Below are 137,047 nucleotides of genomic sequence, written 5' to 3'. Positions count from 1 at the left end.
TTTGAACAGGCTTGAAAAGAGAAGAGACCACAAGAAAAAAAAATCAGGGAAATGCAGGAAATGACTTTTCACTGAACTTTGCATATAAACCTGAAACAGGCAGGCAGGGCCAAATCATCTAAATTCTTCTATACAAACCCATCTGTTCTGCAGTTTGCTTCCCTGTGTACTTCACTGCACAACCCATTGGTAGCAGCTACAGTTCATTCATCACCAACATTTCCCTAAAGCACGTGACTCTAAAACCACGGCGAAGCGACAAAGCAAGTGTTAAAAGTCAGTTCCAAACCTCTTGCAGGATTTTCAGAAGCTCCTCCCGTATCTTTAGTGCTGGCAGACTTCGGTCTGGAAGAGGAGAAAGCCACTCTTTGATGGCAGACATAACACCGCTATCGATGAAAGTTTCTTTGAGGTCCTGCCTAGGAAGTTTAAAGAGAAGCTGCAGAGTCACGTAATACAACAAAATCTTAAGATGTGATGTGTTCCTTAAGCACAATACTGCATTTGTTTCATGTTAAATGAACAAACAAAATTATGTCTAAGTTTAGGTTTTTGAAGTCACCTAGCTCCAACATTCACTTTGAAGAAAAAATTGCTTTACTGAATATTCCGTACAGCAGTGTCACTCTGTAAAATCTAACAAATTCTGAATATTCCCTAAGGCTATAATTAACTGAAGAATGACAACTCACTTTTTAAGATGCATAACTACAGTCGGTAGCAAAGTTAATTTCTTTAGTGCTGGTTTCTTTTGTGTATTCAGCTGTCGATCCTCCTGTAGGGGTGTTGAAGAATCATCACAAGTTAATCTAAGTAAGAAATCAGCAACTCTCATTCTTTACAACATTTACAGGAAAAAGATTACACATTATGTGATGACTTCTGTTAAAAAAGACTCCCCACTTTAGTGAACATTTTCCTTAAAAGCATCACATTAGGAGAGTCCATCTAAATTAATTTTTTCCACTTCATTACTTCAATTGACAGCACTAAATGGTGGTCTGCAGAGTACTCCATGCTATGCATAGAAAATGTCAACACTTTGTTAGCAAAACCTCACGTGAAAAATAGAAAGAGCTAACCAGAACAATGGGAGGCAGAACACATATATTCACTTCAACTGTGGGTTTCAACATTACTTTCATGCAAGGCATTAAGTGTCACTGTTTGTTCAGTACTTGGCTCCCACATCTGAAACACCCACTGTAATCAACAGATTGCTGTGGTAATTCCTTTCCACTCAATCCACTGAAGGCTCTTTTTGCACAATGTTTTTTTTATTGGAAGGGAGGAGATTCTTCTAATGCATCTCTTCCCCTCTTCAAGTCCCAGTATTTCAAAATTTACCACCTCATTTTAAACAACTGGCTGTCATCTTGTCCAAGAGAGACTTTCTTGCCAAGATCAAGGAAATCGCAGTTATCTCCCAGGTTGCTTTCTCACTCTGCGCATCCCCCTAAACTCATTATCCTTTTGATGTTGTTCTCAGGAATTTGTCTCTGTTGTTGCTATTTGTGAACTTCTTATATCCCCTCCAAACTGGTTTAGTGTGTTTCGCCGTGCTGTTTGTTCACTTGATTGCTACTCCAACAAAATAACAGCAGACACCTAACAGAAGGCAAGACCCCAGTAAACCTTGCACAGTAGCATATTAAACATTTCTCCTTGAAAAGGCAGGCTGCCAAGGCAGAACTTTCCATGATTTGGTTGCTCTGTTATTTACCACAGCACTGTCACTCAAACAGTTCAGACAAGCTATCTTCTCAGGAAAAAAATAACCAAAGTATGACCTATGCCAGTAATTGTATAATGAAATTAAAGCATTGTCCCCTTCTCAGTGTTTGATATACTTGTATATAGTTTAAAGAGCACATATAAATCCCTTTAGATGGAACAGTTCATTTCAGCTGAGCAAAGTTTAGCCATTTAACTAATTTTAATTTTTAAAATTAGTATTTTCTCAAAATTTCAGTAGAATAAAGGTTTTAACTCAGAGCAGTAAATTAACATTTAAACAGTTATACAGATACTGAAAGCTTCTTGTATCTTACTGATTACAAGATTTTCCCCTTAGAATGAACTGAATTTTAAGATGCCTTTGGAGCCTGGAAAACTCACCTCAGCAGCTTCATTCATCTTCACAATCATGGCACTGACCACGTCATCTGCATCACTGATGAATGTCCCACCATCACGGTTCCGCCGGCGCTTGCCACTCATACTCTTCTTCCGCTGCAGCATCATGTCAAAATCTGACATGAAGTCCATGCTGAAATACGAGAGTTGGATAATTTTGTGTTTCTATCGTGTACAAGCACTATGTCTCAAGGTTCCTGTGAGATAATTAGCCTCAGTATGCAAACCAGAAAACTAGCAAAGGGCTCCAATGGCTCCAAGGTGGCCCTTGGAACTTGCTGCAACAGCCAATGCATGCACACTTATAATATCCAGGGTTCAAAATGTCCGCAAGCTGTCAACTGCAACTGACAAACATTTAGCTTTCCTGTACCTGCCATACACTGCTCTGATGCTACTGGAGCAGCCAGAAAGGAAACTGAAAACATGCCGATGGCAAGTGTTACACCAGCACAGAAAATACACCTGTGACCCCAATTCTGAACTGCTGAAAGCAGTTCAGATGCTTGTTTGATTAGATGTTGATTTCACTGACATTTTGATCTAAGCCATGAAATTCTGCTCTATGAGGCAGCAGCAGGACAAGTAATCTGTTATGGACTGCCGGTGACTGAACTGCACAAGCTGGGACAAGACTTTCTGTCCTCGTTCATGAGAACACTCTGCAGAAACACAGTTCCAGGCCTTTCTAAACTAAGAATTCCAGCCAGTCTTTGGAGCAGCCCTTTCACCAAAATCTTGCATTAACAAAGGAGTATGTAACACACTGACTTACTGCTTCCCTCTTTTGATGTTATCATCAGAGTCTGATTCATCCGCTGTCTCCTTCATGTCTCCATCACCTTTCTCTTCCTCCAAATCCTCCTGGTTAAAACCCTGATGGTGAAGACAGTGCAGATCAGTGTATGGATTAAGATCGATCATCTACTGAGGTACCTGACACTTGAAAAGCTTCAGGCAAGTCTGCAAAGCATCTAGAAAGAGGAGCAAAGTCCAGTTCCACCTGTGGCTGTCAGACAACATCTCTCCCAACTGAAGAGCTGTAATTGTTATTTAACCCCAAGACTACTCCAGTGAGTCCAGCAGATACAAAGCTGATCTGGTACAGCATAAACATTCCCTTCAAGATCAGACCTAGCAAGTGAATAGAAGACATCCACAGTAACACTTACTGTGAATTCCTCCTCTTCCTCATCGCCAGATTCTCCAAATATATCTGCAATCAGGTTCCTGTGAAGGTAACAGCAAAATTTACCTATTTCAATGGCAACAGTGACATGTACCTTTTCTGCAAAATGACTGTGTCAAGACACCCTTTTTGTTTTGCCTCCTACTGCTAACCTTCCTCTTCACACCACCAAGGAAGGGAGACATTCATTCTCTGGTTGAGATTCATCCATTCTCCATTCATCATCACTCTCACTATCTGCCACCTCGAATAAATTCATATTCCCAGAAGCACTTACTCTTGTTCATTTCCAGATTCACTGTCACTGCCAAACAGATCTTTCTCTTCTTTCTTCTTCCCATCATTCTCTTTTCTTTCTTCTTCTTCTTCTTCTTCCTCCTCACTATCCAACAGAACATTTTTCTTCCTTTTGTCAGACTTCTCTGAAGCAGCATCACTATCTGATTCTTCGACATCAGAAAGGATTCGTACCTTTTTCGCAGCTGCCAGCAGAAAGAAGCATTATTACATGTCTCAGTAACAGATGGGACAACTGGTACTCTCAAAAAATATTTCCTGACTAGTCTTCCTACACAAAATCATTGCCATTCATAAAAGTATATCAATTCTAAATGGTTTAATTAAATCAGCAACTGGATCTATCTATCCATAAAAGATCTATCCACATCCATCCATTAAAAATTGTCATTTCAAATCTGACCCTCACTGCCACTACACAAAAAGAAGAAAAAACCCACAGTAAAAAAAAGACTAGAGTAAGAGCAACAAACTAGAGAAATAACAAACTATCATGACAACAGATGCCAGTATAAAGCAAGATCATTACAGTCTTCCGTTAGACCTACTTCTTACTTAAAAGCATTAGATATACATTCACAGAGCTAAGCAGTTAGAACAGCCTCTACAAATGCAGATGTGCTCTAAAACCAAACCTGACTTATGGTTTCTCACTTAAATGCTTTATTCACATAAAAGCAATGATTTAACTTTCACGCCACTGCCTGTCACAGCACAGTGTAGTTCCTTACGTGTTGTCTCACTGTCATCCTCACTGTCAGAAAGTATGGCTGTTTTCCTCTTCACTGTCTTCTCCTCTTTCTCATCTCCATTGCTGTCTGATATTTTACGTCTCTTAGGAGCTTCATCTTCACTGTCAGAGCCCTGAAATCCTCCTCTTGCCTGTTCATTATCTGAATGATGAGACACATTCTGCACCTCCTCCTTCCTGTCCTCCCCATCGCTATCCTCAGACTCTATATGTTTGTGTCTGGCGACATCCTCGCTCTCCGAGTCACTGGCCGGCCGCTTGTGATGCTCCTCACTCTCTGAGTCGCTGCCCAGCTGCTTCTGGAGCTCCTCACTCTCCGAGTCACTGGCTGGCTGCTTGTGCAATTCCTCATTTTCAAAGTCACTACTGGGATCCCTGGGAGGTTCTCCATTGTCAGAGTCACTTGCTCGATGATTTAAGGCCTCTTCATTTTCAGAGTCACTTAAATGCCGGTCTGGACGGTCTTCAGTATCAGAATCACTGTCTTTCCCTCCGTGAGAGGGATTGTCTGAATCACTTACACCATGATTTGGAGGCTCCTCATTATCTGAGTCACTCTCCTTTTGCCTTGGGATATCTTCATTTTCAGAGTCTGTCATATGAGGCTCTCCCACTTGCCCATCATCTTCTCCATCGCTCTGTTCATTCTGAAATGGAAAAATAATCTCAGGCGACTAAGCAAAAACACCTTAAAAAGTAAAGAAAAAGATGTTCTGAATTGTTGCTTGTCCTTCCTCCAATTTGATTATCCAAGGTACTGCAAATTGAAATACTTTTCTACACAGAAATAGACATTTTGCATCAGAGGACTATCAAATACCTCAGATCAAGAAAAACATCACTGGAAGTCTGTCCACCCTGAAGCTCAATGGTATTTTGGAAATGGTAGTAGAATTTAAAAACCCACTTAAATAAACATGTCTAAGAAGGGTCCTGTATCTCAAGGGTAAAGGCTTAGTACTTTTATTTTAAAAGGTCAGGCCTTCAAAATGGTTGAGTTCAAATCCCCAGTAACAAAGCAAAAAACAGTACCTTGCATTTGTCATTTCATTTTACTTAAGATCTTAAAGAGATACTTCCTGTATGAAATACATTTTACTGAAACGGCACGTGCATTAGGCTGTAAGTGAAGCTCAAGAGAGCTCATGCCTGTTCCTATTTTGCCCAGAAAACCTATTTAAGAACAAGTCATAATCAAAATGCTACTAAAAAACAGGAATAAAGTTTTAGTCAGACCTTTCAGAGTATTACTGTCAGCAGTTTTTGTGATTCAATGAGTTACATTGTAAGAACAAATTCAACACCCCTCCCTCAAGCTGACAGCTCCCATGCTTATCCTCTCACTGAGCCACATGCTCCATTTTTGGAAGAACCTTTCACAAGCCATGGTGTCAAGTCTAACTACTGACAACAGTGCTTTTTAGCCTTCCTACAACACCTAATTTCTACCTGGAAAAAAAAAGTCTTAATTCCATTTACCTGAGAACACAAATTAGAGTCCTGAACACTCCATTAACTCAGCACACCTCTCACAGCCACTGCCACCATAATCCTGTTTTCAACTGAAAACAACAATACTGTACAAGGAATTTCTCTTCTGCATACCCAACTCAACTCCTCTGGGCTGATTTTGTCTCAGCTATAAACCTCTTCCACTTGCAAACTGAGTTTTTATTGTCCTGTTTAAGACCTGTATGTCCTGAAATTTTTTGCAAATCTTTTTTGTCTGCAATTTCATTTCCTTGGAAACAGACTTTCTATCTGTTTTTGTTATCTGTAGTCATTCTACTCCCACATTCGAAGCCATACACAATAATGCAGGTGTAGCTATCCTACAACTACAACAAATAATACTATCAATCTTTATAAAGGATGACTGAGGAGGAATTTTAAATAAAATTAGTTTTAATTGCTGTTAGAACTGCTCGCTCCAGAACATATTCTAAGTGGGAAACAGCACTGCTTTTTAAAACTTTGGACCTTATGCATTTATTCCCTTGGCTAGCACTTGATAAAGATCTCTGGAATTACTGCAGAATGACTAAGAGAAAGTTACTGCACAGTGAGAAAACCCCAGGAATAAGCAATTTTAAAACATGTACTTCAAATACAACTTCACTATTTCCATGTTACTTAATGCTAACTACAAACAGCAGCTGTGACTATGAGTTGTTTCTCTTGCTTGTTCTTGTCTCTACAGCGACGCAGCTTTCGAATTCTCCTGGTATTATCCAGTAGTTCTCCTTTCTCCTCGTAGAAAGAAAATATAGTTTTGTTAAAAGCTGAATTTGGAATTTTAAATAATAGAAGATTAAGAAGTTACAGAATTGAGGATGAACAGTTGAGGAGGACCATACACACTCTACTCTCAACTTGCTACAGGATTTTATTTACTACTTTTATTCCCTTACCAAAAAATCACTGATTGCCCTCTCCTGCCCAGCATCTCTCACATAAACCAATCACAGATGTATGTGAAGGATTTCCCCTAACTATTACTTGAGATTAAAGAAAACTACAGCTGCAAACAAAACAGGAAACTCAGATTTCACAGCACAGAAAAGATCACTAAGAAGTGCTGAAATGCAGAGATCGACACTGAAATTGGTGTCTATGATAATAGAAATCCTTTATCATCCTTGTTTTTCTGCTACTTAATTTTGGTGTGTTTGTCAGTCTTTTCTCAACATCAGATGGTGAATGCTGAATAGTACTGATAATTATGTCAGCAGTAATAAGATTTTGCTAAACAAACCCAAGGAAATTAATACAAGTACTCCTGTTGAAGCTCTTAGGCTCATCACCATCCCAAGTGCCAGTTCAGAAATTCTTTGGTGACCAGCTGAACAAAACCAAAAGCTACTAGAATCAGTAGATTCTTGACATTTCTAAGGTCAGAAATGTGGCTGCAGGTTATATAAGCACCTGTTCAGAATAAATTACTAAATCACAAAGAACTTACTGGGTAAAAGACTTGGTAAGAAGACATTATAATTATAGAGCATTATTACTGAAGCACTTACTTGACAAGACAGTGAACCTCTAATCTGTTCCTGCTAACTGACAATCACTCCTGAGAAGGAAAACGTTTGGGGAGGGAGAGTAGACACACAGTTGACAAGCTCATACTGTGATTACACAGAATCCCAGCGGTTCCAGCAGCTCAATGTGCTGCAATATCATCACCCAGAGAAGCAGCATCTGAGGTAACATGGGTGTCCCTACACTCACTAGGCACACATGCACCACCTTGCTCTAGTCCTGCTCATGGGAAGCTCAGGCAGGGCTACCCCAACCAGGACACCCTCTGACCAGTGAGCTCAGCAAGCCCTGCAGAGATAACACTGCCTCAGACCCAGCACAAACACAACCAAGCACCTTCTGGAGCAGAGGGGAACCCCCTACACAAGACAGTCAGGCCCTGCCCCACAGCCATCAATGCAAAGGGCTTCTGCACACAATTCATGACTCTGAATGTTTTGGAATATAATTGATATGAAAAGTGCATGCAACTTCACAGTAAGATGACTAAATGCTATTTGATATGCTTGATAGGCTTCCCCTCTCCTTTTTCACTTTACTACTTCGTCTCTAAAAAAGTGTTTCCAAAGAAATCAAGTATGTAATTTTGGAGTTTTCTAGTTTTCCTTTTCCAAATAATTAAAACAGAAGATCAGACATCCTCAAAACCAAGTAGGTCTCAGGTAATTGCTACTGCATTTTTCTCTAATTCCTTTACTTTCTTTTCTTCCTCCTCTTTATCTATAAACATTTCAATTGAGATGTCCTTAGTTTCAGGTTTTTTTGACTGAACAAATTCTGTAACATGAGGTTTTAGTACAGTATAAAATAAGGAATACATCAAAATCAAATTTACAGTGTTATCCTTCTACATAAAAATTTCAGCTAGCAAGTAGTTTCTTGGATCAACATGCAGCCACTTTTAAGAGGTACTACTTTGAAAATTTAGTAAGCTCAGGAAAATTGACCCATTCACTACAATCTCATGAATGACAAGTGTTAAACTAAGACCTACATAACCATCATAGGCAGATCAGCAAGTTCCTTCTTTTACAGAAGTGTCGGATATTTCTGTGTGTTTGTTAATAGTCAAAGTCAAACCAGAACTCAATCCCTGAAACAGCAACAACTTGGTGGAAGTGTAAGAACTAAGTCATTACAGACTTCTGTATAAGCCTGACTGGTACAAACACTGTAAACATGATTTCAGATTCATTACTGTACTAAAACTATGTGATATCTAATTCTAATTCTAATTGTCTAGAGCAGAATCAGTAAGGACATCAAGGAGAACATTTATAGATAAAGTAGGATTGGGGGAAGGAAAGCCAGAAAAGAATTGTGGAAAAGAAAAACCCACATACCTGAGACCTACATAAGTAATTCCTCAGGATTCCCCTTTTCTTTAAAGTTAAGAACCTGAAAGAAAAGTTTGAAATTTTAAAACTTCAGTTCTTCACATCTTAGTCCTAAATTAGAGACGAAATAGTAATTAAATAGACTTAACTGATTAAGCTGCCTCAAGGGTTTTATTACCTTTGAGTGTCATTCCTCCCACATACTCCTAAAGATGAAGGGAATAAGAGGATGAGAGAATATTTAGGGTAAATAATATGATAAATGACTGAAAGCTACTCCTTTCAGAGGGAGCAGCTCCACATTATTGCCTTTTGAAGTGCAGTGTAAACTCCTGGAGGGAAAGCTAAGAATTAAGACTTCATAACAAAACAAAATGTTCAAATGGTTGATTTGAACTGAATCAAATAAAGCATTAAGGCTTGAAGATTCACATTTCTATTGGTCAGAAAGCTGGTTTAGCTTAGCTCTTTTTTTTCTCTTTTTCATGGACTTTCTGAAATATTTCTGAGGAATATTCAACAGCCATCACAGAACAGAGTCCTTAAAATAATGCAGCACATGAAGAGGATAAGTTAACAATAATAACAAGTACTTTCTAGTTACTTAAATTTGAAAAAGACAGGCTGCAGATTTAAACAATAGTCAACACTTTCTTCTTTAGAACAGACATCAGGTTACTTTTCCATAGTAAGTAAAATTTAATTCACAGAGGAGCACAGAACAGAACCAATATACACATCAGAAAAAGTTTGATAATACAGCAGCAGAGATGTGTCTCTTCATGCACTCATAATTTTTCCTTAAAACAGAAGTCCTAAAGCCCTCTGATAGACAGTTACTTCTCCCATGCTCCCACAATGGGAGACACTGTCTCACACCAACTCTTCAACTGTATATCTCAGTATCTTTAAAAAACCCCTAAATTCCAAAGGTGGTTTACACTCAAGTTCAAGTACATGGAAAGAACTTTCACTTTATACTCATACAAAGTCTTCATCTACTTTTTAACTCTGAGAGAAGTATGCACTCAATAAAGGCCGGGAGGAAAAGGATTGGAAGCTGCAGCACTGTGGACTCAAGCCTTCTGACACATCAGCCTATGTCACATTTTAAGCAACATTTAAAATGTGTAACACTGAAAACCCAGTCAGAGTAAATCCTGATCTTTACATAAAATGCAACAAAATAGCAGAACATAATTAACTTTGGCTACAGGTTTTATGAGTCTGGGAAAGTTCTCCGTAAGTGCTGGCAGAAGACATGAGTTCACGGGCCAAAATTGTTCCCTCCTACTAAGACCTGATGTAACTCCATTTTGAGCCACAAAAAATTCTTCAAAATTTTAACTACCAGTCTTAAAGAGAACCTTCACTTTTACCAGAATCTCTTCTCAACCAAAACAGTCAATGCACAAATGAAATGACTCTCTCCCAGACACAGCCCTGGAGCAAACACACTGCGCAGCCAACGCTTCTCCAAGGGACAGTCTCTTCAGAGGAAGAACGGGTCCCATTCAGGAACCTTAACCTGCTCCACGTGCAGCTTTAACTTGCTGTTTTGTGAATGGCAAGGGCAAAACCAGCACCTGAGAGTCAGCGCCCCCATCCAAGACAGAAACTGGGAGAACATTTAATCTCCAGCAAGGAAATCTACACCTCCAAAACGTGTGGCTTTACAATACTGTGTGGAACGTGCAACTTCCAGTTCCTCATAATCCATTGCTTAGAATTTCAAGCCCCAAAATTTTGTCTTCGTGCAATTGAGTATAACAATATTAAACTTATTTAAGTTCAAAACAGTGCATGCTATTAAAACAATTAAGAAGAAAAATTTAAAAAATACCCTAGCCCATATATTGGTTAAGAAATTACAAAACTTACTTCTGGAGATAAAGTTTTGCCAGATGGGACCCTTAAGAACTGAATAAAACACGGATGTCTTGGTTGAGAATGACTTTAACAACAACAAAAGAGAACTGAGAGAAGAGTAAACTTTATCTAGATAAAGCTCCCGTAGTACCTCTGAATGGTGCCCTACACTTCCATTCTCCGATCCAGAATGCTGCTCATTTCCTTCATCTTCCACATCAGATGCTGAGTCTCGCTCGTCTTGCACTGGAGTAGCTCCTCCATCATCTATCCCGAGGTTAAAAAAAAAAAAGTATAACTCAATGACACCTCGTAGCGTTTAAATGAGCCAGGCTGGCTCCAGCTCTAATGGGGCAAGTAAACCACGTCGGGTCCGAACCAACCACCTCAGACACACTCGGAGAGCGCACAAAACCATCTATACCATGCGGGCAGCGTCGGACACCCCGTCCAGACACTGAGCTGTTAAAGCACTTAACGTCGCGCTGCCTCAGGCCACGGCCCCGTCGCTGTGCCCTCGGCCCATGGGTGCCGCCACATCCTTCCCGCCCGGGCCCCGCGGCCCTTCCTGGCTGCTCCCCGCCGTAGTAGTGGGTGTCCAACCAGGCCCCGCGCCCCTACCTGACTGCTCCCCGCTGTAGTAGTGGGTGTCCATGTCGGGCCCCGCGGCCTCCGCCGGGCACTGCCCCTGGCGCTGCGCCGGCCCCGCCGCCCCACACAGGAACAAGATGGCGTCTCCCCGCCCAGCACCACCCCCGCGCCGCGCGCGCCGCGGGCCCGGTCTCGCGAGAGCTCGGGGGGCAGGGCCGGGCCAGGTGTAACCGCAGAAAACCAAAAACGTTATTTCCTCTCCCTAAACTCTTTTTTTAAAAAATTATTTATTCCTTTCTAGAATATCGTTTGATTTCAGCATGATAACTGAAGCCCTGGGGAGATGGAAGGAGCCTTTGCGGAGGCGAGGCCGTTGGCAGCCCCCGCGGCACCGCCCGGGCCTCACGGGGGGCTCTCCTTGGGGCAGGCCCTGGGGGAGTTCAGGAGCAAAGCAGGTCCTGGCAGTGCCCGCCGCCGCCGGAGCCCTGAGCGCTGAGCTACAGGAGAGTTCCCGAATCGCCCTTCCTGCCGCCAAATGCACATCAGCAGAGTGACAAAGGGTGGGAGACACGCCGCAGCACCCGCAGTAGACAAGATTCTGCCGTATAAATAATAGGCAAATGTATCTGCTCGCTACAAACCAAGGCGGCGCAAGGTTCCCGTGCCTCTCCGCAGCGGCAGCAGCAGCAGCGGCAGCAGCAGCGGCTCTGCCCGGCGGCTGCAGGACCGCACGGCCCTGCACAGCAGTAGCTGTCCTACGAACTTAGGTCTGACTGTCCTGCCTGAAGGTGCCAGTTCCGTCTAGTTCATGTGTGGGTGGTTCCTACAGATTTAGCCTTCAGGGTCGACTGAAAGCTCGCCCTGAGCTCCCGGATGATGGCGACTTCGGCAGTAAACGCAAGGGCGGAACAATCCACATCTTTTCCAGGGATTGTTGTGTTCTGTTTCAGTAACCCCCATCCGCTGAGCGGTGTTGCTACTCAGGGTTTTTGCACGCCCACGATGTGTCAGTAGAGGATTACAAGGGATGACTGCTGTCATTGATGCATAATTTCAAAATAGAATGTCTAATATAAATGCATACATTGCTAGTCTCCTGCGCCTCAGTCTTCATTTTCTAGGAGGGTACAGACCAATGTGAGACATAGAAAACTGTTGGGCATGTCATTTGGGATGTTTTTAAATGGCACTGATTTTTATAACCCTACATGCTACACTCTTCTTCAAGGACATAATTTAGTAAATTGATAATTTGGGGCAAAATGAGTCTATTTCTTCTCTGCTAGAGACACCTTAGAATGGATGGCAGGGAGGTTAAGCCATTATTAACCAACACACTCCAGCAGCAAGCACAGTTATAATGCAGGGTGTTCAGTGTACCAGGTTAATCACAGCTGAAATCTCGGGATTGAGTCATTATTCCACATCTTCTACAGCATCTCACTTAGAAGGAGAAATCAACGGTGAAGTCAGATGTTTCTTGGATTCAATCCTATATTAGCAAAAATGCAGAAAACCTTTTTTTTCCCCCTGAAAGGATACCTAAAATAAAATGTCTCTTTGCTTACAGCTCTATAGGTCTTTTCCAGATAGCCCCAATTCCCTCAGTGATCCTTGAGACTATACTCTTAGTGGTATTATGTCTTTCCTTCCTACTTCTGTATGACTTTTACTGGTTTTAGGTCTTTGCATGGTATGGTTTCACTTAGATCTTTTCTGGAAGGAGCAGGCACATGTCCCAGTATGCAATGGGAGGCTTCTGTCATTGAACTTCTCTGACTTCCATAAAAAAAGGGAATGGCCTTATACAACTGACTAAATAGAAAGCAGGATGACAGCTTTGCAACACAAGTAAAGTTCCTGCAGAAAAAGCACTAAGGGAATAACTTGGAAGTACTGTTACAGAAAATAATGGACAAGGGGAAATACAAATAGAAACTAACAAAAAAAAAAGGTTGAATAAATTGTACAAAGGTACCCAGAAATTGTACCAATTCTAAACACAGAAGTCTATCCCACACTTAGGTTCCATAGAGCATCAGAGTATGATGGTAAGCTGCCTTGGACATTAGTAATTTATAAGTATGTGTCATGTTCCACAGTGATGGCAAGCCGCTGTCCTAAATTCCAGCTGCACTGAGGCTGCATTGATGAGCAAATAGAGGTTTTTTGCATTTACTGAAAGTGAAAGGAGGCACAGAGGTTCCTTTCTAACAGTTATGAATTGCCATCTTTCTGAAAAGAAACCTCCTAACCCCAAGCCACGTGCACCACACAGCAGAGGGGACACCTGTGTCTGAAATAACCTCACCTCAGCAATGCTGAATAACTGGACATCAATCCTGACCCCCATTCTGCAGGTAAGGTGTGTGTGCAGTCTGGCGTGCACATGCCTTTGTCGCTCATGAGCCAGAGCTTAGCAGACATCAGCCTGTAATATACTCTTGTAATGCCATCCTGGCTGCTTCCCAAGAGGAAGGATGAAGTGACAGTCAGACCATAATGGGATTGCACAGGGGGGGAGAATGACCTGTCTTCTACCGAGGAGCGTAAGCAGCGCACACTTGGCGTGTGTGAAGGTGTGTAATGACACAGATCCCAGAGCCCTGCCAGTCTGTCACCCTGTGCAACACTCAACTGGCTGGAATGAAATAAGCCTTTCCCTGAGGGACAGAATGCTCAAGAAAACCATGGGATGCACTTGGAAATCTTTTACTGGTATGTACTTCTTTAGTTCACTTTGTTCCCTCCACTGCGTCTTTCAGAGTTTCAGAGACATCAGTGACTTAGAGCTACAAATCTGCTTAGAGAAAGAGGTTAGTGTAGGCAGGAGGGCTGCTGAATGAACAGCTTAAATTGCAAATTGTTACATACACTCCATCTCCCTTCAGAAACAGCAGAGAAATAACTAGCTTAACATAAAGTGATGTCTGGCTTCTAAGACTTGGTGATGCAGAAATGACAAGGCCACTTTGATTTAGCTGGAGAGAAAATGCGAAAGGTAGTGCCATATGCAAATTAAACCCTTTGATCCTGACATCAATCTCTTAATTAGGAGCTGTCAGGAAGAGGTACTTTTGTTAACACATGTCTATCCGAACAGACCTATTGCTTTGAACAACAGCAGGATTAAATTCACCAGGGATTATCCAGTTTTAATTTGTGGCATTTCTCAGTGCATTATTCATCATAAAATCCTAGAATTCCAGAATGGTTTGGGTGGGAAAAGATCTTAAAGTTCATCCTATCCATGGGCAGGAACACGTTTCACTATCCTATGTTGCTCCTAGCCCCATCCAACCTGGCCTTAGACACTTCCAGGGATGGGGCAGCCACAGCTCTGGGCAACCTGTGCCAGAGCCTCACTGATGTGCTATTTAGTAAATTTTTTACCTTTATTACTTAAGCTATGACTTCATAGCCTTCACCTTCAGCAAATTGCATAAAAGAAAGGCTTCAACAATTAATCAGCATAGATCATGCTACAAATTACCCCTAATTACCACTACAAGTGTTTCAGTGCCCTGCACAGTCACTCCCCACCCTCTTTTTTAAGCAGTACATTGAGCTGCTCACTCCTGGCAAGCTCATCTCCTGTCTTTCCCTGTTCACACAGCTCAGTGACTGCCCAAACCAAGCTGCCCCGCTGCACTCACAGGCCCCTTCTCTGAAGGCCCCTATAGCAGCCACCTGCTCATCTCTCACTAGGTAGTATGTGCTGCCCAGAGCTACTTTCCCTTGGTATATCAAGTCTCTACTCCTTCAGTTTTTGTTTTCTGGCTCTTGAATATGTCTAGACTGATGTGTGCAAATCAATCTCCCTTCCGATACGTATTCCAGCTGTACAATGACTCATACTTTTCTTTGGTATTTACCTCAATTTCCTTATGTTTCCATCTCATATGGTTTCTATACTGTATTAGGACATAACTCCTGTACTTCTTTCTGAAATAGCATAGCCACAGCACCTTGGGCACAAGTGTTAACCATGTAGATTATTTTGAGAATGAGATTTTCTGTCCCCAAACAGGCTCCATTTGAAATTTCAGCAGGTATGTTTCCTTTGCTGAAGGAATACGCATGGCACTTTTCTCCACCTGCAGTCTAATTACACAAAAAGCTTTGGGTTTAGAATCTGCCTTGGTAGTATAAAGGTATGTACTTTTATTTATTTGCCAATATTTGATCTTCATCTAATAAAGTGAACACTTGAAATTTTGTTAATCCCTACATCATACAGACTTTAAAAATTGTATCAGAAATAAGTTTGATAAACAACTACTTTGAGGCAAAATCTTTGGGTGAGAATGATTTGCACAGTTAGAACCTTGAAGAAAGCTCTCCTCTCTGCCTTGTGTCTTCCTGCCTCTTTCGAAGAGTCTCTGAGCCCAGAAGGGCCTATGCTCTATTTCTGCTCCTGGATCTTTCTTCATTGACGCTGTAAAACTTAAAACAAAATCACGGGTAAGGAGGCTGACATTAAAACACAAATATGTAAAGTGGACAAACATACATTACTCTTAGCTATTTATTGCCATGATTGAGTGCTTACCTCTGATATGGAGCTGCAGCAGGAGCCCCAGGAATCGGACACAGGGGCTTTGTGTTGTCTTTCCTGTCATATAGTGCAGCCACACTGCACCTAGGAAACAAGAAAATGAAAATAAAAGTGTTAATGATACTAGCACCTGTTCACATGTCCACAATTGTTGCACATTTTCATTTGCATGTTTAATAATGGGCACACAGACTAATGCATAATCTTCTGCACAATGCCCTAGAGGAAGGTGACATAGCTGGGTAAAAGTAGATGGAAAAAATCTCATTCTCACTGCTTGAACATTGGAATGTGCCTGACTCCTAATTTCTTGCTTGGGCTGCAGAAACCCTGTGTCTGCCTCTCTACAGATACACTACATTTCTGTTTCTTTTCCATACTGGAATTTAACTAGAAGAACACAGGATTAATGAGACTATATGTGGAACAACCAGAAAGAGGGAAGCTCTTGATCGCCCTGTCCTATTTTGGAAAGAGAGAGGTGGACAAATAGGGAGTTAACATGCAACTAGATTCTGGAACATGGTGGCAGGGTTTGCTGTGAGGTAAATTACGATAACAGAACCCTTTATATGGGTGTGTGTATGAATTTCAGTTAAGTGTCATGAGTTTATTTTGCTCTGAGCTCTAGGTGCGGTGAAGCATGGACCACACCAGACACAGACTGATGGATGTTTTCTTGCAGAAAAGAGCTATATACAACCAATGGAAGGGTTTGATAGTGAGTTGAAGCCTGATCTTCTTCATATCTAACAGGGTGAGAGGGAAGCTCAGGGAAGTCAGTAGTGTTGAAGCAGCATAAGGCCAGATGCTAAAAGGTTTTCTTCCTGGAGTGCTTTCCAGAAATCTGAAAGGATATAGGTACAGAGGGGAGATTGAAGTTTAAGGTTCACCCAGGCAAGAATTAGCCTTTGTGCTTACTGGAACACCTGACTTGGAAAGGACATATACACTGAACTGGGAGCAAAGTCCTATAATAAATAACTGTGCAGTCATTTCCTCCTTTGTGCAGCAGAGAACTGGCACTTGGTGAGGGATCCCTTAATGGCACCAGTGCCAGTTTCACCTTCCTTTTCCTTCTTACTCCAATGCTTATGAAAAAGAGGGACCTGAGCTGTAGAAGCCACACAGTGAAGATTTCTTCTGGAGAGGTAAATTCTCATCCTGTGGGGTAACGTTTGGTTTATGGTGCTGCATTACTTGGTGGAGAAAAGCAGTAGAGAGAGCCAGACATTGCCAGGAAGGGGCCATGCAACCAGTTTGCAGGGGTAGCCAACTACGACTTGACTGGGAATAAGCGTTTTAATGTTGGAACTGTGTATCCAACACAGGGACTATACAGGATCTTTTCCCCACCCATCTATCCCTGGGTCCAGGGCCAGCTGCCCCTTGGATGGGACACAGTCTGGTTGTCTCTGTGTCTGCATGTGCACCTCTTTGGGGGCAACAGTTCCACTCTGTCACTGTATTCTGGTTTCTGGTGCAGGTAGTGAAGTGCCTGTCAGATCAGAATCATTGCCTGTGGCCCATCTTTAGCCTGTGTTTGCCAAATACCATGCTTCTGTATCACCCTCCATTGCTTGTGAGAACAGCTCATCACCGTGTTGAAGTTGATAATGCAGATCCAGCTCCTGAACCCTGAATAAGAACATGAGGACTTTGCCATAAGAACAACTGCTTATGAAAGACTGAAGTTCCTTCTAGAGAGAGTGTACAAAAAGAACATAAAACCCCCAAGCATCCAGAAAGAACAGCCTCACATTGTATTGCTAAATTTTCATGGATTTTATGCTACAAAATTGAGAATTGTCTTAGTTCCAGATGAGCTCTGGAGGCTGCCCTAGTCTTACAGGGAAAAGCAATTCTTAATATGGTCAGCAGGTGTTGTGTTGGGACACAGCCCTTGCTGTTTCTACAGTTTCTGTTATTTAATGTGACATTCCACCTCTCTTCTTGTTACTGAAATGCCTATGTGAAAATTACATTTAAAATTCCTAAAACATGTGTTAGCACTGTACTTCAACATCAGCAATCCACTATCTCTTGAAGTTTCTATTTACTTTTTACTTTGGGATCCCAATACATTTTGCAATTTTGATGATTAGTTATCTTACCATAACTTTGAGTGGTAAATCATCCTGGGCTTGCTTAGAAACCCTGTTCAATCCTCACTACAGTATAGCCCTTTGTAGCCACAAATAGCATGCAAAGATCAAGGAGCTTGTCAAGCACTTCCTAGTTTCCATCTTGCTACCCCTATAGCCCTCCTTAAAAAGCTTGGAAAATGGCTTTAAGATCATAAATTCGAACAGTTAACTTGGAACTACCAAGACCACCACCAAACCATGTCCCCAAGTACCACATCTACATATCTTCTTAATCTCTCCAGGGACGGTGACTCCACCACTGCCCTGGGCAGCTTGTTCCAATGCCTGAGGACCTTTTCCATAGAGAAGTTTTTCCTAATATCCAATCTAAATGTCCCTTTTCTAATAGTCAATCTAAAGATCCACATCAGTGGGATATATCTGCAGGAGTGTAATTACTCCTTTTGTTCAGTCTAAAGAAAAGGTTGTTTATGCACCCATCAGTTTTAAATAAGACCATGGTTTATGGAAGGTACTTGCACCTTCCCAAATAACTAAGTAAAAAAAAAGTGGGCAGCTATAAGAATGATAAAATGAGGTCTAATTTTCTCACTGCAAGGTTTTAACATTAAAATTTATTAAAATAAGAGGGAGAAAACAATAGTACCCTGAACTTCACCTTGAAGGTCTTTTATTGGTAATCTTCATTATTCAAGAGCCTGAATTTCCAAAAATAGCGTGGTGACTTAAAACAATTTTCTGGTAATTTAGTTGCAAAGTTCTAAACCTCAGAAATTTGTATAACCCCACCATAAAATGACAATAAATCATAAAATTATTTAAATGAAATTTGAGTATCTCTTAAAATATATAGCATCCATATTACACAGCAGTTATAAAAAATTTAAATATCAAATTCTAAATCGTCTACATGATAGAGGTAATCCAAAGGATGTCAGTGAAATTATTGATGAAGTAGCCTATTAATAAATGGTACTACAAACTGGGATTTTGCTCATTATTTGTATAGCACAGGTAGAAAATGGAACTTCCAACTAATTTAATTTACAGTTTTCTTGTTTTGCTCAAACTTTCCAGAGAACCTGCCCCAAACCTAGGCAAATATAATTTAGGGCCAGAATAAAATAACTTCCCAAAAGCCTAAGAGACAATAAGAAATTTAGATTTAAGTGTCAAGATAAAACCAGACCAGGTGTCTCTCTTCATCATGGGGGATGATCCAAGACATCATGGTTTTGCCTGGAGTAAGTACTAAAGCTCCTTTTCTGGTCCTGTACTGTTCACTCATCTTGTAAATTGGTTTTCAAGTGGTTTGCTGTCAAACAGGAACAAGCAGAAGGGATGCAGATAGTTCAATATGTCCTTACTGACTATGAGTTGTAAAATATGTTGAGATAAAATGCTGTAATAATAATAGTGTTATCAGTCGTAACAGATCAAAAGAGAGTAAAAATAGAATTAATTTTTAGACCATTTTGCTCACTGTAAACATTCTTAACTCTGAGCTCAAAATTTTCCCAGGCTGTGTTGGAACAATGGATAGAGGGGAGATCCTTTAGAGGAATGGAGGGAGCAGATTGGGTCCCACAGCTGTGAGAAGTTTGTGAATATGGGGCTGAAGAGACTTTGGCTGACAACTGAAGTCTGATGGTCACAGCAGCTGCTGAATTACAGGTTATTTGTGCAGGGATCACTCCCACTAGCTGGAGGAGGGAAAAATCCCTGTTTAGAACTCTGAAAACATTCAAAGCTAACTTAGCTGTGATTTCTCACACATAGTAAAATATATACAGCAGTCTTCCCACTGTAACTAGAGTGGGAGCTGGCAAAACACAGTCCTGGAATAACTCCCAAGATCCAGCTCTGTCTGTGGGACAGAAAGCTGCTTCTGAAGACTTTGATTCCTTGGTTATTCCAAGTATCACAGCCTGGACAGCATAATCCCTTAATTAAAGCACTGCTGCAGATTTCTGGCCACAGATATTTTCACTGTTATGTTCTTGCGAGGGAGTTCCTAATTTTATTGTGGTTCCCTGGTGTTCCTTATTTGCTGTTCGTGCCTTGATTGCAACCCCTTCACTTCCAGTCGAGGAAGATGGACTCTAAGCCTCAGTTTCTGTATGGTGGTAGGTTCAAGCTGGAGGGTATGATGGAACTCAGCCAAAGGGAACTCCATTGTGCATCAAGTTACCTTGCACTGTGGGGTGTTTTTATTAGTGAGCCAACCTTGAAGTTCAGCCAATAATTGTACCTAGCATTTGACTGAGAGAAGCATTTGATTGAGGAAATTATTTGGTGTGAAAATGTGCACAGTGAAATCTTCAGGGCTGAGAGCATCTCCAGGGCTATGTGGTAGAACACAGACCACTATCCCAGTCCTGCAGGTTCTTTGCTTTGGGTAGATGGTGTCATTGTTTCTACACTGGGTGTATTATGATGTCTTCTGGTTAACAAAATTATTTTAAGGCATTTTGCTGTTATTTTTTACAAGGAAACTCCTTTGTCTGTTCTCATCAAAGCCCTTTTCTGGCCTAATGTTATGTTCTTGGCACTGCAGGTTGCATACAGTGATCTGAAACATAATGGTGGTTTTCAGAAAGGTAAGTCCTACTCTTTGCTGTGATTGACTGACTAACCTGAGGCCCAAAGAAAGTAGCAATAACCCAGTATCAACATGGTATAAAATAGTTTTAGCTTAGGCTAGGGAAGCAAGGGTGTCTTGCCAAACCTGGCCATCCTGTGGTTGAGCAGGTGACCTCTGTCACCAGGTGTGGCACTGAAACCACACAAATTACCTCTGGAGTTTTTTCAGCATGAGAGCTGTTAGTCTGTAACATTCTTCATAAGCTGGTGCAATGTTTTTAGATGCTTTACGCTGGTTGTTTGGTTTTAAATGTAAGTCCACAAAGCATTTTGAGATGAAAAAGTATTTTTTAATAAAAATATTGAAACTATGGCAATAAATGCTACAGTATTGTCTTGGGTTGAGCTGGCAAAATGCTAACTGCCCAATACAGAGTGTTAGAGCCTCTCTCCCTCCACTGACTAAAGGGAGGAAAAGAAACCTGGAAACTCAAAACAGGTTTAAACTTAAACTGATGGCCAGGCTTCATGAACGAGAATTTGGGAAGGGCTCTACCCACGTGTGTCCTTCCAGCCTGCGCAGAGGATGTTTTAGGTGAGGCACAGAGTGCGCAGAACTGGCCCCACCCTTTAACTCCTAAGGTTCATCTGCCATGGCCGAGCGAGCTTGGACGGTGACAGCGAAGTCCTCGGGACTAGAACCTCCAGCACCCAGTATTCCCAGGAGGTCTCCCATTCAAGGAACTAACCAGGCCTGACCCTGCTTAGTTTCCAAGATCTGATGGGATCGGGTGTCAGGGTGGCGTTTAACTGCCTTCAAACTTAAACTAACTGTATATATTTATACAGAAAAGAGAAAATTAAAACTACAATATAACACACACTTACACAAGTTAGATATAGCAACAATTTTCTGCTTCTCACCAGAACCAGATTCTATCACTCTAGATCCATAAAGTACCTCAAGACACCCAGCAAGGCAAAAGAGAGAGAATAACAATAAAATGTTTTATTTCCTTGAACTCAAACAAAATGTGAAGTAGCAGTGAGCAGCAGACAAGGCTCACTTCAGCAAGACAGCAGCTGCCTGTCTTGCCTCTACTTCGGCCATGGTGGAACTGAGAAACTCTTCCTACTCCGGCTTTTATATTTTGAGATGATGTTGGAATATGGTATGGAATACCATTGGCCAGTAGTAGTCAGCTGTCAGCTAGCCCAGCCCAGCTCAAGTCAGTTGATAGTCTCAGGCCTATTCTGAAATCTAAAGCCTAAATTTAGGCCTACACCTAGCTAAACCCACAACAAGTATGTAAGAAAATTGTATATAAGACAGCTAAAAAGCCCACTGAAGATCTGATCTACAACTTTGTTCAGTTTTTATTCCATCTTTCTATTTGAATCTGTATTAGTGCCTGAGGCAAGAGAAGGTGTTCCTGAAGGCCTGGATCAGGGGAGTATAACCAGAATACTAGTGCAGGTGGCACCAAGATGCTGCTCATTTCTAGGAAAGGGCAGTTGTGGCTCACTCCTTCCTCCAGGGACAGCAGAGCACTTCTTGCTTGCTCTGCAGTGGCAGAATGTTGCCAAGCATCTACAAACATGAAGAGAGGAGCTGGGCTGGATAAAGAATGTTGGTGCATTTTTTTTCCTATGAGAGATCATGGATGCACTCACATTTCAGACATAGCAGGAAGAATACGTATCTAAAAATTCTCACAACAGAGTGCTCTGCATTTCCAGGCATCTGGGGTTTTCTTTGTTTGTTTGTTTGTTTTTCCTAGTAAAGTCCATGTTCTCAAGAGTCTCTTCTGAAAGAACACCACAGCTAATGTAAGGCTGCCAGGGTACTTCACCAGCATTCACTGTGCCCCCCACCAGACTGGTGGAGGCAGTGGAGCTGTGTAATTCCTGTCTTTTTAAAAGGTGTTGCCTCATTTCCTCTTGAGAGAGACCTGGGTTTGATGAGTTGTCCAAAGTCATGATCTTGGTCAGCTATGGAGGTGGAAGTAGAACTCAGAGGTCTGCGAATGTGCAGTCTTCAGGCAGTAAGAACTTACCCAGTTAAACACTTCTAAAGAAATCAAATCACTAAAAAATAAGACTAAGAAGTATTTGCCTGTGAGCTACATGGCATCAAGTATGTCACTGGACTTGACAATAGTTTTTTTCTTCCCAGGGTGATCATGTGTGGCTGGACACTCAACCAAACAGTGAATTTAATGTCCCTATTGGGGCAGTTGTGAAAGAATCTGACTCAGGACGGATCTTGCTGCAGGATGATGAAGGCAAGGTGGGCTATGCCATAACCTTCTGTAAGAGATTAACATAAACTTTAAAAGTATAAAGTACAAAAGAAGGGCCCTTTTGGGTCAGACCAAAGCTCCATCTACCCAGATGGTCTGACTTTGATAATGCCTGGTACGATATACTGAAAGAAAGAAGATAAAGATAAGGCAAATATAAGATGATGCCCTGTCATTCCCGGATCCAAGCACTATGAAGATTCAGAGCTTCTTGAAATAAAAGTTATATCAATATAGCTAAGAAAAGGAAATGGATGGGCTCCAATGCCTAAATTTGGTGAATCTTTAGGTGAAAACATGATCCCACTGAAATCAGTTCATCCCTACTATGTACAATGTTGTAGCTGTGATGACCTGACAGACCTGCACTCTGAACGGTGTTAAATTTGGTGATGTTCAGAATCCACCTGAATGGCTTCATTCAGTGTTTTAAATAATCCAGTTCTGGGGAGCAGCAAACCAGTTAATTCCTGTAGGTCAGACACCTGTTTGTTAGAACATGCTTATTTGAGCATGCATTACACTGAAGCTCACTCTGGTCTAAGACACAGCTCTCCTGTGCTTGCTTCTGAGCCACATCACACACTGAAGGTGGTGTCTCGGCTTTTCCAGGAACACTGGATCACGGCTCGGAACATGCACATGGTGCACCTGATGCACCCCTCCTCCGTCCAGGGGGTGGAGGACATGATCTGCCTTGGGGATCTCCATGAAGCTGGCATGGTGCACAACCTCTTCATCCGACACCAGGAGCACAAAATCTATGTGAGTGCTGCCATGGTCACTGGGCCAGGTCGCTTTGAGGAATGACCTCTGTGTCACACTTAGTGGGTGACCTGAGCAGCCTGCAAGCTTTTCATGCATGGGGCCCTCTGAGTCCTTTACTGATCAAGGGTGCTAAGGAGACGCAACAATTTTTCTCTTCTTTCTTTTGAGTACTTCAACTGTGAAGAAGAGAGCTAAGAGCAGTCTCTGCAGTCACAGCTCTGCACAGGTGTTGACCCTACTTTACTTTCTCCTTTAGTGATCATTTCCACCAGTCACTGACAGAGAGGTAAATCCAGCCCATGTTACAGCTTAGTGCTGCTCTTACCTGCAGGATCAGTCCAACTAGTACACAGTGACATGATTGTCCTCCAGACCAAGCCAACATTAACTTGATTTTAATGTAATAAAATAGATAAAGAACATATCTGGATATTTTGGCCATTATGGGTTTTATTTGTGACTGAGCAATTTGGCATTTTTATTTTCTGTGTTACTTAGTTTCCAGTTTGTAATACCACCATTAATATTCAGGTTTTTCCCTGCTTTGCCTCCCACATTATATACACTAAAGGAGTATACAAACATAGGTGTGGCGATGCTTAGTGTAAACAAGGACTGGTTTTATAGATGCTGCAGTTATAACTACCAAGGTGTGTGTATAGACCCGTTATATTAGACTCTAGCAGTATGCAGTTGTCTTATGTAGTTATTGAACAATATTCTTGCCTTGCATCTCCACAGCCTTCAAGAGGCTCCTTCATTTCAGTTGTGGTGCTCTTTACAGATGTTACAAAATCCTTATATAAATAGCAAAACTATGGCTTTGTCCATTAGTGAAGTTCAGCTACATCTGCACTAGAATACAAAAGCAGCTTAACAAAACATTGCAAAACAGCTTATGATAACACAAAAATGCCAGGTCAGATTGGACTTCCAGGTACTTCAGCTTGAGACAGAGACCCGAGCTGTGTTTTGGCAAGGAGATTGCACTTAGCATTGTTCTTTGGGCAAAACCCTCCATATGCGAGGATGTTGAACAGCATTTCCTAGTGAGGAACTGGGATTTCACCTAAGTGCTGCTATGGTCTCCCAGGCTTCCCTCCTGCCTCTGTTTAGATTTATACTGCAAGTGGCTTTGTTGTATTCTTGTTTGCAAGTTTGCTGCTAGCAGTAATGCTCACAACTGTTTTCCAGACTTACACGGGATCAATCCTGGTAGCAGTGAATCCATACCAGCTGCTGCCCCTCTACACAGTGGATCAGATCCGACTGTACTGTAATAAGAGGATTGGAGAGCTACCCCCTCATGTCTTTGCCATTGCAGACAACTGTTACTTCAATATGAAGAGGAACAGGAGAGACCAGTGCTGTGTGATCAGGTGACTGGACTGAGAGGACAAATAGCAGAAACCAGCTCTGGCATGGTTTTGGGGAAATCTTTGTGGAGACAGTAGACTTTCCAAGTGGAAGGGCACAGATAAGACTACAGACAACAGGAAGGAAATATTTTCTCCCCTGCTTCTTCATTTTCAGGTTAGGCTGCAAAGGGTAGAACCTAAGCAAGGGACCTCTGAAGTACATTGTTTTGCCCCAGAATCTTTGAATATGGCTGTACATTCGGCATGTAGTCACTACATATAGAAACATAAACTGTGAGCCTGTGTGATGTAGGGCTTTTATCTTAGAGACATGCATGACATTTACATTATGTGTAATTTCTGAGAATAGACATTTCCTGGAGAGAAATAACCTCTGCTAACCTGAAGATGGAGGAAAGCTTGTTTTCTTCCTATAAACAATCCATTTTCTCTTTGTCATCAGTGTGAAGAACCAGATAGTATCATTTCAGTAATAACTGATTATAACTGAGGCAACTCAGTTGATGTGCTAAGACTAGCATTGACAATGTAGTAATGCAATAAAGAAGAAAAGCAAGTAGCATTTCATTTGCACAGGTACAGAATGTCTTCCATGGATTTGCTTGGTTTTAATTGATGGGAGAATGTAGTACTCCGTCTGAGTCTAAAAAACAACTTAAATTTGAGCAGATAAGATAGGGAAAAACTAGAATTTTCCAGTCTTCTATGAAAGAAAGTCTGATCTGCCATTCACAGGGTAAATTTAAATGGGTTGTTTGTTTGTTTTTTTTAACTTGGTCTGCCATTTTGCCACCCTAGCCAAAAAAAGAAAGGAAACCTTTAATGATCTTGTTTCTTACTGCAGTGGAGAATCTGGAGCTGGGAAAACTGAAAGCACAAAGCTAATACTACAGTTTTTGGCAGCTGTCAGTGGCCAGCATTCGTGGATAGAGCAACAAATCCTAGAGGCCAACCCCATTCTGGAAGGTGGGTTATTTAGCAAACATGCCAGATGTACTACATTTATCTCAGGATAAAAAAATTCAGAAACAGATCTTTGAACTCTTGTATCTGCATAAATGCTAACTCCCCTCAAACAGTGGTGATGCACAGTGGATGTTCTCTATACTTTCCTGCCATGTCTCCATAAAGCCCACAGCAGCTCCCATGTTGTGGGAGGAGGTGCCACTGCAGTGTAACCCGGAACTGCCAGGAACACAAGAGTCCCTGGAAATGCACCTCCCAAGGCAAAGTCCCCTGGTGTAGCATTCACCTTAGATAGTGGCAAAGTGCCATGGATGTATCTGTAGGGTTGCTCCCTGAGACACCCATCCTTCTCTGTACAGGAATCAAATGTGTTTCCAGTAAATCTTTCTGGAGATCTTCAGACTTGCCCAGCTCTCTTGTCTGGCCAGATATAGACCACATTTGGATCATTGGAATGTGTCTTTTAGGACCTAATTATCTGGATGCACAGTATGCCTGCCTCTGTCTTCAGGAGGCAGCCTGAGACCAGACATTCTCTAGTGCTTGTCAGTACTGTCTTTTGGAACACAATGTGTAAAATGCTAACAGCAAAATAGAAGGGCATAAAAATAGACCTGATGTTTATTAACTGCAATAATCCAGATACTGTCTCTGTCCCTTGCCCATCAGCTTTTGGAAATGCCAAGACAATTAGAAATGACAATTCAAGCCGCTTTGGAAAATACATTGATATTCACTTCAACAAAAATGGTGTGATAGAAGGAGCACGGATAGAACAGTTTCTTCTGGAGAAGTCCCGGGTTTGCCGGCAGGTGAGGGCACTGGCAGGTGTACATCCTGCTTCCTCCTGTGTTATGAGCTTATCCTGACAAGGCTGTCCTTGGCCTATTTCATTTTTTTTAAGGCTCCGGAGGAGAGGAACTATCACATCTTCTACTGCATGCTGATGGGGATGAATACAGAGCAGAAAAAGATGCTGAATCTGGGCACTGCTTCAGAGTACACGTATCTCACTATGGTAATACCCTTTGCTTTCTTCTTCATTATTCCTCTGCCATTTGCTTCTTCCAGAGAACAGTTATGATCACTAGGAGCTGCAGATGCTAATTACCAAATATGAAGAGTCCTTTCCTTAGAGTACCAGAAACAGTAATATGAGAAGAGCTGTGAGCCTCAGTTTCAGAGACTTTTTGTATTGTTCACCAGTTGGAAGCAGCTTGAGGCAGGTCAAATCTTTCTATCGAAGTCACACTTAAGAAACATAAAGGACACCTTAAAGCAGGTGGGAAACATCCCCCATGTTCCCAGGCAATCAGATTTCAGAGGAATTCAAGGGATCTCATTCCAAGGAGAACAGCAATCACATATGTGTACCTTAGAGGAAAATGAATAAGCAGAATCCTAGTCCTCTTATCTAGGAAATCTTATCTACATAATTCAGGCAACTGGCATTCAATGTAACATCCCATGACTGATGTTAGTGTCCCCATCTGAGTTTATGATGCCACTGTGACAGCAGTGGAATGTTCATAAGTGGAATTTTTGAAAATAGCTAATTGTTTGGTTTGGGACACGAAAGCCATAATGAAAATCCTTGATTTTAGCCTCACATTAAATATGTTAGCTGTTTTGATTTGGGCTGTTCTACAGCTGTAATAAAAAATAGGGCTCAGTCCTGTATCTATTGAAGATAGTGGGAGCTGGGCATCTAGTTTCAGAGGAAGTTAAGTCTATAATCACTTTCTGGAGTCTCAAGAGAAAAAAAACATTAAAGTTGCTGGAGATTTTTGCAAATGTAACATTTTCAAAATAGCATTGATCTTGCAGCAAAAGCTGATGAGTACAATTAGTGTAATTCATCCATTGACCATTGCATAAAAAAACCCCTGGGTCAGCAGTAGGGCAGTGTGATACAGAGGTAAGAGGATTGGATTAAAGGAGAACATATCCATGGTTTTCCTAAGGTCAGCTGTTGGCACAAGCTGGCATGTTTGCATGATGTAAACTGAAGCATCTAAGAATATTTCCCCTTTGTAATCATCACACTATATTGGCAGAAATAGCAAGGATAAAAAAGACATTTCCCCATCTCCATTAGGGCTGAAAATAGTTTCTGTCAGGAGCAGCATTCTGGGACCCACTGTGCAGGCTTAGATGAAGGTTATTCTGATGCTACTTTGGATGCTTTCATTTGCCTGCCACTAGAACCTAATAGTTTTCGTTTGAGATTTGCCTTCTAGTACTGATCCAATCCTACTTGCTTTGATTTGGGATAAGGGCTCTTAATTATCCATTGACAAGGCAGAGAGAGGAAGTCAAAGACAGGTATGGCCTTGTTAATGTAGGTAACCTTGTCAAAGCTTCCTATCTTCCTGTGCTCCAGAACAGTCTTCCTGTCAACTTTTCCTTCTGGCTTCCTCAGAATTCAGTCTAGCCCTGGAGAAAGGCATTATTGAGCCCTCTGCTAATGGGTTCTTGAGTGTAAAGATGAAGGAGGAAACGGCCATGGAAAGGATACAGAATGTCTAAATAGGTTTTTACTTTGCATCATGTGGCAGGTGACTCACAGGATATTCATACTGTGTACAAAGGTTTGTCAGCCTGCAGGTCCTTTCTTCCTTGATGGGCAACAGGAGGATTTTCCTTACCTGTGTGTGTGGTGTCTTGCAGGGCAACTGCACGTCCTGCGACAGCCGGAATGACGCGAAGGATTATGCCCACATCCGCTCAGCTATGAAGATCCTCATGTTCTCAGATTCTGAGCACTGGGACATCAGCAAGCTGCTAGCTGCCATCCTGCACCTAGGGAATGTTGAATTCCAAGGTAAACTCAGCACTGTCTGTACTTGCCTTTCCTCAGACTCATGGTTAAGGTACTGCCCTTCAGTGCTTCCTGATTCCATCTGTAGAGATTAGGTTGTGCTGCTCTGCCCTGTAATAACAGGTCAACAGAGTTGGAAGGACAGGCAGATAAGCACAATGAAATTCTGATTTGTGATTCCACTGCCTAGTGTTTTGAAAAACAACATCTTACTGTTATTGTCATGCCATCAGGTTTCCATGGTTGTAAATAGGCCCTTATCACACAAACTGAAGTGACAGAGAGTATAATGCTATGTTACATTTACTGATTGTTGTGCTACACAAGCCAGAGGACATAGGAGCAGCTGAGTGATGTTTGCTAGGAGAGAACAGCAGTCATCCTCCTAGCTAGGTCTGCTGAACACTCACCTGCACAGGTACACTTCTGGTATGGACTGGCACAGTGTGACACTCACCAGCAGGATAACAGAAGCTCTCACATTTTTGAAAAGAGCTTCTCACTTTGTGATACAGAGGGCCTGATGCCCTGATGCCAGCTGGATTCTTTGGAGTAATGGTGGCTGATTTTCCCCTTTGTTGCCCAAATATCCCACAAGCAGATAGACAAAAAATATTTTCAGAAACACATTTTCTGTAGTCAAATATCACTTCCCCAGATCCCCAATAACTACTATTTTAAATTAATAACCTCATCCATTTGGCTGCTGTTTTTGTCTTGATGTTCTGGAGTTGTGAGAGCCCTGTAGATCCCAGGATCCCTGGGTGAAATCCTTAGTAAAATCATCAAACCTGAAAGTTTTAAAAAAGAACTGAGTGCCTTGCCACATCCCCAGAGCTACGGGGTCACAGAAATACACCTGCATTAACAGCGCAGGCCCCTAATGTAGCAGAAATGGTTCCCCCTGAGATCAACTGTCTCCTCTTTGCAGCGGCTGTGTATGACAACCTGGACTGCTCTGATGTGATGGACTCATCACACTTCTCAATTGCCACCAAACTGCTCGAGGTAATGGATTCTCATCTTCTCTTACTAGTTCTTCCTTCACCCTTGTTCCCTGAGCACACTGACAGAGCACGTCTCTACAGTGTTTATGTAGGGATGCACATCCACCAGGCACATCCCCTTCTTCCTGCTGAGACTCCAGTCATGCTGCTGCAGATGTCTTTTCAAGCTGGGAGATACTTAAGTGGGACAGCAAATTGCCAGTGAATGCTGTTAGACAGGCAGTCTGTCACAGCCCTCTTCCAGATACAGACTTTGCTGGATCTACTTTATCCATCTGGAATGACAAGGTTGCCATGACTGTTCCTCCAGGTGGACTCCAGTGAACTTCAGAACAGCCTCACAAACCTCTCCATCATTGTCCGAGGAGAAAGTGTGTCCAGGCCTCTGAACGTGGCTCAAGCTGCAGACGGCAGGGATGCCTTTGTGAAGGTGCTGGTGCTTACATCTTCCCTGTTTGAAGACTGAGGGTGCTTTCAGAGCTGTCTGTCTTCCTTGCTGAGGAGCCTGATGTGACAAACATTCACCTAGAGGGCTCCAGGCCCGTATAGTTCTCAGGCACAGTTGACAGCAGCACAATAACAAACAGTAAGCTATGTCCAAAGATTCTAATGATGGGCTCTAATTACTCTTTCATTTTTTTCTCAGGGTATATATGGACGGATTTTCCTGTGGATAGTGAAAAAGATCAACTCAGCCATTTTCAACCCAGCTTCTGAGAAGCATAAGGATAGACGTCAGTCCATTGGGCTGTTGGACATTTTTGGGTTTGAAAACTTCAGCAACAACAGGTAGGAGACTCTAGATGGAAAGCTGAAAAGCAGATGATGAAAGAATGAAAAAAACAGATACATGCTTTTTCATACTCATCCTGATTCTCAGAAAAGCAGTGAAATTTCCATTACTGGATTTTCCCAATTATGATCATGCAAATAGCAGAGAGCAGTGCATCACTGGCCAAGGATGACCATGGGCTCTCATCTTGTCCCTCCGCAGCTTTGAGCAGCTCTGCATTAACATTGCAAATGAGCACCTTCAGCAGTTCTTTGTGCACCATGTCTTCAAGATGGAGCAGGAGGAATACCTTGCAGAGCATATTGCCTGGAACAACATTGACTTCACTGACAACCGCCAGGCTCTGGAAATCATCGCACTCAAGCCCATGAACATCATCTCCCTCATTGATGAAGAGAGCAGGTTCCCAAAGGTAAATTTCTGGTTTCACTCATAATGCCTGGCTTTGCACACACCTCACAGGTATCACTTGGTTTTACACATACAAAAGTGCAAAGATGACTTTTGGATACATCAGGAGAGTCAATATCTTATTTGTGTAGATGTTTCTTTTAAATTAGCTCACTATACAACTGCTTCACTCTGTGCTGGAATTTGCTCTTCCTGGTACCTCACTGTTGAAACTCTTACAGCTGTTCCAACAAAGAAGGAAGGAATCATTTTACAAGAGCTTCTTAGGAAATCTTTGAAATTACTTATGGTTTGTTATTGTTCTGCTCTTGGTCTGGGCTGCAGCGTGCTCTTTCTTCTCCTGATTGACAGACTTAATTGAGTAATGTCACCATTGTGAGGAACTGAAGGGGAACTACAGGCCTGTCAGCTTGACCTTGCTGCTGGGGAAGGTCATTAACAGATAGTTTTGAGCACCATCACAGAGCATATAGGGAACAACAGTGATCAGTCCCAGCCAGCACAAGTCCTGCTTGACTAACCTGATCTCCTACTATGACAAGGTGACCTGCTTAGTGGATGAGGGAGAGTCTGTGGCTGTGGTCTACCACGATTGTGTGATTCTGTGGTATTATTCTGCAAAGACCAGGCATCTCAAACAGAAAAGTGGAGATGAAAGTAGCATCTTATCTCAGACATCCCCGCAGAGCATTTTCAGTCTCCAGAGCACAGTGAGGCTAAGCAGGAGTGCTAGTGCAGGAATCAGATGGCAGTGTCCTTCAGATAACAATTTGAGCGGATCACGTATAGGCAGACAGCTTTTCCTTCTTTTCCAAGAAGAGGGTGGTCCCACAGTCAGAACAAGAAGGCACCTCTTCTATGAGTCCCAGAGCACATGACTACTGAGAGCAAAGCCTTCACTGCCCCTAGAAGGGCCAGTGCACAGAGTGCACAGTGGGAGGGCCTCACATGCACCACGAGGGGATGAGATTATGAAGAGAATCACTCAGCTGACTGCCTTGCCTCTGGAACTCACAGTCTGGACATGCTGACTGGTATTTGCTCAGGGATTCTTCCAGGGATCTGAGTCTTGCACCAGCTGGGAAATGAAAGAACTGTACCTGCCCCGGAGAAGGAGCATGCACCCCTTTGAGCTTCCTGGGTAGAATGGCATGAGAAGGTTGGGGTGGGGTGGCTCTGCTTTTGAGATCCAAAGATCTGAGAAATTCTCAGTGTGCCTGGTGATGTTAATAATGAGGGCTTGTGTACAGCCCTAGAACACCAGACCTTAAGGTCTGATGGTGTGTTCTGTCATGATGCTTGAGAGAAGGGTCTGTGTAAAAGGAAAGATACTTTTGTCACTACCTTTCTCCAGATCTACTACACAAATAAGGGCAGAATTTGAGCTTTTGCTATCCCTGAGCACCACTTCTGTTTGTTTTCTGAGCACGGGCCAGTGCTGGTGACAACCTGATAACTGTCTGGTTTTGCTTGTATTTGTTTCTAGGGCACAGATGCCACCATGCTTATCAAAATCAATTCCCTCCATGGCAAAAGTAAAGTCTATATCCCACCTAAGAGTGTTCATGACACCAAGTTTGGCATCAACCATTTTGCTGGGGTTGTCTTTTACGAATCAAAAGGTGAGTCTTTCTCTGCTGAATACAGAGGGTGAAGAAAAGGGCAGGACCTGCCCTGGATATGTGGCTCTCCAGGGTAGTGTTGATCTAAAGTTGATCAGGAGGACAGGAGGATTACTCTAAACTAATCTGCAAGTTACTGTAAATGAGGCGGATTTTAGCCAGACAGAGTGGTGCTAGAGCTAGCAGGCTGCAGAGGTGATGAGATAATTGTGTTTCCATCCTATAGATTTCCTGGAGAAAAATCGTGACACACTGAGTGCTAATGTAATGCAAGTGGTCCATTCCTCCAAAAACAAATTCCTGAGAGAGATTTTCCAGGTGGAAACAACCCCACCTACTCTTGGACGTGGGACCATCCGGCATCTTGGAGCTGACCAGGTTTACAAGGTTGGCTTACTGACAGTGGCTTGCAGAAAAAACTCATTTCTCCTACCTTCCTCTGGCTGTTCTTGACCTCCTCCTTCTTTTTTTTTTTTTGGCACTCTCTCTGCAAATCCCTATCCCTTTCATTCAACTTGTTTCTGCAAAGGACACTGCAGGAAAATTCAGAGTCTGATGTTTGTGCTGTAAACAAGTGCACTGTCACCCCTGTCTCCCAGCTCTGCACCCATGGACATGTGTGCAGTCATGGTACCCCTCCATGTGCTGTCGTCCACTGGGTGGGTTTGGCCTGCATCTGCCTGAGCATCCATCCAGCATCCACATCCCTCCGAGGGGTGTAAATTAGGAGGGCCTTCAAAAGGTTCATTGGAATGGACAAGGCACCAACCAGAGACCTCTCAGCAAAGCCAGCACAGCAGTGAAATTGTTGCCGTGCTGCACAGGCGGTCAGTCTGCTGGGACCAGAACATCAAGGGGTCTCATGCCTGGCCTTCCCATTCTTATAGAGGGCTGACAGGTAGCACAACAGAGCAAAGAGCTGTGCTGTCACAGAAAGATACTCTGTCTCCTGCTCCCAGTGACACCTGCATGGACAGTCTCACTACCCTGCATATTGCTGCAACTATAGCACTCCCTCTTTCCCCAGAGGCTTTGTGACAAAGTTCATGATGGCTCATTATCACAGGATCATCTGTGCCTGGTGGTTGTAGGAAGCCTTGTCTGTGCCTAGTGTAAATGAGAGTGTAAAGTGCAGTGGACTGAAAACACAATGGGGCAGAGTTCAGATTCTCTGCCCTACTACAGCTTTCACATACTGTGATTTCTGAATATTTAATTATTTAGTGTCATCAGTGTGTAAAGGTACTTTTGCTTTTACTGTTTATGTCTTTGAGTTTCCTTTTCAGTAAGCAAAATGGTCAGCTTGCGACCTTACCTCTTATCTGTATATTCTCCTGGCATTGTTTTCTGATCCTGTTCTTTTTTCTTCTGTGTCTCAGTGTGGCTTTCTGCTGTCCAGAACACCTGGCCATGGACAGGTAAACATCCTGGGGCAGAGAACGTCAGAAGTGGTACAAGCAGCAACAGAGAACTGCCCTAGCATCTCTCAAATGATATGAATACCTTCCCATTAAATATCATGTCTGTCTATGTTGCTCTAATGGTTTTTGTTCCTATAAATAAGGCTGTGTTATTAAAGAAAAACCACAGCAGCATGTCAAGAAAGGAGATACTAAATGTGGACTACCCATTTCAAAACACAGAGAAATTAGCTGAAATATCCCTATTAATTTTCAAATAGGTGGGGCCACCACTGGGAAGCTTAAGAAGCAGGCTACAGAAAAGAATAATGAACTAAGTGCCAGGAAATATCTTTTTGGCCTGAGGTCCCAGAGTTCCTCTCCTGGCAGAAAAGTCACCAATAAGTCAAAAGTCAACAACAAATTCAACTTTAACAATGTTAAATATGAGAGCATGAGGGCATGAGCTTCAGCCTTTTGTGGCTATTCCTCTGAGGGTACAGCAGAAAGGCTTCTAAGGTCTGGGAGTAAAAACTACTTTTAACTCTTACACATCTCAAATATGTATATGCTGTTATCATACCTACTTCAGATGCTTGCGACAAGACATTGACAAGACATTCCCAAGAGCTGTTTTTCAAAGACACAAGTCTTTGATCGCTGGAGGGCAGCCTTGCCCTGTAACTAAAGCAGAGGATGGCAATTTGAATGTTCAAAAGGGTACTTTAGATGTAAGAACAGCAGAATGAGATACTGTAAAGATCATCTAAGGGAGTGGAGCCGCTGGACTTTAAATTATTTACTTAGGAAAAAAAACCAAACCACAACTCACCAAACCCCCTCAAATGAACAAACCAGCTGTGTTGGGCTGCAACAATTAGCTCCATGCTGGTATGTATAGGGCCACTGGACTCCTTCTGTTACTGGTGTCTCTGTAATTTAATGTGCCCATAGAACATACTGAGACATATAACCTTAGGCCTAATGTGATGACTTGTGTGAAAAAGGCATAGGTGGAACTGTGCTGTCAGGGAAGCTGGGGAAGTCTGGAGTTGCTCTTACCTTACTCTCCAGTAAAAGTTTACCTTCTCACTGCTTGCTGTAGTATTAATGAGCAAGGTCATCAGTCAGCCTAACCCTAAGAAAATGGGCAGTTCCGGATCTTTAGCATTCCTGTCTATCATGTCTGGCCTGCGGTTATTACTGCTTTGGGAGTGGCTGTTTCTCACCAAGCTGTCAGGCACACAGGCAGGAATCACAGCTTGGCACCCAGGCCCTACACTAAATGTAGCTTTGGTTGGAAGTGACAGGTGTATATGGGCTCCTGTAGGTGGAATTTCTTCTACCACAGTCACCCCCATTGTTAGAACTTAGTGCCCAAGTAGGTGAAAGCACTTAATGGTATTTCTTTGCAAGAATAAACACAAATTAATAAGGTGACAATGACTACTTTAGTTCCCATGTAGGTAAATAATTTTATTTCTGGGAGTTGTGTGGTACTGCTATGCTGTACAGAAATACAGTTGGCCTCTGACAGTGAATAATATAGCAGTGAGCATGTGCTTATACTTCCTAGGGCTTGGATACTACCAAGCGGCTCTCTACTCTGGGAGGACAGTTCAAGCAATCCCTGGAAAAACTAATGAAAATCCTGGAGCAGTGCCAGCCATACTTCATCCGCTGCATCAAGCCTAATGACTACAAGAAACCACTGGTAATGTTCTAACAATATAAGCTCTTGTCTTCAGTAAAGTTTTTAATCAGAAAAAGCTGTCAGTTGCTCTGTACTGCTTTACAGCTGTACTTGGCTGCAGCCAGGAAAAGTTGGAGTACAGGCTATTCCTGCAATGAAGAAAGTAGAAGGATATAGCATTGTTGGTGTATAAAAAAACATCTCAAAAAACCCCATTCTGGAGTAATGGATGCCACAAAAGCACATAGGTGTATTCCTGAGCAGAGTTATATTGTTATCTTTTCTGTAAAGTGAAAGACAAAACTGGAGAATTTGTAGCCCTTCAGCAAGGGAACAAACAAAAAACAGTGAGCAATGCTCATACTATGAAATAGCATGAGAGAGAATAGGAGACCTGTTGGAGTTTGTGAGATGGCTGACATGGCTTAGTCTGACACTACAGGTGAAGAGGAGCTAGTTCGTCATTATGATGCTTGGCTGGAACTTGGGAGATCTCAACCCAGTTCTACACTAAAATCTTGCATGGAGCTGTCAATTGAGTATTTTTGAAGTACAGCATGTGGCTTAGTGAACCCATTTTTAATCTGCATTACTAGAAATGAGCAGCCCACTTGCTGTGCTTTGCATGGTATGCCCAAAGGGCCTAAGTTGTTACCGCAGTTGTTCACACCTGCAAAATTAAAAGAACAATTCACTGTTCATCCGGAACTGAGGTTCTAGAGTTGAAAATTGTTGCTAAAGCCAGAGTGAAGTTAATGGACTGTTTCTACTGCTCCCATATACACAAACTTGAGAACCCTTGGGGGTGACTTGCCTGTGATGAATTAATTCAATGCACTAAAAAATAAGAACTACAATTTTAAAAAGTATAGTAGACCATTTTGAGTTTGGAGATTTAATAGATACATTCTAAGGAGTGCTGCATGTGTACCTTCCTTCAGTGCTGTCTCCTCCTTGTGTGCTTTCCCTTTCAGTTGTTCGACCGTGAGCTGTGTATCAAACAGCTGAGATATTCGGGGATGATGGAGACCATTCAGATCAGGAAAGCTGGGTACCCAATTCGCTACACCTTTGAGGAGTTCTTTGAGAGATACAGGGTTCTCTTGCCATGGTCTCTTCGACAACAGGTGCGTAAACAAAAACATAGTTTTAGGCTAATCTACCTTTTCCTTAGGAGGATTTAGTCTTTCCCATGGTAGAACATCTTTGGAATATTGCTGGCACAGTTAAGAAAGCTGTAATCACTGGAGTTGCCATTAGAGGAACTGTCACCACAGTAATTATAGCTAAATACTTACATACTCACTTGGGCCTTAGCTGAAAATGCACAGCTGCTTTTAGGTCCAGCTGTCCTCAGCCTGCTCCACACAGACATTGCAGGCACAGTGACATCCCCGTTGCCCTCAGATGTTTCTTTGCTGTAATTAGACACTTAGGTCTCTCACATCCTCCTCACGCTGGAACTCTGGAGTGTTTGGCCATGCAGTCATGTTTCTCCTTTTCCTGACCATTTTAGCTGGACCATGTTCATTCATTATACTGTCAGCCCAGAGGTCAGAAAGACCTCATCTGTTTCTGTTCTTTGCCCTTGAAATGCAGGGCAGTAGACCCTTACATAGGAGGATTGTGTTTCCCAACCAAGCCCTAACATCATCATACTTTTGCACATCAGATGAAGAACGATGCTCGACAGAGCTGCATCAGCATCTCCGAAGCAGTGCTGGGCAAGGATGAAAGCTGGCAAGTTGGAAAGACAAAGATTTTCCTTAAAGTAAGTATAAAGGACAGTTTGTTTTCTCTTCTGAAAAACTGGATGCTTCACAGTACAGCTTGACCTGCTTGTGCAAGAGTGATGATCTAGAAAACCTTGTCTTATAAACTCGCTCTTGAATCTGAGTCAGATCTTTGTTCCTGAAGGCCAAAAAATTCAGTGGAGACAGTTTGGTGTAGGAAAGGCTGATCCTTTTCCTGTGTTCCAGCATTGCAGCTGAAACAGCACAGTGTAATGTATTGGAGCATAAAAAAAGAATGGGACACCAGTACACTGTTGCCAGGAACCACCTTGTCTATAGCATTGCCCCAAGTAAAACAGTCTTGCTGCTTGTCTATGGCTATAGCCACACCAGGTGTGGTCCCATGGTGTATTCTTGTCCTACTGCAGTCCCAGAAGTGCATTTTAACCACATTACACTACATCATGCTGATTCTGGGCCTCTTTAAGACCATGTGCCCAGTTTTCAGAGGTTGTAGGTGTGTCTGCTCAGCTGGCATATCCACACTTTCTTTTAACAGGATCATCATGACACTGTATTGGAGCTGGAACGCCAAAATATACTCACAGATAAGGTTCTTCTTATCCAGAAGGTGATGAGAGGATTGAAGGACAGGTCAGTGATCTTACAGGAGGGAAGTCACTTTGGTTTGAAGCAGTTATCTTTGTGGAGTAGCTTAATACACTCTGTGCAGCATTTCTGAGTATGAAATGTACCAATCTATATCTTCCACCAGCCCTAAGTTCCATGCTCATCATGTAACAGTGCCATAGTGTGTCTATGTGGATTTATTTTTCAAAGCACTTTTCAAAATGCAGGGCTGTGGCACATGCAACTTGTATGAAGAGGGAGAGTTGGAAGGAGGATTTGCTCTTAATATTTCTAGTATACAGTGGACATTTGGAAAGCAGGAAATCCCCATGGACTTTGTGTCCTTCTCAGAGCTACTAGAATTCTCTTATTTAGGATGCTTCTTTGCTAGAAAACCTAGAAATGAATCAGATAGAAACTAACGAGTCCTCTTTGTGAAAGATTTATAATTCTTGCATTTTGTCTGGTTTTAGTATGAAGTATCTTCAGAAGGGAAATTTAGTCACTGTCAAGTAACTGTTTGTCCTCATTAAATATATTTATTTATCTTGTATCCCCCCAGCCACAACCATGATACAGGACTGAATCCTGGTTTGGTTTAGAAATATTCTTGACAGTAGAGAAGGAAGTAATAAAAAAAACATGACACAGATGCCCCCAAACTTCCCCCTCTTTGTTTAGACTTGCCTGCTGTGTAACACAGTATCACCTCTCCCTACAAGCCTCAACTTGCTTTTGTTTTTAAACCCTCAGAGCTATGTGCTGCTTCTGCCAGCTTCAGTGTGACAGTTTGTACCATGGAAGTTTCATCTTGCTCAGATGGGCTCCTCGTCCTGGCAGCAGAACACTGAGGAGCAAGTGGTTATTAGATGGGGGAGTTAACTTATCCAACTTTAATGTGAGGGGTTTTCAGTTCGTACATAGCTTTCTGACCACAGCAATGAATTTGGTCTGCAGTTGCTAAGAGTATTTTTGCAGGAAACAAGGCTGAGATCAGACTGGAGACATCCCAGGAAAAAAAAAAAGCCACCTTGTTCTCTACTACTGTCATAAGAAGCAACAGAGATAATCTATTGTTTGTCACCTCCCATGTCTGTCTGCTTAGGAAACAGTTCCTGAAACAGAGGAGGTCTGCTGTAGCCATTCAGTCAGCCTGGAGAGGCTACTGCTGCCGGAGGGACTTCAGAATGGTAAGATAAAGGAGTGTGTGTGTAGATAGATAGGTAGATAGGTAGGTAGATGATAGATAGATAGATAGATAGATAGATAGATAGATAGATAGATAGATAGATAGATAATGTATGTTTATATACTATGCCCTACCAGAGTAGAGTGTTAGGAATTAAGATATTCACAACTTAAGGGAGGAGAGGTATGATGGCAGTGTGTAAAGACGGCTGTAAAGTCCCAGGAGGGCTCTGGGAATTCTGCTTTCTGGTGAAATAGGAACCCTTCTCTACTGCTTCTCTTGTGATTGCCACATTCATGGCTCCAAGGATGTGACTTTGTTTGCTTCCTTTCACTGGGCTTAATTTCTGTTCTGTTCTTTCCCTTGTGGTAATCCCAGGCTATAACTGTCACTCTCTGGAGCCATTCCCTAGAACAGATACCCCAAATAACTTTCCATATCTAGTTTTAAAGGCCTATTACTGGCACAAAATAAAGCATAAAAGGTAGTGTTACATTAGCTGCAGCCAGTGTCTTTATCCAGCTACTGAATTTTCTTGTCTTCTACTCATGCCAACCCACTCCCAGTCTCTGTGGTTCTGAAGCACAGTGTGTCCCTGTCTCTCCCGTGCCCCAGGCAATGCTGGGTTTCGGACGCCTGCAGGCGCTGTACCGCAGCCGGCAGCTGGCTCAGCACTACGGGGCCACCCGGGCTCTCATCATCAGGCTTCAAGCCCTGTGCCGTGGCTACTTGGTGCGCCGCAAGGTGGCAGAGCAGAAGAAGGCTGTGTGTGTCATACAGGCATATGCAAGGGGCATGTTCGCCCGCCAAACCTACCAGAGGATGAAGGGAGAGGTATGTTCTCAGATACTTTGGTAACACGTCTTTTCTATGAAATTCCAAAGGAGATTTCATGACCAGCAAGTGTTGTCACAGCATAATACTGGGTGTGGATATTCATTTTGGGATGTTTTATTTTGAGTACTTGTCAAGCACAAAAGCAGAGTCTTAAGCAGATTGATCTTGTTTGCATTTACTTTATGTGGTCATTATCAGGCAGTCCTCCAAGGGGAGATCAATTTCTACAGCAGGGCCTGCTAATGGCACTCAGGGACCTATGAAGGGAATCCTGATGCAATGTGTTTTGTTATATGCTACGAGCCCTTGGCAGTCCATAGCACTTGGGAGGCCTTTCCATGATTTCCTTTCTGTACTAATGCTGTATAAACAGGACAAAGCCAGTCTGTAGATTTCTACCTGTTCCCTAAAATGCCCAGTCTAGAATTTAGTCCCCATTGAGACAAAGTGCTGGTGTGGACAGCTTGTTAATGGCTGAAGGGATCTGGCTCAGCAGTCGCACAAATGGTCATACAATGTTGTCCACAGAACAAGCTGGAAGCCAGGTATATCCACTTGGAAGAAGAGGAACGTCTCATCCAACTCCTTGGACCAGTGAAAGTGAGGCGAGAAGCTATGAGATTACAGAAGGTAGGTACGTGTGTTGGTGGAGGAACACTGGAGTGCTATGTTCCATGGATGACAAGAGAGCTTGCTCTTGCCCAGCCCAGACTTGCAGACTTGCTCAAACATCTGAGCAGTGCTATCTTTAACAAAAGAGAAGACATAGTTGTAGACCTATTTGTAATAATGCTTTGAAAATGGGACAAGCCAAACACATACACATTTCTGATTTGAGCATGAGCTGGCACCTTAGCCAAATATGCCCAATGGTATTACTGCCCCCTGACACAAAAAGTTTTTAAATTTTACATATTGTGAGTTTTTCTGCTGTTAGAAATTCTGTGTTTTTCCTGTATAATCTCTTGTTGATAAAGTTCTTGAATAATTGCACACCATTATCAATAGGCTAACAGTCCATAAGGACAGCTGTAAGAACAAGGCCCTGCTGCTGATGTGCCGGGTCTTTGTGACTGCTTGACACAAGCAACATTTGCCTTCTCATTCCACTACTGCACTGGCAGGGCTGGACCTCCCTGTCACATGCCTTTGTGATACTGTTTCATCTTCACACCCCTTCATTCTAACAGAACAATGTTCAAATCATACCTAACCTATTTCTATGTTTATTTCTGTACCTGGCAACTTAGGAGAGAGAGGAGGCTGAAGCAGGACAAAGGAGAAACACATCAACAAATCATGATGTTATCAGTGACCAAGAAATGGTGGACAAAATTTTTGGTTTTTTACCTTCTATGATAGGAGGCCAAGAAGGACAAGCTCCTCTGGGTTTTGAGGTACAGACCTGCAGACTGGTAATGGGTCATGCTTATCTCTTTTTGCTTATCTCTCTTGACTGTTGAAATTCCATCACTGGTCAGTTTTGCTTAATGAACTTCTGTACGTTGAAAGAATCACCCAAATTAGTCATCCAGACCATCACTGCAGCATCTGTTTTTGGAGGTCACATGCATTTTGGGGACTATATAGCTTATAACTGCAGATTTGTTTGTTTGGTCCAGTCAAACAGTGCCATTCTCTGCACTTGCTACCAACCTCTGTTGGTGATTTTCTGCCTAAAACAAGCTGGAAGTTCATGATTCAAGTTATCCCATATTCTTAAAAGTAAAACTTGATATATACTGGTCCTGACAGCTGTGATGAATGGAATTGTGTAGGGAGAGGTGGACAAAATATAATGGTCTGGTTTAGTGCAGGATGTGAACAATAAGGTAACACCTGGATTTTCCATCAGCAATATTCTTACTGAGGACCAAGACAGGAAGGCCATATAGAATGGATACATCTCAGAAGGACAAGCTCTGAGTCCAAATGATCCGTCGGTAGCAGCTGTAAATGGCTTTGGGGTTAGGTGGAGAGCAGGACCTATGACCAAGGAAAAAAACCCCAAACCAAACATAAGAATATCAGAGTTCAAAGAAAGAAAATATGCTTCTTCCTTGTGTTCTGTACAGGACTTGGAAACAAAGCCTAACAAGCTGGAGGAGGTGGACCTGGACATGGTCCCTATGAGTGTGGAGCTAGAAGAGGAAGCAGGTGGCTTGGAAGAGTACACCTTCCCCAAGTTTGCAGCTACTTATTTCCAGGGGTCTTCTACACATACACATATCCGGAGACAGCTGCGGCACCCGCTACTCTACCATGATGATAAGGACAATGTCCTGGTATCTTGCTCCTTCTTACTGAACCTGCTCTCTCCACAGCCCTGGCTTTACAGCTCCCCTCATCTTTAGGTCCCCTTCCTCTGGCACAGCCCTGAGAGCCAGAGACTCTAGAGCCAAGCAGATAGTTTTAAGCACTTGTGTGAAGGTTACAGTTCCCACTGACATTTTTTAGCACTTTGCAGACAGGCACTTCACACAAACACCTGCCCAACACAGGATCTCTGGTTACCTTCAGTCTGCCCAAAGAGGGAACTCAGAGGTTTGTTTTGATTTCTCCTGGGTTTACCCTTTGGGAGCAAAAATGGACCAGAGACAAGAAGCATCAGAGTGCATGAATTTCTCTACTCTTGTTAGGGTTGCTGGTCTGTGACTTAGGTCAGAAGGCCCAGGCCTACAATATCCTGTTGAACCAGAGGGGGATTGAGGAGGGTGTTTTCCTTGATGCTAAGCAGCCCTGCAGAATTGAAGATCCCATGAGCCAAGAACTTTGCTATTACTTGGCTTTCTAGTTCTGGGCATGAGGGCTCCTGGAAGACTCCACTCCACTATTTATCTGCTCAGGTGGGTAAATGCAGGGTACAGTTCAGCCAAGGTTTCACCACCTCGCTTCAGCTACAGCACACCTGCAAGGTGCCAGTAAAGGGAATGGTGAGGGCAGAGCAAATCTGATATTCCCACTACAGCTGTGCTCTCTTCCTTTAGCATGAAAGTGTTATGAGTGTTGTTCTCATGTTGTTTGACATGAACGTAAACTCCTGGTGTAAGTATCAGGAGGAGATGGGAATTTTAACAATTTGGACTGGGTAAAGGAAGAAAACACTCTTGTCTAAACAGGCAGAAATGGCATGAAGCATTGGTTCTCTTGGAAGTGTCTGACTTTGCTTTCTGCTGCTACAGGCTTCTCTAGTCGTGTGGGTGATCATCCTGAGGTTCATGGGGGACCTGCCAGAGCCAGCAATGTTTGCCAAGAATGCCACCTCCAAGAACAGCTCTGTGATGACCCAGATATATGACACACTTGGCAGGAAAAACCAGGTGCAGTTGAGGAATGACAGCCCAAATATGGTGAGAGAAGCAGGCTACATTTGTGGTTTTATCTGCTTTCCTTTATTTCTGTGCTGTTCTACCAAGAGTGAGAAAAGCAAAGGAACCCTTTTATGCTACTGTAATTGAAAGGCCACAAGTGCAAAAGGGCTCCGGTCAGTCCTGGCAGGACAATACAGCTCCTTCTGGCAGGATGGTACAAAAGAAAAACATCTTCAGTTGAGCGTCTTTTTGTCCTTAATGAATCATTCTTGCTGTACATTGAACTAATTTCCTGTAATGGCAATGTGTGTTGCAGAGAGAAGGCAGAAGGGATAACAAGATTTCAAAGGGGATCTCATCCCTGAAGCTGAAACGGTCATCCAAGCTGACAGGGAAGGTAAGAGGTAGAAATAAATTGCTTCCCTTTCTTCTTGCCTGGAACCCTGTCTTCACCTTCTGATAGATGTTACATGACAGCAACCTCCCAGCTGGGAACTTGTTCCCCTGAGAAGCCCATGCACCCCTGTGTCAAATACCCCATGCAGTATTCTTTGGAAAGGATCCCCATGTGCACTGCTGTCATCCATTCTCTGGCAGAGAACACAGGGAACAATTTATTATTGAGAATTGTTGGCATTAGAAAGCAGTTTGCCCAAAACCCTGAACAGACTGAGAACTACCGTGTGCTTACAAATATACAGGACAGTACAAGAAAGTTCCCTGAGCCAGTGACAGTGCTCTAACAGTGCATTTAGGGAGTTACCTGGAGAGAGAAGAGGGGAATATGGCCTGGCTCTAACTGCTCCTGCACTGAGCAGGAAGAGGTTTAGACAGAAAGACAGAGAAGGAGTGTCTCTCATTTCTGAGAGAGCTGCCTGCCAAGAGAGAAGGGTTTTAGAGCACTCTGCAGTTCTCCTTGGTTTTCTTCAGGTGACAGACCAGCTGCAAAGTGGAGAAGAGGCTTTTCAAGAGAACAGCTCGATCTCTGAGAGACCTATGTCCAACTTAGAAAAAGTGCACTTCATTATTGGCAATGCAATTCTGCGTCCTGCCATCAGGTAGGAAATGTGTACCTCCTTCCTAGGACCAGATGTCCATTACATCAAGGAAATCCAGCATGCCCTTTCCACAGTACTGGAGAATGACTCCCTTACTGTCTTTTCTGGTATTTTTGTGTGGTAGTTTAGGCCAGCTGCCTCCATGTATGGCTTTCTGAATCCCCCAGAGATATGGAATGGCGCAGAGCTCAGGGCTGGGTGTCTCCTCATTCTTATCCCTGAGTCCACCTAATACACAGACAGATAAGAGCCATGAGATACAAACCACATGTGGTAGAGAGCTTGGTGCAAGTTTCACGTGTGTTGGGACAGCAATGCCATTTCCCAGCTGGATGACCCAGCAGTTGTTATCCCTGCGCAGTTACCCCTGCTTGTCACCAGAGGTACTCCAACATGGGAATTGCACTTGAACTGCTCAAGGAAGAAGGGGTGGCAAAGGGCCCTGAGCCTTTTCCATGACCAAGTTATTTCCTGTGCATTACAAGTGGCATTCCAGGTAACATGATTAAACCTAGCTCAGATCTACTTCATCATGCTGCAGTTGTGCCATGTGTGCAGTGAACATGTAGCCAAAGACAGTTCAGACAGTGAATCATTATCCTCACTCTCACATGTTTCATTACAGAGATGAGATTTATTGCCAGATTTGCAAACAACTCACTGAAAACAGCAACAGGAGCAGCTACGCTCGCGGCTGGATCCTACTGTCTCTTTGCCTTGGCTGCTTTCCTCCCTCAGACACATTTGTGAAGGTACACTGCTAACCTTTCCTACAGCAGCTCACATGCCTGAGCTCAGCTGGGATTTTTTGTATTTTGATGTTCTGATACTGACAACCACATAAAATGTTTGGCTGCCATAGCAGGTGGTGCTGTGGTTTCAGCAGAAACTCTCTCATCTTATATCCTTATTGGAGGATTTAAATAAATTATTACTGCTTTCACATTTAATTATTTTTTTCATTACATGTCATACAGGTTGGATTCTTCTTTTTATCATGGTTCTCATTTTAGATCTGTAATCTGCAAAGAATGTGGCAAATTTTAACCATTCCAATTCTACCCCAACATTTAAAGGGTGTCCCCAGTTACAACCCTGTGATTACATATACTGAGGAGGCCAGTATAAAATCACTGCCCATATTTTATCAATTCTTATTCTACATCTCCAAGCTCTAAGAAATCCAATAGAGATTTGGACTTTTTCATAATTTATTCTTTTTCGCATTTAAATGGATGATAAATCCATCTCACCACAGGATAAAAACCTAGCCTGTGGCTACAACTTGGTATCAGCCTTCCTCCTCGATCTCAAAGACCTGAAACTTCAGCCTTGGTTTACTGACACCCCAGTTCAAATGATTAATCCAATCTAATCATAAACGCTTCTAAATGGACACTACTTGTAACAAACTAGTTGCATTGTATTTTGACACCAGTCTTCATCCAAAGACTCTGAACTGTGTGGAATTCATAAAAGATATATGATTATACCCTACCTCTAGAAATATTCTTAATCATTAAAATAGCCAGGTGAATGTCCCATACTTGCACTAAATACAGATATGCAAATATAAGCCCACATCATCCAAGAACCATATAATCTCCAAAAGTTCAGTTTTTCCAATTCTTCTCTTCCAAGGTCCAATCTCAGTCATGGACTTCAGCTATTGATACTGCCAGAGAACTTGGTAAAACTAAAAGTATCAATCATTATCAATCCTAACCTAGAATTAACCCTCTTCCCAGCATTGTTTGTACAGAATGTCACAAGATTTCAAGCTTTTCAGTGGAAAACACTAATGCTTGCTCTAACCTAATCATAAGAATAAAGTCTCCTCAGTCTAATATTTGCCGTGTAGTTAAATATGGTGAATAGACTGATGTAAGTCTTCCCCTCTGGACTGAAAGCTCTGAAGAATAAGTGAAAACTAAGTGTCTCAAACCTCCTTTTTGAAAACACTAATTCCAACCCTGACTTTCAATATTGTGTGATGAACTGAAAGCTAACAGATCACTCTAGGGCAGCGTATCAGCGTCAGAAGGTTTTAAATGTTTCACGAGGATCAGTGTTTCCTAACTATCTCTTGTGCTCTGTGTGCATAGTACCTGTTGAATTTCATCCACCACGGGCCAGCGGGCTACGCTCCATACTGTGCTGAGCGCCTGAGGCGTACGTACATCAACGGGGCACGGACTGAACCGCCGAGCTGGCTGGAGCTGCAGGTACTGCCTCCTGCTTTGCTTCATTGTATTCATCTGATGCATCTTATACTGCTCTGCATTTACTAGCCTGCCCTAACAGATCTTCCTAAATCCAATCATGGAAATGAATTGCACAAGCTGGTTGAAGACCAGCTGCCTTGATCTGGGCAGTTTCTTGAATACATTTCTTCTGACTGTTCAGTTAGCCTAAACTGAGGAGAGCATGTGAGTTAAAAACTGCAACACATGATTTGCAGGGAGATACTTCCATTCACTCAGGAGCCACAAGGGCCAGAAAACCACCTCCAGGGGGAAGCTCTTACAATCCCTTTTGAAAAAAATGGAGCAGGGCTTATGCTCCTTTTAAAATGGAGGGAAGAAAGGAGTTTCACAGGGCTATATTATCCTTCTCTTACTTTAAATGGCACTCTAGTAATTGAAAACCACACATCTCCCCTTCAGGTAAAAAACTCTGTTCAATTCCTTCCTAAATCTCAGTGATCCTATTGCCTAACACAATCTTCCTGGACAAAGTAGTTGCTGCAGGTCATCTCTCCACTGATGTGTGCAAGGTTGTTCCCAAAAGTCATTAGGACAACTATGACTCATGAGAAGTCCATCAGTCTATCACATTGTTGTGTGATAATCAGCTCCCTTGAGCTGTGAGGAGAAGAGAACTGGAGTCCAGTGCTGCTCCAGGGATATAATTTCAGACTCACCATGCATTGAAGAAACCGTGTGGGTGTTTGAGATTCACTTCAACATTGTTGACTGGGTTGTACAGTGTGTGAAGCTCAAATCTAAAATGCCTTCTTCATTCTTCAGGGAATGGTAAGGTTTGCCCATAATTTGTTTCTCTCATTTAACTATGACTTACAGGCAACAAAGCAGAAGAAACCCATTATGTTTAATGTCACCTTGATGAATGGCCAAAGCATCACTGTCCCTGCAGACTCTGCCTCCATTGCCAAAGAGATATGTCAGTTCATAGCAGATAAAACCAAATTGAAGGATGCTTTTGGTTTTTCTCTCTACATCGCTGTATTTGATAAGGTAAAGTGTAGAAAAAAATAGAATGAAAGCTCCCTTCTCTTTCTGTAGAGTTGCTGCTGCCCATCCATCCTCACTGAGGCCTCACTCTGACTTCTGAAGCACCCTCAATCCAGTCCTGCACCCAGATCAAATCAGTTCTGAATCCCAGCTGGATGTCAGGACCTGATAATCTTATTCTGCCTTTCTGCTAGCTTGCCACTTAGCAATTCCTGCTGCAGCCCTGTAAGGTTTTCTCTGCCAGGTCATATAGTTGACTAATAAAAATACATCCACTTACCACATACAACTTGCACATCCATCTGTTTATCTTTTCGGAACTTTTCTTGCTATTGTGAGACCAGGAGCTCTGTGCTTGTTGTCATTCCCTTGGCCCCAGAGCAGGCATGCCAGTGATGCATTATCCCTTTGTGGCAGGTGTGGTCACTGGGCGGGGGCCGGGATCACGTCTTGGATGCCATCTCGCAGTGCGAGCAGCTTGTGAGGGAGCAGGGCACCCACGAGCGCCACACACCCTGGCGCCTGTACTTTCGGAAGGAAATCTTCACCCCCTGGCACAACTCCCAGGAGGATCCTGTCAGCACTGATCTCATTTACCACCAAGTCATTCGCGGCATCCGGTTTGGAGAGTACCGCTGTGAGAAGGTGGGTCTCCTGATTAATTTCCTAAAGAGACAAAGCTATATTAACCCTTCTCACATTAAAAAGTATGAAGATGAACTAAGTTTGCAGTGGATGTGAACTATCCTTCCCTCTTGGTGAACAATCTTAGTGAACACCTGTGCAGGTGATTGTGCCAGATGGAACATTGGCAGCTATAGCTAATATTTTTTCTTTCCTTCAACTTTCAGTTCATGTGGCAGCAAGAGGCATGTCCAAAGGGGCAAATTGGGTCTTACTTTAAAATATCTTTGTTAATAATCTCTCTGATGCTATGGTTGTGTGAAGTTCATTCCACCTTATTCTGGATGACTCTTAAGAGTTGTCTAGACAAAAATGCAGAAAAACCCCATTCCTAAACTGGCTTCAAGGTTGAATGAGGCTTTGTGACATCTTTCTAGGCCTCTTTTAATGGATTAATTGTTTCAGGAGGAGGATTTGGTGGAGATAGGTGCAAAATATTGTTATATCCAATTTGGAGATTCCATCCACAATGAACTTGTGCAGAAGATGCTCCATGACTGTATCCCAGTGAAACAGCTGAAGTCCAAGCCCCTGGAAAAATGGGTGAACCTTATAACCTATGCACATGCTAAGGTAAGAGATTTGTCTGGCACTGTTGGGTAACTACTCTGGAGCACCATCTTCTGCTTCTTTTATCATTTGTGTTTATGATAGTCTGTAGGGGGAAGAAGGAAAACCAGCTCAGTTTATATATCTCAAATAGTTCTTTAGGGCTGGGGGAGCACTCACTCTTCCATTTAAGGCTCAGCAGGGGGACAGAATAAAAAAGTACATTTAAATCTCTGAATAGAGTAGCTTTTAAGGCAACTGAGTCAGAATGGGTGTGGGATGGAGTATTGGTTTTGATATGGAAATGGATTTCCATGGCATCCAAAGTGTGTTAGACTCTGAAAGGTAAGTCAGTGGGGACTGGGAGGAAATTTGGAATCCACATGCCTGTGGACAATCTTAGCTACATGTGGCTTAGGCCCCTGGAGACTGTTCCTGATTTACATATGCCAGGTACCCTTGAAACCAGTGGCAGCAAAGGGTGGTTGGGAATCTCTGGGATTGGGCTTGCTCTTTATTGTCTGCAGATCATACAAACCAGATTTCACTGAAAAAACCTTGAGTATATTTTTATCTTGCAGGCCCCATACACACAGGACCGTCTCTCCTCTCAGACTGTGAAGGAGCAACTTGTAGATTTTGCTCGCTTTCAGTGGCCTTTGCTTTTTTCCCGATTCTTTGAAGTCACTAAGTTTTCAGGTAATACCTGGAGCCTGGGAGTAGAGGACAGAAATAATATCAATAGAGGAAGACTTGTATAGCATTGATAAGAAGTTTTTTCTTCATTTTCAGGGCCCAGCTTGCCTAAGAACCACTTCATCATTGCTATAAATTGGAAAGGTATCTGCTTCTTGGATGAGTCAGAAAAGCGTCTCCTTGAGCTGACCTTCCCAGAGATAACAGGCATCCACACCAACAGGTGAGGGCCCCAGAAACACAAGAGCTGAAGGAGGCATCTTTTCTATACCCAGAAAGCATGTACTTTCTCTGCCATCTCCTTAGGTGATTTGATCTGTACCTGGAAAGGTGGCTTAGCCTAGGTCTGGGAAACAGAAAGTGAAAACTTCTGAGCAGCCTATAAAGGAAGTAAAATGACTGGATCCTTCCAGCTGATGGAAGGTGGTCCTGCTCAGTCAGAAAGCTGTAAGGAAGCATGGACAAAGCATCAAGACAAGAACAGCACAAATAACTGACATAGTTAAGCCATTGCCTTCCATGCATGCTCGCTGTTCATATACTACTCAAGTGTCATGGACCTGAACAAGATAACCAAGAGAAAGAGGATAACAACTGGCTTTCTCAGGGAACACATCCTTGCATCAGGTGACTCAGGGAAAAGGGTCTTATATATATGAAAAAAACCCTTGGACAACTGTCAGACATTTAATTAGTTGCTCAGTTACTCCAAAGGGAGATTGTTCATTTTCTATAATGAAGCACTTTTGTCTAAAACATGGTGGAATCCAGAGTAAATCTGAACTACTTCAGTCCTTCACACCAACCAGCTCATGGGAGGGCAGTTTAAGAGCTACCAATACGCATTGTAAGGGAGTTATCTCCAAGGAGGTGTAGGTGCCTTGGTTGTTTGCAGATGGGTCTGTAAGCTTTTCAGGTGCTGTGGTAACAAAGTCTCCAATAATACATAGGGCAGTGAAGTCATTTGGACAGAGTTGTACTCTCATCACACTTCGTGCCGAGGAGTTTGTCCTGACATCCGTAAACAGCGTTGTCATTGCTGAACTGGTGGTGACATTCCTGGAAGGACTGAAGAAAAGATCACAATTTGCTGTGGCAATGCATGACAAAAAATCTCAAGGTAAGTCTTACAACTTTTCTACAGGGTTGGGGAAGCAATTTGGAGGGAAGATTGTTGAAGGTGCTCACAGAGAAGAGGAAGAACTTCAGCAAGAATCCCTTTGCTCCAGGAGAGATGCATCAGCACAGCATAAGGAAGTGGGATTCAGTATCTTTGCATACAAATAACCTTTTCTTTCTCCTTCTACCTCTTTGCATATTTTATTTAGATAGTACAGTGTCCAAGAACTCAGCTTGGTTATAGTAGAAAGTTGAGTCTGGGCTTCCTGGAAATACTTTCTAGAAGAATTTCACCAAGGCAGTAAACTGAAATTTTCTGTGGAATGTAGTTGACTTGAACAGACATGAGAGGTTTAAAATGTAAACATTAACTTCAGCTACTTACAGCTATTGAGGTTCTTTCCATGCTTTGGTGCCAGTCTAGACACAAAGTCAGCATCCAAGTGAATCAAAGGGATTTTTGCCACTGCCCTGAGTGGATCAAAACCAGGCTGTCAGAGGAAATTAAAGTCATGTATCTGAAGTGATACTGCATAATTAGCCATGTTTACACAAATCACTTTCTATTGCTAACTGAATTCAGCCCTTCAAAATACAATTCCCTTGTCTTTCATGTTGCAATTCCTTTGCATTTTCTTGGATTGTCAACCCTGAAGAGTACTCCCTTATTCTGTTTTCCAGAAGACCCTGGCATCCTGTCCTTCAAAAAGGGAGACTTGCTAATCTTCACTGAAGACAAGAGGCTGGATGAAGACTCTGGCTGGATCCAGGCCCAGAATGAAAGGACAGGCAAAACAGGGAATGTATTTTTGGAAGACATCTACATCATTCCTTCTCTCACAAAACCCTCTAGTCAAGTGCTGGTAAGAAAAGCTACACGCTCTCTGTGAAGAGACTGGAAGATAAATGGTAATAACAATGTTAAATATGATTAAATTTATAACTGGAAGATAATTGTTCCTCCAAAGTCAGGCAAGTTCTATACCTTCTGTTGAAACAAAGCATTTCATTCTGTCCTGTCTGAAAACAAAACTAAACCTAGCCCAGACTCTAAGGACAAGACTGCAGTTGCACAAAAGCATTACTTTAAAAAACACCCAGTCTGTTCACCGTGGGAGATTTCAGTGCCTGGAACTGGTAGCAATTAGTGGATAAGGGTGCACAGTTGAATTTCATGCATTCACACTGGGCTTGAGTGGTGATCACATTATGCCTCGAGGGAAGCTCTCAGTGCAGCAGGCTACTTTAAAAGAATGCAGTCTTTGAGAGAGTCAAGGTTTCCCATTGATCTCTCTGCTAGCAATTTTGTCTTCAATTCTGGAGATCCATTATATTGGATACTGTGCTAACAGGTAAAAAGCAGAAAACCTGGGGACAAAACAGACTAGTGATAAGCAGGTGCAGTGTAAAATGTGTTGTGCTTCAGAAGGTCACATACATTTTGATGTCTGCTCCTGTTAGGTCTATGGAAATTGCTCAAGTCAACTGTTCCCAGGTCTTTCTTGAGTCTCTGGAGATGCTGCTTTGTGGACAGAAGGTCTTGGGTAGCATGGAGCACTACCTGTGCATATATGCTGAGTAACACCTGACAACCTGTGCGGAGACCTGTCTCCATGTGACATCTCTATGTGGCTGTGTCATTCCAGAGTTTGCTCATGATGTCTCCAGACCAGAGAAGGACAGCTTCACAGAACTCCTTCATGAAGGAACCTGATGAAGAGGATGTCAAAGTGAAGCCTTACACCCTGGAAGAGTTCTCCTACGAACACTTCAGGTGAAGTTCTCTGTGTAGTGTACGCTCTAGGAAAGTTCTTGTTGATCAGTGATCTTTAAAACCTAGGATGTAATGGCATCTCCCATTTCTGATTGAGTTTCTTCTCTTTGTTCCCTGTAATTGTGACTCTGGATGTGCAGAGATTCTGGCACATGGTCTGTTGTATCTTCAGTCTGCAAAAATGCAAAGTGGAGGGTAGAACCCCAGCTGGAGTCACGTTTTTCCAGAAGACCCTGTTCTTAGTTCTTACCCCTTCCTTAGCAAGGATACATAACATCTCAGGCCTCAGAGAGTAAGGGGAAAAGTAGTTTCTAAAACTTTTCTTCTTTTTGCAAGCCTTCTCCCTTCTGGATATACAGCAAAATACATTTTCCTGCTCTTGTTGACCTACAGAATCAAAGGACATACGAGATCACTCTCTTGGGAATGAACATGTCTAGAGATATGACTTTGTGATAATGACCTGCTATGTTCATAGCAATACTGATCCAGTAATTTTGTATTGCCTGCACTTGCCTTCATTCAGGACTCCTGAGAAGGAATCCATCAGCAAGGCTGTTCTCCAGAAATCCCGTGGGCGCAGTCAACTGTGGGCACACTCTAAGGACCCCCTCAAACAACCATTGCTGAAGAGAGCATGCACAGACCCTGATCTTCGGGATTTGGCCTGTCAAGCCTTCCTTGATATCCTTTCTCCCCTCTGTTTGAGACCTGAGAACACTCAGGGGAAGGAAGAGCTAGCTGCCTCCACTAAACTCATTTCTATTGTGATACCTCAACTGCATTACAGGGGAACATTTACTTAAAGGTGGGGTGTATCCAATCTGTTTCCCTTGTCTACAGAGGAAAAGTTCCTATTTCCTCACAGTGCTCCACAGCTCCTGATGGCTCACTTAATTGGGAATATGACTTTAGGAGAAAGAGAGATGTACTGCATATGCTGAGAGCAAGCAGCTTACACAGTACAAATCACGGCCAAACAGTGATTGCTGCATAGGGAAAAGTGGTAGGGGACAGTCAGAGAACATGCTTCAGGCCTTCCTCACAGAATTTGCCACTTAAACATCAAAAGAATCACCAACATGTTAAGATCCAGATAAAACCTCCCATTTGCCTTCCAAAATTGGCCCGCTTTTCTCCTTAACAGCACATTCACCCATCATGAAATTCATGGGAGACTATCCCTCAAAACAGGCACACTCTTCTGTGGAAGTCACTGATCAGATATTTGTGGCAGCTATCCAGGAGGAGGTCCTGCGGGATGAGATTTACTGCCAGATTATGAAGCAACTGACTGAGAACAGAAACAGGTACTCGCCTGGGTGCAAACATCCTGCTCCTGGCAGAGCCAGGCCTCAAGTGCAGGTGGGAATCAGGAATAGAGGACAAGGACGGCCAAATGTTGGAATGACACCATCCCTTCCCCCTGTTGCCAGGCAGTGCTGTGGGGCTCACTTCATTCCTTACCCATCTCAGTGCGAGGCAGGCAAGGTGTTACTGAGGCTCTCTTGGTTCCAAGGCGACCTGTGGAGAAAATATGGCACCATGTAGTCCTTGCATCCTGTCAGTGACTGCCCTGCCAACCCTCCATTTAGGTTTCTCAATGGCAGAATTTCTCTCCATAGGCACATAGTTCATGCTAGATTTTTTCCAGTGAATAAATACTTTTGTTATATTAATTAGCTACACAACTGCCTTGCAGAACAGATTGGTTTTACAAGTCCCTGCCCATACAAAAGTCTCTGAAACAGTCTGGTGTTTTCTTCCCCACTCACAAAATGAGAATTTGACCTACTTCCAGGGGAACTCAATTGTCAAAAGAAGCTTAAAATCATACTAATTATTAACAAAATGGTTTGACTGTTTCTGGCTGCATTGTGTCACTGCAAAAGTAGAGGAGCTTCCAGTTATTTATTTTTCTTACTGTTCCACGAGTATGACACCTAATAGAACTTTTACCATGTTTGTAATTGTTCAATGTTACATTTCCTTGCAGGCAGGAAGTGTTACAGGCTATTTAATGCATAGTTTGTAACAATGGTGTCAGTGCCACGCCTGATGTGCTCCACCAATTTAGTCGCTGGTTTAGAGCAGGATCACTGATGTGGAAAACACAATGCTTGAAAGGTGGCTATTTCCATATACTTTCATTAGAACAAATAGAGCAACAAATCTTTCATCATTCTCAGGCCGCTCTACTGTGGACCATGTCCTGCTCTCGAACAGACACAAGCACCATGGTGTATAGAGTATAAATGGGATTAAAATAGTGTGTCTTCATTTGCAAAATTAGGATAGCAAATGGGAATAAAGAAGTGAGGACCTCTTTATTCAGCCAAATCTGGTGCCCTTTCAGAGCCAGACATGCTGACTTTCCCAACCAAAACCACTTCACACCATTGAGCATTTCAGAGTAATCCTGGGACACAGCTGACTTGCTTGGAAGGCAGAAGGACTGACCGCCTTCGGGCTTCAGAGCGTTTTGAACTGCTGAGGGCAAGGTGCTAGAAGAGCTTCAACTGGCTGATTTCACAGGTGCAGAGGCTGGAAGAACCAGGTTTCTTCCTGAAAATGTTACCAACCTGATATGGGGTTTTTAAGAACTCTAACTACCTCACCACACAATGCCATCTACATGTTCACTTTTCAGAACAGGAGCACATGCAAGGGGAGGTCAGTGCATGTGAAGTGCTCATGCCCTGAGCAAAACTTGCAGTGCGAAGGGCAGGTGACTTCAAACAACTGAGAAAAAACAATCCAAATACACATGAGCTTGAGCAGCAAATGGACAGTGGCTTTCCAAGAGGATGGCATCAGGATCACTGCTGCCAAGATGTCTGTTAACCTGGAGCTTCTATTTATTTATAAGACTTGCAACTGTCATGTGTATTTCCCATGGAGGACTGACTTAGCATTGTCTTCACATGCAGGCTGTAGTTGTTGCACAGCAAACAAGTGCTAGAGCCTGGGTGAAGAAGGCTCTGTTCATTTGCAGTGCTCTGCTGAATGGCACCATGATGGGAAGGTCTTTCTATTCGCTGTGGTTGGTGTGTGGTCAAACACAGAATTATGTGTGGCTGTAGTAGAACTGTTTGCTTTTGTGTTTACAGGTACAGTGTGACCAGGGGCTGGCAGCTCCTCTGGCTCTGCACTGGCCTCTTCCCACCTAGCAAGTCACTGCTCAAACATGCCCAGAAATTCATAGAGACACGTCAGAAAGAAACACTGGCCCTGGGGTGCCGTCGGAGGATTCAGACAGTGATGAGGTAAATGATCTGGCAGATAACCAGTTCAAAGTATTAAAAAATCAATAGTCAGGTACCAAAAAACCACAAAGGCTAAATCAATGCAGCTCTTACTTTTCTTTCCCTCTTTACATCCTCTTTTTTTGTAAGTGAGCATTATTTTTAACTCTTTATGGACTTTGAACCACTAAGAGTGGTCTGTGTCAGTTTCACTTTTTTCTGTCACAGAGTTAGCAGCATTTTAAAAGCTTCATCATCTTGACTCTAAGAGCTGAGTCTTTCAGACATCCTAAAGGGCATACAGCTTGGAATGATGTCATTGATGTCCTGACCTTACTTTTTCTTTGGTGAGGCAGTATGCCCTTGTTTCTCTAATATGTGCCTGAGCATTAGTCTTGAGTTTCTTGACTCTTAGTAGCCAAGAGCTGCACATGTGGAGTTAAAAATACAACAATACTACATTTCATTCATAGTGGAGGGGCACCACTAAAATCGGTGCTATCTGTGGAGTGCTACTGTGACTCTTGCTCTGCTGATGCTGAAGTAAAGCAGATCCATGCTGGGAAGAGAGGATCAATACAATTGATTCATATTCATTGAAGAAATCCAAATAAGCAAAGCTCTGACACTTACCTGGCTCACAGCAAGGCACTTCTCCATTCACCTGGCATTACCTGAGGCTGCTGACGGTTGAAGCAACATGGCCTCCAAACCACAGTGCTTCCTAAACTTCTGAATGACTTGTGGTTCTAATGGATATGACACAACCAGAGAGAGTGGAAGGGCTACGAGAATTTCAGGAAGGATGAACTGAACAGTAGGGGGAAGGTTTCCCTAGATTGGTCCAGGCACTGGAATTACCCATCTTGCCACTCTGAAAACAGAGCTTTGGCTTCAAGGTTGGTTCCAGCCTTCTTCCTTTTCACGATGCTGTGATTTACCACCTGCCTGCTGCAGACCTCATCAGTAAAGAAGCTGCCCCATGATTTCTCCTTCCAGCTCCTCCATCCTCCCCTCTCTCAGGCTGAGCCCCATGTTTGGTCTGTGAGCCTATGAGTCAGGCTCTAAGGGAATGCTAACACAGTGGATAACCCCCTTGCAGTGCATGGTTTTTGGCATTGCTGAGGAAATGCCACCACACATTGAACTTGCTTTTGAAGTCCCTGAAAAATGTATGGCAAGGAATGCTATTCATTTTACTCCTGTGGAGAAGACTTAAAAATTCCTGTCTCCCTATATCATACTCTAAGCCCTGTTTGAGCTTTACAGAGCTTCTTTTGAGAGGGCAGACAAGGAGGGGAAAGCATAATGGGCTGTTTGGAAGGAGAATTCTAGTTGCTAAACTGCCCCAGATCTGGAGCTTGGGGGATGGGAAGAGGAACAAAGACAAATCTTGTCTTCCAAGAGCAGTTCTTTTCGTAAGATTAAACCTTCACCTGTTTAGAACAGCACAGAACAGTGTAAAATAGCATAACATAAAACAGAACAGGACAGACTATTTCAGTGGGAAGAAACATTCAATGATCAGATGGTCGAACTTCTCCCTGTAAGTAACCTGTTCTCTTTGGAAAGGGGAGAGCAGTCAGCTCAAAGGACTGACCTACAAATCATCCAGGAGAAGGCAGTTGAGCCCTTGGGTACACACCTTTTCCTCCATAAACAGATTTACAGCTACATCCCCAGAATCCTGGTCACTGATCTCACCTTGACAATGAATTCCTGGCTCAGGCTGCAAACACAGGTGGGCCCCTCCAGCCAAGCTGCTGCATTTCCTTGAGCACTTTCTGATGCCATTTCAGGAACAGGTGACAGAGTAGGGCAGGTCATGCTCCATACAGTGCCTGTACAGTACAAGCACATGTTTCTCAGCTTGGTTACAGTCAGTTTTTCCTTTTCCAATGAAACAGCTACTTTACTGAATAGAAAATAAATTAGTTTTCAACTCTACACAACTGAATCTGCATCTAGACTAAACTCTTCTTGAGAGATTGACCCAGTGTGAGAGGAGTTTGGCTTACAAGTCATGGTGTACAAAATCTTTCAACAGCCTGCTCTGTGCCACTGAGGGCAGAAACAGAACAGCTCCAGGAGGTAATGTGCTAGATTTGTCCTCACTTTAACTGTGTGAAGGTTTTGGCATGACTCAGACTTCAGGGCCAGTTTCTTTGCTTTAAAAGGCAGCTCTGAGGTATAATTTCAAAGACCTGGGTTTGCACAGTTTAAGCAGCTCCTGAGTCAGTGATTGCACTCCAGCTTTTATATAAAATGTAGGGCTTTTGGGAGCCCTCCAAATGTTTTTGGTACTGGCCTCCTGTGCTATAAGTCATTTTGTATCTAAATACATATCTTTTTCCTCATGCAAGAATTAAAGAAAATGTATTTCTCCTTGCAGCCACTATCTTCACACTTCAGTAACGAAAAATGCTGCTGAATCCATAGAAGAGGCAATGTTACTGGCTAGGAAGGTGCCTCGTTCATGTAACTCCTTACAGGGTAGAAAAGACTTTTAATATATATGGTAATAAGTCCCTCAGTTTCTTACTATTGATACATTGAATTTCACTGGGGTGAAGGTCCATTGAAGCTTTCCCCATCACACAGTACCAGCATTTTGGATGGAGTCTGTTGTTCAGCTCCTCAATGATTAAACATCCATAACTTTTCTCTTTTATGATGGTGGTGGCATTTTCCAGGAGTGGCTGCAGGAAGTGGGCACCTCATCCTGTGGAGGTTGAGGCTATCTTACAGAACAACACTAAGATCTCACACAAGATTTGCTTCCCCAATGAAACAGAACAGGTGAGCACTTTTTTGTTTTCCCAGCCTTAACCCTTTTTCTAGGCATGACATGTTTGAAGACATTCAGTGCTCTTATTTCTTCCTCTCTAACAAGAATCTTGTTATCTCGTAGACATTTGATGTGGGAACAAACACCAAAATCCGAGCTCTGTGTCAGAACATTGCTTCCAAATTGCAGCTGAGCTCCTGGGAAGGTTTCAGTCTCTTTGTGAAGATTGCAGACAAGGTAACTCTTCTCAACTGTGGCAGGGTAACCTCCTCCTCTGTTGCTTATTTACCAGAGCACCTAACCAACCACACTAAGCCAAGGACCTGAGCAGGTCATTACTGTTTGTGTCTTATTGAGGGGATAAAACCCAGACTGAAACTGTTAGCACCTGACAATTAAGTCTCTTGAAGAGGCTGGATGGAGAAGCACAGTTTCTATCAGTCTGCTCATACCAGGTGGTACTAAAACCAGAGAAGATGTGGGCTTTCTGGCAGCTGCTGGGATTGTATCAAGTTGGATGTTGCATACTGCTGGATTCAGCCCTTTTCCACTCAGGCTTTTCCCAGGAGATAAGCTGCACATATACAGTGCCCACTGGGGATTAGGGAGTGCAAGACCAACCAGCTGATTGCTCTCTAGTTTGTCAGGAGATTGCCTTACTTGAGATGAAGCTTGATCTGGCTGTCTTGCTGAGAGGTCCCTTCTCTCTTGAACTGTTATCAAGGCAAAAGCAGCACTGAGGCCAAGTACAGGGAGTTTCTGATGTGCTGCCTTCCTGAAAAAAGGAACCAGCATGTGACAATATTTTACAAAGAGGAGGTGGCTTAAAATACAGTAGACATCTTCAGCTTAACTTCAATAAGCAGTTTTGAAAGCAAAAAGCAACAGAAGGTGCAATAAAATCCCCATATGAAATGTAAATAAATGAAACCTTCCTCCTCCTGTTTCTCTACTTCTTTCCCCTTTCCCTCTGCCTTTCCTGCTGTAATTCTGCCCTCTTTCTGCAGACAAGGAAAGAAAATTCAGCCTCATATTTGGGTATGTTGGCATAGGCAGTATTTTATATGATGTGCTAATCCCTCCTTCCTCTCCTTCATTGCAGGTGATCAGTCAGAATGAAGCAGACTACTTCTTTGACTCACTAAGGCAGGTGACAGACTGGAACAGGAGGAACAAACCAGGGAAAGATGGTAAGGAGAAAGCCAGTATGACAAGAAGTTGCATGACATGCTGTGCTGAACTGAGAAAGCAGCAGATTTGTTCAGCAGGAGTCACTCCATCTTGGGAAGTGTTTAGCAGAGTCTCATTTTTGTTTGCACACACCTGGTTACTGCCTGCACCAGCAGCAAGATCCAGTGACCCAATGCAGGCAAGCACAGGCTATCAGAAACACCAGATCATCTGTGTGAGGATCTCTCAAGAAACTTTAAATTGCTAACAAAGATTTTTTTGATCTGTTGTATCCAGCTGGATACACACAAGTTATATATGGTTCTTCACGCAGTGTCACTTATGTTCCTTGGATTGTTAGAAAATTTTTAACCAGATTATTACCTAGTGATACCCAAGCACAAGTTATGTTGTCAGGGAAACACCTGTTTGAGTAAAACAATATAATACTAATAACAATTTCTTGCACTTAGACCCTGCTATGTATTACACTATGAATTTTACATCAAACTCAAACTCTGCTCAGATTGTGTATCAATTTATCCTGACCTTTTCTTATTTCACTGCAGCTGAGGTTCACCTTCCTGCAGCTCTGTTGGTGTATCTAAGACTTTCTAACTTCCCTCCCCACAGCTGCTAGGAGCTGTAGAAATCACAGCACAAAGATGTCGGTGCACTAAATCACAATTCATTTACATAAGCGCAGCCATCAGGGAATGTACTTGCATCAGAATTCAGGTGTGCTGCACACCAGCAGGCAGCTGTCGTGAGCACAAAGAAGTAACAAACACTCAATCGCGGGCATCCTCAGCTTCTTCTCTGTGGCTGGAGACCCCACATCTCAGATCACTGTGTGAGCAGTGTACAGGAACTGACAACTAATTGCTTTCTTGGTCATCTAAAATGGCTTTTTATAAATTTTGGGTAGTAATTTTGTTTGTTACTATTAAAACCAGGATTGCTTTTCTGAAGAAACTCACAAGCCATTTAAAAGCTTCAGAACTGTCAATGACACAGAGAACATTAACAAGATCTGGTTTCCTTAGGGGCTGCTATGTCTGTGTCGTATGAGGTGTACTTCATGAGAAAGCTGTGGCTGACTGTCACTCCTGGGAAGGACTTAAAAGCTGATACCATTTTCCATTACCACCAGGTAAGCAGCTCCCTAAAGCATAGATACAGTGTGATCCAAGAAACTCTTCTGAGAAAGTATCACTGTCTCCTTCCCTAAGGCCTGCATTATAGAGCCTTCAGAGGAATGCCTCTGGAAGGCACAGCTCAGCCTCAGGAGCAGATTTATTTCTCACAGTGTTCACACTTTAGTCATACTGAGTGTGTTAGGAGCACAGCTCCCTTATTGAGTTGTTCCGTGGAGATGCTTGTCTTGCTCCATAGATTGTACAGAGAATCACTGAAAGTTTTGGGTTAGAAAGGACCTTTAAAGGTCATCCTGAGGACCTTCAGGAGTCAAAAGTTCTTGGGATGTCCTTGAACTGTGTTTGACAGACTCATACCCTGACCTCACAGATTTAAAATGCTGAAGTCAGTGTTTGCTTCAACGCATTCTGCTTGGATTCAGAGCTGGTCTCTTCCAGGAGCTGCCAAAGTACCTCCGAGGCTACCACAAGTGTTCCAAGGATGAAGCTGTCCAGCTGGCAGGGCTGATTTATAAAGTGCGCTGTAACAATGACCGCACACAGCTGGCAACCATCCCCAAAATCCTGAAGGAGCTGGTGCCAGATAATCTGCTCCGAGCAGTCTCACCAGATGAATGGAAGAAGGTAAGAACTTCAGCTTTCATTAATCATACTACTTACGCAAAGCTTTAGGAGAGAAGACAGACATTGAGCCACACTACATTTTTCAGCTGACAGTCTTTGAAAGCACTGCAGAGGGATGCTATTGGATATTGCTGGATTTGCCAGCAGGATGGTGAGATGATCTGGGTCTTACTATCTTGATTTTGCATCCTCTCTACCAAAGCTCTGAAAGATATCTGCAGGCCTGGATGACTAATTTGATAATGTGCGTCTTTCTTGAAGATATTAATCTGCTTCCAGTGCCCAGAAGAAGAGTTAGAGATAGGGAAATCAGTGATGGAACTGGGAATTTGGGGATATTGGACAGAAATAGAACATTTAGGTATGTTATAAATATTTCATAGTTTGGAAGCAAATCAAACTCCTTGCACCACCTGCATGCTACTTATAGCAAAGGGCTCTTTTATGAAAAGGCAAGAAACTTTGAGCAGGTACTTGTCAGTCCACTGAGGAAGACATGGAAAACTATTTCAAATGTAGAAGAAAAATTAACCATACATATTTCAGCAGATGTGATACTTGTCTGTGGGTGTTGAACACTGACTTTCATTTGTTTCATCCTACATTGTCCCTGAACCCTGAAGTCCATTCCCTGGGGCTGCTGGGCTTCCTTCACCCAACACACGAATAAGAAATGCTGGGGGGTTCTGCCTTCACCTTGCCCCCTGGCATAGCAGGCTGTATACATTTTCAGTCTTCTGTTACTCTGGGAAAAAAAAAATTATCTTGGTGATCTGTTGCTGTCTTTAGTGCTAATGCTGAGCACTGGAAGCCTGCCTGTCTCCAGCTGAACAGGTTTTGTATCCACTTTTCCTAAACAGAGCATTATTGCAGCATATAGTAAACATGAGGGAAAAACTGTGGATGAGGCCAAGATTGCCTTCTTGAAAATGATATACCGGTGGCCAACATTTGGATCAGCCTTCTTTGAGGTGAAGGTAGGTTTGAAGACCTGTGTGAGTGGTTTTGGTAGTAGATCACTACCGGGGGATACAGACTGACTATAATTCCATATCTGCGTAAGTGAAAATCCTTTATTAAGCTGAATTCCTGTGATCTGTTGAGGAAAACTCAGTTCCCTCAAAGTGGGGAGATGGGTTCTTTACCCATTCTGAACTATGCCTGTTGTTTACTGGCTATATTGTTGTTCCAGTTGTAACACCTGCATTACAACTATGTAGTAGCTGTAGGGGGTTAGTCCTGTCATTGCTCTTCACAACAAAATGCTGCCAGCCAAACCTTGTCCCTCTGGGGACTCTTCCCTTGGAACAGAATTGTATTAATCCTCTCATTCTGGAGAGGATACCTCCCAAGGATCATTTCCCACTTGCTAACTTTAATTTCTCCTTGCCAGGCTCTTAACTTCCCTTTACTGGTTTGTAACCAACTATTAAGCCTGTTATCAGTGAAGTTGATAATTGACCTAATTCTGCTTTCATGTAGCAGTTGCTCAAGCCATCAATATATGGCCAAAAGGTTTCAGTGTTCATTTGGGAAAAAGCACAAGCAGCACTGGAAAGGTCACTATGTACCTTGTACAGATAATTTCTTCATTTTGTGCTTATCTCGCTGTGTTACTTGTTTACAGCAAGCCTCAGAGCCAAATTTCCCAGAGATTGTGCTAATTGCAATCAACAAGCAAGGAGTCTCACTGATACACCAGAAGACAAAGGTAACAGTTGTTTCTCAGGAGTCTGTAGAAGGAAGGATTTAACTGAGAGTGCTTATTTAGGGACAGAATAGGACCTTGTCCAGGAATGACAGGAGAGGATAGAGGTCCTCTATTCATTTCTTGTGTGAAACAGAAGAAAATTTTACTGCCTCAAATTACTTCTTTGCAGTTTCTGTATTGGAAAGGAAACAGGGTAGGGCATCTCTGCAGAGACATGGGAATCGTGATGCACCTGGGCAAAGTGGTAAGATTAGGCAGATGAATGGGCAGTGCACTTGCTTCAGAAAAATGCTTTGCAGGAAGCCCAGCTGTCTAGAAGTTCAGGCTGACTGGCAGTGTTTAGCTGCTGTCTAACCCCAGCACTGGTCTTACCAAGTGCCTAGGATAAGGGACTTTCACTATTTGCTTTTAATAATGAAACAACTATCCAGTGAGTTTTAGATTATTGTAAATATAATGGCAGTGTGCTAAGGCAAAGATCAATGTATAATGAAAGGAACTCTCATTAGTGTTATTAAGATTCACCTGCTTGGTTAAAATACAATATACCACTAGTCTAGATGCAAGAACTACCTTGATGCACTGTGTTTATAAATGAAGTGAGAAAGAATGGTCTGGCTCTACAGATTTTCTTGTGTAGTAGCCTGTTTTCATTTGAGAAATGTTCTGTAGTTCAGTTTGTTTCCCCCTACAGGATATTTTAACAGTCTATCCGTTCAATAAAATCTCCAACTGGAGCAGTGGGAGCACATACTTTCACATGACAATAGGGAACCTGGTACGAGGAAACCGGCTCTTATGTGAAACATCTCTGGTAAGAAGAGTTTTCTCAACTTAGACACAGCAACCTCCTAATTTTAACTTTACGTCCAGAATTTCTACAAAAATTTCTACAGTGGTGCCAAAACAGATAAATACCAGTGCAGACACAAAAAGCATTCACTGTTGTCAATAAAATTGCCCTTTTGAACTGGTTTGGTGCTATATAATGCCGTGTGATTCAAAGATGTAAGACATGGGAGACAAAGAAAATAGTGATTTCCCAAATTCTTCCCACACATCAAAATTCTATCCCTCTGACACATTAAGACTGCAAGTCTGTAAGTTATGTAAGAGGCTTTTGTCTTGCACATCTGTCTCCATCTGTGCAGGAAAGCCAGTATTGCAAGATTTTAGATTTTCCAATGACTGGTACCACCTTTTTAACAACTGGTTTCAGACTGTCCAGAGACTCAAGAGAAGCATCGCCGTATTAATAATAAATTAATTAATTATGTAAAGAGAACTAAAACATTTAAAGGCTAACTTCTCTGACACAAAAGCTTGGATTCTTAAATACAAGAATCTTAGAGTACAAGTCAAGCTATAGAGTGAATACGGGGGAGACAGCAGAGCTAGGCTTTGTAAAGTTTTGGATAACTTGGAAGAGCAAAAGAAGAAATAGATAAATTGTTACTAAAACAGTGACAGCTATCGAAAGAGATGTTCATGCAGGGAAGAACCTAAGAAGAAGATAAACTAGGGAGGAAATGAGAGTTATTTTTGCTTCTGAAGCTGAGAGTTTTAAAACTTTTTTGTTTCCTGACAGGGTTACAAAATGGATGACCTGTTAACATCCTATGTACGCCTGCTCATGAATGCTGTAAACAAGCAAAAGAACCTCCCAGACTGAGAGTGGTGACAGAACCCACAACCTGTATTTGTGCCAAACTGTAATTTTATCTCCCATAAGAAATGCCATTTAATATTATTCTTAGTAATCAGTCTTCTGATCACACACTGAATGAACTGAGTTTCTGAAATATTATTGTGAGAAAAGCTCGAGTGTGCATGTGCTTTCAGGTATCTGTAACATTTGTCTAAGATGTAGTGTGAGAATTCCATTCAGATTCTGGATTTAGAGAAAGTTTAGATGGACTTCAATGTTATAGGGGAGTGGGGGAACTCTATGAGGTTAGCCTAATAGCCTGATTCTCCTCCATTCAGAGACACACATTAAGAGTTGTCTTTCTTTTGGAAAGAATGACCCCTATTGTATATGCTCTTACCAAATGCATAAACTCCATGAGTCTGGAAACAAAGCTAATTTTTTTCTCCTATTGGAAATTCTAAGAGTGGAGAGATGCCCTTCAGTAATAGATAACTGGACACTTTGAAAGGTAAGATGCTGGGTTTCATCCTTAGATGCCTAGTTACGTGCTGCACATTACAGCAGCCCAGGACAGCCTGTTACAGAATGTAACTGTCCTTCTTGCATATCACTAAATTATCAGGCTGTCCCCTTACTTACCATTGCCTTGGCTAAATTAAAAGTCTTCTCTCTTCCATCTTTTATAATGCTCTTGGAAACAAGCAACTGCTTTTGCTATGCAGTTTCTAGTAAACATAAGCTTTGAAATTAATCTGGATTTTGGGTCCATTACTTTTAGTTGCTCCTAGTATTTTGAGTTATAGAGGTACTGTTCAGTGCAAATCAGAATTGAAGAAAATCTAACAGACATCTGTTGAAAGGAAACTTTTCTGCTCTATAAAAATGTTCTCAGCTTGGAGTTATGCAGACATTCCTTCATGAGACAAGAATAGCTTTAAAATCCTATTTCCTGTTTAGCAGACAGTTTGAGTGGTAAAATTTGATTCAGCATTTATGTTCATCTCTCAGACCTTTGCAGACACACAGCTTTGGTCCCATAGGAACCAGAGTGCTGAGTATGTAAAGCAGATATACAGATACACACTGTGGTGCAAGTAAACTTAAGATGATCCCCCCCCTCAGGGAAAAAGTACTTCTCTCTTGCTCACAGTGAAACATGGGCATGTCTTAAAGCATTTACACCAAGTTTCTCGAGACACAATCTGGCAGTCCTGGAAAAGCAGCTCTGCCTGATTTCTCAACTTTGCCAATGGATGCACATCCTTGCTCCCTCAGATGTGTGTGTGTGTGTCTGAAATTCAAATAGTGATGGGAGTTTTGTACATGGGTGGCAGGGAAAAGCCCCACTCTCTCTGTGCTTCCAAACGAGTGCCACACCTCTGTCAGAATAGTGATCCTTTTGCAAGCAATTAGACACTCCTGCTGTAATGCCCATTGCTGGCAATGGAAACATTGGAGATTCGTTACTTGGAGTGGTTTTGTCATCCTGTGTCTGATCTAACTGGCTGTAAGTGAGAAGTGTTCAATAATTCACTCGTACACAAAGAAATTTTGCAGCCAAACTGTATTATTTCTGGTTTTTAAATAAAGATTGCAGAAAATCAATTGCAATATCTTTTTCTTAACAAGAAAAGTGAGTATTTGCTCTAGATCCATGTAACCTAAACCTACCAAATATTCACTACAGCCTGTAAATGATCATAGCATCCCATCTGCTGATCATATACACAACATGATTTGTACAACACAGCCTCCAAAAGGATGATACACCTTTCTGCATATCCTCACCAACCACTCACTTCACCACAGAAGCAGCACAGATCCAAAACATGAATTCACCACAACACTGTCTCAGCTTTGGGCAATCCCCAAGGTTCCTCAGAGTTGGTAATGCTCTCTGGGTCAGCATTGCAACTGCAGATTTTTTTTAACTATACATTATGCAAATATTTTACTCTCTTTTTTTGTGTAGATTTAAAATGCATTAAAGTTAACTTTATTACAGGAACATACAAAGGCAACCTTTCAATCCACAATCACATACTTTGGTTAGACAGCACAAGTCATATGTGATAAAATGAGAGCTCTACATGGTGCAGAACCCACACTGTTCATCAAGGCCTGATCCAAGGCTACTAATTCTTTTCTCAGTCTATAACACCCTCAGCACTTAACAGTGCTTTACAGACTAGTACAGCCACATTTCGTGTGTTTGCTTGCAATCTATTCCTTCACCATGCAACCACTTCTGAAAAAAGTGTCAGTCACATCACCTAATACAAACCATGTGACATCAGGAACCCCCTGTACCAAAGGCTGACCAGTATTTGCAAACATTGCACAGACCGCTGTAAAAATGAACAACAGGATGCAAACCCTAGAGAGCAGATTAGTTGCCATAATGAAAGACTGCAAGTGATTAGCATACCCTTTGAATACAAACAAGCTTCAGATACTGTGCTTTCTAAAAGCAAAACTAGTTTCAAGTGTACTCAGTTAATGTTAGTGATTTTAATTATGTAGAAATAAGAATGTAATCTATAAATGTATAGAATGAGACAACAGCTTTTAGTAAGTGTTGACTTCTGAGCCAAGTTCAACCTTGATATAAATCTCTACTCTCCAGTGGTGTGATCCTTAGGATGAATTTGGCCAGCAGGTCTATTTACAGCAATGGAAAAAACCATGCAACTTATTTCTGACTGACACCTTGGCTTTACTTATTAAAAAAGAAAACAAACTTGTCAGCCTATCAACACACTAAGGAGAACTCATGAGTGTGCACTGTATTCTACTTGGTTTTTAGAAAGTAGACTCATAGAAGTAGAGCAAGATGCACTTTTAAAATGATTTATATTATTTCTTCTACTTCTTCAATTCCATTCTCCCACAAAAGGTAGGTCAGTAATATTCCCTACTGTAACTCTGCACATTGCAGGATATGGGCAGCAGAAGGATAAGAAAAATAATTGTGAAAAATTAATAATTTAAGAGATACTAAGAAAATATCACCCTCCACTGAGATCAGGGATTATGATGATTTTTTCCACCTACTAGTTTTGCAAAATGTCCTGATGATAAGGACATAATCCAAATCCTAGAGAACTGAATAGCTCATCAAAGGGAATGATACCCACTCTCCTTTGAAGCTTACTAGTTCTGCTGAATTTCTAGCATGAGACAAGGTAAGAGCACACACTAAAACTCTGCTTGCACTACAAAAGTAATTCCATTCACCTCCACATACATGTATTTTCCACTGCTGAACTTGAGTGGCCGCTGAAAGAATATTACCTATTTCCTGCTAGTTACATGGTCCTTCCCTATCACCAGGAATGTGCTGCTGTGTGTTCCTCCACATCCTTCCCAGGAAGCTGGGGATACACAGCTGCTCAGATTCAGCACAAGGCACGGCCTGGGACTGAGATGACAGGGAGAGACCAGAATGCTTTATGCTGACAAGGATATGCATAACAAACTGAGTGGAATCTAGAGCAGCACTTCCTATGTTTCATGCTGTGACAAAAATGCCAACAATAGGTTTATAGGATGGGTCTTTACAGTGCCCACACGCTACTGCACTAAAAGACATGATGCTCTTTGTGCCCTTAACTAAAAGTCTATTTTAGGGCTAGTGAGGGAACAGTGAGTAGCCACATGCTCTTCTAAAGCAGTGACACAAACAGCTGCTCTTACTGGAATCTACAAAGACTGTGGTTGGGAGAGGATGGAAGAGTTTACTGTTAAACCTCGGCCTATCCCTTCATCAGTTACAGTGGATACAGTATAACCCAGTTAAAAGTTTATGGTGACTTAGGGCAACAAAAAGCAAAGGAGATGAGGTAAACTGAGTTAGTTAGCAAAGACTGAGGATCTAAAAGATGCTCTCACATGTGGAATTCTGATCCGCACACAGTTAACCAGAGTTTCCCACCACTGCTGTGGTATCAGAAGTGCAGTTCCCTTGGTAGGAGATCCAGCAAGCGTGTTAACACAATTTTAAGGTAGATTGTTGCCCCAATCCAGTTGCTGCTCACACATACAAGAAATGAGGAAGTTTTAACTTCTTGCTAGCTAATTCCCCTGGGGCTGCAGGGTGATGCCTAGGCCCAACTGCTGTGTTCGTTTGACCTACTAACCTTTTTGGAAGATTTAAATCATGCAGGGGACAGCAGTCCTCCAGTGCTTGTCAGCCTCACAAAAGGGCAGGCACAGTGTTGCAACTGTTCATGGAAAGGGATTTTCAGGCTGCTCAGCTTAGTTCAGGACAAGAAAATATGGTGGATGCCTCCAGAGGACGCCAAAGCTCACCGTGATAATAGAACATGCAGGTGGGCTCAGGAACCGCACTGCTGATGGCTCACCCCTAAAAAAGTATTAAGAATGTTCAAACCCAGTAAATTTCTCTGCACCTTGGGTTGTAGTAGCTGAGACAATAGGACCAGTGAAACTTCACTGGTGATAGGCAGAACTACAGAGCAGGACTATATGCTTGATACGTACACATTCTTGGCTGAGATCCTCTCTCTAAGTACACTCAGGTCTTAAGAAGAAAGGTGATGAAGAAATCTTATTTGAATAAAAAATTCTAAGAAAACTACTTTCTGGGGTTTTTTCTGCATAAGACCACACTTGGTACAACTGCAACTCCTTTATGTAGTTGGACTTTCTGGAGCGTGACCAACAAGCCTATAATCAGCTTGCAAATAAAGTGAGAATGGGGAAACTGAAGTGTCTAAATTGGTACCATATTATCCATTTGATTTCTCCAAGGCTCCAGCCACACTGCCTCAAGAAATATCAGCTATGTCAGTGGACAAGACATGCTTTGTGCTGACCAGCAGAAGCTCTAGTAGCCGTGCAGTAGCAGAGAACAAAGAAAATGAAGAGTGGTGGTTCTAAGAGAAGGTTTCATTTGCTTATAGCCACCTCCTCCTCAACAGGTGCCCAGCTGCTCTGAAGAGGCTGAAATGGCCTTGACAACTGAAGTTTCCTCAGTACTCAACAGCAAAGCAGCAAAGCAAACTTTTCCAGCTGTCCTAGCACTGGGCCTAAGACAGACAAGCAGGCAGTGCAGATGCCATAGCTGTTGATTCCTGGGCTTTTCCAGTAAACCTGCAAACCAGAAGGACTGTAGGGCACCCATATATTCTCAGTAGGAATCTGGAGAAGAGCTTTTTGCATGTAGCAAAGAGTCACAACTTTCAGAATATTTCCATGTGTACTAAAAAATCTAAAAATTTCTTCACCACAGTAAGAACTAAAATTCTGATACTTTATCTGAAAAAGAGCAAATCAGACATTTCTTCCAGCCCTACACTCAACCACTGGTTCCAAATTCCTTAGACTAAGAGGAATGGAGACAGAACTACAGTTCAACTGAGGAAGGAGAAACTGTACAATTCCACAAAGCAAATTAATAACCAGCCTGTTAACTCCTCAAGCAGAAACCCTACTTCTCTTTCTACCAGTGTTAATAGACAATTGCTTGAGAAAAGGGACAGTCTAGATACAAGCAACGTTACCACAAGCAGGAGAAGGGAATTCTTATCTTTGGTTTCATTTCTTAGTAATTGCCTCTGTAATCCACAGCTGCAGTGAGCAGAAGCTTTCGTAAGAGTGCAGCCAGGAGATTGACAGATCTGTTTAAGCAGAGTTTAAATCTAGAGCTTTGGGATGGGCTTTCTTGGATGCCAGTTCTGACAACTTCTTCAGGCGTTTCTTCAGCTCCAGAGGGAATTTCTCATAGCACTTCTTGCACACAGGTTTCATGTCAAACTCCACAAATTTATTCCTTTAACACAAAGAACAGGCATTAAAATGGCATTTGCAAACTACATGCTTCACTAATTCAAATCTCCATGCATCTACATCAATCTGGTTGTGTTCTACTGCAATTATAAAACAACTCATTTCCTCATCAGGCCATGTAAGAACAGAGATTGGGTTCCTACCAGGGAACTGGGGTCTTTAGCATCATTTAGTTAAATAAGGAGCAAGATTTTGCTATATATTTGTATTTTACAATCTCGAATAATAATTTTGTTTGTGATGAATTAGAGTTCCTTCATATACAAGACCAGGGGAGTCAACCCAGCATAGTAGGATAACAGTTTGAGCCTGAGAAAGGAAGAATGTAGGATTGGTTTTTGCTGTCCCTCTTCTACATATTTGAGGGAAATAGAACAGTATTTTATTTCAAAATAATCTATGCAATAGCAAATGTTTCATTGAGGGGAGCATGCAGACTTGGACCCGGAGGCTGCATGTTGTTCAGGACAGGCAGTTCCTCAAAGTTTAGAGCCTTCCCTTTGGACTGCTGAATGAGTTCTCTTACTCTACCTTCTTACAAAATAGATTAATAAAGAAAAACAAATCAGAGAGGATGCTGAGTGCCAGCTCACTTTTAGTGCTGAAATCAGTGGAATTGTAAGCACCTGCTCCCATACAGAAGCGGTATATTGCCTCTCAGAGAGGCTTCTGGTTCATGGCTTCCCCAAGGTGATACCCTGCCTCAGGGGCAAATGTCTCACATGGTGCAAAATATGAACACTGACTTACTTCAGTGTGAGCTTGATGTTGCAGGTGGAGCAGGAGAAGCAATTCACACACCAGGCCTTGTTAAGAGCTGATACCACTGCATAAGTAAAAGCACAAAGTAAGAGGAAACTGATGGATTATTTGAATTCAGATTTATATCCAAATTCAAACAAGGCCAGATGTGAAAACAAACACTGGTGCCTTGCAAATGTGGGACTGCAACAGCTGCACTAACAAAGAGAACAAGGACAGCAACCCAAAAAGAGGAGAGAACAAATCTCACCATCTCCTTCAATCACATGGCTGCAGTTGTAGCAGACATCTCCGAAGAGCTGCACAAACAAAGAAATAAGAACAGGAACTCATGTTGCTGACTACTCATGCTCCCCAAAATATGCAGCTGGTGTGAAATTAAATCATAACAATCAAAGAATTCCCAGATACTGCAGCGGCCCCCAAATACACCAATTTAAGTCTTCTGAATAACTTCTCATACACTTGCCAAATATTGTCTATGTTCCTTTGGATTTCATACGACTAAATACTACAAAACCTTGTTTGTTGATGCCTCACACTCTACCACTGTTATGGGATCTTGAAGTCCTGTACACATGGCAGTTGGAGAAGAAAGGTTTGGTAGAGTATAATGCTTAGTGCAGACAAACATCTCCTGATGCTCAACTGTGAACACCAAAATAAAACCTAGAGCTTTTATCAAAACAGTAACACTTACCTCATTTATCTGACAGAATTAAATACCAAACTCATAGCTGTTCAGTAGAATTATACAGAAGAAAATAGGTTTTGATTGGCTTTTGAAACATACTTCTCTATGCTTTAGCTACCATAACAGTTGTCTCAGACCCATGGAAGAAAGTACTATCAAAGATGCCCACACAAAAAGTTTAGAAGTACAATTACAAGGATTTTAATCACAACCCATGGTCAGTGCTTTTCTGTCAATGGCAGTATCCCCAAGACATTTCTATTCCGTTCTCAGCATCGCTTTTCCATCTACCAAGAACAACTATTTTCTTCTGTTAAATCTCACAGATTTCTTAATCTTGCATTGTCTCTACAAATTCAGATTATGCAAATCTGCACAGCTTTGCATATTTAAAATGTAAAAAAGCATTTGCCAGTCAGAGCAAGTACCTCCAGCATATGTAGATGGGAGAATTTACCTGGTTATAGTGAGTTTCACAATAAGCCAGTCCTTTTTTCTCATAGTGTCGGTGTCCCAAGAATGGCTTCTCACATTTGGCACAAACAAAATGCTGTAGAAGAAAAAAAGACATTCCATGGCAGGCAAAGTGACTTTCCCATCACTGGGTCAAAACTTACATGGCTACAAACCATGGCTTAATACATGACACTTAATCATAGAATGTTTTGGGTTGGAAGGGACCTAAAAGACCATTCTTATTCCATCTACTTCCCTGCTATGGACAGGGACACTTTCTACTATCCCAAGTTGCTCCAAGACCTGTCCAACCTGACCTTGAACACTTTCAGGGATGGGGCAGCCACAGCTTCTCTAGGCAACCTGTTACAGTGCCTCATCACCATTTCTTCCTAACATCTAATCTAAATTTACCTCCTTCTGTTTAAAACTGGTACCTCCTAATGCTTTAATGGAAGTACAGACAGGAGAATTTTTATGGAAGCAAAAGAAAAGATAGGTTTAGTCTCTACAGTAATTAAGAGTTGTATTAAAGACTGGTAGAAGACCTGCTGGAAGAGCAATTATCTTGTTTCTATACTGATAGGCTTGTGGACTATTATCTTGCCTGTTTCAGAGAAAAGAAACAGGAACATAAAACATAGTTGGTACAAATACACTTCAAATGAGCAGCAGCATTTCTCTCTCTCTCTCCCCCAAGAGGCTTAAATGACTGAAAACATAAAATCACTAAAAAAATTCAGAGGAATTTGTGATGACTCAGCTGAAAGTTATAAAAACAGTGAACTGAAGAGGCAGGAGAAATAGCACTGGCTCTGCCTGCAGTATCAATTCCAACACATTTATGTGCTTGTTAACTGTGTCTGGAGAGGATATAACTTAACTACATCATAGTAAATATGGAAATTCATTAGTTAGTAAATGCTGTTCAGAAAACAATATTCTGCAAGAATCCTTACGATGCAGCTCAGGCATTTTAAAATTAAGGTTATTACAGCTGTGAAAGCATAGCCTTCTTAGGAACCCTGATGGCCCTGCTGCACTCATTCACACACAAAAGGTGAAAACAGTCTGAAACATAAGCAATTGGGTTTTGTCTGAATTTGTCTATTACAGATCACCCACATATCAAATAGCACTAGTCCTTTTCCAAACTGGCTCTTGTGGGAAGTTTCAGATTCAGAGAGGCCTCACCTCAACATGCCACTGCTTTCCCAGAGCGTTGACCACCCGTCCCTCGATGGGCCGGCGGCAGGCCCCACAGATGGGGATCCCCATCTTGTCATGGCACGGCAGGCAATACAGCTCTCCCTTCAGTTCTCGGGCCTCGGCAGTCAGCTCCTTCCTGAAAACACAAACATTCCCTGAAGTAAGAACACCAAATGAAGCTCCTTAATGCCCAGGATGAAGTTTTGGAAGACTAAACTTGAAAGTTAACTTAGGCAACCTTCATGCTACAAATCCAGAGTCATTAAGCTAGTGAAATACAGTTTTTGTCAACTCATCTTTCTAAAATTGCTTTCTCAGTTTGCCAGACAAGAATATATGTGCAACATCATGTCTTCAGCTACATACTCTTGCAGAAATATAAGGTGTACTTTACATGGAACAATGCAGTGCTGTGTTAAGATTAGAGCTACCTTGAAATGAGAGAGCTGAGGTTCAAGGACTATACTAGTAATGCTGAACACTGAGCCACTTACTTGCACTGTGACCCAGTCTAAGGCAGTACTGTGCCCCAATTATACTGCCTTTGTGGCAAGTAATACAGTACTGGCACAGTAATGACCTGTGCCAGAACACAGACACAGCTCACCAAGTTATGGGTTTTTTTAATTTGCAGGAATTCAAAGCGAAACCATTTTGAATAGCCTGGTAATTGCTATCTTGGACAACACTACTACGGTAATCTGCGCATGACCTTTCAGGTACGTTCATACCAAGGAAATATTTTAATTTTCATTATAAATTTTCATTCAAAGTTAGAATAAGAGAATATTGAATGGCAAAATAAAACTCAAGTTCCCATAGGCTTTCCAAATTTATTTCAACTTCTCCTCACCCAATTTCTCTTTGTTCAACAATGTGAAGGCAGCAAAGTTCAGGCCTTGGGAAGGACTGCAGTGCTGACTGAACTGTTGCTCTCTCTTCTTCTTTGTCAGAGTTTATAGTATGAGAACATACCCACAGTGGGTGCAGTTGAAGTGATCTGGATGGTAGGAATCATTCCTAAACATCAGAGGCTGCTCATCAATTATCAAGTGGCACTTCTGACAGATGTACTTGCCCAGGCCCTTGGCTTTTTCACGGTTATGGCAGGGCCTGCACAGATGCCTGGTTGAACAAAGTGAAGAAAATAAAATATTAAAAAATACTTTCTCCTAAAACAACATACATTGCATACTGCAGGAAGTACTGTATTTAACACAAGTGTCTTCCAAGGTCAGACTAAGCATAATTCACTTCAGTATCCAATACTTCACACCAGTTGCACAGAGAAGAATATGTGAATAGAGCAGTCACAGAGATGTATTTCCTTGGAATACTCCTTCAACATTCACTGATTTACATCCCATCAGAGATATTACACAGTTATTCTTCTCGGAATCCTTTCCAAAACTTTAGATCTTTTTTTGAGAGCCGGGCAAGGAAAGGTGGCAACACCCTGTCTCTATTACTAACCATGGAATCCAACCATACCAGAGACATCATAGCACTGGGAGGGAGTCAAGGATAGAGAATAAAAGTATTAAACCAAAGTGCATTGTTTGCATGCCTTTACCATGGCTGGATTCCTTAGTCTTCAATATCTAGGACAAACAAAAGACCATTGAATGCTAGCTCTTTGGCCTACAATTTCCTTTTAGTCCTAAGTTAAAGAAAATAAAGAACTATGCAATTTGTATTTTTTTGTGGTTAATGCAACTGTGTTCCTATCACATGTTCTGGAACACATTCCTAAAGTGGTAGATAAAGCAAGTTTCTGGTAGAAAAACTCAAGACAAAGACATAAAAAAACCTTGTGTAAAGGCTGATGCAACCCATCAGTTTTATCCTAATATTTGGGAGCTTGGAGGAGAAGTTGTTCAGTTTTCTTGCCTATTACCTAACCCTGTAGCTGCAACACTGTGTGCTGGGAAGAATTTATGATAAAACAAAAATGAAAGATGAATGATTTCTGTGGGTTGCTTTGTCCCAAAACCAACAAGCCTGCTTAATTCCTTTAACTGTATCACTATGTCAAACACTTGCTGAGATTTACAGGTCATTCCCAAAACACACCACACAAAAGGAAAGGGCAGATTTATGGATGAAACAGTGGGTTCTTTGCAAGGTCCCTTCCAAAATTCTGCTGTGATGAATCACTTACCCTTAGGTCTGTAAAATGGGCATAAGAATACAACACACGTTGTTGTGAGACCTCAAACATTTATGGTCCTCAGCTGGCAGGCGACTGTCTAAGTATCGTTATTATTCTCTCCAAATCTGAGTCCTCCTGTCAGCAAGTGTCTCTGTCCAGGGCGGGAACTACTGGCTGTCCAGACAGAGTTCAGTAAAGGCAGACAGCAACCCATTATAGGGAAACATGCAGCTGTGCTCATCTCAGCATAAAGGCATCAATTTTATTCAGCACTGTCAAATGCAGAGCAATTACAAAGGGCAGGACATGGGTACCCCGAAGCAAGTGTCCTGAAAGAGATCCCTCTCATTCAGCTAAATGAGATGCCTTCAACGATTTGCACTGATAAACCACTATCAACTCCATCCCCACGCACAAACCCTCCCACAGACCCTCCTCTATTGCAAGCACAGGGAAGTGTTGGACAAGCTAAGCTGTTACCATAGCAGCCTCCCCTCTTCCTCTTCCCCTCCCCTCCCCATTCCTACCATTGCATAATTATCCCATTCTGAAATGCCCTGTTGTGTCTATTAATGTTAAATTTCCCCCAAACAATGATTCTTTCCACTCTTCTAAAATAATCAAGGAATTCCAAGGAGACTCTGTTCATGGCTGGGATTTCAGTAGCAGCCTTCAGTAAGCACCATGAACACTAGAATATTCATGCAGGATATTCATATTTATACCAGCAGCAGCACTCCCAGTGCCAACAGCTCAGCTGGGATGAAGGCTGCTCCTCAGTACTGGGGTGTCCTCTCCCCTACTTTGTTGTCTGACTGAGCTGATAATGCGCTATCAGAGCGAGGAGGACACTACATAGAGGAGGTCTCCTCTCCACCCTCAGCAAGTCTGCAACTGTGCGTTCTTTGGGATCATCTTGTTTTCTCCGTTCTGCTTCTATGTGGTTTGCTGTCATCAGAAGGAGTTCCTTGAGATTTTCCTGTAAAGGACCCTCCACTCTACCTACACAAGTGCACTGTAAAGAGGTAAGAGACAAAATTCTGTTAGAAGGGGCTTCAAGAGCTTTCTTCTTTTAGGAGTATTTTTAGGAGCTTTCCTAATGGCATTAGTTTTAGCTGGTACCAGTGAGGAGCAAAGGCACACATACTGAGATGGATGAACATAATGGAAATGTCTGAAACTAAGAATAGACAGCATTTTTTAAATTTCAAAGAATAATTTCCATGCCTTTCTTTACATTGCTCCTCCAAAACAAAAACATTTTTCAAACTTTTATATGTAATGTATATACATTTGTGCCAGATGTACAGTATGTCCAGTGCTCTCTGATACTGCTTGGATGCTCACAAAACCAAAGTACTTCAGTATTTCAGTAGGCTCAGCAGCGAGTGATTTTCAAGAGAATAACTTCAGTCAGAAGCAGACTATTTCTATTAAAGAGTACTTTGAGAAGATAGGAGACACTCCCATTTGACAAGACAACAAAACTCATAATCATAACAAAGTAGTGTAATCACAAACAAGAAACTGCTCTAGCTGAGGGCAAGAACAGGAATTTCTGATATCCACCACAAACCCTAACATTGAGTTCAAATTTATCTGAAGTGGGCATTATAACAGAACTCCAAATTAGCCAGGTAACTAACTTACAAAGAACTATAGATTTCTTATCCTAGTTAATTGTTTCATTGATGACAGATCTGCTGAGAGAGTGATTGTGTTATGTCCACACTGACAGACTTGTGGATTGTTATCTTGCTTGTTTCTGAGCAGAAGAGAAACGGGGCATAAAATATGGTCAGTGTGCACACACTTGGAATGAGCAGTGATGTCCCCCTTACAGCTCAGCCCTGGGAGGCCTGGCATAATGGCTCCTTCCAGAATAGTGCTCTGTTTAGCAACATGCAAATCACTAAATATTCACACAGCACTAAGAGCACAATCCAAGTGGAAATTATTGGATAAGGAGCCAGACTCCTAAAGGAGTTATCTGTCTGTGGAGTTACAGCCTCTTGCACCATATATCTTAACACATATTGCACATCCTAGATAATTTCGGAAAGTTTCTAGTTTGCTCTTTATACAGACTACTACAATAGGCTTTCTAGGAGTCCCAGTGGCTTTTTGTAAGCATAAAAAAACAAAAAGGAAGAAAAGACCTAAACCCATTTATTTTAATTTGATAGGATAAAACTAAGGGAAAGAGAAGTGGAACTGTAAATAAGAGCAGAGAGCTTTCAACACTGTCTATAGAACACACTGTCAGAGAACTATCACTTTTCTAAAGTTGTAGCATTTTGTTGAAAATGCATAAGTTCTAAAAATAAGCTCAACAATTAATTCTAGTGACATTGGCTTTTTTCCTAACTTACTCAACCTACATCGCAGTTTTCACCCAATAAGTAGAATTGTAAAATAAATAAAAACTTTAATTATAATTTCCTTCTAATTTCAAACATAAACAAAACTAGGAGGACCACTTCCCTTTTCTGTGATTTCTAATCAGACAATACAAAATACCTTCCTTCAAGTTGCTCTCACAAGTAAGTTGCGTAACAACAGCTCTCCTATGAGAAGGCAGTCATTTGCAAAGACTAAATTTATTTCAATTTTATCATTAGTTCTAAACCTCTGTCTTCCTGATGCTGACATACTTGGCTTCTTAGATAGCTCTGACATTCTCCCTTTTAATCCACAGCATTTTGCACTGAAAGCAGGTCTGGACAGAAATTCATGTCAGACTCAATGCTGCAATCAGTGAGGACAGAACTCTCAGCTTTCAAGTCTTGCCTATTCAAAGTCTGGCACTGACACTCGGATGAATCCGAATCCCCAAGATCCTCTTTAGGAAATCAACTCAAACAGAATAGATTCAATGTATCATGATACTAAACCCCTAATAATTAGCTGGCAAAAAGAAAAAACTCTCCTTACTGCTTTTTTTTCATGAATTGATTTAAATAACCTCAATACAACAAGAGCCATCCCAGTCTGTTCCATTAGACAACTCTTGCTTCTTTTTCAGCTGCTCCAAGCTAGCATTTACTGCTTGCTCAGGTGTCACAACCATGGATAGAGTAATGTTTAGCTACAGACCATCTCACCACTGACAGGTGTGTCCATAAACATCACTTGATTACATTTTTTGCAGATGAAAAGCATAATTAAACAATGGACCCGACACAATAAAAGGTTTCACAGCTAGAATTTGAAGTGATAGGCACTGTTGTAAATTAACAGTGAAAAGGCATGGTCTGCTGTATTTCTTCTTTGGTATGCAACAGAAAAACACATATTTAAACTAATTCCATCCAGGGACGACAAGTATTTGAGTTAACATTACCATCACATACAAACTTCAAACTCTTGTGTTAGAGAATATCTGCAAGTTTTACTTTGTAAGGGACAAATGAATACTAAAAACTGCAGGCTCCTCTGCAAACCTGTGAGCTCCAGACAAAAAAACTGCAACAGGGCATTTTTGTTTTGTACATGAAACTACAACTTCACACGTATTTTTATAAATAAAATTTCCCTTGGACAAAAAAAAAAAAAGGGCTGTACAGTCTTCCCTGTCCATGCAATTGCAAGTCATGGCAAGATAATAATTTGCTATTAAGACTCAAATCCAGAAGGATATCTAGGCAATGCATGGAGTAAGAAGGGCCCTCAGTGGCCACAGGAAGAAATTTCAGTTTCTGAATTTCAGTTTCCCTTCTGCTGGTTTTGTCTCTTCAACTGTGCACTAAAAGAGAAGCAGTCCAGGACATCTATCTCTAGCTACTGCAGTTTTCTGTTCACTTGAAAGTAACAGCAGCCAAACAAAAGATGGTAATTACCTTGGAATGTTGCTCACATTTTCCAATATATTTGTCTGTCCTTAATCCCATTTCAATTTCTAGATTATCCCAATATTTTTAGACATCTGAATTATGAGTTATGTTGCAAAGCTGGATGCACAGTATATTGGATATATTTAAAGATGTATTGAATAATATGGAGAAATGGTAAGTCAGTACAAAATGCAATGGTGAGCACAATGAAGGTACTGCCACACATACTGTAACACCTCTGAGGAATCCAAGAAACAGAGACAATGCTGGAATTGCAGATGGCCTGCATTTCCCCACCACCTACTATCACCGATGTGCAACGTATAAAAAGCCACAGGGCTGTGCCCAGAAAATCTTACCACTTTTTGATGATGCAGTTCGGGACACTGCAAACACAGACTGGCAAATGTCCTGAATAAGCTACAGTGGAGTTCAGACTTTTGAGGGAGGACAAGGGAGAGGAGTGCTGGGAGAGAAAAGCTGCAGGGAAGGATGACACTTTGAAAAGACACTGACAGCATTATTAATAATCTTTGAGTCAATTCAGTGTCAAATGGGATGTTGCTACCCATCTGAAAACTTGCATCCCATATTGGAAATAGGTGTATTTGCCTTAAATACAGGATTTTAGACTAAAATAATTCCCAAAGACTTTCAGGAACCCTGTGGATTTTTTTAATAACAGCAATACCTGACGACCTATCTTTCACCTCTTCTAGGGACAAGACAGATATTATAAGCTAGGTCACCTTACAACATAAACCTGTGCTCAGAAAAGCTGACTCATTAGAAGCTTCTCAGTCCTGAATCAGGATTTCAAATTACAACATGGCAAGTACTTTCTAGCTAGACATACAAAACCCACTTTCACTCCCCTTAACTAGACACAAGCATCTCACTACTTGGTTATACAACTCATCACCAGCTAGCCAGCTCTTTATTAAGGTTCCCTACATGGGAATTATTGGTCTGGAAAACGCAGCTGAGCAGGGGGTAATTCAGCATTTTAATATAAGGGTTTACACTCAGACTGCCCTGTCACATTAAACACTGATACTGATAGCAAACAGGAGACATTGCTGATTTCCATGTGTAGGTTTTTGGGTATTTTATTGGAGGTTTTTTTGTTGGTTGGGTGGTTTGTTCCACAAACCCAGGCTCATGTGTAATATACTATCTTCTTTCAGGTTTAGGTGGGGTTTTTCTCCTTCAAAACTGTGGGGAAAAATGAATGGCCCAGCAGATTCAAGCTTACTCTTCAATTGCTCAAATCAATCAAATTTTGCTCTGGAAACATCAGAGCAATGTGGCAAAGAGACACACATCGAGAACATCCTTTTTGCCACTTTCTACTTCCTGGACTTCATCTTGGCTTTTGCTGGCAATGCCCTGGCTCTGTGGCTCTTCATTCGGGACCAAAAGTCAGGCACACCTGCCAACATTTTCCTGATGCACCTTGCTGTGGCTGACCTGTCCTTTGTGCTGGTACTTCCCACCCGGCTGGTGTACCATTTTTCTGGTAACCATTGGCCATTTGGTGAGATTCCTTGCAGACTCACTGGCTTCCTTTTTTACCTCAACATGTATGCCAGTATCTATTTCCTCATGTGTATCAGTGTTGACCGTTTCCTGGCCATTGTGCACCCTGTGAAGTCCATCAAGCTCCGCAGGGCCTATTATGCCCATGTGGCATGTGCCTTTCTGTGGGTCATCGTGGGGGTGGCAATGGCACCTTTGCTGCTTAGTGTGCAAACAGTCCAGATGAAAAACACAACTGTCTGCCTGCAGCTCTACAGAGAAAAGGCTTCACGTCATGCCCTCGTGTCCTTAGCAGTGGCATTCACCTTCCCATTTGTTACCACAGTGAGTTGCTACTTACTCATTATCCGAAGCCTGAAGACTGGGAACAGAGTTGAAAAACACCTGAAGGAAAAAGCTGTCAAAATGATCATCATGGTCCTGATGATCTTTCTGATTTGTTTTGTACCTTACCATGTCAATCGCTACATTTACATTCTCCATTACAACGGGATCAGAACTTCCTGTGACACACAGCGTATACTGGCCCTCAGCAACCGCGTCACCTCCTGCCTCACCAGTCTCAACGGGGCCTTCGACCCAGTCATGTATTTCTTTGTAGCTGAGAAATTCCACGAGGCTTTGTGCAATCTGTTTTGTATTAAAAAGACAGTAATGTTGCCTCAAACACATGAGGGGAAGACAAATGAAAGCTCACTAAGTGCTAAATCTGAACTGTGAACAAGACTGTTGTCACTGCTTTGACTTAATGATGCTCTCTTCCACCAAAAGCAGCTGAGAGCATAAATAGGCAGAGAGACAGTCAACCCAGAGTCAAACTCATCCTGAGAAGGGAAGTTCTGCTGGTTTTGTGGGACTGCAACTAGCAAGAAACAACAGAGATCACGTGTCCATGTCTTACTGAAACTGCAGACATAGGACAGTTCTACTGATTTCCAAGATGTGAAACTGAGGCTTGTGAACTTAGGAATAGGGTAGGGGGCAAAGAGGGAAAGAAATTTTTTTAAACTTTTTTTAAAGAACTTTATTCCCAAAGCACACAGTAACAGCTCTTCTCCTGCACAATGCATACAACCTTCTTTAAAATTTCATATTGTGCCAGCAGTAGAGATCCACTCCTGAGACAGACCTGCCTGATGAAAAAGCAACACGCTAGCACATCTTGCCCAAGTTCCTGAATGCAAAGCATTTATACATACTGGAGAGAAAATTGGTACTAAATGGTGACAAGAAAAAAAAAGACCAAAATGCTGCAATGAATCCAGCGTGGACTGGAATTAAGACGGGACTCACAATGTGGTTTGTTTTGGAGGGGTTTTTTAAGTTCTTTCCAGCATTCAGAACTGGAGATGAGCATAAAACTTCTCACTACCTTCTCCATCTGCCCTTGTCTCAAAGCTGCTGACAGTAGTTGGATAACATTAATACACTGCCCCTTTTATGCAGTTCCCTGCAAAACACCAAATATCCTGTTAACCCTCAAACTGAGGAGCGGAAAAGGGCCATTTAGGAATAGAGCATTCATCTTTGCTACATACTGAATTGTAAAAGTATGAACCTAAATAGCAGAAGGGAAGAAAAGTAAGCTTTTGAAGAAGTGAAGTCTACTTGGTCCAGAAGAGACTCCTATCTTTAAGATGTTTACAATTCTTTTTTTGTGACTTATCTAGCAAGACTATTTCTTCCCTCTGGATAAAGCAGGGATTATCTTTATTCTCACATCTCTGCTTCCAGCAGGATATGCTTGGAAATGACAGGCAGACCAGAGAAGACCATGTACAACAAGAAGAGTGAAAAAGAGTTTCTAATAAAATTCATTAAAAGACTGCTTCAATGCTATGGAGATAAACATTATAGGAAATCATGTGACAGGTGAAATATATTTTTATAAGCTATTTACCATTATAGATTTGGCCCACAAATTTTGAAATCAAACATACCTTATCTTGCTTGAACTGCTTCAATCTTGACCACTTTCCTAAAACACCCTAAGTGCTATCCCAGCAGCCCATTCAAACAAGTCTAGGTGTCAAAAGAACATCAATTATGCCCAGCTCCAGATGGCACAAAGGCACAGAAGTTGCATATAGGACAGAAGAGGAGGGAATTAAGAGGACTACCTGCTGGACAGGGTTCAAGTATATAACCTTTCCTTCTTTTCCTCACCATTGAGTTAGTGAAAATATAAACTCTGCAACAGACTACTAGGCTTTGCTCATGAGATATGAAAGCCTAAAATTAGCTCTGATTTGCGCACTACCTGCTGGATTGTTTTACTTTCTTATCATGGTATGTTTTTGTGGTTTTATTTCTTACTTTTTAATTAAATGTATTAATCGATCTCTAGGACTCATTTTTATACTACTGTATATAAAAGGAGTGATTTCTGAAGACCAGTGGAATCACATGCTGAACAGACTTTGCTGTAATCATCGTGTTGTTCTCTTGGCCTTTTTCTATATTCTGATTTCCTGCTCAGCAGCTTACTTGATAAATAGCCTGCATGGAATCACATAATCCATTTTTCTCACATACTATTCAGCTTTCTGCCTGAAATCCCTGCCTTCTACCTGAAATTTCTTTCTTTTCCAGAACCCATCCACTAGCTACTAAAACTTGAGTTTCTTCATATTTCATTGGATGAAGAACACTGTTCTTCATTCCATTTCCCATCTAACAGGTTACTCCTTAAAGCTTCTTCTGTACCTTTTCAAGCTTTTTCTCTGTGTACAGCTAAGTGACCACTCTCAGCATCTCACTGCTGTATCAATAACCCACTAATAAACTTTCCAATCTCCTCTATCTTACCTGCCAGCATTCTTCACAAAGCCCAGGTCAGCAAGGATTATATCACAGAGCTCACAGCGGAAACATTCTGGGTGCCAGTTGTTGTTCATTGCCTTGATAACACGCCCGATAATGAACTCACCTGCAAAAGAAAAGCAACATCTTGAGATGCATCAGAAAACAGTCATCAAAATCTACTGTCTTCATAATCCTTTCACTTTAATTCCACAAGTACTATTACAGTCTAACTGAAAAAACCCAATTATTCCCACAACCAGAATACCCCAAGCCACTGCTGGTATCATGCTTTGTTTCCACCCAGAGCATCTGCTATTTAAAATGACCTCAACAATCCCAGCCCAGGGCTGGATGTCACAGCAATGCTGAGAGGTTTGCACAGCCCTGTAGCTGTTACCCCACAGTGTTGACATGTGTCACATCTTACCACATTCCCCACAGCAAGGAGCAAATAGCATCTGAAAGTCATGCTCACAGTACTTCCGACCTTCAAACTGCAAACAAAACAAGAAAGAAGGAGCCCTCATGAATAACTGAACTACTTTTACATCTCAACAGTTCAGCATGATTTTCCATTGAAATGACCAATGAGTCAAGGTCACTTAAGCTTTCTGGTTCTAGCCTACCCACACACCTGCTTTTCAACTCATAAAGGCTCTTCTTAAAGAAATATCAAGATATGGCTTCAGCCTTGTAGTGAATTTGCACAGCAAACAGTTAAATTAATAGCAACACAGCTACAAAACAGTAAAAATCCTGAAGAATCCCAGAGTACTTTTCCTGTAGTTACCTTTAATTTCATTTTTGCTTTAGTTTAGTTCAGAACTACTCCTCCTACACAAGGCTAAAACTCATGCCAAAATAAAATGCAACATGTTTAAAATAATGTGTTATTCATAATATGTGCTCACACATATTCTGCAGAAAAATTTCAACCTAATTTTTAAACGGGTTCACCCATTCCAGTTGCCCAGCTGGAAAAGTTTGATACAAAATGAGTCTAGGATAAAGACAAAAAATGACTTATGTTTAATGAAATATTAAGGCCATTTTGGAGAGGACTTTGAGCAGTCTGGTCTAGTGGAAGGTGTCCTGGCCCATGGCAGGGGGTTGGAATGAGATGGTCCGTAAGGTCCCTTCCAAACCCAAACCATTCTCTGATTCTGTGATGATTAAGAAACACTTCCAATTTTGTTGTTACTGAAGGAACAAATGAGAAGAAATAAAGGAAAATTAAGTTGGAAGCACCTCAAAAAAATGGAAATAGAGGTTTAGAGCTAAGAATTAAAAATGCAAGAAAAATGAAAATTCTCATTTCTGCCAGAATTTTCACCTAATTCCTTGCAATTTAATGGAGATATTTCTTTCTCAGTCTGAGAACTCACCTCATAAAAGAGTCCCTCTGGGAACTGCCGAAAGCACTGAGCACAGACAAAGCAGTTCTCGTGGTATAGCTCCCCATTGCTGTTCACAATCCTCTCTGCAGGATCGAATCGCGCCTGGCAGCGCTCACACACTGCATTCGCGAGAGCATCCGACATGTTACTGCAATTAAGACAACAGTAAGAACGTGAACAACTATCACGGCCAATCACATGAGCACAACCATGTCATCCAAGTTTCACCAACACCTATGAATGCAACACTACTGCTGCTTTAAACTCCCTTTTCCGTGAAAAGAAAAAAATCAGTGAGTCAATTCATCACAAGACATCAGTTAGGAATAATGTTCTGGCAAATCATATGTGGCAGATGAGGTCATGTAGCAGACCTATTGCACTCTTCAGGCTACTTCAGCAGTCTTTCACCCCACTATGTTCTCCTGCTAACAGCTCATAGCAAATATTCACATTTTTAAATAAACTAGAAGTTTGGAGAGCAGCAAACCCAATGATTCTGACTTTTTGGGATTTCCAGTCTCAGGACGTACACGTCTGCAGATTTTCTGAGGTGTAATAAGAACAGACATCCCACTGCAGTCTCCCCTTCCTTGCAGGAATTAGCAGGGCATTACCCTGCTATGTGCCTTTCTCTTCCTGCCAAATTAGTTGACACTCTCAAAATGTTGGAAAGACATGGGAAGAGAGAAGTCCCTCTGGCTGGCCTGGCCAATAAATCAGCTTCATTTGCTCAGAAAGTGAGGCTAAAACACCTCCAAAGCCACACTCACAAATCACATAATGAACACTTCCTCTATCGTCCCTAAAATATGGAATGATCCCACCAACTTCTTTCACAAAATTTTCATGCTTGCTATCATGCTAATCTAAGTCAATGCAGTTTTAAAATCATATATCACATTTCAAAGTGGGGAAGGAAGAGTTATAAGACAAGTCGCAGTTTCCTGATGCAATGCAATCTTTCTTTTAACCACCAGATTATCTAATAATATAAAAACTCAGTATTGTTACACTTTTAAATACAGAAAACTACTTGTGTTGGGAATTAAAACACTACTTGTGTTGACATTTTGGTCTGTGTTTTTGCCAATGCCACCTGTGAAAAGATTTATCCTTTTTCTGTCAAGTTCTAGGGAACTAAAGCTGATAGAGTGAAAGCTTCATCCTTGAAGACAGACTTTGCATAAACTAAAGGTACTTGAGTCTCTCCTATTGGTTGACAGCCTTTGGAGGAGAGCTGAGGGGGGAGAGCAAGGAGGAAAAGTGAGAGAGCAGGAGGGTCTGCGACCTGTTCCTGGGGGGTGGTGAACACAAATCCCTAGGTAGACGTCTCCAGCAGGCTCAATAAAAGGTGAGAGGGCTCATGCTCTTGGGGTTGGTGGTTTTTTCCCCAAAAAAGACAGCAGGAATCCCTGCTGTCTGCCAAGGCCTAGAGGATGTAGCCCCTGTCTTCAGGGGAGTGTTCTGAGTTGGTAAGACAACCTTACATGAGTAACTCTTTGGTGGCTGGGGTGCTTACATGCTTGGGCTTATTGCTTTCATCTCCCTCCTTCTCTCTCCCTTCCCTGGGTTCTTGCTATTCAGTCACTCCTGTCAGTAAACATACTGTTTTCTGAACTCTCTACAGTGCTCAGCCTCACTTTTCCAGCAACTGTGGAACCCACCCCGTTACACTACTTTATGCCTTCTGGGCACCTTTAGAGTTCTATGATTGGAAAGATTGCAATTTTATAAGTGGGAGTATAAAAAATTTCTAGCATGTTAAAAATCTCCAAATGCTTTGGATAGTACTCTTCCTGAGGTATGCAATGTAAGCATAAAATGAAAGATGGCTTGGTTTAAAAGTTTTTTTCCCTTCTTTTTATATTCAAAGCTACTCTGAGCTGAAAATGCAATGTTAGTGTTATTCTACAACCCAACATACTACTTTCCACACCTCTTCGTGGGGAACAGTAACTCAATTAGCATGTTCCAGTAGCAGATTCTCTTTCCTCTGGTCCTCCTACAAAACACAGCACTGTCTGTATCCCAGGGATTTATACTCTGCACAACTGGATTGAGCAGGCAGCAACCTCATACTTCTGAGGCAACAAATCCAGTAAAAAGAGACTTTTCTTCTACTGCTTCGGTTCCAAGGGAGGCAAGAATCAAGGGAGACCATAATAATTTGAAGAATGGAGTACCAATTCAGCAGAAATTTGTTACAGCTTGTTTTCTTATTGCAGTATGAAGTATCTTTAAAAACAGACATGGAGCAGAATTATGGACAAGCAGGAAATCCTGTAATTTCACAAACCAGAGATCACAGATTAAAGAAACATTTTTATCCTGACACAGTATCAAAGGAATAGGTCAACACAAAATACAATGTTTGCAGCAAAGCTGAGACCTAACTGGCCTGGTTTTCAGTAACTACTCTCTCAGTTACACCATGCAAGTGTGTGCCAGGATTTGAAAATTTAATCTTTCCATCAAGAATTTTTTCCCTTCTTGAAAAATTTGATTCCAGAATTCCAAGACGAGCCAGCCAACAGTGATGATTAAGAAAGACTCATGTCAACATAGTGAAAAAGCTCCTCTGGGAAGAAAACCGGGCAAGCCAGCAAGTATTACACTCTACATATTAACAACAAAGCACCATCTAAGGTTGAGTTTGGTGGGGGTTTGCTTTATAAATATGAAATAAATATTTTTAAAAATTCTGATTTTCTTTCTTTTTCTTTTCCCCAAAAGGACTCATCAATGCCACTACCAACTTCCTGGGTGAACGGTTCACAACAATGACAGCCTCCAGTCTGCAGAACCACGTTTCTGTGTGAAACACAGCACAGCAGGGCCAGTTCACACCACATACCAGGGAATATACTTTTCTCAGGAGAAATCCCCACACAAATCTCACAGCTGTGTTGGCAAGAACGGACTCACTCAGGATGCTGCTGTTGATGCTGACAAGATTTCCCCAAGGGCATAAGGAAAATGCTTGTGGTAGAGTCTGAGCAGTCCATGCAAATGAGCTAATGAGTGTAACTTGCTACTCATACGAGAGAAAATATCAGTCCAGGAAACTTTAAAATAAAAGAACCAGCAGACAAAATAACACAGTTCTCTAACACAGTTAAAACTCAACTGAAATTTGTTGGGAAGAGCCATACTATTGGGAGTCAACTAAATCACACATCAGCTCCTGACCAACGTGTCTCCTGCAATACAAACCAGCAACTGTGGCTCTCTGACAATCAGTTCAAATTTTACCGCCCAGCTCTCTTTCCATTTCTAAGTTTGCATCCCTTTTAACTTAAGATGATTTGTTGTTTTACACTCAAGCTAAAATTTGCCAGTTCAGCATTGTCCTAAAGATATGAATTTGCATTTATTTGCCACTTTCTTAAATTCTATCAAGTATACCTCCCTGTGTGCCCTCTTTCGTGTGCAAAACCAAGCACTTATTCAGCTAGCTCAAGGTTAAAATTAACCAAGGCTGAAAGGAAAAGGGAGCACAGTGCTAATTCAGAGTAGTTTTATGATTCAGTTTACTATACTGCTGCAATAACTTCTGCCAGCAGCAATCGGCAGAGAAAGGGCAACACCAAAACCATCCTTTGAATGGTGGTGGTACCAGGAGTGACCACAAAAGTTTGACTTGCCGTGTCAGTTATGAGATATTCAGATCTAAATCTTTCCCACAAAGGACAGTCCCCAATACAGAGAGTGGCTTGTATTCTGTTTGCTCACTTATTTTTTGTATGCAGTAAAATAAAGAAACTACCTCTGTTTTAACAATAAGCTGGTGACACAAAGACAGGAAAGGCTATTAAAACATGATGAGATCAACATCCTGAAGTTATCCTGTCCTGCACAAACTTAAAAAATACCAATGCTCAAACAATGCTTTTTCCAAGCTTTCACCATTATGTGCCATATCTTTAAAAGCTTATCTTTGTCAAAGTACCTAATTTACATAAATTACCTTTTTACCCTTAACCAGGTTTTTCATGCTTTGACTTCTCAGAAGTACTTACTATAAATTGTTCTCAAATGGAAAGAAAAAAACAACAACTCCTTCTTTATAAGAAGTGGACATTAATTAGGAGACCCATTCTGTGCCACAGGTACAGGTGCGATAGGAATATTTGAAAGCATTTTACCTTCCATCATTGAAATCAAAATTACCTCCTTTTTTAAACATTTGTTCACTGGGCTCTAGCACTGAGGAAAAAGAAGCAAATCTATCAATTGCACTGCTAACAGAGTAGAAGAGAAGCTCCAGCCTTTGCATTAACAGAATTCATTATCTTAAATGTGGATGCAAGACAAAATTAACCAGAACTGGACAAGGAGGAGAAGAGATGAACAGTCCCAGACTTTGCCAGGTTCAAAAAATGAACTGCAGGAGCAAGGAGTGCTTCTGTCAGAGAAGAACAGCCAAAAAAAATCACTTTTCTTTAACTGGTTTCAAAAGCTTTTTGTTCTTAGCATCAAATAGAGTTCTCCTTCATCACAATGCTGATGAAGAATCACTTTAATAGAGATGACCCAAAACATTACAGATACTACAAAAAGAAAGGAAGAAAATACTTGGAGATACAAGAACCCAGGGCATTATCCAAACCTCAGCAGACAAGCAGTGTACCAGTGCTGGGGAGCCCTAGAAAGGTATTCTCTGCTCATTCTGGTCTAGTAGTAGAAACAACTGCATATAGAAAATATCCCAATATGATCACAGCGACATGGTCATTTCCAATGTGCACGCACACATGGGTAGGATAGTGAAGAGTCAAAACCAAAAGACCTATCACCACTTGCATAAACCATAAATGTCAGCAGCCAAGATAAAAATCAGAGCACTCCAGCAGAGGGGCTTCTTTCACCCGTCACAACATGGCTGAGAATTTGCAGCTTGAAGTCCTCAAGGTTGACAAAGAAGAAAAGAAAATCAGTCTTATGGCTTGATGATTAATTTATGACTGTGATTAATTTCACAGATATAGACTAATGCAAAGACAAAAGAAGGAGGAAGGGTATCAGTTCATGAACTATCTGGACAATTTTCCCAAACTGAATGAACTTCTTTAAGGTTATTATTAAACTTGTCATAAAATGGGAAAACAAAAATCCCATTTGTTCACTGTATGATTTGTTGTGCATTTGTTAAACTGTGTGCACAGCTTAACATTTTCTGCATTTCTCCTTCTGTTTGCTTTGAATTGCAATTCAGTGCAATTCAACTGCAATGCAGTTCATTCTGATTAAGTATTTTTGCATCAGCTAAATAATAAATGAACAGTCTTTCTCTTAGTATATCTTCCTTGACCATGAAGCCCCCAATCTCTCAATGAAATGAACATTTTTCATTCTTATTTAGAACACAGGGATAACCAAAATTAAGAAAAACATACAAATGCAACTTATGGTCACAATATGGAAAATATCCCAATCTCTCCTTAGCCTACCAGCAAAAGCAACAGTAAAAGACAGGGAGTTAAAAAAAAATCCACATATTTCAGCTGAGATTAGAGTACAACGTCCATGGTTGGCCTGCTTGGGAAGCTGCTATCAGGCAGACCTTTGAGACCAGCAGCAGCAGTGAAAGTGTGTTGATATTCACACAGAAAAAGATCCCATGCCATGGGGTACTTGTTAGTCCCTCTCAACACAAAGCAATACTTATTGTCAGTAAATGATATCCAATCACCTAAAGACACACATTTACCAGTGTTCACTCAGCCCAGGCAAACATCAACAACAAAAAGAAACGTACAGGTTTTAAATAAATTATACTTCTTACACAGGAAACCCATGCTTTTATTATCAAGCATGTACTACTTCACCCAGAATGTCTATTTGATAAATAACTCCTTACACACAATTAATCTTTCTCTCTTCGCTTCCATTATCTCAAAGAAGCTTAAATGTGTTTACCAGCACTCCTAACACAAATAATTCCTATTGTGTTAACCAATTATCACCAACTAGCAGCAGCACTATTTTTGGATTACTCTCATTTGCCTGAAGAAAGGACATAAACTATCAGGACCTATCAGGAAAAAGAAGTAAAAAATTTTAAGTAGCTCAAAAAATGTGGAAAAAATACAACAATTCAGGAAACAAATTTCTCAAATGGATTATAATCTTCAGCAGTGTCAACTGCTGAGTAAAAAGAAAATAGCAAGAAAAGTAAGGTTCTGTTGAGGGATCCACAGTTCAAACTGAAAGGCCAAATCAATTCCTAGATTCCAGGCAAGCATCAGGTCTATTTTCTGCTAAGAAAGGGCTGTAATTCAGAACTCTTGACTGCTAGAATAGCTCTCCTGCATGCTCAACGCTCTGCCCAGGAACACGGGCTTCAGATCCCATGTTGCTGCTGCAGCTTACAGTTCTTCCAAAATATAAGAAACTAAGTTTTATTTAACTCCTGTTAATTTATCTCCTGCACAAAATCACTAATGAAAATTCAGAAAAGAAGTAGGATTTTAATGTGAAGCATGGGGAAAGTAATGATCAAATTAAGCAATGGAATTGTCTGGACAGATTTAAGAAGGTCTGGTTGACATATTCCAAATAATCTCATTAAGTAGCTACATTTGAAACTTCAGTTTCTGCTGTATTGGACTTATTTACAAAAACTAAAATCAACATGCTTGCTATTAACAGTATAGGGGAAGAAATGGACTACTGAACCCTAAAAAACAAGGACCAATAGAATTTTATTGACATTTTGAAAAATTACTGCATTTCACCATTTTTTTTCATTCCAAATACTTCACCATTAACAACACCAGCAGTAATGCTGTTTCTGAACACTCTAGCACACAGCTGAAAATGGGAAAGGTTCTCCATTGTTTTCCTGTTATTGTTAAAAACTGAAAGCTTTCTCATCAGGAAAGCCTTTTCCTTCATAATCTACTTGGAAATGAAAATAAACCTCATCCTCTCTGGCTGTGTGCAGACAACTCCCCCTTTAAATAAAAAAGCCCTATCACCAGAATTGAACATCTATCAAATCTTGGGAAATGCTTCAGCAACAGCATTCCCCTCATCTCGAAGACATACCCACGAGTCCCAGCTTCTGTGTGTGTCCTGTTGCTCAGCAGTGCCCCAGTGCCACTCAGCCGATCTTGCCGGCGCTGGTAGAGTCTGGAGGATGCCAGCCCTCCAAGCATCAGGCCAGCCATGGCACCCAAGGCCACTGTGAAGGGGAATGCAGAGAGACCAGAGCCAACACCAGCAACACCTACTCAATGAGTCACCTTCCTTTGGGGAGTTGCCTTTACATTTCAGAAGAGCTAAAGCAGAATGCACAGAGCCCTGCTCAAGCATTGTTTCTTACAGTCTGTCTCCTACTCTACCACAGTCTCGAGGATCTGACAATTTCTTTCCTGTATTCCACCTTTCTGGTATTACCTACTTAATGCAGAACACCGAGGGCTTACATGAGCACCTCATTCTGTGTTAGCCTTGCAGAATGGATCGGTATAAATAACATACCTGAGGTTAATAATAAAAAATCCTGACTCTTCACATAATTAAGACACTTAATTCAAGAAAACTTTCTGGACAAAGCACAGAGAAATACAGAAAAGCAAAGCAGATTACTAGAAGTCTTGACAGGGAACACTTCAGTTTACTGCGGCTCAGTGTCTGAAACTGGCATGTCCAAGTACTTTCCTGCAGGCTGCTACACCACACAAAGTCCTATGGATACTGTAAACAGAACTGTTCCTTCCATTTGGATAAAGCATAATCCAAAAACAGTCATAAAGAATTCTGCTCTCTGGCCACACTGCAGCCAGCAGAAGTGCCAGGCTGCAGAGGGTCAGGAAGCAGGGAGAAGGAACATACTTGGCATTCCAGCCTTCAGAGCTCTCTAATGGGAACTAAATAGGGCCTTCAAACAGGAGCTCAGCCTTCCTACCACTCCCTCTGTCCACTCCCCACTGCAAGAGAGAAAGAAGATCACACTGCACAAATACCTCAGGCCTGGCATAGGGGTTAGGAAAAGTAAAACATGAGATTACAGAAGTCAGTTTTTGAGAGTATGAAGGGAAAGGAGTGAAGGACATTAGCAATGGAATCATTGGAAAAAACATCTTAAGAGTCATTATTCACAAATTCTTTTTAGTAAATTTAAAAAAAAATAAAAAGGATTTTTGTAGCATGAGCATGAAATATATCGTATGACTACAGCTTGGCAAGCTACAAAGGAAAAAAAAAAGAGGAGTGATGACTTCATGAGTTCTAAATGAGTATTTACCCGACATTAAAGAAAAACAGAAGAGTTTGCTGGGGCTCAGCAGAACAGGCACACATAAAGAACAACATACTTTCAAAACAACAAATTAGCAACCCCAAAATCTACAATTCACCCCACATTTCACTAGGAGTGTCAGCTCCTGACATATAGTTTCTTTCAGATCGTAAAAGAATCAGATTATTTTATGAGGAAAACGGAATAGAAGAAAAATGTCCTCCATACTGAGTATTTTTGCTGACCTTTTCAATTTTAGAGCAATAAACCACTTTTAAAATGTAAGATTAAATCAGCTTTTTACTTCTAGTACAAAGCAAAATATTAAATCACCACAATATTAATCTCCCTTAACCTTAAGCAATCTGGCTAAAAACCTCCTTCTCTCTCAAATACCTAAACTTTTACTGTTCTGACACATATGACATGATTTTAGTGGTTTTCAAATAACCACTCTTCCACAGAAGACTGTCTTCTTCAAAAGGGAAGATCAGAGGATTAAAGAAAAAAACCCCATCACAACAATAAATATCCTGTTTTCCCATCCCTCAACACAGCCTCAATCACTCTTGCCACTTCATACATAAAGAGGTTTTTCTTACCCTTGTGACAGATTGCTTTTAAGAGACAGGTTGATGCCAAAATCTTACAGGTGGTTACTTTCTGGGCCAAATCACAGAAGAAAGAAGCTAGACTTTTTTCAGGCATTAACAAGTTGATTTTCTTCAGAGAAGCACCTCTATGGCCCCAGAACAGACTAAGGACTTTCAATAAGTTAAAAATTATCTAGAGAGGTGCAGAGAGCAGACTTTGGTGGAAACACAAGATTAAAACCACATTTTCAACCCAGAAGAGCAGAAATGGCTGCTTTGAACTCAGAGAGATGAGACATCTCTTATTTGATGCAAGTACTTTCTACTCAATGCCCATAACCTTTCTTAATATTATCACCCTTTATACTCCCTCCTCCTCCTTTAAACCATTTTGCTTGCAACTGCTTAATGAAATGGAGCACATGCACAGAAGCAGAAGCTCTCTACTGAATTAAAAAGCACCTAGTCAGCTAGCCTAATTGAAAATAATATACTCTTATTTCTTACCTCCACTAGATTAGGAACAACCAATAAGCATATCTGGAAATGCAGCTGCTCTTCTTTTGTTGACTACAGGAAGTACATAGGCGTATCCAGATCCCAGTCTGACCAAGTATAGTGATAACTAAAATTTCTTACAAAAATAATTATGCTCTGAAACACGCATTTATGAAATATTTTCTTTCTTGGACTTTATATTAGATTAATTTCTAAAGGCAATACAAAACAGCCCAGACATTTTTTACCTTTGTGTTTCCTAATCAACACCACAGCAGCAAAGTCTTAAAAGAAACTCTCTGCCATTCACAGATCCTCTTTCTTACAAATAAATCCATCACAAAGAAAAAAACAAATGAAAAAAACAACACAGAACAACAAAGAAAAAGAACCAGCCTCACTTCAATTGTCAAAAATGCAAAAGTCCAAATAACAGATGGACCAAATACATCAAATATAAATTGTAGAAGCAGTCTTCCCTTCCTTTATTAGCAAGGCAGGACCACAGTAAACTTCCCAAGGCACCAAAAATCACATCAATTGTTTTTCCTAACACTGCCAACCACAGAAAGGCTACTTAGAGACATACTGTTTTTACATCTAACACACTATCTCCTATACAGAGTTTATTCCCAAATGTAGTTAAACAACATGCGATATCATAAAACTATGATGTGTGACCAGCGGTCAAGGGAGGTGATTCTCCTCCTCTACTCCACTGATAGCCTAGCCCAGACTTGGCAGTCACAAATACTATTTGCAAATTCCAATTATCAAATTACATGTTTTCTCTAGCAAAACACAATCCTCACACTGTAACAATGTAACTTGTAACACATGTAAGATTCCATTTGAATTTCATTTGCTAAATAGTCACCTAATTTTTTTAGTATGAATATGTAGAAGTGCATGTCTTTTTTTTCCCCAAAGTTATAATTTTCTCTAATGCTAAAATTCAATAAATCACATTACTGCATCTATTTAAACCTGGGAGATGCCCTCTGAGATAAATGGGACAGAGTACAATGAAAATTGAGTTATTTTTAATTTATTTTAATTACCAGTAACACATTGGTAATCAGAGTATCTAGAAAAGAACTCTTTGGTATTTCTACTTGACAAGAAAGGTGAAATGAAAAAGAATATGGTTTGAGCACTTCATGTTTTCCAGTCTTCCTTGCTTTAACACACTATAAAACACCACAATCATTCCCCTCCCTCTGTTAACAGTTTCAAGACCAGAGGAATGTTTATGTCCTGTTCCTGGCTGGGAAGGTTCCGACTGATGGATACTGCAGGGATGCTCCAGCCGTAGACATCTCATTTGGCTGGGAAGCTGCTACCCTAAACGGATGATACTAATAACAGGGAAACAGCTGTGACAAACATCTTGGCTAGAACTTTTGTTCTGTCCTGGGAATGACAGCAGACAGAACTTTAGAAATGTTCATAGTTGACAAACTTCCTGGGACAAACATTTCTGAAAACATTAAATAACATCTGCCTTGACTTTTCACAAACTAAAGCCAAGGTCTACTCATTTTAACAACCCTCTTATGTACATCTGAGGAAAAGAAGACAGAAATCTTGCACTGCATTGAACTTCACACTGCAGTGTCTCAATCTTGGAAGTCCCCACCCAGCCTCACACTTCATGTTAGAGCTTCTCACGGAATGGTGTTGCACTTTTACAGGCAGGTTTCAGGGGAGGCATGGAGAGAAAACAAAGATTACTGTCCAGCATTTCCCACTGTTCTCCTCAGCTGAGTGACTTCACCCGAGGTAAACCTGTCATTCTAAACAGTATCACACCACAGTTCTGGAAAAATAAAATCAGTTGGATTCATACACAGTCACAATTCTTCCCAGGTCCTTTTCATCTTGGCTCCATTTGGAAGCTGGATGGGTACACATAATCTGTGAACATTTAGGATTCTTGAGTCTTCTTCTAGTAGTAAGGAAATCAACGTCAACTTGTAAATACCTACCTATTTCACATGTCAGAAAAAGAAAAAAGGGACCATTAAAGACACGAGGCAAAAGCCAGAACTGTTTTGAGTATGTACAATCACCCAACAGCATCAATAACACCCACCCAAATCACAGATGAGTATACAGAATTATTCAGCATGCTTTCAGACCCAACAACCTACCAGTCAGGATCTACATCGAATTATCATAAGAAACTGCATAATACAGACATCAAGATTTTACACAAAAGAAAAGTGAATACTTATACACAAACAACTGTAGATCCATTTCAGTATTTCTAGTCGTGAAGAGCAATGCTTCAGGAATACAATAGTGATAGTAAGAGTAGGAGGATGAGTATCCTGAAAAGGTCATCTTAATAATTTTAGTATTACTTCTTCATGCTTTTCATCTCACGACATTTCACAAAAGCAACCATATTTTCACAAACTGCTTTATAATGTCTGGATTTTAGTTTACAAATGGAAGAACAAAGGGACACTAAAGCACTAAATGCCAGTAAATGTTTTTTCCCGCCGTTTTTCTCATATACATCTGTCAATTATGTGACCTTACAGAGTTCTCCACTATCAGAACCCAAGCTCGAGATTTAAACAACTCTGGGAACATGTTAGCTCCAAGGCCAGCTGCAAGAAGAGGACAGTGCCCGTGTGGGCAGAGGGACTGCGTGAGTGGGTCAGAAGGGCCGGAGTTACGCGGCTGCTGGGCGAGCACTACTCGCACCTTCGGCTGCTGCCTCCCAGCTCTGCTTCTGGCCTTCCCACGGCCTCTCGCCGCTCCCGCGGGCAGCGGGTGAGGCACAGCGGGACAACCCTGCTCTTTCTTCCCCGCCCGGAGCGGGCTCCGCTCCGCCTGAGCCTCCCGGCAGCAGAGCGGCCTCCCCTTGGCCCTTCCCGCCGGGCACACCGCGGCGGTACCTGGGGCGAGCAGGAGCTGCTCCCGCTCCCTCCCCGTCTGCCCAGGGGCTCCCCCCGCCCGGCCTTACCTGCCCGTCATGGCGGCGAACCCCGGGCTGCGGGGCCGGGGGGCTCAGCTCAGTCGCGGCGGCCCCAGCGGACAGTGAGCGCTGACCCCGCCCCGCCCCGCCCCGCCCCGCCCCGGGACGGGCGCCGCAGCCTGTGGTGAGTCAGGGCAGCCCTCACAGGGCCCGCGCATTCTTTACCTATAAAGGAAGAAAGTGTGAAATCAAGAGGCGATGGAGCGGGTCGTGGGGGATGCCTGGGGGGCGCGGCACCTGCTCCTGTCCCTGCCCCTGCCCCTCCTGCCCCTGCCCCTGCCCCTCCTGCCCCTGCCACTGCCACTGCCCCTACCCCTGCCCCTACCCCTGCCCCTGCCCCTGCCGTGCCGTGCCCTGCCCTGCCCTGCCGTGCCCTGCCCCTACCCCTGCCCCTACCACTCCTCCTCCTGCCCTGCCCCTGCCCCTGCCTCTGGCCCTACCCCTACCCCTACCCCTGCCCCTCCTGCCCCTGCCACTGCCACTGCCCCTACCCCTACCCCTGCCCCTGCCGTGCCCCTGCCCCTGCCCCTGCCCCGCCCCTGCCCCTGCCCTGCCTCGCACGGGCAGTGTCACCCCCAGGGCAGCAGAAGGCACGGCTGGAAGACTCCCAGAAAATGGTTATGGCAGCCGCTGCTGCCGAAGGATGCGAGATCGCAAGGAGAGGACACCTGTGAGTGAGATGGTTTCCATAACATCTAATCCCTTCTTGCCCATGATCAAATGTTCTGTGGCATAATGTATCAATGATAAAGTGATCCACCAAATGGGAGGGGGAGCTTCTGCCCAAAAGCAATTTGAAACTTTGTTTTCATCTTGTGAGGTAGGATGGTTTGATATGACTCACCATTGCTACCATATATTGTTGCAGTTTGGGACTGATGATGGAAACTCTGTCTCTATGCTCTCTGTTTCCTGTTGTCCAAGCATCTCATTTCTCAGCCCTGTAGTAAACATTTAGAATTGTTTGGGTTAAATTAGCATTTGATGGGTTTATTACTTAAGTCATGATGAAGAATTGAGTTAGATGGTTTTATTTTGGTTTAACTTCTCGTTGAAGAAAGGGTAATAGACAAGTAACCAGCAACTCAACACATTTGGCTGAGTGCACAGCAATAGACAAGCTCTTAGTCATTCTTTGCATCCCTATCCTCTCCCTTTGTAATGATTTCTGAGTGCCATCATGTCAATGCCTGCAGTTCTCCTTCAGAGAGAAGCACAGATTACTGGGTTTGGTGTATAAACAAGACTCCAGGTGTTTCCAAGGGTGCTGGGAGGAGCACGGCACAGGGCAGCACTCAGGCTCTAGTGACCTCCCAGCCACTGGGCCATCAGCACAGCCAATGCTTCCTTGTGCTTCCTTGTGCTTCCTGTGTCTGGTGGTGCTACTCTGAACTGTATCAATCTCAAATACCATCTTTGTGTTACCAACCTGGCAGAGATGGATTTGTCTCCCAGGAAGTGCCTGTCTGAAAAACACACATCTCGGGAACAGGAATCCAGTGACAGGCACTGGGATGCCTGGGTAGCTCTCAGATGGGCACAGATAAAGGTCTGCCTACAGTCCCTCCACCATGGACTTCTCTGAAGAGGAACCATGAGATGCTTCACGTCAGACAAACTCCACCAACACCCTAATATTACCCAAGGGAACCAGCTGGCACATAGGAATGTTGGCATATTGTGTTTGCAGAGGAACACAGACAGCAATTCCTGGTGTCAACCTCACAGAGCTCCCACAGAACCTCAGGTACATCCTGCCCACCCCAAATCCCTGCCCTTCCAGCCTAAAGACATCATACATCAGCATCATTAAAGCCAAGGGAATCTTCCCTCACAGAAATTAAATCCCAAGCAATTGCTCTTGGAAATGTCTTAAAATAAAATGTTTTAGTTGCACAAAGATTTTTGGATTAAGTTTGGATTTTTTCCCAACCAGAACTGCAGAACCAATGGAAAGCTTTAACAGGTGGGTCAGACCTGAGACGCCTTGAAGGCAGGTATGTGCAACCCTTTCCTCAGGGAAGAGAACTTCTAGGGCCACCCCTGAGGCTCTGAAATGAAACCTATTTCCTGCAAGGAGAGATGCCCTCACCTGTGCTCAGGTGCTGTCTTGTAGGATTGTTAAAGTGAGAAGAGTCTCTGACATTGTCAGAGGCCTACAGGGATGAGAACTCTGGCAGTCTTAATTGGTCCTGTGAGAAAGATTTGCAGGTTGGTCAAAACAAGGTGAGATAAAGAGACTATTGGGTCAGCTTGCCATGAGAAAGAATTTGGGGAGTATAACTTTCTCACAGGAGAGAAGAAGCAGCTGCACCAGAGTAGCATCCAATGAGAAGCTGTAGTAAGGTGTATAGACATGGCTATTCAACGAATGACAGGGGACTATAGGCAGGATTTAGGATTATATATTGAGTAATTAAAGTTTAGTTGGGATCTTTTTATCTGTCTTTTGTCTCTCCATGGAGTTCTTAAATAAAACTGTCTTTGAGTGTGACACCTGTAAGCTGTGGCCTAATTAATCTTTTCTCGCCGACAAGATTTTCTACGAACTCACACAATCCCAAGCTTACACTGTCTCACCATGTGCCAGAAGCATATCCAGCCATCATCACCTTCTCCTGTTTGAAAATACCAATTGGAGCCCAACAAGAGGGATGAAAATCAGCTGCATTCCAGAGAACTCAGTAAAGTCCCCCACAGGAACATCAGTGGGGCTTGGGGATGAGGGTTGTAAATAGCAAATTCTATGGAATTGTCCTGGTGCTGCTGAGCTTCCTTGGAACCTTGACTGGTTCCCGACAAACCTGGTGTTAGATTGGCAGCTCTGCATAGGAATATCTGGGATTCATGAGGCCCTGTGGGGCTATTACAGCAGGAATTCAGCCTGGAATTCTGGGTTATAGGGAGAATTCATCTAAACCAGCAAAGCTGATACTGAAACCCAAATCCTGGCACCACACAGAGCAATCTTTGTGCTGCCGTCTCAGTGAAAGCCCCTGCACTTGGAAATTTTGGCAGTCAAATGTACGGAATTCTATACATCACAGCAATCAGCATCATCCAAAGGGACAATCCAAGGCCCAAACAATTCCTTTTCCCTTTCCATAGTGACAGTGACCCTTATTTTGTCCTGTTTTCTCATGGTTTATTTTGGAGTATCGGTTTGTGCTGGTTTAGATTCAGTGACTCCATGCACAATGTGGAGACTTGGGGTTGTGTTTCTCTACTTCCAGCAGGTTCTGTGAGGACCCAGATACTCCTATAATCCCTTTTCTTAACTTTTCAGGTGAATTCTGCACAAGCCAGTCCTCCATTCCTTATCCAGGGTGTAAGTGCTTGCGTCCTTTGCAGAGTTGGCTCTGGCTGGGTGGGAACTGAGAGCAGGAGACACAGGAGAGCAGATTGACTTCCCAAGGAATCTCCAGGAGATGAATCTCCTGGAATCTAATTTCAATCAACTAAAAGTGTTATTTCCCTGGGAAAAGCCAGGAGCCAAAGCAGGTCCCACCTGGCCAGACTGGTGGGCACAGTTGGATCTACTCTGGGGGAGAACACGCTGTGCCTGCCAGGAGAGCTCTGTCTCTGTTTTTCCTGCCAGTTCCTGATCAGTGTCACTGCCACCATGAGGGATTAAAAATCCAAATAAGCCCCAAATCCTACAGAAAGAATAATCCAAAGGAAGAAATGTATTGTTGTCATAAAAAGCTTGAAAATCTGTTAAAAATTCTATGACAACAATGTAATGGGTGTGGGGATGACAGTGTGTTTGTGGATCCCCTAATGTCTAAGGTAATTGGTGAAGAGATTGATACAGAGCAGTTCAGAGTATATCCGTGAATGAAAGCAGTTTGGAGCGCACCCTTAAGGGGGGAAGGAACCACCTACAGAATGCGGGGACCTTTTCGACAGTAGAATGTTTCCATGTGAGTATGCTGGGTGAACTGACTAACCAATAGTGTGATGGCATGTTATATACAAAAGTAGATAAAAGGTGAAGCTGTAACTAAAAATAAAGTAGTTGTAAGTTGTAAGCTTTCTGATCAAGCCTTCTGATGCCTGCTGTGCCTGATTTCTTCTGACTGTCATTTAACTCCCCCCTTTACCCCTACAAATGGTAACCCCAACAATGGGATTTCCAGGAACCTTATTAATGCTTGTTTCCATTTTTATGTACTTTTAGTCCATCAGCTGGTAGCGTGTAGAGTTTATCCTGGGATTTAGAGGTTGATCAGGGTTTTCTTTGGATTGACCTTCACCTCTGGCCTCAGATGGTGCAAACACAACTTAGGCTAATATGGGTAAACACTGTTTGTGCACATTTACAGGAGAGACCCCAGTATGGGAAAGCACTGACCAACCCAGAGCTGCCACATCTTGAATGTGCTGGGAAAAAGCTAGATTCTGTGTGTGACCCTGCTCCTACCACTATGCTCTCCAGAGAGGAACTGATCTGCCACCTGCAGCCCTTCCAGCTCTTCTCTTACCATCACAGGGAGTGAGTTTACAAGCCCTCATGGACTTGGGCCTTTACATTGCTCTGGTTCCCAGTGCAGCACAGGATCTGCTGGCTCTCGGTGCCCTTCCTGCAGGTCAACCAGCACTGCCAGACACAGAGCTGGCAGTTCAGGACATTCTGTGTCATAGCACCAGGCACAGATTCCTGCAACACAGCCAGCCCCAGGTTGGATTTTGGGACAGGCTGGTGCTGCCCCCACCTGCTGCTGCCCACCTGGGACGAGTGACTGGCTTTCCATGGTGCCTCGTTGCAGGATTGTTTGCTCTCAGGGTGATCCCCAATGGAAAGCTTGGCATGGACAGAGCGGTTAGTGCCATCAGGAAGGGGTTCATTTTAAGGGGGTCCTTTCTCACTCCTTGCTCCATCAGTGGGATAGCTGTCAGGAGCACACCTGGATCACTGTCCATCCATGCAGTCCCTTCTCTGCTGTGGCTCCACAGCTTCCAAGAGATGTCACTTGTACTGCCAGTACAGAGAAAGTGGAGATGTGGCTCACAGAAAGCAGCTGGTGCATGATGGGCTTTGCTGCTCCTCTGAGGACTTCTATAGCATCTATGTCTGTGGGGAATGTGTGGTGAGTGGCAGCTGCCCCAGGGACACTCTGGGGACAGCTGATGAGACAAGACAGTTCAAGGGCAGGGATACACTTTGCAGAAGACTTTCATTTCCATATTTGCAGCATGGTATTCCTCATAACTCCCTGAGATTTAAATTAAATTAGAGAGCAGAACAGACCTGTTCCACGGAAATGCTCCACTCCTCTTCCACTGATCATTCCTGTAACCGGGGGGAGGCGGGTTTTTGGACCTGAGAGACGACTTCACAGAAGTTAGCAGCAACAGGCTCCTTTATTCATCCGCACACACACTTAGATACATCTTTAAGACTGTAACCTTCCGCAGGGTGATGACACTTTGGCACTGATTATTGGTTAACAATGTTGTTTATATTACAAAGCTTCTCATAATTGGCTGACCATGCACATCTGCTGAGAAAGTTGGCAGCAGCCATTTCTGATTTCATTAATTAGTTCTTAAGGCTACAGCACTTGTTTACATAGGCAGTTCAGCATATGGCTTGCTTTTTAGGTGAAATACCATATAAAATTCCAACACATTCCATATCATGGAATCCCAAAATGATTTGGGTTGGAAGGGACCAATAAGGATCATCTTCTTTCACCTCCTGCCATGGGCAGGAACACCCACCACTTGACCTGGTTGCTCCAAGCCCCATCCAGCCTGGCATTTACAGGGTTTGGGCAAACACAGCTGCTCTGGGCAACCTGTGCCAGGGCCTCACCACCCTCACAGGGAAGAATTCCCTCACAATACCCAGTCTTTCCCTATTTTCTGTAGAAAGTGGGCTGTGACAAGGGACTTGGCTCCAAGGATTGGTACAGGCTCTATGGCGAGGATGAGTCCTGCTGCCAGATGGGGAAGAGGACCTTGGTCCCCACCCCCAAAAAGCTGGGAAGGAACAACATGTGACTGCAGCTGGCTGGAGTTCTTGTCGACTCTGTGGTTTCTGTCCATTATCCACGGGATAATGCCGGAATCATTCAAACCTGGGGAACAATGGCCTTCACACTGTCCCTTGCGCCCGCTTGGGGCAGGCTGCTGCCCATCGGCCCCTGGTCGCAGTGGGTGTGCAAGTTATGGAGGTATTTAGAGAAGGCTGGGTGGATTTCCCCAACTTTGACAGCTTGGTGATAAAAAGGCTAATTGAACTCTTTTTACAGGGAAACATTTAAATAAGAGGTGCCAAAAAAGACTGGGATTTCTGGACAACAAAATGTGCAAGCATCCAGCCTAAAATCCTTCCTGGACTGTCACTGGTCCATGGACCAGTCACCTTGGCCAGGAGTGTCCAATCCTCCTGTGAGTGCCTTGGACCCCGATGCCAACTTCCATTTTATGCTGGTAAAGACCACCTGGGCAACCCTCAGTCACTGGAATGACCAGACTGGGCTCCCAGGGCACTGATTTCAGGCATTGTGTTTAAGGTAAGAGCAGGGGGTCTTTTCACTTGGCAGAAGAGCTGCAGTGTTTACCTTTCTGGAATACTGAGAAAATAAAAAAGAAAAATCAAAGAAGAAATAAAATAAAATGAATAATTAAAAAATCAAAATAAATAATATTTAAAAAATTAAATTAAAACTAAAAAGAAAATAAAAAATAGAATAAAAAAGAAAATTAAAATAAAAAAGAAAAGAAATGAAAAAATAAAGAATAGAATTTAAAAAAAATAAAAGAAAAAATGACAGAAAAAATAAAAAGAAAAAAGAAAAATAAAATAAAAAAACTAGAATGGAAAACGAAATAAAAGAAAATAACAAATTAAAGATAAAATTAAAATAAGAAATAAATTAAAACAAAATGAAAAATTGAAAAATTAAATTAAATTAAAAATAAAATGAAATTAAAATAAAAGGAAATAAAATAAAAATAAATTAGAAGCAAAAATCAAATTAAAAATGAAATTAAAATCAAATTTAAAAGTAAACAAAAATTAAAAATGAAATAAAAATAAAAATAGAAATAACAATAAATGTATATAGAAAAAATAGAAGAAAATTTAAAAGAAATAATAAAAATAAAAATACAATAAAAAGTAAAATAAAAATATAATTTAAAATAAAATAAAAATTAAAATGTATTAAATAAAGTAATAAAATTAGAATTAAAAAAGAAAAAGAAAAACGAAAAAAATAAACAAATAAAAGAACAGCGGAGGCAGTAACAGACCCGGACGGACGGACAGACACGGGATGCTCCGCGGGACGTTTCCCCACCGCCTGGCCGGACCCGCTGCTGCCGCTGGTGGCGAGCGGGGGACACCTGCTGACGGAAAAGCAGTACTGCAACGAAGAGCACACATGCGCAATTGCTCTCCCGAAGCGACGCACGGCTGAGCTGGTGAAACACCGCACATGCGGAGTAACGGACATGAAGCATCTACAAGACGTACAAGAAAGGGCAAGAAGGCGACCGGCCGCGCATGCGCAATTTGACACCCGATCTCACGTGGTAAATAAGGGCCACCCAACGAGAAATCTTCGCATGCGCACTGACATCAAGGCTCTGCAGCGCCCCTACTGACAGAAACGGGTACTACGGCAAAGAAACCTGCGCGTGCGCAATGCAACAGTGTCCCTCGGGCCGCGAATGCAGAGGGGAACTCAAACGCGGACATGGAGAGTGGGGAATGAGCAAGGGAAGGGGGAATGGGTGGCCGGGACGGCTGCAGTGAGCGGGGAAGGAGCGGCCCTTCTGGGGCGGGTCCCGGGCGGTTCCTGGGGCGCACCTGGAGCGGTCTCCTGTTGCTCCCCGTGGGATAAAATAAACATTTGGAGGACATTCTGGAGGTAAAATTGAAGTTCTCTGAGCAGAATAGGTCGGGACAATATCTGAGAGAAGGGCTGGGAAATCAGAGAAGACCGGGACAGCATTTTGTACAGAACACCTGGGGTTACTTTGAGGGGACAGAGGTGACCCTTTTACCTGAACCCCTGGCGTAATTTGGAGTGGACACAACCACTTTTATGTTGGAAACTGTGAGGTGCTGTAGAGGGGAGAGAGGTGTCATTCTGGAGGGAATAGCTAAGGCAGCTGGTAAGGGCTGAGATCGACTTCCTGCTGCAGACTGAGCCTTGGCGCCTGAATCCTTTGCCCAGCTGTCATCCCCTGGCTCATAACTTGGTCAGGCTGTGTTTGTCCAAGCCCCAGGTGCTGCTGTGGTGCTCCTGTGTGCACCTCTGCCTGTGCCTCCTGAGCCTGTCACTGTGTTGCAGGTCAGGAAAGTCCATTTTGGTATTTATTGTTTCTGATTATTGTGTGCTCAGTTTCTCTCAACTCTTCCCCTCCTTCAGTGGCTGCATCGCTGGTCCAAAATTTCTGTCCATAGGCACTCATTTTCCACCAGGAAACCCCCTTTTCCTTTTGTCTTTTCCAGGTTGTTTGCAGGTGCCGCCCAGCGTGAGTATCTGTGTGTTCAGGCAGAGATTCCCCAGGTGGAAGGGGAGTCTTGGCCTCACCTGCACAGCCCAGGTGGCTGGGACAGAACTGGCGTGGTTTGGCAAGGCAGGAACATATTTCTGAGTTCTGGAGTGCCTTGAAACCTTTCTCTGTTCTGAGTTGGTCCCTGTTTGTGAGTCTGAGGATTGTTTTGGGGGTTCAGGACCATAAAATTAAAGAGGAAGCCCCAAAAGTGGGAGAGGGGTGTGATATACAGAAGCCAAAAATATGTTTCTCCATTGTTTTCTGCCTTTCAATACATTCTGCTAACATCGCTATGTCAGTTTCCATGGAAGAGCTTTCTCAGGGAAATATTTCCTGCCAGAAGATCCTGCCTTTGTCGTTTCATTTCCCACATCTGGTCTTGACTACATGCCAAAAAACATGTGTAGAAGTTGGAAAGCATTATAAAAACCTGAAGATGAATTCAGAAGTTAGAGGAACAAGAGACAAGGAGAAATTAGGGAACCTTGCCTGGTTTTCCCTGATCTCTCCTCTCAGCTCGTCTTACCTTTCTTCCAACACCACCAGTCGTCATCTGCCTCGAGAGAGAGACTGCTTGCCAGTCTGGAGAGAACATTGGCCTAGAGAGAGACTGCTTGCCAGCCTGAATAGAGTCTGTGACTGTGTGTGAGGTATATCCTTTCTCTGAATTTTTCTCTTAGAGGCTAAAATAAGGCACCCTCTTCTGCAGCTACACCAGAAGCCAGCAGTTGGCGTGAGGGGAAATAACAGGCATTCTGCATTTCAAAGACTCACCATCCTCCTGCAGCTAACAGATACACAGAGAGAAACTGCATATCCCCCCCCCCTCAGGTACATCGATAAGGCACTCAAGTAGTATTTTCACGGTGGTATCTTTTCCTCCACTTCTATAAATAATCTTAAGCATTTTCCCTAACTTTTCTTATTTTTCCTCTTTTCCTTTTGCATCTCTCTAGCAATCATTGAATAAAAATCAGTTTTTGGTATTTACAGATAACTTGTTTGAGTTTTAATTTTGCTCAAGAGAATATTCGAACTTATAGTTCAATCTGCATCAAAATTAAGCAGATCTGAACGTTACAAGGGGACCCTGAAAAGTGGGTGGGGACCCACCATAATTTCAAGGAGAGTCCCCAAAAGAGGGCCTCTAAAGGTGGGAAACTCCCCCAAAAGGGGTGGGTACCCCAGAAATGGGGGGCAAACCCCATAAGGACCCCAAAAATTGACAGGGGAGCCCCGGAATGTCAGGGAGGGGCCCCCAAAATGTGTGTGGGACCCTTAAAGGTGGGTAAAGCCCCCTAAAAGGCTGAGGAGACCTCCCAAAATGTCAGGGAGGGACCGCAAAAATAGGTAGGACCTCCAAAAGTGAATGAGGACCCCCAGAATTAGAAGGGGGGAGCCCCAAAAGTGGGTGAAAACCTCCAAAAGTGGGAGATGTTGCTCCAAAACATGAGTAGGGACCCCCAAAAGAGTCAGGGAAAGGCCCTAAAATATCAGGGAACCTCCCCAAAAAGTGAGTAGGGAACCCTGAAAAGGGGGGGGGTTGGGGCCTGGAGGGATCACAATAACGCCTCTGTTCCCCCAAATTTTGGAGGTCCAGGGGTTCTCAATACCCCCTTTTTGTCCCACCCTTCCCTGTGCAGAGCCTGGGGGCTGTGGCCATCTCACACAGGCTTTAAGGAAAATACTAAAATCATACTGTTGTAGTTTGGGATTATTATGTAAATTCTCTCCCCTGCCACTTAACTGCCCAGGCCAGCGGTTAACAAAAGAAGCAGTTAACTGTTGATCGCTGGGGTGGGGGCAGGTTTGTCTCTTTTGGGTTTTTTTTGGATATTCTCCCCAGTCTTGGCTCGGCGGAACGGGGGAGTGGGGGCTCGAAGGAGGCAGCTGCCCTGCTGGTTACTGCTGGGGTTTTCCTGGCTGTCTTGGTGCTGCCTACCTCGGACTACTTTTCGTGCCGCGCTGCTGCTGCTGCCTACCTTGGATTTGCTGCTGGTTGCTCGTATCTTTCTGCTTCTTGAACGGGGAACACAGGGGGAAGAGACTGAGTCCATCTGAAAGCTCACTGCTCGTTTGTCTCGCTGGAGAGGGACTGAAACTCACTCTGCAGCCAACCGGGCTGTGACATGAACACTTAAGTATAACCTTTTTCTCGCGGAGGAAAACCTGCTGGGTTTTGTTGTTGTTTTGGTTTTTTTTTTCTTTCTCTTGTGGTGTTGGGGGAGTGGGTTGCACTAGTCTGTTTACATATATATATATATATATATATATATATATATATATCAGTTATCCTTCTTGTATTAAAATTCCTTTTCTTAAATTTGATAAAGAGTGGTGTGATTATCGTGGAGGAGGCCCCTCCCCTGCTTGTGGGTAAAACATTTTGGTTTTTTCCCCTCAAACCGAGACACATACTAAAATCATAGGGAGTGACTTCATAAATTAAAAATAGTATTTTACATTATTTAGAGTCATGAAGCCAAAGTTTAACAGAAGATCATGGACATACTCTTCCTGTAAGAAGTGAAAAAGGAGGGTAATAAGTACTTCATGCTTAGTCCAGCAACAAATTTCTCCAACAGTGAATGGGATAGAAGCCTGGAAAGAGAAAAAAACAAAGTCAAAGAGGAGGCATTAAAAAAAAATGAAAATCATGTGGGTTGAAGAGAGAATCTATAACTGTTATGGGTTTAGCTGGGTTGGCCTAAATTTAGGCTTTAAAATTCAGACCAGGCCTGGGATTGTCAGCTGACTTGAGCTGAACTGGGCTAGCTAACAGATGACTTCTTCTAGCCAATAATATTGTATTCCATACCATATTACGACATCATCTCAAAAGGAGTAAAATCCAGTGTGTGGAAGTGGCTTAGTCAGTTCCACCATGGCTGAAGTACAAGCAAAACGTGCTAGAGTTGTTTTGCTGTGCTAGGCCTTGCTCCTGCTGCTGCCGCTGCTTGCATTTTGTTTGAATTCAGGGAAGTAGAAACATTTTGTTGTTACTCTTTCTGTTTCTTGCTAGGTGTCTTTTAGAGTACTTATAGAGTAATAGACTTTGTATTAACTGGGGAGTGGGAGGTTATTTCTTGTTATATATAACTTGTGTAAGTATGTGTTATATTGTAGTTTTAATTTTCTCTTTTCTGTATAAATATATGTAGCTAGTTTAAGCATAAACCTAGTTTGGAGGGGTTTTTTTTCCTCTCCTTCTTCTTTTTCCCTTGGCTAGTTGGGGGGGAGGAACACTTTTTCTCTGTCTTGGACAGTTGGCGTTTTGCCAGCTCAACCCAAGACAATAATGAAAACAAAGGATGCTCCAGGCGTCAGCCCTTCTACAGCAGCAGAAGTTCACGGTCAGACCTCAGGCCTAACTCTATTCTCCTTGCTTGGCAGAAGCTGTCCAAGAAACAGGCAGAGACAGGAGTGGGGCGTTGAGGCAAGAGTGAGGGATAAGAGCAGCAGCTTCGAGCTCAAGAGGGGCACAAGAAAGGCCCTCACCAGGGCAGGGACACACATAGGAGTGCAGTGGGCACCTTCAGGGTGCCCCCACTGGTTTTGTGCTGGGCGACCTCCCTGTAACTGGGGCTTGATCTTTGCTTTGGTGTCACTGGCCTTTGGCTATGGTGCTCCTTTGGCTGCTTGGAGAGAGGGGCAACCCTGTAAGGAGGTGAGAGCTCCACACCTGAGGGGGAAATGGAGCTCTCCCAACCGCCAGGATAATTTTTTTGTAACTTTGCATACATAACAGTTGAATACACGAATTTTCAAAAGCATATCCTCAGTTGACCAGAAAATCAAGTGAATTTTAAATGTGTCCTTTTTATCTCATTGATAGATGGTGATCTTCCTGATCTTAACTACCTAAGTATCATGACTCACATTGTGTTGATAGATCTGTACAATAGCTGCCAGCTAACCTGAACCAAGGGACGTTTATCTGGGGCTTTCAAGGTAAAAAGTGTTTGAAGGAAGTAGGAATATCAGATTAACGAGTCTACACATTTATTTGAACAGAGATTCCTTGAATCAGAGAGAATGAAGAATAGGAGCAAGCAGCCACTAGGGCTACTTAATTTGCAATGTCACAGGCACCATGTAATTAATAGAAATATTCTTGAACTTTTTGAACTCAATCTTGACCTCCACTGCTCTTACTGTTCCTTGGAGAATATTGTTGCAGAATTCTGGCTTCCCTGATAAACTTGGTAAAGCTCTGTGTTAAAGGTTCAAACAATGAAAGGTAGGGGGGAGGGATCCTTCAGGGATTTTTTCTCTCCCTACCAATGCAAAGGTTTTGGGAGTTGAAGTGCCAGGACCAAGAACAAAGGAGTGGTTGATGACTCTAGATTCCAACTTAATAGTGAGGTGTAGGTGAGGAACAAACCCCCAGCACCTGGGAGGGGGAGAGGCTTTTCCTTTGTGCTGTCTTCACTTCATTTTGGGCATCTGCTGTGACTAGAAGCCACCGTTTTGATGAGCTGGTGGGAGCTTCTTTTAATTCTGCTCTTTCCCCCTTCCCCCTCCTTCTCTGGGCACCTGGAGCTTCAGGGAAAGAGGGAGAGAGAGAGGAGGGTCTCACAGCTGCTTCGGGATATGCTTGCAGGCCTTTTTTCTTCCTGGGGACTGACTTTGGCTGCAAGGAGATCTCTGGGAACTACCACCACCCCTCAACTTCCAGAGTTTCCTTCTTTGAACAAAGGACAAGGAGAAAGTCTGCTGTTCCCCACAGAAGAAGTTCCATCCTGTACCCACATGAGTCCTAAGGTGTGACAGAGGACCTACAGTGTCAAAGATGGAAAAAATTTTGTAAGAAATGGGCTTGTGAAGATGATAAAGATGCAAGCCCAAATGACCTAAAACCAGAAGTTTTTACGGTTGTGTAAAAATGCGTTACAAAATGGATTCTCTGTTCCTATTTCCCTCAGTCACTGTTCCCCTTCCCAAAATCCCTTTAGAAACCCTTTCCCCACTAACCAGGACAGCCAGGACTAACCTTGAAATGTTTGTATAAGTTTTTCTTATTGGTCCCTGTTTCACCCTCTCCCATTGGTTGTAATCCCTGGTTTCTTATTGGTTTATAATCGTTGTAACTTGAATCCCCCCAAAAACCTTTAAATACCTTTACCCACTGTAATAAAGCTCTCTCTCTGGTTCCTCCCTGGTGGTCTCTGTTTGGCGCTGTGCAGTGTCTTGGGGGCCATGTGGCGGGGGACAAAGGGGGAGTACATCCCCTCCAGGAAACGGATTAATTTCTGGGACCTGGGTGCTGTCAACTGTCACAATAGGGCCAACACCTTTTCCTGCCTCTTATCTCTGCCTTGCTGGGAAAAGACAGAACTGATCTCGTGGCCAGGCAAGGTGTAACACTGCCACCTGCTATCTGTACATATAATTGCAGCATGGGAAACTACAGCTTTTGGAGGTTGTTCTTGGTGCTGGGGGAGTAGTTTGCTCTGGTCTGTTTATAGTTATATGTATCTCTCTCTCTCTCTCTCTCTCATTATATATATATATATATATATATATATATATATTAGTTAAGAACAGTTATCCTTCTTATATACATTTTCTAATTAATGTTCTTTTACATTTAATAAGGGGTGATGTGATTATTGAGGACGAGTCCCCTCTTGTAGTCTATGTAGACACTCTGGTTTCCTTTAAACCAAGACACTGTATCGTATTAGGTTTTCATAATTATCAGGACAGTCATAATACTCAAGAGATTATTTGAACTCCCAAGGCCTTCTCATAATGTGCTGCATTTTTTGTTGTTCTTGTTTTTGTTTTACTTCTAGAAGGCGTGATTTTGCATTCTTAGACTTTTTAAATTTACTTTAGTATGAGGTGATTGATGGAACTCACATTGTCATGAATTTCACCAAATCATAGAATGGTTTGGGTCGAAAATGACATTAAAGAGCATATAGTTTTGCAAAGTCTGCCAACAGCATCCCTTTAACTTGATACTTTTGCTTACCTGACTGGTTTTGAAGCACCTTCGTGTCTACCTCATGTTTACTGGTTTTCTCTGTATCTGAATTTATAATTATTTTGCCTGTGGTACATTGAATTTTTCAGTAAAGTCAAGATAGGGGATATTTTCAAAATATTTATTGCCTGAAACACAGGCATCATTGTAACAGACTTGCAGGAATTGTCAGGTATGTTTTACACTGGGTAAACACTGTTGCATTGCACTTCTTTGCTTGGTGTTTTTTATTATCTCTTTTTTTAAAAATTATCAAGAACATCCTGAAAGCTAAGAGTTGTCGTGCTGCTTAGGTTGGACAGAAAGGCCTGTTGATGCCTGGATCACTTCTTTTTTTTTCTCTTAGAAACAGGTTTTTCAGTTAGCTGATGAAGGCAGAGTAAATATGGCTGTTAATATAAAGCATTAGTTCTTCAAACAGTCATCTGTGCTCCTGGGCCTGTAGTCTCATATCTGGCTGTTAGGAGTTCTGGACATGAATCCTCTGGTCTTCCCTGTTAAAGCAGGTTATGCTTCTGAGTTTTGTGTTTTACTCAGGCATTAGTTCTGTATCACTACCTGTATTGTCATTACGTAGCCTTTGGCCTTTCTGTAACAGCATTCCTGCATGCATTCTCAAAGGAAGCAGCAGCATTATAAATGCCTTCATGTCTCCCAACTGGAAGCCAGAGTGGACCATTGATGGTAGTCAGTATGGCCAAAGCTGAGGTATTGTTTCAGGGAGTCCTTCTATCTCCACTTTGGGGTTCCTCCCTTGCAGCAGCTGGTGGCAAGTTCACCACAGAGCCCAATCTTAGGCAGGCAGTGGTCCTCCATCCTGGAGATATGCCTTGCCCAGCGCAGCTGCATTCTCAGCAGCATGGCCTCAACATTGGTGACCCCTGCCTGTTAAAGAACAGACACATTAGTCACTTAATCAGTCCAGTGGATGTTTGGGATTGTACAGAGGCAGTGCTGATGGAAGTGTTTGAGGAGTCGCGGGTGGTGGTGGTAGATGACCCATCATTCAGACACATAGAGTAGATAGCACAATAGCTCTGTAGACACTAATCTTTGTACTTTTCTTCAGGTGTTTATTACACCACACTCTTCTATGGAGTTTTCTGAAAGCTCTGTATGCCTTTGCTAACCTGTTCTCAAGGAGAAAACGCAGAAAGAGCCGTGCCTCACCAATATCGCCTAAGGAGACTTTCTGCTGTGCCTTTTGTGACTGGACTTGCCTATCCTGCACTGGCCTTTTTAGCCACCAGCACGCCTGCAGGAAGCATGGGTAAAGCCCTTCCCAAATCTTCATTTGCAAAGTGTAGCCATGATAATGATGAAGAGCATTCCAGTGAACATGCAAGCCACAGAAAACTGTGATTTTGAGGGTTTGTATCATGGCATCATAAAATGTCAAGGGGTTAAAATGGACCTCAAAGATCACCTATTACGAAGAATTACTTAGTGAAGAGAAATTTTTCAGTTATGTCAAAGTTTCCCCATGTGAATTCAGACATTGGCTTTCAGTCATACTTTGTTATTCTATTTAATTTACTTGAAACTAGTTTGTCATTAATTGACTTAAGTTTGTTTGTTATGAGAAGGTCTTCTGTGCTGTTGCCATTTTGCAAGATTAAAATGCTGTTTTGATTCAGTAAGAAATGGTTGAACTCAGGGATATCTGAACTGTGTTGTTGTCAGAAATTTCTCTTCTCTGACTTAAGGAGAAATAATCATAGTACAATCTTAGTGTTACTAGCCTGTTGTTAGGATCTTCTGTTAATACAGTACTCTCACTCAAAGGTACCTCTGTGCCCAGAGATGTTCCAAACACAGGTGCCTGATCAGGCATAGCACAGCGCACATCAGCACCGCTCCATTTCTTCCAGACAGGTTTGCTGCATGTACGCTGCATTGTGGGAATGGCCCCTGAAGCATTTGAACCAAAATCAACACATTAAAAAGTTACTTGTGATTAAAATGGGCCATATTCATATTAGAGACTGTGGAAGAAGAGAAGAATTTAGCAGTTTATTAGTGTCAACTGTATTGTTTTGGAGCCTGGGAGTGCTAAGGCTCCCAGGCACTTCTAGATTTATTGTTTTAGGTACCCTTTCATGATAATAGTGGTTTGCACAGTTACTTGGAACACGCTAGTCTTGCTTGTTTAGCCTGTGAAAATATATCAACATCCCTGTCTCTTCTATTTTTCCTGCATTTCCCAAACATCATTTCTGATTTTTAATTATTATTTTTATATGATACATCTGCAGTATTTCTGTTATTTCTATTGCTAGTACGGCCTTAGCTTTGCTTTAAGTTCTTCTGTTGTATTGTCCAGACTGTATGGTTTCTGTCTTCAAATACTCAGTTGTATTCATCCATTTGTGGGCTAACAAATAAACAGAGTAAATACTTCCATTGTTTTCAGCTGTGGTCAAATGCTTACGTTGTACATTTATGCGGCCAAAACCCAAGTTTGGTGATTATGAGTCTTTCCCAAAGAGCTGTGACTAAGGCTGTTTCAACAAATTAGAACAAGGTGCAAATAGCATTTTTTTTCTCATGGACAGATACCACAAAATCATTTCTGTGTGGACTCTTAATAGGCCTTTATCTTTGAGATAATTGCTGACACCTTTTTGCTACCTTCTTCTTGCCATTTATTGTTGAAAAGGATGAAAAAAACGCCAAAGAAATGTACTGAGGAATGCTTTTCTTTGTTGGACTGTTGGCATACACCATCCTCTTCAGCCTGTGTACTTGAGTGTTCATTTCCCATGTGCTCCCATGAAGTGCCATCAATGACTGCTTTCACTTTCTATCCAAAATCCTTTCTTACGTCTAGCCACTCTTATCGTCTGGGAGATGAAGCAACACTTCTTCCTCCCCATTGCAGACCCATTATATCATAGCAGTTAGGAAATGAAATTCTTAGTCACTTTCTTCAAACTGTCCTTTCATTTGTTTGCCTTTTTACGGTGTCATAGTAACTGCAGGCAGTGCAGCGGACGGGCGGGCACGGGCGCGCTGGTACAGTACAGCTTCCCGAAATAAAGGTCACGGAATCCCCATCCACTCCCGCACCGGCCAATCAACGCTCATACTCGAAGAGTGACGGGACAAAGTGACCAATGGACGCTCGGCTCTCCCTCCAGCCCCGCCTCTCCAGCCCCGCCCATCGTCCCACTGGCGGAACTTCCCGCAGGGCAGGGCAGAAGCGTGGCTGGTCCCCCACCGGAGCCGCCGCTGCTCGGGCTCCGCTGCTGCCGGGCTGGCCCTGGCGCTGGGTCGGGCCCTGCGGGCTCCACTATTGCCTGTCCAGGACCGAGGGGAGCTGCGAGCAGGGCCGGGATCGGCGCTCGGGAACCCCCGGCCGTGCTCGAGGCCGGGGAAATGGTGAGGGACCGCGGGGCGGCACAGGGGAGGCCGGGGAGGTTCTTGGGGCGGGCAGAGCCCCGCAGCCCACGGCGTCGGTGCACGCAGGGCTGGGGGGGCAGCCCTGCTCCGCGGCCGTGTAGGGAAGGAGCCCCGGGCGCGGGTCCCCCCTGAAGGGCCGGGGCAGCTGTCACTGCCATCCCCGCTCTCCCTTCCAACGCTTCCTCTTCCTCCTCAGTGGCACCGTCGGGGACTGGCTCGGGCTGCGGAGATGGGGCGAGCGGCAGCAGTGGGGGAACGGAGCAGTTTCAGCTCCTCCGGACTCCCGGGGAGCCGGGCAGGGCCTGGAGGGATGGGCAGGGCTTGGGGCGGCCGAGCGTGCTGGGACTGCCCCTCGTGGGCAGCGCTTGTGTCCTCATCTGCTGGAGGGGACGACGGGGATAACCTGTCCTGTACCAGCAGCGTCTCTCCTTCTCGTGGCAGGGTCCCCATCCGCGGCCATGCAGAGTGTGAGTACTTGCGTGTCAGTGCTGTGGCAAGTTCGAGCCGCTCAAATCAGCGGCCGTATCTCTGCAGCGAGCCCTGAGATCACCTGGCACAGGTGATGGAGAAAGGACCTTCTCTGTGCAGGGCACTCACAGCTTCTCCTCTTCCCTCAGCATGGGGTTGTCTTTCCTCAGCCTTGCACATATTCTCTTGGTTACCTCAGTACTTGGTTTCCTGACACCTCAGTGCCAGCTCTCAAAGAGATAAACCTGCAGGAAGGGGAGGTGATGTGGTCGCTGGTGTGTGTGTGCGTGAACTGGGGCTGTGGGCTTCTTACTCCTTCTAGAACCATCCCAGAACTCATTTTGCTTTTCTAACCCCACATACTTATATGCTAATCCTCTATATGTGTGTGTATATATATATAACCTGAAGCAGATGCTGCCATTTCACTGTGAAATATTCTTGCATGACACAAATAAGTGTTCTGGTTCCAATGCTGCTGCTGCTGTTGTCTTCCGTATTCTTCTATTACTTTTCCATTAAATCCCATTAAATTTTGCAGTCCTCCTGCTGTCCCTCTTGTCTGGGATGGCAGTGGCACCCATCCCTTCCCCTCTTCCCCTGTGCACGTTCCCTCCCGGCTGTCAGAGCCTCGGAGCTCTCAAGATGACATGGGGCTGCCAGAACCCCTTCCCAGTGCTCCCAGTCTGCCCGTCCATCCAGTGCCGAAGGGAGGGCTTCAGATGGGGGTGGCAGAGCTGGGGAGGGTCTCACCTCAGTTCTGTTTGGTTTATTCTTCCCAAGCTGGGCAAACCCGATTTTTTTTGAGTTTTCTGCCAGAAATCTGCCCCCTCCTCTGCTCAGCCAAAGGGTTTTGGGGCTGTTTTCCCTTCTTGGGGCAAATAAAAGTGATGCCCTGAGCCCCGGCAGGACACAGCAGCCCTGCAGCCTGTGGAGATCTTGCTGAGCCTGTCAGGAACAAAGCAGCTCAGGAAATAGTGAATAAGTGGTTAATTAGCCGAATGAATTGCTCCTAACTGGGGGGCAGGAGAAGTGAGGCCTCAGGGCTTCTTACTGAGCTAATGCCACCCCACGAAGACATGGCTTTTTTTGTCTATATTTAGATAGATCTGGTATTTCATGGATTGATTCTCGAGATTTTGTGCCTCTTTCAGTGATATTTTATCAATTCTCTTCTCTTAGGGATCAAGATCAACATCTTGATCTTTTATTTTCACCGGTTTTGGGGTTGAGAAGGGGTTTTTCTCTCTCAGTATCTTGTGCTGCAACTCCTTGTGCTTTCCCTTGGTTTTCCTTCCCCTGCAGACAAAGCCCAGCCCCGGCTCCTCGGTGCTCCTCCCCAGGGCGTCAGGGCGAGTCCCCCCCGCAGCTGTGGGGCTGTGACAGGGCAGGGAGCTTGGGCCCCACGGCCAGTTTCCCCCAGCCTGGGCCAGTGTGGTGGTCAGCAGGGCTTTGGCTTTGTGTCCCCAGCCCCTGTGCCTCCAGCCCAACTCTGCCAGGACATGGAGGACCAGGATGGCTCCACGGTCTGAGCCCAACGGGGCAAGCAGGGACTGCAGAAAGCTCCCCCGTGCCCCTGGGGTACAGGGACTGGGGTCGTGTTTGCTGGGCCTCCCAAATTAGGGGAGAGAGGAACTCAAGGCGGGTGGTGATAGGGCAGGACAGTGTCACTCTTCGGGTCCCCAAGAGCTGCTCAGGGTGAGAAAACTGAGGCACAGATTGAGGGAGGAGGAGTTCGAGGGGCTTTTCTCGAGGCTCTGGTTGGCTGCTGTCCCACCCCCCCCCCCCCCCCCCCCAAAGGAAGGAGCAGACAGATTTTTGGGGACACTCAGCTCCTTCTGCCCCTGTGCAAAGGGGTCTGCAGGGACTTGGGGGCTCTCACCTGGGTGCTTTTCCCCAGGATACCCTGCCTTGGGCTCTAGGATTGAGGGCTGATGAGTGCTCTTGAGCCCACCTTTTTTCTGTCCCCCTTCCTTCAACTCAGGATCTGGCATACCAGAGCCTCAGGGGGTCCTCACTGCAGCCTCCCTGCTGTCTCCTTGGAGCCCTGACAGCTACCCTGGTGCTGTCCTTCGGGCTGGGCAGGGAGTTGCCCCCACAGGCTTTTTGGGGGGATGATGCCCCTTCCCACCCCATCCCTTATGTCCCTGATGGGGCTTGGCATCCCCCTCTGCAGTGTCCGGGTGAGTGGCAGAGAGAGGACAGCCTGCTTGTCCCAGCCTGAATGCCATCTCCAGGAGCTGCAGAAGATTCTGTGCCCTCTGCCAGGTCCCCCCCCCCACCTCCACCCCTCCCCTCCCCCGCGGTCCCCTCAAGGCAAGGACAGGGTCTGACAGCCTGGGGAGAGCTCAGGGCCACTTGGAGCCCAGATAAAATGGGGGCAGGACAGATGCTCAGGGGGATGTGGGAGCTGGTGTTGCTGGCACTGCACGACAACCACCTGCACAAATGAATAAGGCAGTTTCCTGGCTCTGCTCTCTGGTGTGTTCAAGCACGTTATGAACAGGGAGCAAAAATCCCTGACACCCTCCCATGCACCCCTTGTACCCCACCCCTTGCCATGGGTGCTGTGAGCTTTCTTCACCCACCACCAATGTGGGGTTTGTCCCTAAGCTGCTTCCAGGGCTCCTGCAGCAGCACCTTTAGGGGGTCAGGATTAGGGGGGCCCTGAGACCCCTCAATGCAGCCCCAGTTGAGCAAAGCTGCCCTGAGCACACACAGGTGTGCCCCCCGCCCTGCTGCAGGGACAGACCCCTGGCCCCAGCACCACCTTTGCCCTCCCTGGCTCTGCCCCTCCTGCCCCTTCCTCTGCACTGGGAAGAGAGGAGGGAAGAAATCTGCATTACCCTCCTGCTTCTGAGCCCAGAAAGTTTTGGAGATGAAGCTTTTGCTCAGCACCCACAGCTGGGGCTGGTTTGGGTTGATTTTATTTAAACTCTTGTTTTGGGAAAGAGGTGGAGCCTTTCTCTGGAGCAGAGGCCTTGCCCAGTGGTGTGTGGGCAAGGCTGGTGGGTTTCATCTCCCCTGACTCACCCATAGCACTCTCGGCTGGTGGGTGAGGGGGCCAGAGGGGCCCTTGGGAGGGGTTTTGTGAGCTACACTGAGAGGAATTTCCTGAAGCAGCTGCTTTGATCCAAACAGGCCTGTGAGCAAATGGGAGTCAAGACATCTGGGAGACAGGAAAGGAAGGGAAAAGCATTGAGGGAGAGAGATTTCTGTGCTCCATACCCATTTCCCACCTCTTCCTCCCCTTCCTGGTTTTCATGCATAAAGGCCCCAGAAGCAGGAGGAATTTCGGGGTTGGGGACAGTAACAAAACACTGCATCAATTAAACCTTATTCAAAATTCAAGCATTGGAACAGGAAAGACATCTTTTTGACTTTTCCCTTTGCAAGCACAGACAGAGGATTCTCATGTGGAAAATAGTTACTGGGCAAGTCCCAGGGGCAGGGGCTGATAATAATTTTATTTACAGTGGTGATGGCAAGAACACTTGCTGGGCATTGACTGGGGGGGTTTATATAGTTTCATTAAGTAGAGAAACACTTTGCAGTTGCCAGTGACTTGAAGCAGCATTCAAAGCTATTTCTAGCCTGTGTCAGTTGATCCTTGTTCTGTTGGTTTTTTTTTCTTATAAATACTTGACAAATCGCTCCTATGGGACCAGCTTTACTTCCCTTAAGAGAGCTGTGACTGCCTGGGAGGCTTGGAAGGATTATGAGCTTTTTGTGTTTTTCTTTTTAGGAGTATGGGAGCATCCTGGCAAAACCCTGGGACAGAGCAGGACCTGTCTGATCCCTGGGAACTCACGGCATTGTCCGAGATCAGCTTGTGGCAGGAGAAGCTGAGGGTGCCTCTGTCCCCTCTGCAGCCCCAGGTGTGGCAGAAGGCCCACAAGGGCCAGGTCCAGAGGCACCATCCCCAGTCCTGGGGGCTCTGCGAACTGCCCTGCACATGGTGGGGAGATGGGGGGTGGGCTCAGGTGGGTCTGAACAGCTGTCCAGCACCTTGTGGGATGACCCAGGAGGTCAGGAGTGGCGACTGGGGCTGAAAACACTTGACAGTTGTGCAAGTCCTTAAGACAACATTTTTCCAGGTGTGGTGGTGCATCCCACCCCTTAGGCCTCACTGTGATCTGAGGAATGCTCATTAGGCCTCGACCTTGACAAACAGCCCCTGGGCTGAGCTGCTCTTGAGCTCATCAGAAACACTCTCTGCTCACAGGAACTGGTGGTGTCTAAGGAGCTCCTGTTTTTTTAACCAACAGCCTTGGAAACTTACTTGTCTGGAGAACAACCCAAGTGGAGTCCTGTTTTTGTTGTCCAACTTTCAGAGAAAGGCACTGTTCCCCCCCAGCCAACGGAAAAGGAGGGAGAGAAAAAAGAAGGCAAAACCTGAAGTAGTAAGCTTCTTACATTATACAAAAGAAAGACAATTAAAAATGGAATATGATATAATACATATATATACAAATGTTAGAAAAAGAAAATCAGACTAACAACAATAAGTACCAGTCACCCAACCAAATAATACAGATTCCAACCACCCAAAAACTCTTCCAGAGAAACCTCCCAGCAAGAGAGGAGAAAATTAACAAGAAAATGTTCACCTCCCTAGATAAAATGAGTGTGGCGGGTGGCAAGGCCTAATCTCGGCAGGGCAGGGCAGTGCATCCTCACCCTTCTGAGGCAAAACCCAAAAGAGACAGAAGCTCCTCCTCTCTCTTTTTATACCTCTTGACACTTCTTGATGATGTCAGGTGATATGAAATACCTCTTTGGTTGTTTAAGTCAGGTGATGCTTTTCTCTTCTGAGCTATGTCACATCCTTTGGGCCTGCTAAATTTAGGCTGAACTGAGGCCTAAAGCCAAAACTGCCACAGTCACTGACCTGAACTGGGGCCAGGATGAAGAATTCCTATGCCTAAATCCCCCTCTAAGTGGGCCCTGTAACCAGTGGTCCTGAGTGAGACCCTTTGAGCTTTTTACAAGGTTTTTATGTCTGATGACTTCTAGAGGTGGACTTGGGCAGGAGGAATTCCCAACCCAATGCAATCACACCTTTTTTTCTGCCCCAAACCAGGACTTCTCAAACCTTGGCTGGATGAAGGAGGAGGCTGCAGGGAAGAGAAAGACATCCCAGGACTCCTAGGCAGGTGAGAAGGAAGTCAGTGCCCATTTGCCCCTCTCTTGTGCTGCATCTTCCAGCCCAGCATCGCCTCCGGCTGCAGGACAACCCCGCTGCCAACGCCATCCTGCCTGGGACAGGTTTGGGAGGATCTCCTTGCCCTTCCCAGAGGCAAATCCCCTCCCTGTCCTTCTTCCTTCCTTTCCTTCCTTCTTTCCTCTTATTCCTTTTTCTTTCTTCCTTCTGCTTCCTTCCTCTCCTTCTTCATTATTCTTCTCTCTTTGTCTTCCTTCCTCTCTTTCCTTTTCCTTACTCCTTCTTCCCCTTCTTCCTTCACCGTGTTCCTTCTCCTTCCCTCTGCTTCCCTCTCTTTCCTCTCCTTGTTCTCTTTTTCTTCTTATACCCTACCCTCTTTTATTTTCCTTGTTCCTTCCTTTCCTTCTCCCTCTCTGTTCTCCTTCTTCCTTCCTTCCTCTCCTTGTTCCTTCCTTTCCCTGTTTGGTTTTCCTTTTTTTTCCTTCCCTCTTGGTGTTTCTTTTCTGTGTTCCTTTTTGTTCTTGTTCCTTCATATCTTTCTTCCCTCTCTACCCTTCTTCCTCTTGTCATTCCTTCCTCTTGTTCCTTTTCCTTCTTTTTCATCTTTCCTTGTTCCTTTTCCTCATGCCTTTCTCTCCTTCCTCCTTATCCCATTTCCTTCTTGTTCTTTTCTCTCCTTGTCCTACTTGCCCTAGGGCCCAAGCTGAGGATGGAGAGCACAGAGGACAAATCCCCCTGGCAGAACCTCATGGCAGAGGCCATTTTGAACAGCTCCACGGTGCAGGAAGTCACCAGGGAGGAAAAGCCGTGGAGATCCTGCCCAGGGAAGGGCTCCAAACCCAGCCCTCAGTGCTCCAAGGAGGAAAAGCCCGCCCTGAGCCAGGAAGGTGGCCAGAGCTCTGACCTGGTGGTCTCTGAGCAGCTTAACCCTGGGAAGAAGCCCTACAAGTGCTTGGAATGTGGGAAGAGCTTCAGCCGGAGCTCCACCCTCCTCACCCACTGTCACATTCACACTGGGGAAAGGCCCTACACATGCTTGGAATGCAGAAAGAGCTTCAGTCACAGGTCCAGCCTGATCCGCCACCAAAACACCCACACTGGTGAACGGCCCTACAAATGCTTGGAATGTGGGAAGAGCTTCAGCCGGAGCTCCCACCTGACCTGGCACCAGAATATTCATACAGGGGAACGGCCCTACAAGTGCTTGGAATGTGAGAAGAGCTTCAGCCGGAGCTCCAACCTGATCTGCCACCAGCGTGTCCACACTGGGGAACGGCCCTACAAGTGCTTGGAATGTGGGAAGAGCTTCAGCGACAGGTCCACTCTCATCACCCACAAGCGGGTGCACAGTGGGGAACGGCCTTACAAGTGCTTGGAATGTGGGAAGAGCTTCATCTGCATCTCCGACTTGATCTTCCACCAGAAGAGCCACACTGGAGAACAGCCCTACAAGTGCTTGGACTGTGGGAAGAGTTTTCGGAGCAGTTCAAGACTCCTCAGGCATCAGCGCACACACACGGGGGAGCGGCCCTTCCACTGCACTGACTGTGGGAAGAGCTTCAACCTGAACTCCACCCTCATCAGACACCGTCGCATCCACACTGGGGAGAGGCCCTACATGTGTGGGCAATGTGGGAAGAGCTTTTCCACAAGCTCTGCCCTGACCAAACATCAAAGGACCCACCAGTAAGAGAAGCCCTACGAGTGCCCTGACTGCTGGAAGAGCTTTGTCCACTGCTTCAACCCCATCACCCATCAGAGGACCCATGGTGCATGAGTCACAGTGAGCCATGTTGGATGATCCATAGTGACCGTGTGGAGTAAAGACCTGGTGACTCACGTTCCTGGTGATCCCCATGAGGAAGACACCTTATTGATGGCCTCTTTATTCTCCTGGTTCCCTGTAGACACCTGGATGAACTCAGCAGGAGGAATATCTATCAGGACACAGACCAACTTGGAAATTCGTTGAGAAGAGAGAATTTGTTGTTTTTAGACCCGTGGCAGGACATCAACCCCCGGAATGTCCAAGAAAACAATGCTCTGTTTGCAAATGTATCAGTGGGGAGCTGAGAGGGTCTCCTGGTTGGAACCAGTCTGGCTTCAACTGCAAATTAACATCCTGATGGTGAGGCAGCCGCTGGAGCCAAATAACTGTCAGTCAATTCCTTTATACTATAACAGTTTGTCTGACACAAACTGGATCAATTGATTGAGAAAAATCTCAGTTTTAAAGAATTTTTAGAGAGATGAGTTTAAATAGCAAAGCAAAAAGGTTTAATGGCCAAGCTGCATGTGCAGGGTGTCTTGCCACAGTGTTGCCACCAGGGAGCACACCGAGGAGAGGGGGTTGCTACAATTTATACCCTTCGCGCCACACCCCCTTCCCTCCCCTCCGGGAGCTGAACCCTCCTTTGTCCAGTTTTGGTGTCTCGCCTGCTGATTTGTTACTACTCGGTGACTTCATTTCTCCTTTTTTGGGCAATTTCTTGCTGCGCCATCGATGCTGATTAGTGCAACCAGCTGTCCTATCAGTCCCTACCACCAGCTGCAGGCCCTGACAACAGCCCCCAGCTGGGACTGTTGCCTCACAGCCTTCCTGCCAATTTCGCCTTTCTAACCTACATATGGAAAATCACCCTCCTGAAAGTCCAGCCCCATTTCTCATAAACAATTAACACGGAACTTTTAATTAACCTTAGCAATGATCAACCGAAACTTCTTACTTTATACTTCCCACAGCGAACCCTCTCTCCTCACTTCTCACAGATTGATGTCTGCATTTTCACTAGTTTTTATTAGAAACACTAGATTTTGTGAAGCACCTTCCAGACAAAAATCAGAGCAAAATCAGACAAGCGCTTGCAAGTTCTTTGTGAAATGTGGTGTTAGGAGAAACGTTGAATTGTTTTATCTTGCTAAATGGGCACAGCTAAAGGCAAACAATAGCAAACCACTAAATTGCTGAACATATGCTTCATTTCAGGAGGATTAGCAGAATGTAATTTTGTGCTAGGTGACTTTGACTAAGTTGGATTTGTCATTACTTTGGTCTTTCAGTACCAGCTACACATGCTGCTTACAAAACTCACTTTAGTTCTTAGCATAGTGCATAATGGTGAAGGTGGAGACTAGATTCTTTGGGGCAAGGTTAATATTTCTATCTTTTGTGGAGGAATAGGTAGCTGCAGAAGAATCAAGAATGAGCAATTCTGATCTATATGAAATCCTGTGAGACTGAAGGCAGCTAAGAATAAACAAAGTCCTTAAACAACACTCCATCCTTTGTTAATCTTATCAGTTTTAAAGATTTTGTTCACTGCTGGGAGCACTCCTCCCGGGGAGCTGAGGTAGGTGTTTCCCTCAACTCATCAAGGCTTAGCAGCCCATTACTCCACACCGCCATTCATTGCCATGCCGCTCCCATACTCGCCGTTGTCGGCACACTGGATGTTAGGGTGGGAGTGTGTCTGCCATCGGCTGCCTCCTGCCCAGCCGCTTGTCCGCCGCACTGTGCAGGCACTGTGCCTGGCCCTCCCCTTTGCATGAGTGCTGTGACAGCTGCTTCTACTGCTGCCCCCGTTGGATGCCGCTGTGCTCCCCCCTGGAGCCCAAACCTTATGAAACATTTGGCTTCTTTCCTTATTGGCCCTGCTGATCCACATGTTCGGCTCTATCTTGGACTCGGCTGACCTGCGGGGGTTGGTGGCTGCCAGCGCTGTGGGAGCGCAGCAGTGTGCCTGCACCACACCAGGCCCAGCCTTCTCCTGGCAGAACGGCTCCACTTCTATGGATGCACATTTGAACTTTAATTATACCTATCACTCTGCTAGGAAGGGACAGAATGTTAATGCAACAAACCAATTTATAGAAATGCTACTGCTTGGTGTAATTATACTTCTCAAAAAAAATTCTAGGTATTTTGATGTACCTTTGGCACTTCCTACAGAAATGTTTTTAATTTGTGCAGACAAAACCTGGAGTGGTCTGCCCTCAAAGCTCAAGGGTGATCCCTGTATTTTGGGAAGACTGACCTTGTTAACTCCTAATTTGACCATGATTCATCAGAAATTACAGCATAAACGTTTTGCTCATGCCTGTTGTAGTTTGGAATTATTATGTAAATTCTCTCTCCTGCCACTAACTGCCCATGCCAGTAGTTAACAAAAAAAGTAGTTGACTGTTGATTACTTGGGTGGGGACAGGTTGGTCTCTTTTGTTCTTGGGGACTACACACAGCTGGGGGTGGTGTGTGTGCGGGGTTGAGTGGAAGCGGGACTCACTGCTGCTGCCTGGCCCGGACGTCTTTTTTGTTTTGGGCGCTTGCTGGCACTACCTGCCCTGGGACTGCTTTTGGCCGCTCGCTGCCACTGCCTGCCCCAGGACTGCTTTTGACCGCTCGTGTTTTTCTGCTTCTTGGACAAGGAACACAGGGGGAAGAGACAGAGTCCATCTGAAAGCTCACCACTCGTCTGTCTTGCTGGAGAGGGACTGGAAACTCACTCTGCAGCCAGCCGGGCTGTGACATTGACACTAAGTATAACTTTCCTCCCGGAGGAAAACCTGCTGGGTTTTTTTTGTTGTTTTTTTTCTTGTGGTGTTGGGGAAGCGGTTTGCACTAGCCTGTTTACATATATATACATATATATATACACACATATATATATATATATCAGTTAAGAACAGTTATCCTTCTTGTATTAAAATTACTTTTCTTAAATTTGATAAAGAGTGGCGTGATTATTGTGGAGGAGGCCCCCTCCCCCGCTTGTGGGTAAACATTTCGGTTTTTCCTCTCAAACCAAGACAATGCCTTTAAGGAGGATTGTGACAACAATGTAGATCTTTGGAATTGGGAAAAAACCATTGCAGTATCTGTTCTTGTTTCTTGGGGAGTGTTGGGATTTCATATGCTGTTTGACCTAAAGGGCAAAGCTGTGTGGCTATAATACTGAACTTGCCTTTGTGATTTAGTGTGATGTAGCTTTAAGAAACTAACAGCTGAGATCAGAAGGGGATGTGGCCGACAGCTGTAGCAAATGCGCATAATTAGCCAATTACCTCGAAGCATTGTTTGAGTAAACAACATCATTAGCCAATAATTAGTGACTAAAAGTGGCAGAGCCTGCGGATGAATATGGTTCCAAAGTGTATGTAAGTTTTGCGTGCGCAATAATAAAGGTCTGTCTCAGTTCATATTGAACCATCTGATACTTTCCAAAAACCTGTCTCCCACATAGTGGCGCCCAAACAAGGACCGCCTGTCCTGCAGAATCCGGCAAATCCGGACGTGCGTGACCATCCCGCAAAATCCAGTTACCTGGACATGCAGGGCCACCGACCCACAGAATCCAGCGAGTCTGGACATGTGAGTGCCCTTGAAAGAGTCTGGATGACAAGGTCGTTGAACGCCAAAGGGACTCGTCGACACCCCCGGGAGTGGTAAGCTGCACAGCTCTCTTCGTGTAAAATGGAGAAGGAAGCAGCCCAACAATTATTTTTAGAATTCCTCGCCATGCAGGGAGCTGCTGGGTCCACGAAAAAACTGTTGCTTCTGCTTGCGTGGGCTAAAAAGGCAGGACTCTTTAAATTGCCCTCACAACTCTGAAGTTTCAGAGTGGCAAGAATTAGGCGATAAACTCAGGGAAAAAGTGATAGATGAAGGCAAAGAACCGAAGGTATTAGGGCCAGCCTGGCGAGAAATTATTACCCACCTTAAACCATGCCAGGCAGAAAAGAAAGTAGCAATGGCTGCTCAGCATATGTTCGATGAAGACTGCCGTGGACAATCTAGGCTTTTGGAGACAGTCCCTGTGGCTGCTGGAGCAGAAGTGCCTGTTGTCCAGAATGCCGACGAGGTGGAGGAGGCCGCTGGCGCTGCCAATACTACCTATTCCACTGCATCAACTGCAGAAGCAGGGGAACCTAGCTGTCATCCGAAGACACCGAAGAGGACCCCGCTGCCGCGTAGCAGTTCCAGCGACTCTGACTCTGATGGCGACATCGACCGCAAGAACCGAGATCGGGGCTCCCAGGTTCCCTCCACTCTGCGCTATCGCCCACCGCCGTAGGCACACCCGCTGCCGCCCAATGCCGACATTACTGATAACATGGAGACTCTTAACTTGGGGAAAGACGTGATTGTTGAATCGGGTGGGGAGTTGTTGTTGCATCCTAAAAATGGGGGGAACTGGTCAGGTATAATACAAGATGCCTTGTTGGAGGGCGACTGGGCGGTGGTAGGGGTGTTGGAATCTCATTATGGGTTTCCCGTATTGCAGGTAAACAACGCGCAGGGTCTGGTGGTGGGAACTCACAAACCGTTTGACTGGAAGCTGTTACAGCAGCTGTGGTCTACTGTGTCACAATACCAGCTGCATAGTGAACCAGTAAAACAAATGCTGGGATATGTCTTTAGTGCAGAGCTATTATGCCCAAATGACTGCATAGCCTTGGCAAAATTGCTGTGCACACCATCTCAATGTGTGCAGTGAGAAAAGTTATGGGAAGAGGACTGTAGAAAGGTTGTTAATACCCTGAGACCAGCGGGGGATGTGTTACATGGGATACAGCTTGATATGCTAATGGGGCGGGGCCCTTACATGGCGACTCCCAGGCAGCTCCAGTTCCCTGCTGATTTCCATAGAGCATCTGCGGAGACTGCCCATAAGGCGTTGTTACGCATTCCAACGGATAAAAAAGGGCCGAACTGGGCAAACGTGCATCAAAGTGATCGGAAGACTTATGAGAATTTTATCAATCACTTAGTAGGAGCATTGGAGGCTGTTGGCGATTTTCAGGGAGATATGAGGGAGAATTTGTTAAAAACCTTAGCTTTTGAAAAGGCAAACGGCAAAACCAGATTGCTTTTAAGCACACTGCCCAAAGAAGCCTCATTAGCAGACATGTTAGAGTGGATCTCTAGAGCCCAGGCACAACAACAAAATGTATTTTTAGCTGAGGCTGTGGGGGCTGCTGTGAAAGAGCAGAACAAACCTATTGCTGACATTCTTCAACAGCTCCCTACGCTCATCGCAGCTGTAGCACAGCCACATACCAGAAGGGGGGATGGGCGTAACAGCGGCAAACTGCCTTGTTTTTGCTGTGGCAAGCCAGGGCATGTTCGTAAACAGTGCCGAGCTGGGCCAGCGTGGTGTACCTCATGTCAAAATAGTAGTCATGCTAGCGAAGCATGTAGAAGGTCGGGAAACGGAAAGGTGAGCACGAATGGGAGTCATGCGAGGACAATAGTAACTCCCAACATTATGAATGGGGCTCTCCTGCCACTGCCGGGAGCCTTGGGATATACCTGGCAACAACAGTAGATGTTGTCTTGATTGATACATCCCCACAAATGATCCCTACTGGATGACGGAAACCAAAAGATTCCCTTGGAGTGTTATTGTTGGGTTGGTGGTTGGCAGGACTTAAAGGGTTAGTGGTGCTACTAGGCTTGATCAATGCTGATTACACCGGGGAAGTTAAAATAGTAGCACACAGTCTACAACTCCCTATGGTTATCCCAGTGGGAAGCCGCATAGCCCAGGTTGTGGTTTTGGTTCTTCAGGTCCAGTGGCGTGTTTGTCGCTACAGCTAAAATCTCAACCCACTTTAACAGTCACTCATATAACGGAGAGCGATACCCTATTCAGTTGCTGTTAGGCACAGGGGCGGATGTCACTGTGCTTAGCCAAACTTTGTGGCCGCTGCATTGGTTGTTAAAGGTAGCTGCTGAAGGGATTACTGGCCTCGGGGGCATGGCCGCTGCAAGAATGTCCCTTAGCCCTATACAGATTATTACTGAAGAATCAGTGGCTTCTGTTATTGTCTATGTCTGTCCCCTCCCCCCCAGACTTACAGGCCTCCTTGGCAGAGATGCTATGTGTTATGGGTTTAACCAAGCAGGCCAAGAAGTTAGGCTTTAAAGTTCAAAGCAGGCCTGAAATTGTCAGCTGACTTCTTCTAGCCAATAATATTGTATTCCATACCATACTACATCATCTCAAAGGGTGTAAAATCCAGTGTGTGGGAGTGGCTTAGTCAGTTCTGCTATGGCTGAGGTACAAGCCGGACGTGATCCAGCTTTTGTCTTGGAGCAGGCCTTGCTCCTGCCCCTGCTGCCTCTGCATTTTGTTTGCATTCAGGGAAGTAGAAACATTTTTGTTGTTACTCTTTCTGTTTCTTGCTATGTGTCTCTTAGAGTACTTACAGATCTAGTGTAATAGACTTTGCTTTGTATTAATTGGGGAGTGGGAAGTTATTCCTTGTTATATATATGTAACTTGTGTAAGTGTGTGTCATATTGTAGTTTCCTCTTAATTTTCTCTTTTCTGTATAAATACATGTAGTTAGTTTCAGCATAAACCTGGTTTTGAGGGTTTTTCTTTCCTCTCCCTCTTCTTTTCCCCTTAGCTTGTTGGGGGGAGGAGGAACCCTTTTCACTCTGTCCTGGACAGTTTGCATTTTGCCAGCTCAACCCAGGACACTATGGCACAAATGGGAATAACGTTATCTACCGTAGGAGCGGTTTTTTCACCATGGCCATTGGGCAGCCGCCGCCACCCCAGTCACTTGTCTGGCTGACCAATGAGGCTGTTTGGGTGGAGCAATGGCCACTAATGAAAGAGCGGCTTGAAATTGCTCATCAATTAGTAGCAGAACAAATTCAACAAGGCCATTTGAAAGAGTCTGTCAGTCTGTGGAATACCCTGATATTTGTCATCCCAAAAAAGTCGGGGAAGTGGCGCCTGCTTCATGACTTGCATGGGAGCAGTACAACCTGGTTTACTGAATCCAGGTATGTTGCCTGAAAATTGGCCACTGCTGATTATTGATCTTAAAGATTGTTTTATCACAATTCGTCTGCATCCAAGTGATACCCAAAGGTTTGCATTTACTCCGTCTTTGCTTAATAGAGCAGAACCAGCAAAAAGGTTTGAATGGATTGTCTTGCCACAAAGCATGAAGAACAGCCCCACCTTGTGTCAGCTCTATGTAGCTGCTGCGCTCGCTCCGCTAAGGCAGGCATGGCCACATATGGTAAGTTACCAGTACCTAGGCGATGTGGTCTTCTGTGTTGTAGTTTGGGATTATTATGTAAATTCTCTCCCCTGCCACTTAACTGCCCAGGCCAGCGGTTAACAAAAGAAGCAGTTAACTGTTGATTGCTGGGGTGGGGGCAGGTTTGTCTCTTTTGGTTTTTTTTTTGGATATTCTCCGGAGTCTTGGCTCGGCGGAACGGGGGAGTGGGGGCTCGAAGGAGGCAGGCTGCCCTGCTGGTTACTGCTGGGGTTTTCCTGGCTGTCTTGCCGCTGTCCACCTCGGACTACTTTTCGTGCCGTGCTGATGCTGCTACCTGCCTTGGATTTGCTGCTGGTTGCTCGTACCTTTCTGCTTCTTGGACGGGGAACACTTAAGTATAACCTTTTCTCCCGGAGAAAAAACCTGCTGGGTTTTGTTCTTGTTTTGTTTCTTTTGGTTTGTTTTTTTTTTTTTTTCCCCTCTCTTGTGGTGTTGGGGAAGTGGGTTGCACTAGTCTGTTTACATATATATATATATATATAGCAGTTATCCTTCTTGTATTAAAATTCCTTTTCTTAAATTTGATAAAGAGTGGTGTGATTATCATGGAGGAGGCCCCTCCCCTGCTTATGGGTAAAACATTTTGTTTTTTTCCCCTCAGACCGAGACATTTCTTGGCGCCCAACGTTTGAGGCTTGTAAACAAAGAAGGATAACTGCTATTTTGTGGCACCATGTGGGTCTTGAGCTTAGGGTTCATCAGGACCATCCTGTATAATATATTGGCTTTTTGTTGGTACAAATTCATGCCAAAAGGAGCGGCAGGTTTAAGTCTTATCAACAAATCAATGAGTAAAACTCAAATAGCCGCAATTATTATTGAGTTCTTACTCTGGATTTATGGTGCCATGAATTCGATGCCTTTGGATGTCATGTGGGTGGTGTTCTCCAGGCTGTTTTCCTGCCGCAACCTAAGCTGCTACCTCTGGGGATTCAGTGATAATAGTACGGACCCTTGGGAAGGAACAAAGGGGAATCTCTTCTCCCAACCCTTTGTCCATTCCCCATTCAAGTCTGTTACAACAGCTTTTGAGATGTTTAAATTCTCCCTGGATGCCAGAGATATCTTGCTCTTTATGGTTTTTCAGCAAGAGAATAAAACCCCTGATGCCACAGTGAAAGGGGAAAAGGAAGAGAATAAAACCCCTGATGCCACAGTGAAGGGAGAAAAGGAAGAGAATAAAACCCCCGACGTTACAGTGAAGAGGGAGAAGGAAGAGGGTAAAACCCCTGACGTTACAGTGATGCAGGATGGGGCTAAAAAAAAGGGAAGAGGGTAAAACCTCTGATGTTACAGGGATGCAGGATGAGGCTAAACCAGGAGGACAGGCCAAGCCTATGGAAGTTGCCCCTATCCAGAAAAGGAAATATAAGACCAAATTAGACCATCCAGCGGACGATGAGGGGGCTGCTGCACCTCCACAGCAAGCAGACCCAGAGCCTGAGATCATCACTGAGTCATTGTCATTTGATAATCTCCGTAGTTTGCGGAAAGACATTGCTCGACACCCGAGTGAGCCCATCCTGACTTGGTTGATCCGAGTTTGGGACCTTATGGGTGAAACCTTACAACTGGATGGTGCTGAAGCCAGGTTTTTGGGGGCTCTGGCCCAGGATGTGGCTATTGAACAGGTGTTCGTGAGGGAATCAAAGCCCCTTTCACTCTGGGCACGACTTCTAACGAGTGTAAGAGAGAAGTTTGTTTATAGAGAAATCCTGCAGGAACATCATATTAGGAAGACTTGGAAGACGATGGAAGAAGGAATTTTACGTCTGAGGGAGATGGCAATGATGGACGTGCTTTTTGGAAGAGGTGGGCAAACCAATAATGACCCTGACAAGGTCAGATGCACACCACATATGTGGTGGAACCTTTCACACTCGGGGCCAGCTGAATACACCGATTTCCTGGCATCCATGTATAGGGAAGAGAACCAAGAAACAGTGGGCGCTGTAGCAAATAAGCTCCGGATATATGAAGGCATGACCCACAGCCCAATGCAGGCCCGTATTTCTGCTGTAGAGACATTGGTTGAGAGTCTCAAGACGCTGCCTGCAGAGGTAAAAGCGATCAGAGAGGAAATTAGGGAAAGTCTCCAAGTGGCACCAGTGCGAATGAGAACCTCTGAAGTCAGAGCCAGACGCCCCCCAGCCAGAGGAAGTGGACAGACCTCACGAACTGAGATGTGGTACTTCCTGGCCAAACATGGAGAAGACATGGGATGGTGAGATGGGAAACCCACCCGTGCCCTTGCAGCCCGAGTACAAGAACTGAAGGAGAATGGAAGAAGGTCAGTGAGAGTAAGTGCAGTCCCAGTTTCCCACGGGCAAGAATCTGACCCACAGGAGGGCACCTCCCAGGTGTACTCATCGAGAAAAGGTTCTGACCGCTATAACCAGGATCAGTGTTAGAGGGGCCCTGCCTCTAGCCAGGTAGAGGCACGGGACAACCGTGTCTATTGGACTGTGTGGATTCGATGGCCTGGTACATCAGACCCACAAAAGTATAAGGCTTTGGTTGATACTGGCGCTCAATGCACATTAATGCCATCAGGACATGTGGGCTCAGAAACTATTTCTATTTCTGGGGTGACAGGGGGATCTCAAGAGTTGACTGTGCTAGAAGCTGAAGTGAGCTTGACAGGGAGAGATTGGCAGAAACACCCCATTGTGACTGGTCCAGCTGCCCCATGTATCCTGGGCATTGACTACCTCAGGAATGGATATTTCAAGGACCCAAAGGGGCATAGATGGGCTTTTGGAATAGCCACTGTACAGACAGAAGGGATTGAACAATTGAACTCATTGCCAGGTCTCTCAGAAAGTCCTTCTGCTGTTGGACTGTTGAAAGTTGAGGAACAGCAAGTGCCAATTGCCACCACGACAGTGCACCGCCGGCAATACCGAACAAACCGCGATGCTGTGATCCCCACCCATAAGATGATCCGTGAACTGGAGAGCCAAGGGGTGGTCAGCAAAACCCACTCACCCTTCAACAGCCCCATCTGGCCTGTGCATAAGTCTGATGGAGAATGGAGATTGACTGTGGACTATCGTGGCTTGAATGAAGTTACCCCACCGCTGAGTGCCGCTGTGCCGGACATGCTGGAGCTCCAGTATGAACTGGAGTCCAGGGCAGCAAAGTGGTATGCCACTATTGACATTGCTAATGCGTTCTCCATTCCTCTGGCACCAGAGTGCAGGCCACAGTTTGCTTTTACCTGGAGGGGCGTGCAGTACACCTGGAACCGACTACCCCAGGGGTGGAAACACAGTCCCACCATCTGTCATGGACTGATCCAGACTGCACTGGAGAAGGGTGAGGCTCCAGAACACCTGCAAGACATTGATGACATCATTGTGTGGGGGGACACAGCAGAAGAGGTTTTTCAGAAAGGAGAGAAAATCATCCAGATCCTTTTGGGAGCTGGCTTTGCCATCAAACGGAGTAAGGTTAAGGGACCAGCCCAAGAGATCCAGTTCCTGGGAGTGAAGTGGCAGGATGGACACCGTCAGATTCCAACAGAAGTCATCAATAAGATCACAGCAATGTCTCCACCTACCAGCAAAAAGGAAACACAAGCCTTCCTGGGTGCCATAGGGTTCTGGAGGATGCATATCCCAGCATACAGTCAGATCGTAAGCCCTCTCTACTTGGTAACCCGTAAGAAGAATGATTTCCACTGGGGCCCTGAGCAGCAACAAGCCTTTGACCAGATCAAGCATGAGATTGCTCAGGCTGTAGCCCTTGGACCAGTCAGGACAGGACCAGACATACAGAACATGCTCTACTCCGCCGCCGGGAATAATGGCCTGTCTTGGAGCCTTTGGCAGAAGGTGCCTGGTGAGACTCGAGGCCGACCACTTGGATTCTGGAGCCGAGGCTACAGAGGATCTGAAGCCAACTATACCCCCACAGAGAAAGAGATCCTAGCTGCCTATGAAGGAGTTCAAGCCGCCTCAGAGGTGATTGGCACAGAAGCACAGCTGTTTCTGGCACCTCGACTACCAGTGCTGAAGTGGATGTTGTCAGGACAGGCTGCCTCTACACATCACGCCACTGATGCTACCTGGAGCAAGTGGATTGCCCTGATTACGCAGCGCGCCCGTATAGGAAAATCAAATCGCCCTGGGATCCTGGAAATCATCACGAACTGGCCTGAAGGTGAAAATTTTGGTCTAGCAGATGAAGAGGAAGAGCAGGTGACACGTGCGGAAGAAGCTCCACCATACAATCAATTGCCAAAAGAGGAAATACGCTACGCCCTCTTCACCGATGGCTCCTGTCGCATTGTAGGGACTAATCGCAAATGGAAAGCAGCTGTATGGAGTCCCACCCGACAAGTTGCAGAAGCTACTGAAGGAGAAGGTGGGTCGAGTCAGTTTGCAGAGCTTAAAGCCGTGCAGTTGGCCCTGGACATTGCTGAACGAGAGAAATGGCCAAAGCTTTACCTCAACAACCAACAGGCAGACCGAGCTGCGCAAGTGAAAGTATCGCAGACAGATCTGGACTGGCAGCACAAGGGAGAGCTGTTCTTGGCTCGATGGGCCCATGATGCCTCGGGCCATCAGGGCAGAGATGCCACTTATAAATGGGCACGAGACCGAGGGGTGGATTTAACCATGGACATTATCTCTCAGGTTATCCATGACTGCGAGACATGTGCTGCCATTAAACAGGCTAAGAGAGTGAAGCCCCTGTGGTATGGTGGACGCTGGGATAAGTATAAGTACGGGGAGGCCTGGCAGGTTGACTACATCACACTGCCACGGACCCGCCAAGGCAAGCGCTATGTGCTCACCATGGTGGAAGCAACCACAGGGTGGCTGAAGACACACCCAGTGCCTCACGCCACTGCTCGGAACACCATCCTAGGCCTGGAAAAACAAGTGCTGTGGCGACATGGCACCCCAGAACGAATTGAATCAGATAATGGAACTCATTTCAAAAACAGCTTAGTTGCTACCTGGGCGAGAGAACATGGCATTGAGTGGGTGTATCATATCCCCTACCATGCACCAGCTGCCGGGAAAGTTGAGCGGTGTAATGGACTGTTGAAAACCACTTTGAAGGCGTTGGGTGGAGGGACTTTCAAACACTGGGATCAACACTTAGCAAAGGCTACATGGCTAGTCAACACTAGAGGCTCTGTCAATCGAGCCGGTCCTGCCCAATCAGAACCCCTTCACACTGTAGATGGAGACAAAGTCCCTGTAATACACCTGAGAGGTATGCTAGGGAAAACAGTCTGGATCAACCCTGCCTCAGGCAAAGGCAAACCCATTCGTGGGGTTGTCTTTGCTCAAGGATCTGGTTCCACCTGGTGGGTGATGCAGGAAGATGGAGAGACACGATGTGTACCTCAAGGGGAACTTATCTCTGGGTAAACGACTCATATTACTGTATTTGTAAACAATTATTTGAAAGAAAATTTAAGTTTAATGTAGAGTATCGGCATGGAAGAGAATTTAGGGGTGGATAATGTTGTAGTTTGGGATTATTATGTAATTTCTCTCCCCTGCCACTTAACTGCCCAGGCCAGCGGTTAACAAAAGAAGCAGTTAACTGTTGATTGCTGGGGTGGGGGCAGGTTTGTCTCTTTTGGTTTTTTTTGGATATTCTCTGGAGTCTTGGCTCGGCGGAACAGGGGAGTGGGGGCTCGAAGGAGGCAGGCTGCCCTGCTGGTTACTGCTGGGGTTTTCCTGGCTGTCTTGCCGCTGCCCACCTCGGACTACTTTTCGTGCCGTGCTGATGCTGCTACCTGCCTTGGATTTGCTGCTGGTTGCTCGTACCTTTCTGCTTCTTGGACGGGGAACACTTAAGTATAACCTTTTCTCCCGGAGAAAAAACCTGCTGGGTTTTGTTCTTGTTTTGTTTCTTTTGGTTTGTTTTTTTTTTTTCCCCCTCTCTTGTGGTGTTGGGGAAGTGGGTTGCACTAGTCTGTTTACATATATATATATATAGCAGTTATCCTTCTTGTATTAAAATTCCTTTTCTTAAATTTGATAAAGAGTGGTGTGATTATCGTGGAGGAGGCCCCTCCCCTGCTTGTGGGTAAAACATTTTGGTTTTTTCCCCTCAAACCGAGACATTCTGTCAGCAACAATCCTTTACCTCTGAACAGACTCAGCGAATCCTTAGCACCCTCTCTGCCTTTGGACTTCAAGTAGTGCAGGAAAAGCTCCGGATTAGCCAGCCCTGGAAATACTTAGGATCAGACTCAGTAATCCACCCTCAAAACCTGACCATATCTACAAAGGTTGCCGCACTATATGATGCTCAAAAACTATTAGGGGATCTGCAATGGGTACGGCCAGTAGTAGGTTTAAGAAATGAGGACCTTGCACCTCTGTTGCCACCGCTGAAAGGCACAGATTCAACCCAGCCTGTCTGTCTGACACACAACGTGTTGCTCTCCAAAACTTTATAGACAAAATTAACAATAAGTGGACACACCGCAGAATTTTTAATTTTCCATTCTCAGTTTTTATTCTTCTCTCTGCCCTGTACATAAATGCAGTAATTGCCCAATGGCAAAAGAAAAAGGGGGGAAATCAGAAAGAGAGAGTGTGTTTGATAGAGTGGGTTTTTGGTCCTGTCATGCCAAAGAAAAGCATTGTACCACTTACTGAA

The 137,047-nt window shown here is 43.6% G+C and overlaps 5 protein-coding genes across 9 annotated transcripts in view; 3 read left to right on the top strand and 2 right to left on the bottom strand.

Annotated features, from left to right (window-relative positions):
- IWS1 (interacts with SUPT6H, CTD assembly factor 1) overlaps nt 1-11,354 on the bottom strand; it is a 15,863-nt gene extending 4,509 nt beyond the window's left edge. For all 3 annotated transcript variants that reach the window (XM_071566935.1, XM_071566938.1, XM_071566937.1), the window contains exons 1-9: nt 11,243-11,354; nt 10,773-10,888; nt 4,354-5,020; nt 3,603-3,807; nt 3,309-3,366; nt 2,912-3,012; nt 2,119-2,269; nt 693-775; nt 290-419 (exon numbers count right to left, since the gene is read on the bottom strand). In XM_071566935.1, coding sequence (XP_071423036.1) covers nt 290-419; nt 693-775; nt 2,119-2,269; nt 2,912-3,012; nt 3,309-3,366; nt 3,603-3,807; nt 4,354-5,020; nt 10,773-10,888; nt 11,243-11,276 — 1,545 coding nt within the window. In that variant the 5' untranslated portion in view covers nt 11,277-11,354. The remainder of the gene's footprint in view (nt 1-289; nt 420-692; nt 776-2,118; nt 2,270-2,911; nt 3,013-3,308; nt 3,367-3,602; nt 3,808-4,353; nt 5,021-10,772; nt 10,889-11,242) is intronic.
- Nucleotides 11,355-16,788: 5,434 nt separating this feature from the next.
- Nucleotides 16,789-66,438, top strand: MYO7B (myosin VIIB). 2 transcript variants are annotated; one of them, XM_071566834.1, is made up of 50 exons: nt 16,789-16,921; nt 20,436-20,478; nt 22,638-22,751; nt 23,377-23,529; nt 24,727-24,911; nt 25,756-25,877; nt 26,547-26,689; nt 26,782-26,895; nt 28,548-28,701; nt 29,630-29,706; nt 30,016-30,135; nt 30,352-30,494; nt 30,700-30,910; nt 32,396-32,531; nt 32,758-32,918; nt 33,911-33,949; nt 35,508-35,645; nt 36,599-36,751; nt 37,297-37,395; nt 37,917-38,011; nt 39,093-39,177; nt 39,792-40,010; nt 40,542-40,643; nt 41,264-41,410; nt 42,089-42,298; nt 43,196-43,363; nt 43,641-43,721; nt 44,255-44,382; nt 45,008-45,134; nt 46,488-46,607; nt 47,466-47,639; nt 48,054-48,281; nt 48,726-48,893; nt 49,451-49,568; nt 49,662-49,788; nt 50,516-50,685; nt 51,366-51,547; nt 52,331-52,458; nt 52,985-53,142; nt 53,615-53,768; nt 55,569-55,724; nt 58,397-58,502; nt 58,615-58,728; nt 59,594-59,681; nt 60,708-60,814; nt 61,257-61,442; nt 62,303-62,419; nt 63,070-63,153; nt 63,848-63,967; nt 64,742-66,438. In XM_071566834.1, the coding sequence occupies exons 2-50, from the start codon at nt 20,461-20,463 to the stop codon at nt 64,823-64,825; spliced, it is 6,531 nt and encodes a 2,176-aa protein (XP_071422935.1). In that variant the 5' UTR covers nt 16,789-16,921; nt 20,436-20,460; the 3' UTR covers nt 64,826-66,438. The 2 variants fall into 2 exon arrangements, with proteins under 2 accessions (XP_071422935.1, XP_071422936.1); XM_071566835.1 differs by lacking the exon at nt 33,911-33,949.
- LIMS2 (LIM zinc finger domain containing 2) lies at nt 66,351-97,869 on the bottom strand. 2 transcript variants are annotated; one of them, XM_071566837.1, is made up of 10 exons: nt 97,779-97,869; nt 85,451-85,610; nt 84,493-84,559; nt 84,069-84,189; nt 74,712-74,861; nt 73,722-73,872; nt 72,529-72,621; nt 71,628-71,676; nt 71,366-71,441; nt 66,351-70,598 (listed from the first exon to the last, which is right to left on the bottom strand). In XM_071566837.1, the coding sequence occupies exons 1-10, from the start codon at nt 97,787-97,789 to the stop codon at nt 70,451-70,453; spliced, it is 1,026 nt and encodes a 341-aa protein (XP_071422938.1). In that variant the 5' UTR covers nt 97,790-97,869; the 3' UTR covers nt 66,351-70,450. The 2 variants fall into 2 exon arrangements, with proteins under 2 accessions (XP_071422938.1, XP_071422939.1); XM_071566838.1 differs by lacking the exon at nt 97,779-97,869 and adding an exon at nt 94,313-94,456.
- On the top strand, nt 76,644-83,029 carry GPR17 (G protein-coupled receptor 17). Its single transcript, XM_071566836.1, has 2 exons — nt 76,644-76,913; nt 80,909-83,029. The coding sequence occupies exon 2, from the start codon at nt 80,949-80,951 to the stop codon at nt 81,978-81,980; it is 1,032 nt and encodes a 343-aa protein (XP_071422937.1). The 5' UTR covers nt 76,644-76,913; nt 80,909-80,948; the 3' UTR covers nt 81,981-83,029.
- Nucleotides 97,870-115,478: 17,609 nt separating the features above from the next.
- Nucleotides 115,479-124,609, top strand: LOC139677178 (zinc finger protein 892-like). Its single transcript, XM_071566905.1, has 5 exons — nt 115,479-115,680; nt 119,915-120,047; nt 120,438-120,572; nt 121,253-121,325; nt 122,029-124,609. Exon 5 carries the CDS (start codon nt 122,043-122,045, stop codon nt 123,021-123,023), a length of 981 nt encoding a protein of 326 aa, XP_071423006.1. The 5' UTR covers nt 115,479-115,680; nt 119,915-120,047; nt 120,438-120,572; nt 121,253-121,325; nt 122,029-122,042; the 3' UTR covers nt 123,024-124,609.
- The last annotated feature ends 12,438 nt before the right edge of the window (nt 124,610-137,047 follow it).

This window comes from Pithys albifrons, chromosome 11 (genome assembly GCF_047495875.1).
Source record: "Pithys albifrons albifrons isolate INPA30051 chromosome 11, PitAlb_v1, whole genome shotgun sequence".
Taxonomy (NCBI): domain Eukaryota; kingdom Metazoa; phylum Chordata; class Aves; order Passeriformes; family Thamnophilidae; genus Pithys; species Pithys albifrons.
Note: the sequence above shows the minus strand (reverse complement) of the source record. Positions and strands in the feature narration are given on the sequence as shown.

Excerpts from the sequence above, each read along its gene's own strand:
- MYO7B (XM_071566834.1), top strand. Across the intron at positions 22,752-23,376 it reads TGCAGGATGATGAAGGCAAG|GAACACTGGATCACGGCTCG; the intron begins GTGGGCTATGCC and ends CGGCTTTTCCAG. Across the intron at positions 40,644-41,263 it reads AAGCTATGAGATTACAGAAG|GAGAGAGAGGAGGCTGAAGC; the intron begins GTAGGTACGTGT and ends CTGGCAACTTAG.
- GPR17 (XM_071566836.1), top strand. The coding sequence starts at position 80,949 with ATGAATGGCCCAGCAGATTCAAGCTTACTCTTCAATTGCTCAAATCAA.
- LIMS2 (XM_071566837.1), bottom strand. Across the intron at positions 84,190-84,492 it reads TCCTTGCTGTGGGGAATGTG|GTGAGTTCATTATCGGGCGT; the intron begins GTAAGATGTGAC and ends TTTCTTTTGCAG. Across the intron at positions 70,599-71,365 it reads AACATCAAGCTCACACTGAA|GAATAAATTTGTGGAGTTTG; the intron begins GTAAGTCAGTGT and ends TTTGTGTTAAAG.
- LOC139677178 (XM_071566905.1), top strand. The coding sequence starts at position 122,043 with ATGGAGAGCACAGAGGACAAATCCCCCTGGCAGAACCTCATGGCAGAG.